General features: G+C 40.8%; 2 protein-coding genes across 3 annotated transcripts; both read left to right on the plus strand.

The window, feature by feature from the left end:
• Positions 1 to 26,535: 26,535 nt before the first annotated feature.
• On the plus strand, positions 26,536 to 95,438 carry NOS1 (nitric oxide synthase 1). 2 transcript variants are annotated; one of them, XM_075273188.1, is made up of 28 exons: positions 26,536 to 27,404; positions 41,858 to 41,963; positions 60,628 to 60,765; positions 61,024 to 61,169; positions 64,372 to 64,534; positions 65,187 to 65,278; positions 68,058 to 68,199; positions 68,342 to 68,481; positions 69,654 to 69,828; positions 71,690 to 71,791; positions 72,056 to 72,250; positions 72,719 to 72,804; positions 72,895 to 73,039; positions 74,245 to 74,349; positions 74,548 to 74,606; positions 78,174 to 78,290; positions 80,157 to 80,331; positions 82,015 to 82,153; positions 83,475 to 83,553; positions 84,254 to 84,447; positions 85,098 to 85,267; positions 86,064 to 86,274; positions 87,355 to 87,442; positions 88,671 to 88,792; positions 89,811 to 89,959; positions 91,638 to 91,832; positions 93,220 to 93,354; positions 94,687 to 95,438. In XM_075273188.1, the coding sequence occupies exons 1-27, from the start codon at positions 26,710 to 26,712 to the stop codon at positions 93,340 to 93,342; spliced, it is 4,251 nt and encodes a 1,416-aa protein (XP_075129289.1). In that variant the 5' UTR covers positions 26,536 to 26,709; the 3' UTR covers positions 93,343 to 93,354; positions 94,687 to 95,438. The 2 variants fall into 2 exon arrangements, with proteins under 2 accessions (XP_075129289.1, XP_075129281.1); XM_075273180.1 differs by having other exon boundaries at positions 93,220 to 93,338; positions 94,687 to 95,437.
• Positions 95,439 to 116,690: 21,252 nt separating this feature from the next.
• On the plus strand, positions 116,691 to 140,886 carry FBXO21 (F-box protein 21). The gene is made up of 12 exons (XM_075273445.1): positions 116,691 to 116,967; positions 122,075 to 122,210; positions 125,702 to 125,799; positions 126,270 to 126,391; positions 127,263 to 127,409; positions 127,886 to 128,022; positions 131,354 to 131,490; positions 133,577 to 133,753; positions 135,486 to 135,618; positions 136,248 to 136,432; positions 138,161 to 138,318; positions 139,862 to 140,886. Exons 1-12 carry the CDS (start codon positions 116,699 to 116,701, stop codon positions 140,047 to 140,049), a joined length of 1,887 nt encoding a protein of 628 aa, XP_075129546.1. The 5' UTR covers positions 116,691 to 116,698; the 3' UTR covers positions 140,050 to 140,886.
• Positions 140,887 to 144,179: the final 3,293 nt, after the last annotated feature.

The following is a 144,179-nucleotide window of genomic DNA, read 5'->3' on the forward strand; positions in this document are numbered from 1 at the left end:
AAGCCTCAGCTGTTGTCTTCCTACATATTTATAGTGCAATGCCAGATCCTCTTTGGATTGAGAGAAGGGTGGAGAGTAAATAAGAGGGAGGGAATAAGGAAAGGGGTGGGGGAGACTGCTAATTGTATCCCCCATTGTGTATACCAAAGAAAAGAGCAGACATTGAAAACTCTTTCTGAAGAAGGGAAAGGGAAGCTTGCAGGAGGTGAGTACCACTGCTGTGTCTTGTCCTTACACTGCACAAGTGTGGTCTGGGTTTCAGGAGATTGTCCCTAGAGAGTCACTTACTTCTCCACAACACAGGTATGTACTTACTGCTTCACATTGTTCATGGACCTCTTACACTTTGGCTTCAGGCTCTTCTTGTTTAGTAAGAATTTAGAATTGTAGGAGGAATTGTTCTTGTGGGGTGGATAAGGTACTGCAGCTATAGTGATCTATATATACATATATTAATATATGTTATTCTTGTGGGGTGGATAACTTACTGCAGCTATAGTGATCTATATACACTTATATTAATATATGTTATTCTTGTGGGGTGGATAAGGTACTGCAGCTATAGTGATCTATATACACATGTATTAATATATGTTGAAGAGGAGAAAGTGCATTTAAAGTTTCCTCAGTCTCAGCTTGTGAAGTACAAGGCTAGAGCTGATAAAATTATACTAGACTACTATTAAAACAAGAAACAAAATACCTAACATGCTACATTGTATCCACTCTATATGATAATGACATGAAAATAAGAGAGGGAAAACAAAGAATCTACTCACTTCTAGTAGTGTGATATTCTCCAAACATGATGTGATGCTTCTCTAATCCTCCAGTCTAGAAGTTCATGTCTTTGAGCAAGTTTTATAACCAGATGAACATAATATCTGTTATATCTGTTTACCTTGGTGAAAAGGATAGTATTGATATTCCCTGTAAATCTTACTTTTCCTCTATCACATGGACTAAAAATCTGATTTTTACAAGTTGTGAGAGGGAACTGTCAGTCTAAAACCTGTTACTCATTCACAGATTCTTATTCCATATCATATAATAATGCCCTGAGCTCCGATGGTATGTAAGGATAAGCGTAAGAGATGACTGCACTTAGCTGTTTGCTGGCTGGAGCCATTATTGTTACAAATTTGCAGGATTAACTTGTTACATTAAGGAACTTCTGGTTAACATATTAGGAGTAAAGTGATCTATATGAGTGGATTGGTCATATGATCTAGTATGCACCCCAAATGGTCAGTGTCCCCTACAGTTCCTTCCTAGTAAAGTCACTTCCCCCTGGTTGCATCACAAAGCTGATCCACATAGTGTGTTCTATGATTAGCTGTCTTATGGCGTATTTGAGGCTATGTATGAACACAGATAAATACTGGCAGACAAGCATAAATCTGGCGAAGTGTAAAGGAGAAGAGATATGTTAATGATTTTCAATGCTGTGCTGAAATATGACAACCCTTATGTTCACTATACATAAAAGAAGGCTGATCTGAATCTGTTATCTTGAGTTTGATAAATAGTCTAAAACCCATTCATCAGGATGTAGCTTTGATAATATTGCAGTAGAGTAGCTGGACTCTCCCTTCAGATCACTGTCATTCAAGTGAATTGCATGTATAGGTTCAGTGAGAAGTATGGCATATATTGGTTCAGTGACCAGACTTGAGTCATTTGATGAAATATATCATTAAAAGTACTATGTAGTAATGCCACATGACGTAAGGAAAGCAATGAATAGCAGAAATCTGTGTTGTATAGACACCATGCACACTGTGCTTCTGTATACCAGTATGTGTGTTGTTTATGTGTGCATGTCTATTACATAACCCATTATAATGTATACCACAAGCTTCTAGAACTTTCAGAACAATCCTATTATGTTGCTGAAGTTTGATGGCCAGAATATGTTCCCAGCTGTTTACTCAGTGGCCACTGCATATCCCATCTGTCACTTTGCACATAACCATGGCTATTCATCTATGTACTAAACAGATAGGACTGTGCAGAAGATTAGGACAGAGACAGCAATGTGTGTTCATTATGAGATTCTGCATAAGCTTTAGAATTCATAGAAAGAATAGAAGCATGTTATAACCCATATTATACCATAATCCTTTATAGGAAGGGTAGGACAGACACGGACCAGGTGGATATAAAGCATGTTACAGGGTACAGGCATACTAAAGAGGTGCAGAAGCAGCTTACTATGTCCACGATCCGAGCCTATGGAGTCTGCTTGCAGAGGTTAGGCTAGGATTAGAAAGTTAGGTTAGCTTTCAAAGGTTAGGCTAGGCTTAGACAGGTTAGATTGCAGGGGTTAGGCTAAGCTTAGACAGTTAGGTTAGCCTCTACACATTCAACTAGTCACATGCTAGCCAGATCTCGATGTATACTATATGCTGGAACATGTTGCTACGCCTTATGGAGTCATTCCTTCAGTTTGTTGTTGCTGGATGTGCTTGAGATGGTTTCTTCAATGGCTGAGAAGATGAGCACAGTTCTTACAATGTCTTCTAGTTAGGTAAAACTACAGGACAAACTGCAATCCATGTAGTCTAGTTGTAGGCTAGCTGTAACAGGTAGAGATTCCTAGAGAAGGCTGAAGTGTTGTGGATACAAGACTTAAGAAAGAGCATTAACTCTTGGATTGTGGAATAGCTATGCGCAGAAGTGGCTTAGTATGCAGAGGGCAGGTACATTAGCTATATAACAAGAGCACGTTGTGAGGAGTCTTGGATTGCCAGGGAAGGAGGTGCAGCCGCACATTACTTTACAGAGTGATCAGTGCTGAACGGACAGCTCAGTGTGCACGGAGCCCTGTCATTCCTAGAGGCAGAGCTCTCCAAGGTGCTGAAGGGAATCTCAAGGCAGCTTCAAGACACAGCATGCCCAGCCTGCCGCGGGGAGCACAGCACAAGCAGGGTAGGTAACCCACTTCCAAGATCACATCTGCCATGTGTGTATAGCTTTGCTTATGATTCCTTAGTTTTCCATATTCAGACTCCAGCACTGACTTTAAAGAAAGGAGTAGAAACAATAGTACAGACTGCAGCAAGTGTTATGTACTATGGGATTCTAGAGCCTTATATAGAGAGTTATATATTGTATAGCTGTTTTAACCCTGTAAAACCACCTCTCCAAAAATAGCACAACTTCTCTTCATGGTATGAATATTGCTGGTTTGCTGTTGAGAATATTTACTAACAATCTTAAGACCAAACTAGAATTTCATGAAAACTTAAACACACTTTATCCAATATAAGAAATGAATAGCACTATATGAAGAAGGTTCTTTCACCTCTCATGAGAACAGCAGACTGGATCAGAAACCATAGCTTCATGTAAAATACTGTATACTTTGTGTTAGTCTGTAGCCATTTACTTTACATTGCTGCAGCTTTCTGATATTTGATGCTGATCCTATAAACTGTTCCTGTCATGTCAAATACTTCATGTATACTTTATGTGTATACCGTACACAATGTGTGTATCTCCTGCTATCTATAAATGTTTAGTGTATGGAACTCATTTTTAGATAATGTAGAAAGCATAAAGAAATACAATATAACATCCTATGTATTGTATTTTAACTTATCACTACTTTCTGATGAATAGTAGTTTTCCAAATATGTATCCTGTCTCCTACCTATGTAAACATAGGAGCAAGATAGTATAAGTCACTTATATAAATCCCTCTGACAGCTTTCTTGGTGGTGTTTTAACAGTTGATTATATTTCTTTGACCTAATTAACTATTTGCCCATTTCGGATTATGTAAATTTATTCTTCAGATACTTCCATGGAAATCCAGTGTTTGCAGCCGCAAGTGTTCATCATTAAAATCTAAGGTCCACTAGCTCTATGAGACCCAAGTTTAAGTAAAACTGACTTCACAGACATCACAGACGGTCAGTGAAATATAACTTACTAGAGCCAGATGGGTGTGTGGTATCCATTATACACATTAACAGTTGGCATCCTACAAATCAGCACTACAACAGAGACAAGAAACAATGTAAATCCACATATACCAATACCATCGCTATAACTAATCCCACCACACCACCCAAGATGAGCACATTTCTCTGTTTTTGCAAGGATAAATGTTAGCAGGAAACTTACAATGGGCACAGTTTTTGTACACAATATATTCGATAGTTTGGGTATTGTTCTCGAGACAATAGTTGCTTGCTCAGGTTTAATCTGAGCTGTAGGGGATAATGTTGAATGTGCATTTACATTGAACATAAGTCTGCCCGTTTGCTTAGTTACCAATAAAACATGGATTTTTTTGCTCCAGAATGTTGTCTTTCTTGTTACCAAGAATAAAATTAGCAACATGAGTCATCTAGTTCCATGTAAACTAGTGCTAAATTGCTACGGGATCTCAGAATTATTTTGCTCTCTGACTTGTTGCATTGTATCACCCACTGTTACATGAAAATGAACAAGCATTGGCAGAATCTAATTATATCAAAATAGAGTATGGCGAGGGATATGGGCATTCAATTAGTGAATGAAGTGATAAAAGCACTTGATCATCCCTCACATAATGACTCCATTACAATAAACTGCTAATCTCACGTTCGCTACAGAAATGGCTTTGGGTGTCATGTAAAATATTGTAGTATACTTTGTATAAGGTTATAGCTATTTATTTTAATTACTCATGGTTCAGTCTTCCAAGCTGTTAGAACCAATAACACATTGCCCCGACAAATATAGATCTGGAGCCAGATTGCTAACAATATATATATATATATATATATATATATATATATATATATATATATATTAGCAGACACCCAGCCTGTAGCTTTATCTAAGGACCCTTAGACGCTTATCAGTTATTGTCCAATCAGATCAATATCAAGATAAATTGGTGTGTAAATGACCAATTAATCTGAAAGACGTCACATTTGAATTGATCTCTTGTGTGTGTAAGTTTTTCTACAGCTCACAATGATTGGAGTGTGTGAACAGCATCTGAGGGAGGGTCATAGATAACACAATGCAATAAAGATCTGTACTGTATGACAAACTTAGCACTGCTACATCTCAGGTCTTCTACATATACACTTCTGCCATAGGGATATGATACCAATAGTGTTATGGTCTATGCCTTTTTAGCTAAAATGTGAAAAATAAAACAAAAATAAAACCTTGCTTCATCCCATAAAGTAACATTGTAGCATATAGAATATTGACCAAATAGCATTGTTTCATTTGCACCCCTTCTATCCAGCTTAGACATCATAGAACATTTTATAGCCATGGGCACAGTAAAAGTTTAATTCTTTCTTGAAATAATCTTTCTCCTTGTTGGTCATGTTTTCAGTCATTACAGATGTAAATGAGTAGTGATTTTTTAAAGTATGGATGATGATATATAGCATGTGTGATATATAGAGTGCCTTAGTGTTGTGGGTACAGCGTCTATAATTATCTCAAAGTGTGTACCCATTACAAAGTAGTCAGTATTCACACAAGACATGTAAAACTACTACTGGGAGACCTTTATAATCCACACTGGAGTGTCGAATGCCTCATAACTCAAAAGACACCTTTCCTTTGATAAAATACAAAACAACCTGTTACATGACAAATTTAGCTCCGCTACATCTACATGTAGCAAATGTGCTACCTATTTCCCTATATATAAAATATTTCAGATATGAAAGTGTCATTGATAACTCATTTAATCCTGAATATCAGCACAGTGTGATCTTGTCCCCATGTGTATGTGCCTTTATTTCCAGTAAAATTAATGGATTCTGTGCAGCTTGGGTTGTGTTCAACCAATTCCACTGTTTATATCAGGAAAAGTCACATTTCCAAGGTGCAGTTCCGGTAAACTGGTACATAAAAGCAATTAGACTAATAAATATTAGAAAAGCAATTAGAAAAATAAAAGCTACAGTAAAAGATTTCTAGTTCCTTGAAAATTTGGCTTTTACTGTTATGTGTGTGCATATATATTATATTAGTCTTATTGAACAGTTACTATATACCCTGCAGTTTTTACTTACCTTACATTCATTTCCATTATATCCCTAGTGATACAGACTCTTGTGTGTAGACTACTCCAGCAGTCTAGCAGTGTAATATCTACTTGTTTTTCTGTAAAGTAATCAATCATATCACCTAAAGTATATCTATAATATAAATATAATTGTCTTAGCAGCAGCCTAAATCATAGGATATTCTGTATAGAAAGCATCTCGCCATAGATATGTACACTAAGCTATACACAGTTTAGTCTGTTTAGGAGAAGGCTGGACAGTTTCATTCCCTTGGGGCGAAGGATGGAATAGCAATTGGTCACTTAGTCAGTCATCATTTTTTAATACCTGGAGACTGTACCTTTATATGACATAATACTTTGGCTGTAATTTGTCACAGTTTATGTATATTTTGTACTCTGCGTGTAGGTGGAAGGATAAAAGATTGCTACTTAAACCTGAATCAAATAAGAAAATCGCCTCCCACTACATGTGTACAGAACCGACTTGGTCTATAGTTTTTATATTATAGAATTCTGTTGTTATTGCCTTGGTTGCGTATAACATACGTTTAATTGAAATGATAATCCCTATCTATTGTGTAGAGGGGTGACTAATGAAAAGCAGGCGTATTGCTTGCTCCTAGTGGTTGTAACAGGACAAAATCATAGTGTCTTATTGATGTGATATGACAGGGTTAATGTCTTACTGATCAATCTATGTATATTTGTTGTGAATATATATATATATACATACTATCCATGTATCCTTTATTGTGGGTCTTTCCTGTCCATTTGTTTGTCACCCTTTTTATGCCCTTATTTAGGCTTCCTGTTAATGCGCACATTTCTTGGACATGGTGTGATTTTCTTGATACCTTGTTCCTTTCATGTTAAAAGGGTATTCCAATGACCATGATCAGATCTATATTTGTAGATAATTAAAAGTTAAACATTTTTACAAATGTAAGTAATTTAAAAATTCTGCAGAGTTTTAAAGATTTTCTCTAACTTTCTTAGTGGTGACAGTCTGTTGTCTTGATCAGTTGCCAATGGATACGACCACAAATACAGAAATTTTCTATGGTCTGAGACTTGTCAGGAGCCCAGGCTATGATTTTCTTATTGTAGCCGGGTTATCAGGCAGGGACACTACATGTATCAGAAGATATCCCGGCTACAATAAGGACATCATGGCTTATTTTCTGACCTTAGAAAATTCCTCCATTCATCGTCATTCCCACTGGCAACCGATCAAGACAACAACTTTAAGGCTCTGCAAAATGTGCAATTACTTATATTTACAAAAATGTTTAACTTTTAATTATCTACAAATTTAAAAATGGTTATGGGGCAACACGGTGGCTCAGTGGTTAGCACCGCTGGAGTCCTGAGTTTGAATCCCACCAGGAACAACATGTGCAAGGAGTTTGTATGTTCTCCCCATGTTTGTGTGGATTTCCTCCCATTCTACAAAGACATACTGATAGGCAAAAAAAAAAAAAAGTACATTGTGATCCCTATATGGGGCTCACAATCTACATTTATAAAAAAAAAAAAAAAATGTATAAATGTTTATGTACATGGGAATACCACTTTAATGCTTTGGTACAGTTCCAGCCCCTAGTTTAGATTGGTATAAAGACCATGGAATTGTGTTTCGGTTCAGCTTCAGCATTGGGCATAGGAGTGCACACCTTACATATCTGGAAGTCATGGAACGATGGGTATATATCAGCACATGATATATAATGGGGCTCCCGATCCACTGAGCTATTACATCATTAATAACCACAGTATTATCTCTTTTCATTTATTAAACACTTATTATTTTACTATATTTTGGTGTGATTATAGTCATTCTTTGACCATCTTTGAGTTACTTGGTTAAAAGAAAAACCCGTTTGTCTACAGTGGTACTTAACATGCCCATATTACCTAACTCAGACATGAGAAAGCCATAGTTCTACATTCAGGCAGCGCGTCCCTTTATCTATAGCTAAAATGTTCGAAGAACTGTAAAACAGGAGACAACACACATTTAAGCAAACACAAGACATATGTATAGTAACAATCATAGGTGGGATACAATCCATACAGTGGTGTACATAGAGCTTTGGTGTCAGCTTAGGTCTTCCATAGTGTTGCAGGTAAATGTACATTCTCTTAAATGAGTTATTATCTTACATAACAGAAATAGTTCAATGATAAGCATGGTTCTGCTACCTCAGGAGATAAGAGAACTAGTGGCAAGTAACTGCTGATTTGCAGAGTTTTAAAGATTTTGATTTTTTTGTGGTGACAGTCTATTTTCAGTTGCCAATAGATGTGGTCTGGGACTTGTCAGCAACCCAGCAATGACTTCCTTATTGTTGTTGGGTTATCTTCTGGTGCATATAGTGTCCCCATCTCATAACCCGGCCACAATAGGAACATTTCTGTCTTAATGGTCGTATCTAGAGATGAGCGAGTACTGTTCAGATCAGCCGATCCGAACAGCACGCTCCATAGAAATGAATGGATGCATCTGGTACTTCCGCTTTGACGGCGGCCGGCCGCTTAACCCCCCGTGTGCCGGCTACGTCCATTCATTTCTATGCGAGCGTGCTGTTCGGATCGGCTGATCCGAACAGTACTCGCTCATCTCTAGTCGTATCCACTGACAACCAACTTGTTCAAGACAATAGACTGTCACCACTAACAGAGAAAATCTTTAAAACTGCAAAAACATTTCACTATTTATGTTTACAGAAATGTTTAGCTTTTAATTGTCTATAATTTTTTAATATGGATATGTTCGTAGGACAATCCCTTAAACCTGAATATCAATTGGTACAGCACTTTACCTTCCCAGTGTGTTTTCCCCTGAAAGTTATTGCCAGGCAGCTTCCATAGACATTAGATATATAGCAGGACACATATATGAGCTTTAACCATAGCATATCCTTATTCTGCTTTCAAACAAGATACCTAGGGTTTTCCAAACTTAAGATGTTTATTGAAATGTAATGTTTTTTCAATATATATCATAGACAATCTTATAACCAAGCCCTGAGCCAACGTTGTTGTTTATCTCATTTCTTTGAAGAAAAAAAGAAGCAACACCAGAGTTTTCTCATTGCTGCTCTTCTTCCCTGGCCATAATAGAAACAAAAAACATGTTCAGACAAGCCATATGTATAAGTTAAACTCAGACAAGATCCATTCAAGCTTGTGTCCTTAAATAACAAAAATCTAGTCTGACTAGGCTAAAATGTCCACATTTTCTATCAACTACGTACTAACCAGGCTATGTTCTGAAAAGCAGAAGCTCTCAAAAGAGGCTTCGATGTATTACATCTTTAAGAAATGTTTCCAGAGAATGGGACAGAAACAGGGTTTAGATTGGTGCATAGTTTAACATAGCAAGACTCTAAGAATGGACAGATATCTCCCTGGAAATCAGTGTGAGTAAGACATCTGGTTGTCTATGACCAGCTTTCTATCTCTCCATAAAACATGTACTATATCCAATGACAAAGTAAAGGAAACTTATGAAACGTAAAGCAAGAAATAAACAGAAGAATTCCAAGAAGTGACCAGATTTCAGATCTCCTTGTTAAAAATCCTTTTGAAAGAATGTGGAATCTTTATAGCTACGTTTCACAATTTCTCATTTTTTTCCTTGCTCCATTGTTGCTGAAGCATCCCTACTATTGTTTGGCATTTGAATAAGACACATGTATACAGATGTGTCCACCCATTACTATTCACATGAATACAATGTAATACAATATCGTGACAGACTACCAAAACCTTTGTCAGGGCTTGTGCAGTGCACAACACAACCACTAGCTGTCCACACATCTACAGGATAGACATCTTGTGACAAATTGTCCTAAAATCGTGTTGTCTTAAAAAGCTGGTCACCTCATGACATATAAATGGACATTTTCAGCCAAGAAGAAAGGTAGTTCAAGACAGAGAGAAGATGCTTGAATGTAGTATATAGTATATACAACTCTAAATTCAACTTAGAATATATATGTATATATATATATATATATATATATATATATATATATATATATATTTATATTTTGCTCTAATCTACCACAGATCAACTCTCAAATCTTATTGTATACATCTGTTGACCTCTAAATACATCCAGAACTATACACTGAGGCTAACATAATGTAACTGACGAAGATGAATATAGTTATAAAGCATTCTAATCTTTACACTTAGTCAGGGTATCCACATAAATAGTTCTAAACTCTAAAATTGTATAGGATGAAACCAAATTTACAAACCTAGAAAGGTAAAAGGGAAAGAAATCTCTAAGTCTTAACAGACAAAACCTTTCAAAAACTCAACGAACAACCACACGTGTATATATTTAGATGCAGCTGAGTTAACCTGAACTTTTGCCATTGGTTAAACTGCTGCAGTGTGAATTCTTATCAAAGAAGACAACAAAACCCAATGAGAAGTCTTTGGAAAATCATTTTTTGATTACTTTTCATTGGTTTTTGTTGTCTTCTGTGATAATATATCTTACTGCAGCAGTTTAACCAATGGCAGAAGTCCAGGTTAACTCTGCTACATCTGTACGGGAAGAATAGCATCCATGATTGCAGATTCAGTCATGATTCATTGAATATCAACATTGTTTTGTTTACAAATGGATTTTCTTCATCCCCAGTGACCCAGATAGAAATACCATCCAGATGTGTCCTTACTTACATTTTGTCTTGGTTGAAAATAACCCAAAGTGTGTGACGTAAGATGACCAGCTTTTTGCAAAAACACAATTTTTTTTGTAACTCTGTCCTAAGATGTCTCCTTGCATGCTATATGTCTACATTATATGTGCCTATGTGGGGACACCCAGTGGTTGCGATGTGAATTGCAGCATGAGAAATTGGTGTCACATCTTTAATTTGCATTAACTTTTTTTTATTGAGTAGAATAAGTTTGTAAAAATAGATAGATATAGATAGGTGGATGGATGGATGGATGGATAGATAGATAGATAGATAGATAGATAGATAGGTAGATATAGATGGATGGATGGATGGATGGATGGATGGATAGGTAGGTGGATGGATGGATGGATGGATGAATAGGTAGATAGGTGGATGGATGGATAGATAGATAGATAGATAGATAGATAGATAGATAGATAGATAGACTGGTAGATATAGATGGATGGATGGATGCATGGATAGGTAGGTGTATGGATGGATGGATGGGTAGGTAGGTGGATGGATGGATAGATAGATAGATAGATAGATAGATAGATAGATAGATAGATAGATGATTAGAATTTGAGTTGGTCATTGGGTCAGGCAGAAATATCGATCTATGTACGGTAAAATTTCTGGATAAGATGAATGTTTGTTATGGCTGACTCTTCCGCTACAGAAGGCTTTAAATAATGTGAACAGAGACTGACACATACTGATTAATGAAAATAAAAATGTAACAATGATTTTTCACATTTTTAGGCAAGGACGTATTTATTTATAAAGCCTTGCGAGTCATTTGCATTCATGCAATGCATTTTCTATGTATTTATTAACACCAGCGAGTCGCTGTTAGATCAGTAAATTATGTCACATATGAAACACAATAGTTATTTCGGATCAGATGTTGCAGAGTTTCCTTTGAATTGCCTCTGTTTAATCACAGCACTTTGTAAAACAGAGTAATCAGAGCATAAGACATACTTCTTAATACCTTCATTGCTGGGGAAGATCTGGTACATTCATAGATAATTCAAAAAACTTCTCTTTTGCAAGTAAACACATGCGTTCAAAAATAAATACTTGGGAAACATAAAAGGCTTTGAATAAAAAAATCTAGCAAGCAGAATAAAAATAACGTTTGCTTTGCTGCTTGAAAGAAGATATACAAAAAGCTGCCATTCTCCTTCATATAATATAAATAGAAGACATAGAAAGTGGCATATGCAGACTAAAATATCTAAGATGTGCAAATATTAACCTGTTGTTTGCCATAAGTGACTTTTGTTTTCTCCCCTCTTGGTTTACAAGTTATGTTCCTCTCTTAGTTCAAAGATTCGGGGAGAATTCAAGAACGTGGCCTGTCACATACCCCAGGATCACTTATTGGTACTCATGGTCGATATTGTGGAGCAGAAATAACAAGGATATAAGTCTTTGAATCACTGCAACCCTTTGAAAGTTGACCACGCATACTACCCTGTATTTGGTAGTGGCTGCGCCTGGTATTGCTGTTTGGTCGCATTCTCTTGAAAGGGGCTGAGCTACACCAAGCTGCAATAATAGGCAGAGGAAATACAACATCTAAATCAGTATACAGTAACAGGACACAGTACCAGGAGTTGGACCCCCAGTGACCTAATATTAAAATCTGGCGGGTCTAAATTTCAGCTCTGGTACATGGGACCTTCTGAGATGAGAGGTTGGAGCCAGTTGAGATCACCTTTCATGCCAGTGCCGTTATTGATTAAGAATGAGAGCAACAGACATTAAAAGAAAGATGCAGACTGAGCCCCTTCTGTCAGTTTTCTGACTGCTTTTACCCAAATGTAAAAAGCATGACTGGAGTTTTCTTCTATCATGTTTTTATTAATTTTTTGCATGTCAGACTCTTTCTTCTGTTACAAAAGTGAACAAACATGACGGAAGAAAGTGTTAGTCATGTTTTTTTTAGATTACAGTCCTTGGGAATGGATGCAGATAGAGGCCTTTTAATAATTCCGGTGCATTTCATGGCAGGGAAGGAATTGATTAAGTCCGGAGCAGGAAACTCTAGTCCTAATAAATCCCGCCAAATGTATTGTAACCTGTCACTAGAGTCACCCTTTTGCTCTGCAGTACGGATTTATAGACATTCTTAAAATTAAACTCCTTCTTACTATGGGTTCTCTGTTCAGAGGTTATTTTCCTAAAAATTAGAAATCAACAAAAAGTCTTGCTCAAAAATATTAACTACAACATATATGGAGACTTATATGTTGCCATAGATGTAGACAACTAAAAAAACCTGAATGTAGTCTAATGTCACCTTGTTTTTATATAAGAAAAGATTTATCTTTGTACTGTATTAGCCAGTGGATATGAAATGTAAAGATTGCGAGTCCTCAGTAGTTGATACCTTTTTTAATGGCTAACTACTGATGTATTTTTTTCTGTTTATTTGCTTGCACTACTTTCCATCAATTGTGCACCAAACACTCTATTCCTGTATAAATTGTGTTATATCAGCTTGACGAAGGGACCTAGCAGTCCCGAAAGCTTGCAATCTGTCATCATTTTTTGTTAGCCATTAAAAAAGGTATCAACTACTGAGGATTCTCAATCTTTACATACGCTATTTTGGACATGCTTGAATTATTTAAAGAGGTAGGAAGTCTTACTAGTTTTAGTAAGTAGATTTGATAGCAGAAGATCCCCTGTTCAGAATACCCATTATAATAAAAAATTCCTTAATACCAGGATAGAAAGAAGCAACAAATAGCATTTCTCACTATGCAAATCAGGCATGTCCGTGCATTACACATACAGCCGAGGCTGATGTGAACTACGTAATGCTTTCTGCTGCGGTGGTGCTGCAGATTCTTCACAGACTACAGTTAGTCTCTCAGGGTAGCTGGATTCCCCTTGATCTGCTAACAAAACGGAAAAGCTCCTTTGCGAATGTCCTATGTTGAATACTGATCTGTACAAGTGTATGGATAAAGTGGCAATAGTAAAGTGACATTTCCCTAAAAACAATCTTAATCCTTTAATTTTTGTTACAAAAATTTTATGTTTTATGATGGACCTAGATAAAAAAAAAAAAAAAGATTCATAGTAGAATCATATCCCTGTCCTGCTATATCTAATAGAAATACAAACTGAATGTATGGGTTGTCTGTGCAGCTAGAAGTCAGTATGGGGCACTCTTGCTCATTCATATTGAAAACATGCATTGTGAGGAAACTCATCGCCAGCTAGAACAAAACTCATTCTGATGTGCTGCTAAAACCTATTTCCACTTGAGATTGGAACTCAGACCAAAATATGCTCACTGTGCCCTGTAATGCCTGGCACGTATTTGCCCAATTTGCAAACATACAGCAAGCAATGAATATTCTGAGTAGGTTGTTAGGAGGAAAACAAGGAACCAGAAACTCTAGTCCCCAATATTGTATTGTTTTACAAGAGACAATGAGGATTGTATACTTTCTGTATCTCGGTAGAATAATGGAGCATGAGATGAGTTTAAACAAGCAGCAAATAATGTGCAAGTTCTTATGGTACAATGCCTTTCTGTCATGCCACTTGTAAGTTCCTTAGTGCCTCAATGACATTAGTTCTCAAGATAATAAAAAACGGGAGCAGGGTGACATCGTTTCCCAATGTTCATTAACTGCCTGTCTGAACATTTGTGAATTTTTAGCATTGTAAGCCCTGACTGATAAGTATCTGCATGTGTTTAGGGAGGCAGCGAAGTCTTTGAACTTAGTGAATTTTTGGTCCCTTGTGTTCTGAATGGATGATTTATTTGTACGTCACGTGACACATTTTGTGCTTTCGACTGCTATTGATATTGGGCTCTTTCAAAGCAGCCGCTTTTCTACCACTTGAAAGCAAGTAGTATAAGAATTATACATTGTAAAGAGATTTATTGAACATATGAACGATGATCAGAAATGCTTTAGTTCCTTCAAGGAGATTTTCTAACTCCAGGCCCTCATATACATAGGAGAAATGTTAGTTTTGGCAAGTCTGGTCATCGATCTAATGAATGCTGAGGCTTCCCATCTTTTGTCTGACATATGATGATAAAGAATATAATGCTCAATCCTTCTGTACTCCTTGGATATACAGTACGTCTGGCAGCAGCTTACTACACTTTCTCCATTGTAAAACACATGCATGACTGGCCAGAACAGCATGTATTCATATGGCAGAGTTGGAAAGAATAGCTGTTGGCTTAATAATAGTAATGAGGATGTTTGGGAAGGTTTATACTTAGAACTTCCAGATATCTGCCCATATATTATGACTGCCTTCTTTGGGATCATGGTAAATGTGCCTAAAGAAGGGCGCAGGAAACTAGTAAGTACAGATAATTCTAAAAATTATAAAATGCACATAAGCACTATGTTTGCCTGCTGAATCTCAGAATAATGGATCTCAAAGGAGATCTATTACATGCGCTTCCCTTAAAGAGGACCTTTCACCTCTTGGGGCACATGTGGTTTTATATACCGCTAGAAAGCTGTCAGTGCACTAAATTCAGTGCATTGTCGGCTTTCCCGATCTGTGCCCCCAGTAAAGAGCTATCGGTGCCGGTACCATAGCTCTTCACTGTCAGAAGGGCGTTATTGACAGTCAGTTAGGAGCGCCCTTCCTCACAGTAGTGTCTATTGCACTGTACTGTGAGAGCAGTGAGGAACGCCTCCCCCTCCCCTCCTGATAGTACTCGTCCATAAACGAGTCCTGGGGGAGCATTCCTCACCGCTCAGTGTCATGGCTGGGTGGTAAGAAACGCCCCCTCTCACATTACAGCGCAATAGACGCTACTGTGAGGAAGGGCGTTCCTGACTGACTGTCAGAAACGCCCTTATGACAGTGAAGAGCTACGATACCGGCACCAATAGCTCTTCACACAGAACGTGAAAGCCGATAGTGCACTGAATTCAGCGCACTGTTGGCTTTCTAGCGGTGTATAAAACCACATGTGTCCCAGGAGGTGAAAGGTCCTCTTTAAATAAACCTAGAGGAGTATACAGATCCTCAAATCAAAGCTACTAAAAAAAGTCAGTGATGAGGGTCTCTGTAATATCCCAACCCAACACCAAAGGGACATCATTGTAGGGCAGGGGTCTGCCACCTACGTCGCTCCAGCTGTCGCAGAACTAAAACTCCCAGTGGCTGGAGACCACTTTTATAACGTTACATTTCAAATGACAATAATTGTATTGGCAACCAATTTTCAATAGTTATGTTGTAGAGAGCACATTGCAGCTCCTTATAGAAACGTCTCATCATTGAGTCACCATAAGCACAAACAGACACGTGGTAAATCTGCATAAAATAATAATCAACACAATACTTTTTGCAGCTTGTACTTAGATTGAGGTTTATAAAAATAGAAATATATAAGTTAAACCAATATTTGGTTTGTGCCCCATCAAGTTCTGTGAATGAGGTTCAGCAATTTAGTCAGCCATGACTGAATAGTAACCGTTGTATTCTATTGCTGTAGTCCTCTACCCAATCTATAGCTATAGTCACAAATCTACTATTTATGGCATTGTGCTCAGTAATGAACCAGAAGAGATAAAGACTCAGACGAGAGAAGAAAGACAGCCATGTAACTCTGAATTGTCCCACAGCAGAAAACATACAGCTGGCCACTTCTTCCTTCAGTAAACGCAGCTGTGTTCTGGAGGTGCCAAGTCCTACATCACTGCTGCGGCTCCTATCTGAAAGAAGCTGCCTCTGGTAAGGCATCATGTGCCCTTCCTTATCTTTCCTCTTGCCTTGAGATATTCTAAGATCAGTGATATGAGATGACCAGCTTTGTAAAATGTCATGCTGGGATTTGTTCACATGGCAGAACATGGTTCTTATTTTGTGCTAGATTACTCCAATTTCGTTCAATGGGAGCCAGAGATTGGAGCAGGTCACTGATAAATAAGCGTCCTGCTTGATTTTGCAGTGGACTCTATGGCTTGAAACATCTCTTGGATTAGACCCATTCATCTGGGCGTAAACAGCTGCAAGGAGCTGGGGGTAGATGGAAAACGAAGAATATTCTGATTTAGATGTTTGTCTTAAATTCCTCTTAATTTTCATCATCTGAATTTAGCCTTACCCCTTGTTCACATCTGCATTGGTATTCCATCCAGGGGAGTCCGCATGGGGACCCCCGAACGGAATACCAAACGCAATTGCAGACGCTGTACAATAAAAGCACATGGATGCCTGTAGACTATAATGAGGTCCATGTGCTTTTACTGCAGTGTCTGCAATTGCATTTGGTATTCCGTTTGGGGGCGTCCCTATGCAGACTCCCCTGAACGGAATACAAACGCAGATATGAAACAACCCTTACTCTGTTTGACGTTGTGAACAATGTTTTCACTCAATTTAACCTGTACAGGACCACATCACCAATTCTACATGAGATATAACAAGTGACCCCTCGTTCACATCTGCATTCGGTATTCCGTTCGGGGAATCCACATGAGGACCCCAAATGAAATACTGAATGCAACTGCAAGCGGTGTGCAGTAAAAAAACATGGAACCCATAGATTATAATGGGGTCCGTGTGCTGGCCGCAAATCATGCAGACAGGAAAGTAAATGGTGAACTACATTCCTGTTCGCATGATCCCTGCAGAGATCTGGCGGGAAGCACACGGACCCCATTATAGTCTATGGCGTCCCTGTGCTTTCACTGCACACCACTTGCAGTTGTGTTTCACATTCCGTTTGGGGGAGTCCTCATGTGGACTCTCCAAGACGGAATACCAACGCAGATGTAAACGAGGCATTACATGTATATAGACCCCTCAGGTGCATATTAAAGGCATGTTCACACATGTTTTTCTCACCATTAGGACATATAGCATGTTCATCTCCTCAAGCAGAACTGAATTCCAAATCACCAAAAAAAATAACATTATGTCAGTTCTTTTCACACAGAAATACAAAAGCATAATGAATATTCACAAGCTGATTCATGAAATTGCAGTAGAAATCGGGCTCACCTTCAGATCTCTGCTGCGGACTTATGGGAACATTTTATAAGGGTTTATGATGTAAATTGTTCATATGCATAACATCCCAATAAGTTACAATGAAAAACAAACTCTTTATTGTTTGCCTTTGGAATTTTGTCTCTTAGACAGTGTTCACATGTGAAGGCCAAAGAATTTACTAACATATGTAGGTATAATGTAAAGAGATAATGTACTCCTTTTCTCCTAACTCTGGGTTCACACCAGCATCTGGTCTCTGTTCTCAGGAGACAGAAACCTGTCAGATCGTGTCCGGCCGTGAGCGCTGGTGAGCGTTTTTTTTTTTAACCAGACACAAAGTCCTGCATGTCCGACTCTGTGTCCAGTTAAAAAAACCGGTTTCGCCGCAGAGAGCACAAAACGCTCACTGGCCCTCATGGCCGGACACTTTTCAAACCCATTCAAATGAATGGGTTTGAAAAATACTTGCAGGTTTCCATCTCCTTCCCAGTTTCGGGCAGGAAACGGAAACCTGAAAGCAGAGACCCCGGGCGCAGATGTGAATGAGCCCTAACCTGTTTTCCAAAGTGGTCATTGAAGCTCTCTAGTGCGATGGCAAATGGCAAAGCAAGCCAAGGTAGAGCAGGACCTACAGTATATGTATCCATTATTACTTTATTATAGTTGTTGTCCAAGAATATCTTTAGCATGGGTCATAAACATCTGGATTGGTGGGGGTCAAACAGGTGGTCCCAGCATCGGTCAGGTGTATAGGGTCTATTCTTAATCCTTTACTGAACACAGAGGAAGCAAATGACTCCATGTCCTGTACAGTGGCCAGGCAGCAGTACTGCAGCTCAGCTCTCAATGAAGTGGGAGTTGAGCTGTAGTACTGACCATAATATGGGGATGAGAGGCAACTGCTTCTGGCCCCATGTTGTATATAATATGGAGTTTGTCGTATCCTCATAGATCAGATATTTAAAGCCAAACCTAAGGGTAGGCCATACAAATGAATTCCTGGACATTCCCCTTTAAAAAGGACCTTTCATGTCCTCCTCCACATGCGGTTTTATATACCTCTAGAAAGAAGACAGTGCACTGTTGGCGTTCCAGTTCTGTGGCCGGGGGTGGAGATATCAGTGCCCATTAGTTTCAGCACGGATCTCATCATCAGAAAGACGTTCCTGACAGTCAAGCTGGGCGGTAAGGAAAGCCCCACCCTCCACATTACACATCCATAGACTAGTACCAGGGAGGGGCGTTCCTCACAGCTCAGAGTCATTGCTGGGTAGCAAGGAACACCCTCTCTGACAGAACAAGGCTATTGGCAAGTAATGTCAGGGGGGGCATGGGCAGAGATTGGTACAGAAAATAACGGCACCGATATCTCCAGCCCAAGGAACAGAATGGAAAATTTTCTAGTATATAAAACCGTATGTACAGGAGGACACGAAAGGTCCTCTTTAATTTGGCTTTCATGGGAAAATTCATTTAGTTACCATTCTTTACAGACTCGCAGCTTTCTCAATAAGTTTCCCAGCTTTCTTAATTACTTTCTCTAGACACAGACTGCGGCAAGTGCTAAATGTGCCCTAGTTCATAGTCTGCATTTATTCGCCAGTATAGCTCTTGAATGTAAGGCTGAAAATTATGAATTATTGTTTATGCAGTTTATTTGTCTGTAACAAGTTTTTCACATTTAAATTATTTCACAGAATTGACATCACTTTTCATTAGCCAAATGATGGGAGAAAAGAAAAGTTTACAATTTCATTTGTGTTCCGAACTCATCCTGGCAGGTTGTGCCTGCTCAAACCAGATGCCCTTAGAAGTGAGATGTTATCTCTGCAGCCATTGATTCAATCTGCTATTTCTATTACCTCTCTTATCTCTGTAGATTGGCCTGAGTGCTTTAATGCTTCGCATGCATCCGTCAGCCGGAAGACCTCCAGAGCAGGTCATTTTGAAGTCACCCCAGCGCCTGTACATTATAACATAGGTGTATAATATAATATTGCTGAAAGCTCGCTCTTATGTCATGGTATAAGTATTGGCAGAAATGCAGGTTTTGGTAGTTTATAAGGTGTGTTGGTGGAAGTCAATAGATGTATGAAAGATGAAAAGGGCGATGTGCTGCCCAAAACATCTCTTACTGCTACAGAAAACATGAAAACAGGTAGTGGATTGGTTGTCGGGTGGTCACCGCCACATTTACAGTCCTATGAAAAAGTTTGGGCACCCCTATTAATCTTAATCATTTTTAGTTCTAAATATTTTGGTATTTGCAACAGCCATTTCAGTTTGATATATCTAATAACTGATGGACACAGTAATATTTCAGGATTGAAATGAGGTTTATTGTACTAACAGAAAATGCGCAATATGCATTAAACCAAAATTTGACCGGTGCAAAAGTATGGGCACTTCAACAGAAAAGTGACATTAATATTTAGTACATCCTCCTTTTGCAAAGATAACAGCCTCTAGTTGCTTCCTGTAGCTTTTAATCAGTTCCTGGATCCTGGATAAAGGTATTTTGGACAAACAATTCAAGTTCAGTTAAGTTAGATGGTCGCCGAGCATGGACAGCCCGCTTCAAATCATCCCACAGATGTTCAATGATATTCAGGTCTGGGGACTGGGATGGCCATTCCAGAACATTGTAATTGTTCCTCTGCATGAATGCCTGAGGATTTGGAGCGGTGTTTTGGATCATTGTCTTGCTGAAATATCCATCCCCGGCGTAACTTCAACTTCGTCACTGATTCTTGAACATTATTCTCAAGAATCTGCTGATACTGAGTGGAATCCATGCGACCCTCAACTTTAACAAGATTCCCGATGCCGGCATTGGCCACACAGCCCCAAAGCATGATGGAACCTCCACCAAATTTTACAGTGGGTAGCATGTGTTTTTCTTGGAATGCTGTTTCTTTTTGGACGCCATGCATAACGCCTTTTTTTATAACCAAACAACTCAATTTTTGTTTCCAAAATGAAGCTGCCTTGTCCAAATGTGCTTTTTCATACCTCAGGCAACTCTATTTGTGGCGTACGTGCAGAAACGGCTTCTTTCTCATCACTCTCCCATACAGCTTCTATTTGTGCAAAGTGCGCTGTATAGTTGACCGATGCACAGTGACACCATCTGCAGCAAGATGATGCTGCAGCTCTTTGGAGGTGGTCTGTGGATTGTCCTTGACTGTTCTCACCATTCTTCTTCTCTGCCTTTCTGATATTTTTCTTGGCCTGCCACTTCTGGGCTTAACAAGAACTGTCCCTGTGGTCTTCCATTTCCTTACTATGTTCCTCACAGTGGAAACTGACAGGTTAAATCTCTGAGACAACGTTTTGTATCCTTCCCCTGAACAACTATGTTGAACAATCTTTGTTTTCAGATCATTTGAGAGCGGGCTGTCCATGTTCGGCGACCATCAAACTTAACTGAACTTGAATTGTTTTGTAGAAAGAAATGGTCCAAAATCCCTTCATCCAGGATCCAGGAACTGATTAAAAGCTACAGGAAGCGACTAGAGGCTGTTATCTTTGCAAAAGGAGGATGTACTAAATATTAATGTCACTTTTCTGTTGAGGTGCCCATACTTTTGCACCGGTCAAATTTTGGTTTAATGCATATTGCACATTTTCTGTTAGTACAATAAACCTCATTTCAATCCTGAAATATTACTGTGTCCATCAGTTATTAGATATATCAAACTGAAATGGCTGTTGCAAACACCAAAATATTTAGAACTAAAAATGATTAAGATTAATAGGGGGGCCCAAACTTTTTCATAGGACTGTATATAGTCCACTTATTATGGATGAGTGTTCCTATACTGCAAATATTTGTTCTGATAACTGAATAATCATCGGCCCATGTAATGCGTACTATACACTACATGGTCTAAAATGCAATAGATTTAGCATAGTAGTGGCTGATGGTGGGTTGATACATTTGCTTTAAGCTGTATAGCATTTAGTTTTTGTCACCTATTAGTTGCTTCACTTTGTGCCTGAATTTTGTACCAAATTTTGCACCACATTTTGGTGCACATTATTGTGCCATTATTATCACTTTCAAACTGACCCTTCGTTTTCATCTGCATTTGTATTCCATTCTGGGGAGTCCGCATGGGGACCCCCTGAACAGAATACCAAATATTATGCAATATTTGCATGCTGTGTGCAGTGAAAGCACACAGACCCCATTAATGGGGTCCGTGTGCTTGCCACACACTGCTGCATGAATCATTCGGACAGGAAAGTAGATTGTGAACTGCTTTCCTATCTGAATGTTCTGTACGGAAATATGGCGGCAAGCACACGGACCCCATTATAGTCCATGGGGATCCGTGTGCTTTTACTGTACAGTGCTTGCAATTGCATTTGTTATTCCATTTGGGGGAGTCCTCATGCAGACTCCCCCAAACGGAATACCAATGCAGATGTGAACCAACCCTAAGTCAGAGCCCTTTTATGGGAGAGATGAGAAAGTGTCTTTTGGCCAGAATTCTGACATATTTACTAAAGTTTAACAAATCTGCCCTATTGTCCTAATGATTTGAGTGTCTTCAGGACCACTGATAGTCACCAGGTTTCTAGTACCTAGATATTTTAATTTATTCTGATATCAAAATCATAGATTTATAAATTTCTACACTGAAAATGTCCTGGTAATACTACTTAAAGCATGTCAAATATGTCATATAAAATGTTCGTCTTGACTGATATGGCCATTGCATAAATTGCGGTTATATATGTATTATCTATTAATGACAGATCATCAGGAGAATCTGACACAATAGTGATTTCCCATGCAGTGCCACCAGTAAAGAAATGAAGCATCACATGGTGCCCATCAAAATCATTGGGCCATCTATATAATGTATGGGCATGCCAGGTCCTTCAGAAAGGTAGATAGGGTATCAGACTGACATCAGACAGTGAGGAACATAGGGTATGATTTAGTGCAATGACTGCATGGCATCATGAAGCTGCTCTCTGCCCCTATGACTGCCCCTATGACTAAAGGAAATTTGCATATACAGATCTAAATTTTAAAACTTTATAACTTGACTTTTCAGCGACACCGAGCTTAGTGAGGGGCGCTATAGAAAAGGTCATTATATTACTACACATGCCAGGACCAGCTTATGGTGGAAAAACCAGATGATAGAGAAAGTGTACCATACTATCAAGTTAGATCTAGTGCAGCAAATTCGATCCACCATATATTTCTTAAAAGGAAACATTAAACATACAAACCCTGAATACAGCCAAAGTCATTATTGTTGGAACACATATTATAACAGTAATATTGTAATAGTTAGATGTGGTTGTGGTTATCCTCAAATGTGTCTGACACTATTCATTGACAGTAGGGAATTTCCTATCTGTAACAAGAGTATAAATATTTCACAAGACAATCCCAAGTAGATATGAATTGTTTTGAAGGGAATTGCATTGATGGAAGTTATTTTCCCAGGAGTATAGTGTTCGAGCTCCAGGGAAAGCATACAACAACTAGGTTATAATAAGATGACAGTGTTACAGGCTCTGGGCTCTGCGAAATACTCCGAGGTTTCATCGAAATAAAACCTTCTCAGATCTCACTAAAAATCTAGGATCCTTTCAAAAATCAAATGATTATTTTTTATTAGGAAGAAAATCCCAGTGATAAAGGTATGGGAAAAAGCACAAGACACAGGGACATTTCTTAAAGTTGAATAAAAGAAAGTCATAGACATTAACACAACATGAGCACTGAAAAAATAGCGGTGATACCCAATGTAAATGTGTCTAGTATTTGTGCTTAGTTTCTGTGCGCAGCATCACCGGGTGTTTTTCCAAATGAATTTTTAGTTTGGGCAAATTGTCTTGTATAAAGGTGTCCGTATATGTTTAATAATTGTCAGATGAAGACTCATTCGGGTCATCAGCTACTCCATGTGATTCTCCAATGCATGCTCAGTTAAGCCAAGCGTGCAAGTGTTCTCATTACAGAGAGGAGAATTAGCTGCTTCAGACACCTCTGATGGTCCTTATCTCCCTTGAGAAACAGGATCAGGCCATGTAAATTTAACATGACTGATCCTTCTATCCGCACATATCTTTGAAGGAGAGTCAGGAGACCCCAGTACACATCAGATGTGCCATTCTCCAGCAACCTAAACCACTTTCACGCTGTGTCACATCCCCTTTATATTAAGTACCTGAAACACTCAATAAATGCTGCGCACAGTGTAATTTGGCACAAATTAAGCAAGAATTCTGGCAGATTTACAACACAAAAACAGGGTTTTTTTGCTGTACATTAAGCAATAAATTGAATTCTGGCACATTTACTGTAGTCTTGTAAATCTGCCCCATTGCAACAACCAGGCACAAGAGGCTAAAGGGCCACGTTGTGGAAACACAGCGGCTGCATTTTACATTACCAGCAAAGTAAATGAGACTGCAAGGGAAAAAAAAGCTGCGGTAAAGCTGCCTTTTCTAAAACGCATGCATTTAAAAATAAAACGTAGCATGTTAATTTTATCTACAGATCCACTAGTGTTTTCCCTAGATATTGAATAAGGGAAGAAAACAGCTCAATGAAGAACACTGGGGATTAAAAAAAAAGCACATCTTCTCAGCATTATTTTCCACAGTATTTTTTAGCTGTATTTCGCTACTTGGGGACTTAGCCTAAAAGATATTCACACACGAGGAACACAGAAAAAATAGTGGTGAGAAAAAGCCAAATAAGGCTGAGGCCCCACTGTGCGGAAACACAGCTTTTCTTGTATATTTTGCTGCTGTTTTTTTTTTTTTTGAGCCAAAGTCAGGAGTGGATTTACCAGAAGGGAAATGTCCAAATGCTTTATTTATATTTTCCATTCCGTTTCAAGCCTCAGCCTTAAATGTGTTTATTTTTCTGGTCCGTTTCTCTGAGCAGCACCACTGTTCTTTTATGATCCATACCTAATTTTTTTTACGATTTTTTTTTTGTGGGTGTAAATTGTCTTGCATAGATGCACTCATGCAAATTTAATAACTTTTGGATGAAGGTTCAGGAAGCTAGTAGCTGTTCTTCTTGACACCCCCATGAATGCTCAGTTTGGTCAAAGTGTGCAAGTGTCCTAATACAGAGAGTAGATTTAGCCACTACGGATCCCTTATTACCTTCAGATAAAACAATATAAATTTATCAAACCCATCCTTCATTCTACAGGCATCACTGGGGTACCACATTAGATTCTGGTACAAGATGCAGCTCTAACTAAATATTTTTTTAGAATTCCGTGCTATTAAAATAAAACCAAGGAACAGTAACTTATAGTCCATCCTGTATGTTGCATTGCAGATATTCTTGCTATTACCCGGCAGTTACAGAAGTACTATGTATATAGAACGCATTATATACTGTAACCTACTCTGGAGTAATGTTAAATGCATTAGTCATGTCTTTGGATGATGCACATTACAGCAACATATACCAGCAACATTTTACTGCTGGACCCTCAGGCTGTTGTAACCATATGTGGTCCACGGTATACTGTTATATAAAACACTAGCATATGCCCACGACTTTGTCTGCAAGTTGGTGTTGGCGCTGAGCCACTTATATTTAGCCAATTGCTATTGTGGATGATCCACCTGCTCCCGCGTCTCGGCTCTGCTACATCACAGCATATGCGCAGCATACTCAGTTGTATGTACATCTCTGCATATGGAGAGCGTATTCAGCTGTGCTACAGCGCTGCTTAAGCTCTGCTACATCTGGCCATTTGGATTATAGGGGTGTTCTTATGTCAGTGTGTGAGCAGCTTCTGTGTTACAAAGGGCTGAATGGATGTTGCTAAAATGTGCCAAAGTTCGATCAGCCTGCTCCCGCATCTTGGCTCTGCTACATCGCTGCATATGCATAGGATACCCAGCTGTATGTACATGTTTGCATATGGAGAGCCTACAGAAGTGTGCTACAGCACCATGCAAGCTCTGCTACATGGCAATTGTGATTACAGGGGTTTTGTTATGTGACTGTCTGAGCAGCTTCTGTGTTACAAAGGGCTGAATGGATTTTGCTGAAATGTGCCAAATTTATCCCCCCTCCCCCATCAGAGGCACAACAACACATTCCCCGTCGTACTCACTGAAATTCTACACCCGATATACTCCCACACACATCCTGCATGTTCTGTAATCTCATGATCTTCCATGAGATTCCATTTTCATCAGTTTTCACACTGTCCAGCTTCATCCTATATAGCTCCAGCCACAAAATAGCATGTAGCTCTACCCACTGCCTAGCATGATCCTATCCTAGAATGGCTCAAGGACCTGTGTTGATGTCATCACAGGTCCTTTAGTGTTGTGTGAATCTACATTCCATTACTGCGGTCGTGTAGTGATGTCATTTACCAGGATAAAAAGTAGCCTATGTTTTAATCGGGGTTCCTATCTATGTATGTGGCAAATTTCATGCAAATCTGTTCAGCTGTTTTTGCGTGAATGAGGAACAAACACCCACAAACATCCAAATTCATTTATATTAGTAGGATTAGTAGGATAACAATATATTCTAGGATTTGGTTAATGAATATGATTCTTTTATTTCTACAGCTGCAAAAAATACAGATGGAGACTGGACACATGATCTCAAGGATGCTTGGAAATTGAGAAGATGCTAAGTACCAATAACTGAATTGCTAAAAGCCTACCAGACTATCTGCACCAGATCCAAGGTTTGTTGGGATTTAGAGTTGCCTGGGAAACCTCCGAATTATAGACCGCTTGCACAGAAAATAGGACCAGATCCAGAGGCAGATTTTCACATCTGAGAATCCCCGAACTAGGGTTCATTAAACATCTAAGGAATCCGCTTGCTTGTTCACCTCAGATTCAAGAAAAGTCTCATATTGCCCTTTCTATTCTAAGATAAGGAGACTGACATAACCTTCTTACAAGTTCACTGATCCCCAACAGAGTTTGAAGAGCATTGTCATGGAGGAATATGAATTTAGTGTTAAACAGCTACAGCCGAATGTCATATCGGTACGCCTCTACAAAAGAAAAGTGGGTGGTCTGGGGTTTCTAGTCAAGCAAAGAAGGAGCAAACCCCCAGTGATAATTTCTGACTTGATTCGAGGTGGGGCCGCAGAACAAAGTGGTTTGGTGCAGGTAGGTGACATTATATTAGCAGTGAATGATAGGCCACTTGTTGATGCCAGTTATGAAAGTGCCCTGGATTTACTACGCAGAATCCCCTCAGAGACATTTGTGGTACTCATTCTTAGAGGCCCTGAAGGGTTCACAACTCATTTGGAGACCACCTTTACAGGAGATGGAACACCCAAGACAATTAGAGTTACCAGACCTGTGTGCCCAAAATCAAAGTCAAGTGACTTGTCAAGTCAGAGTCTGTACAGTAAAGACCAACAAAATATGGTGGACAGTGCCACAAGTTCAGCTGGTTCTTCTTGGCAGGAAGTTCACCAGCTTCATCACTTAAATGGGCTTGATGGAGTCAAAGGAGATGACATCAGTATAAGTCCTTGCCTTAATGGCGGAGCAGAAAACAATGATATTATGAAAGAGATTGAACCTGTGGTGAACTTGCTGCAGAATGCACGTAAAGAGATAAATGGAGATGGTCATCATGGAACAGAAAGGAAGGATGCAGAGGTTCAAGTTGAAAGGTAAGACATTCCTCCAAGAAATAAGCCACTTATAAGCACTGCATGTTTAGTGACATAAGCTATCGTTATCAGGCAACCCTTATTGAGTTCAGTGAATAATCGTGTATAAAATTTGAGAAATACTACCAGTCTTAGGCTGAAATCCCACATTGTGGAAACGCAGCTTTTCTTGAAGATTTTGCTGCATTTTTTCGAACCAAAGCCAAGAATGGCTACTTTCCGCTCAATCAACTCCTGACTTTAGTTCAAAAGAACTCAGCAAAGTCTGCAACATAAAAAGCTGCATTTCTACAACGTCAGGTCTCAGCCTTAGGCTAAAGCCCCACGTTGCAGAAACGCAGCTTTTTTGTTGCAGATTTTGTTGTGTGTTTTTTTTTTTTTTTTTTGTTTTAGCCAAATCAAGGAGTGGATTGATCAGAAGGGAGCAGTATAAGTACTTTCTATATAATCTCGCATTCCTCTTGTAGCCATTCTTGGCTTTGTCTCAAAAAACTGCATCAAAATCTGCAACAAAAAACCTGCTTTTCTACAAAGTCAGGTCTCAGCCTTAGGCTAAGGCCCCACATTGTGGAAATGCAGATTTTTTTTTTTTGTAGATTTTGCTGCGATTTTTTGAGCCAATGCCAGGAGTGGATTGAGCAGAAGAGAGAATTATAAGAAGCTTCCTATATATTTCCCATTCCTTTTAACGCCTCTCTTAACTTTGGCTCAAAAAACTGCAGCAAAATCTCCACCAAAAAAAGCTGTATTTCTGCAACGTGGGACCTTAGCCGGAGGCTGGGGCCCATGGGTTGGAAACTCTGCGAATTTCCTGCGGCGGAAACACCGGCTTCCCCGTAGATATAATTGTAAAAGAAAGTCCACGGAGGAAAACTCTGTGAACTTTCTGTTTTAAAGCGCTGTGGGAAGAACCGCGATGCATCTTGTGGGGCCTTAGCCTTAAAGTTAAATCCACCGTGTAAAATGGTAATAGGCCACAACTTTTCACAGTCTCTACATGTTCTGCATTCATTGTTTTTCTTCATGAAAGCTTACTATTTTCAGATTTACTTTCCGTTTTTTGAAGAAATTTCCAGGAACATACATTACACTAAAATCAGGTGACCATGATTATTTTGCTGCTATTGGCAAATCATCTAATCTGCATTAAATGCTTGGCCAACGTTCATTTATCCTATGACTTCCATCTATTCCTTCCATCCATATTCATACACACTCACCTATAACTCAGCATGCCCATTCTTCGCAAGGGAGATGAGCGTCCACCAAAGCCTGGCTCATTGCCAACTGTCCATTCTGGACACAAGCATGGTCAGCTGAGCTGAGCGTGCATGTGTATGGAGGGCGAGGGGATAACTGCTTCACAAATATGCATTTGACCATCAGCTATTGAATGTGTAGGACTTTTTAATGTGTACCTTTCAAAGTTTTATGTATTTTCTATGTGTTACAATTCAAATGTATTCAGTGTTGTTGAAATATGGACTTGGAGTTTGCCAATACAACGTGTTACTTTGATAGTACTGTACACTGTATCTTCAAAGCAGTGTCCTACAGGTCAGTTGGTATGGTCCCAGTGGTTGGGTTGATAAATATCATTAATGGGAAAACCCATTCAACTGACAGTTGTAGACATAGTTTGGAGAAACCTTATTAATGGCATGGCTGGGGCTCTGGCAGGGTGTTTGGGAACCAAGTAACCATTCTTCTTTGGCCAGAAGTTATGATGGTGACAGTGTAGGTCTTTCACAATTATTCCTCTGCACTTTTAACAATATTTTTTGAACAGTTCACTAGTCCTTTGCACAATTGTTTCTTTGTAACTTTTTAATGTGCTCTAACATTGGCAGTGTTATATACCGCTGGAACACTGATAGCGCAGTCAACTTTGCCGATATCTTCCCTGGTTGCAGAGATATGGATGTCATTAGTTTCGGCACAAATATCACTGCACTACAGTTCAGCAATGAGGAACCCGCCCAGACAGTACACTTCCATAGCCGAAACTAAAGGCGCCAATATCGCTGCAACCAGGGCACATACCAGCTAAGTTGGCAGTGTGCTGAATTCAGCGCACCATTAGCTTTCAAGAACTATATAACACTGCCAATGCTGGCACCTGAAAGATATGTTAGCACAGCAGCTAAGGTGTGGTTGGTTGTTTATTATGATATAATATTTCAGATATTGCTACATTTTTTATCCTAAGACAGGAGTGGATTGAGCAGAAGGTAGAAGTATAAGGGATCATTCACACGGAGGAAAATGGTGAGGAATTTGGTGTGGAATCCGCCTCAGATTCAGTGCAGAAAAAAATGCCTCCCATTGACTTCAATGGGTTCCTTTTTCTGCTAAGGAACCAATTGAAGTCAATGGGTGGCTTTTTTTTCAGCGCTGAAATTCCACACCAAATACTTCACCATTTTCTTCCATGGGAATGGACCCTAAGAACTTCCTATATACTTCCCATTCCTTTTTTAGCCATTCTTGGCCTCAAAAAACGCAGCAAAATCTGCAACAAAAAACTGCATTTCTGCAACATGGGGCCTCAGTCTTAGATAATGTGAGCATGTTGATGAATATATGTACTTAATTTTTTTTATTTCGCAATAAAGGACATGTCATTCATATAATATATATATATATATATATCATTTGTGTTATATGTGTTAAAAAGTGTTATACTGATTATATACATTAGCATCTCTGCCAGTCGCAGAGTCGCATCTCCCCTATAAACAACAGCATTAGGAATCCTTACTTCCTGAAATACACTAAACTAAGAATTAATTTGCAAGTTAATTAATTATTGAATTCATTAATTACCTGATTTACACCCTGCTCGTTTAGAAAATGTGTATATGTGCATTTTTTTTTATTTATATCAATTACCATAGATTTATTTTAGGATTTTTTGGAATCTTACATTTTTTTCACATTTCAGGAAATAGTAAAAATAAAAAGTTTTAATATTTCCCACTGCTGGCCAGTTAGAGGAGCTACATGTGTGTGCTTTGTCATTGCATACAGCACACAACAATAAATGATAGAAAGGACTGGGCAACATTAGGTTCTGCCTGGTATGCTGTGGATCCAGCAGGTGGCGCTGCCTCCTGTGAATGTTAGTATGAGGCACCACCTGCTGTAGCCGCATCAAACCAGACAGATTAGGGTTGCATATAGGAGAGGCATAGTTAGCCTCTACTTCAACAATGAAACACCCAAAAATGTGGAGGCCATGAGCATGTTAGCCGTGATGGGCTTGTGGGCAGAGCCAACCAGACTATACCGTTAACACTCCCTGAGCTTAGACAGCGCCTCCTATGGGATCTACAGCACACCTGATTTAAGCCACTCCATTTTAGATTCAACCATCAACACAGCACAGATTATGCTCCCTCTAGTGGCCAACAGTGGGAAATATTAAAAATGATTTGTATAATTTTTCAATATTTACTGATATGTGAACAACTATAAGCGGCAAAAATTAAAACTGGGGAAAAAAAACAGTTATTTTTAATAATCAAAAACTGTTGTTTTTTATGGTGACATGTTCCCTTTAATGCAATGTATACAGTGGTTCCACTTTCTTTACTGTATATGGTCAGCTTGTCCAAAATTGCCTTTCTTGTATTTAAATGCAAATAATGCAAATTACACTGCAAAAGTATGAAAGGGGTATAAAGGAAGCTAGATACTAAGTTTGTGGACACAGATGTACAGCATAAACTCATATAGAAAAATGTAGGAATAAGACTATGAGTAAGGCACCCAATAAAATAACAATATAAACATAAAGTAGCAGAGTACCCGGCATGCCAACACCTATAGGGATGCCAGCGAAGAGAATACAAAGAGGATTGGTGAAAGATATAGAAGCTTTTGAATAAGTAGGGCTGGCCATATGCCGTAGATTGCTCGTCGATGAACAGGCATCTTGCGAAACAAAAATGCACCCTCGCATTGACCAATTGTGGATGTGTACTGAATAGGGAGAATTGAAGAGGCTGCTGTCAGAGCCCTCAGGCAGCAACTTATCACCCTAAGAAGACGTGGACATGCATGGAATCCAATAGCCGAATTTTTATCTCTTCCAACATCAGCCACTAAACGACAGGTGATCAGGTGATCGCCATACTCAATTGGTGGCTTAACTAATATCTTGTGGGCCCCTGTACAATCTTTTGTCCGGGGCCCCCTACCTCATCCCTAAATTGAATTCTTAATAAGTGATGGTTACGGGAGCTAAGGAGTTTAACCCACCTTAGTGTGGTTAAGGTAATCTGTCTCCTTGGTTTAAATGCCAGATGGAACCTGCAATCTCAATACTGATGCCAGTGCTTATGGGCCCCCTAAAGCTCCTGGGCCCTGGTGCGAATACACCCTCTGACCCCATCAAGTTACTCCCCTGATTCGGTGATCAGACAATCCAGCCAAATTACTTAGATTCTGCTGACACTTATCTAATTTATGTGGCCACCTTAAGCAAGCTATAAAACAAAAAGCAGAACAGTGGTGAATAACATCACAAATTCATATATTCTACATTGGTCAAGGTAATGAACTGAATTGATAGAAGTTCTTTATAAGAGTAAAATCTATCTGTTACTGCCTTGTCACCAACATTTGCTATGTCTCCCCCACTTCCATTAAATCTTACACTAAGCAGCAAGAAGTCTCATTTTTAAGTATAAAAAGGTAATTATTTCACAAGAAGTACGGAGTAGTCAGTAATAACTTCTATCCCATTACATCTATGATGGCAGATTTTCATTTCATTCTTTTTGCTGGGACAAATCCGTGGTTAAGGTTAAGGCCCCACGTTGTGGGAACGCGGCTTTTTTTTGTTACAGATTATCTTGGGTTTCTTTTGAGCCAAAACCAGGAATGGCTATAAATGAAATGAGGAACATATAGGAAGCTCGTCTACTTCTATATTTTGCTCAATCCACTCCTGGCTTTGTCTTAAAAAAAAACGCAGCAAAATCTGTAATAAAGAAAGCTGCGTTTCCGCAACGTGGGGCTTTAGCCTTATGATGATTTTCCAAGCAGAATAACTTTCCTATAGCTCAGAAATGCGCATTTTTCAGTTTATTTCTATACCATAATTTCTATTTTTACTAAGAATTATTGCAAGAATCCAGAATGAAGACAGGACAGAAAACAGATTTGTAAAAGTAAAATGTCTAAACCTGCCTTTAGCATTACGGCTGTTATCACATTCAGATAAAGAATCCTTGCAGAATAAGTAACGCCAATTATCAGTTAACCCTTTGATTATTGAATGCTGTAGAAGAGATTGCTAGAAGATAAAAAGCAATTGAATTGCATAATAATAATAACCATTAGGTAACATAAGTATATTAAATACATTCTTATATTACGCATTATGATCACACTTGTCAGGACTGAGAAAAAAATTCTACTTTTGACATAAAGACTTTAACACTGTTGTCCCCTTAGCGATATGTGATATGTAACACTGCATAAATATAAAGTGGGTTATGTCGCAAATAGGCTTCCATTCCAATTTACTGTATACCTTTGTATGAATAGCATAGCCGATGCCGATTCTTCCTGAATACACTCTGCAGTAATTTCACTAAACTATCATTTTATTAGTTCTATGCAGAAGAACACCATGAATACACAACATTGTAATGTTAGCTCTATTGAATGGCTTCTGCAGGTTTTAGTAAATGAATTCTAAACATCCCACAACCTCAGAATACAGTAGGTTAAGCAGTTACATAGTTGTAATAATTGCAAATTTGCAGTTCTTTATTGCTGGGTCTTCACGCTTTGGGATCTGACAAACTAAGATTAGGAGCCAAGACGTACTTTACTAAACAAAGGTCCTGTGAAGCCATGATCAACGTGTGCCCCTCCTGTTAGCTTTCCAGGCTGCTCTATATTATGAGAATCCTAGAAAGAGATGTATCAATCTGCATAGGGCATATATAACTTAAAAAAATAGGCACATTCTGTATTTGGCTTTTATATTCCCTACTGTTCCCACACTAATGGTTGTGTAGACCCAAGCGGTCTGTCTTTATTTGGCATGTCATTGCTTCACCCTAGTAAATCGACCACAGAACCCTTATGACGAATCTGAAAGGCGAGTATGTGGCTATTTATGTTCTAGTTTCTTATATATTCTTAAAGAGGTAATCTGAAAACTCATTCCCGGAAGGTAAATACAAAGGATATATCTGCATTAGGGGGCGTTCACACTACCGTTGGTGTCCGATTGCAGTGTCCGTTGCTACTGTCCGTTCAAGATTTTAGCAACGGACACTAGCTGTGTCCGTTACAATTTCCATTCATTTCAATGGGATTTCATCTGTTGTCAGTTTGTGTCCGTTTGTGTCCGTTAACAACCATGTCCGTTTTTTCAAGCGGACAGAGAAATCACACATGCAGGATTTTTTTGTCCGTTTGAAAAAACGGACAGAAAGTGTCCGTTTTTTATTTAACATTGAGGTCTATGGGCAACGGACATATAACGGACAGTAACTGATGGCCATCAGTTACAGTCCGTTATTTTCTGTCCGTTTATTTTCTGCACATGCTCAGAAAGCATAAACAGCAAGAAGAAAAAAACGGACAGTATAAAAAACGGACACTAACTGATACTAATGTGTCCGTTTTTTTTTTAACTGATCCATTAAATGGATCAGTTAAAAAAACGGACACATTAACATCATTCAGTTAGCATCAGTTAGTGTCCGTTAATGTCCGTTATGATAGGTGTCCGTTTTTTTTCTTTTAAACGGACACCTTCATAACGGACACCAATGGTAGTGTGAACGCCCCCTTACACAGACAGCTTAGATACTTTCTACCTGGTTCCACTATAGATCACAGCTGACTTTTGGGGTTGGGATCTGCTTATAACTGGAAGACCCTTCCAACAAGACATAAATTATTACAAGTGACCAATCCCTTTAAGAGTCCTTTGATGCAATGTTCTTATTATTTTCTTGGATAGCTGTTATATATCTGTTTTTATACACTATATAGATTTATTCTTATAGAGTAGCTGATACTTGCTATAACATTGTGCTCCTATGTGCAGCAGTACATGACGGCACTTGGAAGGCCTTAGAAATATCTCCATGTTCAGTGTAAAGGATAGTGGCGAAATTCATCTTCATCACCAGTGAAAATTGTGTGGACAGATTCACCTCTTGTTACTCTGTCTTTTGTGACAACAATGTGTGAAGACCTTTCTGTGTTAACTATTAGTTCCAATTAAGCAATTCTGTATCCCCTAGAGGAGCCACTGAGACGTCTCACAACATCTAGCTAAAGTTGGAAAGAGAAAGACACTGCTGTTCACACTATGGACTGACATGTAATGTACGCGCTGAAGCTCTAGCTCCTAATGGTGGCTGAGTAATGTGCTTCACTTGTCAGCCACGTGTTATGTTATGTTACATCCATAGCAACACATAGATATCGCTTTGTGTATCGCTCTGTGTAAATACATGGCATTAGTTTCCTATTCTGGCATCATAACTGTTGCATTATATTAATAGTAACATAGTTGATAAGGTTGGATAAAAACATGAGCCCATCAAGTCAGAGCTATAAACCTACCAAATTGATCCAGAAGAGGGCAAATCCCCCATGAAGTGGACTCCAATTGCCCCATATCAATGTAAGAAAATCCTTCCCAACTCCAAATATGGTAATCAAAATGAATCCCTGGATGAACATGGGAACCCGAAATATCACTACCCCATAAAGTGTGAAAAATATAATAGAATAGCACTAGAGTCTAATGGCTATGTGCCAGCTACACACATGTGAGACTTTCTTTATGTGACAACTACAATGTATATCAGCCTACAGTAAACCTGCCACAGAACATTGTGTAAAAGTTTATAAAACACAGAAAAGGTGACATTTTTCTCCAAGTAAGTCATCAGAGTAAGGCTCCTTCACATGAGCGCTTTTCATGTCCCGCATGAGTTTACAATGGACAGGATTTGTATTCAACACTGACACATGCAATTGAATATGTATATTCACATATCAGTCATCTTTCATGGATCCTCAGTCCATGTCGAGAAAAGCTGCATTATGCTCTACTTTTGTCTAAGTCCAACTTGAAACCTGCACATTGACGTCAAAGGGTTTGTTTTCAATGTAGAATTTTTCTGCAATGTCTGGATTGGATTAGCCAGAATCTCATCCACTTCGCAAGTGATGTAAAACCCAACATGGGGCCCCAGCTTTAAAGTTTGTGGCAGTGTCCAGTATTCTCCTCTTATCCGGCTGTTGGATTTCAACATGTTCAGTTCTTTTGTTCGTAGACAAGACAAGTTTGTACCAGGTTTATGCCAATATTCCCTTCCCCATATCAAGAACACCTGCATGCTCAGTCAAGCCTAGTCTTCACATCCATAGATTGTAAGCCCTCACGGGCAGGGCCCTCTACCCACCGTGCTAGTCGGTCACTGTTAGTATTATATCTACCTGTATATTCTGTGTATTGTATGTAACCCCCAAATGTAAAGCACCATGGAATTAATGGTGCTATATAAATAAACAATAATAATAATAATAATAATAATAATGTATGGGAAGATCAGGAGAAATAGCCGTTGTGCAGCTGATTGAATCATATGGCCAGTTTAGGCCTCATGCAGAAGTATTTTCGGGATCCAAATGAAATGGGTGGCCCATATGGTGTTATTGCATATGAATGGAGCTATGCATAGTTCATAGGAACACATACATTGGAATGTCATCTCTGGCTTTTAACTACACTGTAGCTCCCATATTTCACAATTTATTGTTATTTGCTAGCTATAAGTTTATATATTCACCTGATTTATGGGGTAATGCAAAAATGACAAAAAGCTGAAGAACATAGACATCCATTGAAAAGTGCAATATGGGTTCTCATCAGGTAAAACACCATCTACAACAATAATGAATGAATGAATGAATGAATGAATGAATTAATCAATTAATTAATTACATGTCATAGAAGTATTCAAGCATAATCAATCCTTTTAATCTGACTGTTAGCTAACACTTGACTTTTTACATTTACACAGTATAAAAGTTTTTCTGTAAGGAACAGAACAAGCGTTTCAGTTTCTTGGTTATTTTTCAGTAGCAGTGTTTGTAAGCAGATAAACAAGCCAGAGCCATATTAATCTCATGTCTGCTTTCAATGCTATATTAATTGCTTCTTAGGAAAGAGGCCAATTCATCAGTCCGTCGAGGCCAAGACTTGAGGCCACTCGAGTTTGAATCTTCCTGTTCCGCAGACTGTCAATGTACGAAATCTTAATGCAGAGAGAAAGGTGCCTAAAACCTGTCTGAAAGAGCTGTGTGAACGTGTCTCAAAGAAATCAGCAAGAAATGTCAATATCAAATAGATTTCACTGTTTGATGTTTGCTATGTTGTCAAGTAGGAAGGAAGCAAATTGTTGACATGGTTATGAAAAGATCATCAGCGTGTGTGTTCCAGGTCTTAGAGTGAGTATATGTGAAGTTGAAGAACCTTTTCACAATCGTTAAAATGTGCATTTTCCAGCAGTTTTTGGCCTTTGCAAGTGCGATGTCTAATTTTCAGTTCTCCCCGAGTTGGTGCATTGAGATTAGTTGTTATGATGTCTGCCATAGACAGCGGACAGAAATCAAAGATACATGTAAATATTAAATAAACAGCTGCTTTTTATGATTTATTATGCTTATTACTTATCGGGTTTAAGTTAATCTTCGGTTCATCTTTAGAGGAGAATCTGCTCCATTAATATCTCTCTCACACATAAACTGAAGCAGGATTATATAGGACATTAAACTGACCTGTATTAATGTAGATACACTTGAGGTGAGATAGATAGGGAGATATCTAGTTGCTTGTGATATGACATCTATGTGACCTCCTTTCTGCATAACTCCATTAAAGGGATCCTATCATTAAAAGACATTTTTTTGTCCCTAACACGTAGGAATAGCCTTAAGAAAGGCTATTCGTCTCCTAACTTTAGATGTCTTCTCCGGGCCGCTGTTCGGTGTATAATGCGGTTTTTGTTGGGATGCAAATGAGTTCTCTCGCAGCACTGGGGGCAGGCCAGGTTGCTCAAACAGCACTGGGGGCGTCCCCAATGCTGCGAGAGAACTCTCCAGTGCCACCTCCATCTTCTTCAGGAGCGGGTCTTCTTCGTGTCTTCTTCCGGAGGTTGGCTTCAAACTTCAAGGCCTCGGGCCTAGGGCAAAGCCGACTGCGCATGCCTGCTAGCTACATGAAAATGCCCGCTTACAATACTGTGCAAGCAGTCAGCTTTGCCCTAGGCCCGAGGTCTAGAAGTTTGAAGCCAACCCCCGGAAGAAGACGTGAAAAAGACCCGTTCCTGAAGAAGATTGAGGCGGCACTGGAGAGTTCTCTCACAGCATTGGGGATGCCCCCAGTGCTGCACGAGAACTCATTTGCATACTTACGAAAACCATATTATATACCGAACGGCGGCACGGAGAAGATATCTAAAGGTACGAGATGAATAGCCTTTCTTAGGATCCCTTTAAGACAGAATTTGGCTTATATTTCAGAGTCAGTTTAGTGGACAGATAAGAGGAGAAAGAGGCATTTTTCTCTGATAATGTACAGTACCTAATGAATTTTCTTATATTCACTGGTACTGATTTATGCAAAGTTTGTTGAAAAGTTAGTGGCCACTTAATAATAATTCAATCACATTGTGATGGTTTAAAGGGGGCCTTTCCCTACCGATCAACTCAAGCTCTTAGCATGTGTGAATAAGCACTGCTCCACTGGTTCCGGAGCAGTTGGAATTTTCTCTTGAACCCCCACCATTCCTGATTAACAAGCACAGTTAGTTTTGATGTCTAATGTGCTATCTAAGGTCTGTAATGTCAAAAGGGCGGTGTGAGGCAGAGGGGTGTAATTCAGAGCGCTAATCATAGTAAACCAGTATCAGATCTCAGAATCTCACCCCTTATCTGCTCCTGCCTGACATTGCCCTCCTGACAGTACAGAGTCTAAATAGCATATCAAGCACCAAAACTAACAGCACTGATTGCTCAGGAACGGTGAGGGCTAGAGAAAATTTCCAATTGCTCCAGAACCAGTGGAGCGGCACCTATTAACACATTCAAAGTACTGGAATTGCTGGAGGTGGTAAAAGGTCCTCTTTAAGTGAATAATGAGGGAAATACAATAAAATCTTTTCTTAAAGTACATTGTGCTGATATATTCTTCTTGACTTACTGTATTATTTACTTCATTTCGTTAAATGACAAAAATAAACTGTTAATACCTATTTTTTTGACAGTATAGTTATTTTGCAGTATTTATTCCAAGTCTGGCTAAAATGTTTGCACATTTCTGTATGGTTAGAGAAAATATTAGAGAGATGTATATGAAATGGATAACATCTACAACATATTCTTGTGTAATTTATTGAATTACTAGTATGATAGTATTCTAGATGAAAGCACTGTTTAGCTGAGTCAAATAGACTCATACACTGATATTACTGTCTATGGTGTCATGGGAAGAATATGCAAATAAGTTTCCCAAGATGTAAATAGGGAAACAGTACCTCTGTATGCTGCCCTCTATGGTGTGGTACATCTTTCGTTTGATTTTCTGCCTGGTTTATAGCCTAAAGGGGTTGTTTGTGAAGTATTAATTTATTTACCTGATCTCAGGTATGCTGATGATGGACCTGGGGATTCTGGTGATATCGCAACCCCTGGATCATGTGACCCAAGGCAGTGTTTGGTCCTTGGGGTTGCTACCTCCCTCCTAGTTGCCTGTGCTATGGTGGCTGGCTTTACTAATGTCAACCAGTCCCGATATTAAGGTAATTAATTAATTGTGAGATCAGGGAAGGAGGGGGGGTGGAGTGACATTATCCGAGGGTAGGATGTTGGTGGTCCCCCGGGTACATCACCAGGTAAGACAGTTAATACCCCCAGGACAACCCCTTTAAGATTAAACTTAAAAAACACTGTAAGGCTGGCGCCACATATTGAAGAAAAGCTGAGTTTTGTGTTTCATATTTTGATGCAATTTATAAAGCCAAAGCCAAGATAGATTTAAAAGAAATTGGAAAGATAATTTCTCCCTTCTGTTAAATCTATTCCTGGCTTTGGTTCAAAAAACCACAATAAAATCTTCAACATCGTGTGACCTAAACTGGTTTTGTATGTCAGGATTTTAATAGTTTGTTCTTAGTTACTTAGTTCTTAGTTTGTTCATTCTATGATCCTGAAATTCCAACCCCGGGGACTATTATTGATCTACAAAACTAAGAGGTCCCTTTCATGTAGTACACATCCCAGAACTGTCCGTGGTGCTACAGCTCAGCACCATTCAATAAGGCTGCAGTGAGATACTAAATGTGGTAACATACCTGTAGAAGCAAGTGACATTGTATTAGTAAAGCAGCAAGGGGCATCAGATTGAAACGCTGGAAACGCCTAGGGTCAGTTCACACTACAGTGTTATACAGTATTGTCATCTCCTGCAACATCACTGAAATCTATATAAGATTAAAGCTAACTTCTCTGCTTTGAAGCTCTACTCATTGTGATAGTATTAAACTGTATTTCATTGTGCTATACTTTACTGCCTGTTTGCAAATATTGGTCAAGTTTTTCAAGAGACAAGAAAATAACTATTATGCAATAATAATTCCTCTAAAGCATTGTCTGGTGAAAAAAAAATAAAAGGAGCAAACAAAACCTGAAGTGCAGAATTCTTTACATGGTGTATTATTGTAATATGGTAAGAGCCAGTTCTAGAAGCATCTCCAAAATAACTGCACCACTAACTTTATAAAATAATGCCTATCATAAGTAAGTCCATGTGATTTGTTTCATAGAGTTACAGTTGTCAACGGCGTATCTACTGATCAAGTCCGAAAATAATCCTCTGTATGTCACTGAGCCGCAGTCCATTTCATCCCTTTAGTCAATAAGTATATAGCCTTTAGTGTTTGTACATAGAGGTAGGAACCTTACTTTACACATCTTGTCCCATCATACTGTGCATATTGGTCCATATTCTCTAACAGTATAAACATAAGCAGGCAGTCTGAGAATTGGCCAGATGTATCATTGTGGCTAGTTCTGAATGATAAATCCGAAATATCTGTATTTTTGATGCTGTATAATGAGGATAGACCATCAATATCTTGTTATAGTAGAGCGTATTTGCTGGTGCACTTGCTGATCAGATAAATGAAAGGGCTTTGGTGCCGCAGATAGTGCTGCATCTCTTCCCCAACGCCATGCATATGGTTGTGGCTGTGCCCTGTACTGCACCTGATTCCTATTCATGTGTATACTCTACTGCAGGATGTTGGAAGATAGAAGCAGATATTTTGACGTTACAGTTCCTAAAACTTACATAAGCAATACTTTGCTATTACACACATGTACATGCCACTATTTCCCTCTGTTATTCCTCCAAGAAATGCATGAATATGTGCCGGTGTATCTGTACACACTCTGACACTGTGTAATCTATAGTGACAGTATCAGATTGTGTAGGATTCGTAATGCTGTCAGCTTATTTATAAATATTCAAGAGGAATAGCAGAGGAACAATACAATGTACAGCTATAGGACAAATGCTCCAGATCTGTTATTTCACATGGGGTATACATATTTACTTAAAAAAAAAACGTTCCATGAATATACATTTCTAAAAACATTGAATTAATATTTATTTAAAAGCCATATTATATAGTACATTTACTTGTGTGACAAATGTGCTTTTCTTGTACACAAGTTATACATAACTTCCAAGTGTTTAACTTTAGGAAGGATGGTCCACACTCATCTGTCTGTCCCTCTATGCTCTTGAAGTGTTCCCCTTTAAGAACTGACTCATAGATTTACCTGTATTCTTACATTTCCTGTATTCTTCCAGAAAATGTCTGCATTTGGTTCCTAACAACATATTAAAAAACCTACTGTTTATTTTTCCATGATATAATTGGCTCAGTATTTAGTGCAAATACTTAGTTATATTATATTGTATATATTATTCTAGTTAAAGGGCTCTCGACCACTACTTGCCACTAAACCACTTACATGCTGTTGTTTGGCCGCTTGCACTTTTTTTCTGTCAAAGTTCAATCTTGCTGCTAAGAAATTACATTTTTAATTCATCGCCAGCATTTAAGAGTATCAGAAGCCATTGTGGTGTTAGTAGTCCCCCTTTACACTTTGCTACATCCGTAAATTTGCATCCTTAAATGTGTTTTAGATACTTCGTAAATGAAAGACCATTGAAGAATATGATGAAATGTAGATGGCGTGCATTATCAATCATCAGTCTGTCCTTCAAGCATCAATTATGTTTCATGATATCTGTAGATAATATTCACAACGGAAATTGTTAAGTAAATGTAAAATTGCCTAATTTGTACACTTAATACCGTGTTCTTTATTTTCAGCAAACCCCAGAAGGGAGGAGGCAATGATGCTGCCTTAAATGATGTATGGAGGAGCAACAACAATATGCCAGTCGTATTAAACAACCCTTACCTAGAATGTGAGCAGGTATGTCAGCGCTCAGTCTATTATATTTTACTGCTGTCTCTATGTTATCGAGATTTGGCAGATCCTTCACTTGTCATATTTGTTCTGGATGTCAAGTAATGTCTCCCAATCTCATCTTCGCTCTATCATTTATTGAGTACTGTCATCCTAAGGACAAATTGATGTTCAGTATTGACTAAGAATCAAGGTTGTCAGTAATTTCTTAGCATCTTCTCATACTACTAGAAACATTGCATTGTACATTCCTGATCTGCCAGATAAACCTGTGCATGTTCATTTCGCAAGCCATAATTTAGATTGTCTTCTGATGCCAGAGCCTATTTAAGATTACTTCGTTATTTCAGTCAATGGATATTTCTACCACTACTTTTTCACATTTTTACAATGTCTTGCTCATTGTTGAATTGGCATGTATTAATACTTTTTTACTGAAGTTTTACTGAAATATTAATGGCAAAAGACTCTTGAATTAACAGTGAGACGTACAGCGAGAAATGACAGCAATCTAAAATGTAGGAAAAGCAAATGAGAATTAAGTGGAGTGTAAAACACATAGAACCAAATGCAAATTATAAAATATTTTATTTATGCCAAAATTAGAAAAACGGCTTTCAATCCCATGGAGAACACTTTGCCCTTGGCACATCACTAGCTTATTGCATTGAGTATGAAACCCTTCAATGCCTTCTCGCTGGGTCTGGACCTGCGTTCTAGTTACATCTGAAAAGGTGCTGCAGGGGAAGAATAGAAGAATGAAGGGAGTTGCCTCTATGGTGAAGGTGATTCGGACACTGCCTGACAATATTGTGCAGTCTGTCAATATTGTACAGCCTTAGGTCTTATTCACAAGCCTGACTTTTCACCTGTATACTATCCACCTTTTTATGGATCCATTCATTTTCAATGGCTACATGTTTTTTCTTAATGGACCATGGCTCTGCAAAAAGGAAAATAGAGGCAGGTTTGTATTCTGTTCCTGATGTGGATACATCACAGATATCTTATGGGTCCATGAAAAAAAAAAACAAAGAAAGGCAATTGCAGACCCACAGGATTCATTTTTTACACATGAGAAAAGACAGATTAGTCATGGAGAGTGAACAAGGATTGTGTGCTGTCCGCGATTGACGTAGACAACTCACGGCTGCTAAAAGTGGACATACGAATGAGGCTTTACAAAGAGTAGTCATTATTTAGAGGCTTCTAAACTACAGTATCTCTTTAATATGTGAACTATGTTAGAGGCCACGCTATGCAGAAAAGTTGTGTTTTTTATGTAAATGTTGCTGCAGTTTATTGAGCCTAAGCCAGGAGTGGATTCAGCAGAAGGGAGAAGTATAGTGCAGAGGCAGAACTACTCATATAGTAGCCATAGCAGCTGCTATGGGGTCCACAGAATGAGGGGCCTGTTCCACCCAATCGGCATATACATAGTAATGTCTGAAGTGTGATTGGGCCTTACCAATTGCACCCAAGACAATAGACCAAGTACCGTAAGCAGGAGGATCTGCAGCTGCATAAGCAGCACGACAGGCGCAACTTGTTTTGTGGTCAGTAAATGTGCACTGAGCAGCAGCCCTATCTGCTGGGCAAAGCATTGACTAGCCTCTAGTACAGTGATGGCGAACCTATGGCATGCGTGCCAGGGAGGGCACGCAGAGGATTCCCCGTTAGTAAGCGATCGCTGATTTCAGCTGGATGTGAAAATGCACATCCAGCTGAAGGCTATCAGTGTAGGCCACGTGGTATGCACGGTCTACATTGACTATACAGAGTGTAGAACTCTGCACCAGCGCAGATGTGATGACGTAAGTCATCAGCGCCCGCAGTGAATAGGAGAGAGAGGACGCCCAGTGGCCCTTCAGGTAAGTATATTTGTGTATGTGTACTGTCTGGGGAGGGGGCTATTGTGGACCATTTTGTGCTGTTTGGGGAGGGGGAATTACTGTGGAATATTTCATGCTGTGTGGGGAGGGGGCTACTGTGGATTATTTCATGCTGTTTGGGGAGGGGGAACTACTGTGGACCACTTCATGCTGTGTGGGGAGGGGGCTACTGTGGACCATTTCATACTGTGTGGGGAGGGGGCTACTGTGGACCATTTCATGCTGTGTGGGGAGGGAGCTACTGTGGAGTATACAGGTATAATCCTTTGGTGGGGCCACTGTGGGACAGATTGTACTGTGTGGGGGCCACTGCGGGGCAGATTGTACGGTGTGTTTGGGGGCCACTGCAGGGCAGATTGTACTGACTGTGTGGGCCACTGCAGGGCAGATTGTACTGTCTGTGGGGGCCACTGCGGGGCAGATTGTAGTTTGTGTGTGGGCCACTGCAGGGCAGATTGTACTGTGTACAGACCTTTCAGTACAAGCTCTGTAAAGCCCCATTCACACGACTGTAATTTGTGGGTCCGCAATTGTGGATCCAAAGAGTTTTAAGGTTAAATTGGCGTGTTGGCACTCCGCGATAATTTATTGGGTTTTGGGTTACAGTTTGGGCAATCGGTCTCAAAAAGGTTCGCCATCACTGCTCTAGTATGTCACTGCACATCCAGAAAGGATACCATCAGAGAAGTACATTTGACCTGGCTAAAAGAAATGTCATATCAACTACAGCATTGCTGCTTGGTCCTGTTGCTCTCTGCACCTGCATGATGTGATTTACATGCTATATATGAGAAGGAGGTGAAGAGTCAAAGCATTAGGCCATGGCCGGGATTTTCAGCTTCTTTGAAGCCCCGAGAGGAACATAACAGCATGAGGTGATTAAGGCTAAAGCCCCATGTTGAGGAAATGCAGCTTTTTTGTTGCAGATTTTGTTGTGGTTTTTTGAGCCAAAGCCAGGAGTGGAATAAGCAGAAGGTAGAAGTATAAGAATTCCATATATATTTCCCATTCCTTTTGTAACCATTCTTGGCTTTGGCTCAAAAAACTGCAGCAAAATCTGCAACAAAAAAGGCTGCACTTCTGCAATGTGGGGCCTCAGCCTAAACGTTTGTGAGTCTGCAGTCTACTGTTTGTGAGTCTCCTCACCTCGAACTGTGAGGTGAGGAGGGGCTGGAGCTTAGGTTAGTATCAAGGACCTAAAGCTGCTGCCTGTCTGTTCCAGCCCCCACCCATATTGTCAGCTATGGTGCACATCGCCAACTGACCTACTGGTACTTAATCTGACCCACCACAAATTTCCTGCTACCTACTTTACCACAGGCCCCTCTTGTAGTTGTGTCTGCCCTTCACCTCAGAGTGCCTGCCATGTTGCTTTCACATCTCCTCTGAGAGAACATATCAGTTTGTGTCTCCCCTCTGCCCCCACAGAGTCACTTTTCCTTGCGACAGTTTTGCTTCATAACCGAAACATCAACTCCTCCTTTTTTAGGAAACATGGGAATATCCAAACATGGCGATATATTATAATATATTATAAGTTCATGCTCTATTATATTTTAAAAAAAACTATTTTCTAAGTGTTTTTTTTTATGTATTTTAACAGTGTAACCAACAGTTTATCACTTTGGGTGCAATGTTGTCATTCAAGTCTGTTATTCTAATCCATCCTAGGATCAGAACAACTGACTGAAGAGTGGACAGAATGACTGACAGAGCCCTCACTGTCTGCTACTGTCTTCATTTACTGTAATGTTAAAAATAAAATGGAAACTTTATTCCATCTTGTTGCTAACATTACAGTGAATGGAGGGGGAGGTAACCACACTCTTCCTAAATTTTACATGTCACACAAAAGAGATAACTTTTCATTGTGGGGTTGGGGGGGGGGGGGGTCAGACTTTAGTAGTTATACCCCTGGTATAGCACTTCTTTTACATTTCCCATGCGTTTGGAAGCCACGCAACAAAAACAATGGCGCTTTTCTGCAACACGTGGCTTCAGCTAAACTAGCATTTCATTTTCATAACCCAGAGTTAATTCCAGGAACTACAAAATGGAGTAAGCAGGTTCGAGATGGACAGATTTTTATTAAAGATGCTCTTAGATTGTTTTGGAGTTGTTTCTTTATAAAAATGAGGAGGGTCTTAAAATGTCTTGCTATTTGGGTTTAAATTGTTAAGCGATATGTGAAAGGTCTATGGGTGAATTCAGACTATGTGTGGTTTGAATAACATGGTCCATGTAAAGATCGCAGTTTAGCTGAGCTGAACTCACTGCACAATATGGATTTGTGATGTGTGTTCCTGTCCAACCATGGATCTATGGACCCATACTGAAACAATGCTGTGAGTATGGGAGAGTAGACCCATCCTTATCTGGAGTTCAGAACATCATAGATGTCTATAATATAGTGAATTTACTTTAGTTGAGCTTCAATTGGTCTAGTAAGTGCAGCCCTCACCCAGACCATGTTAGTTGTACCAGACATGGCTATTGAACTTCACCCTATAAGGATTTGATCTCATCCTATATGGTACTATTCTTAATTGAGGTTCTGTATAATAGAGAAATGTCACATTTTCTTGCAGAACCTGTTTCCTTACTAAATGCAAGTACTAGAGGTACACTTATGTGGTACAGTCTTTTATTACTCCAATGATATTATGAGACTGTGCGGCTGGTTCAGTAACTTACAATTTTATCATCAGTTTACTTATCAATATCCTAGACATGCAGTAGGGAAAGTAATTATTAAATAGTTACTTTTAGGAATATTCCATGTGTGTAAAAATTCATGTCAATCATATCGAAAATAAACAGGTTTCACACCATGTCTGGGATTTGCTTTAAGTGTTCCCTGCACATGCAGTTTATGGGATTCCCCTGCCACATTTAGCTGAATCTTTCTCTCTGTAAAGCTGCATATTAATCCCTGTTGCTGTATTTTGTACTGCTACACATACTGCATAATCGGCTTTTCACTTATATTTCTGACATAAATGCAGGATTTCCCTACCAGTCTGGTGCTGATGTACACTGCAATACCCATCCCCTTGTGAGCAGACGCTGGAGCCTAATCCATGTTATTCCATTTTGCATCATCCATTCAGCAATATTGTGGATTTAGAGTTCCCGTGAGCAGATTTGTTAAAGTACCAATGATATACAAGGCCAACACAGCATACTCTGGGTCCCATAGGTACAGTCCTATGAAAAAGTTTGGGCACCCCTATTAATCTTAATCATTTTTTGTTCTAAATATTTTGGTGTTTATAACAGCCATTTTAGTTTGATATATCTAATAACTGATGGACACAGTAATATTTCAGGATTGAAATGAGGTTTATTGTACTAACAGAAAATGTGCAATATGCATTAAACCAAAATTTGACCGGTGCAAAAGTATGGGCACTAGAGATGAGCGAACACTAAAATGTTCGAGGTTCGAAATTCGAATCGAACAGCCGCTCACTGTTCGTGTGTTCGAACGGGTTTCGAACCCCATTATAGTCTATGGGGAACATATACTCGTTAAGGGGGAAACCCAAATCCGTGTCTGGAGGGTCACCAAGTCCACTATGACACCCCAGGAAATGATGCCAACACCTCTGGAATGACACTGGGACAGCAGGGGAAGCATGTCTGGGGGCATCTAACACACCAAAGACCCTCTATTACCCCAACATCACAGCCTAACAACTACACACTTTACACACTCAATACCACCTCTCTGACAGTAGGAAAACACCTTGAAACGTGTATTTGGCACTTGCAGTGAGGAGAGCTTGTCACCAGCAGTGAATTTGGCCCTTGTAGTAAGTTGAGGTTGGCACCAACATTTGTTTTGAAAATCAGGGTGGATTGAGCCTCTAACCAGCAGAGTTTGGGCAAATTCATGGTGGAGGGAGCCTCTAAACACCCCAGTTTGGGCAAATTCATGGTGGAGGGAGCCTCTAAAAACCCCAGTTTGGACCAATTCATGGTGGAGGGAGCCTCTAAAAACCCCAGTTTGGACCAATTCATGGTGGAGGGAGCCTCTAAAAACCCCAGTTTGGACCAATTCATGGTGGAGGGAGCCTCTAAAAACCCCAGTTTGGACCAATTCATGGTGGAGGGAGCCTCTAAAAACCCCAGTTTGGACCAATTCATGGTGGAGGGAGCCTCTAAAAACCCCAGTTTGGACCAATTCATGGTGGAGGGAGCCTCTAACCAGCCCAGTTTGGACCAATTCATGGTGGAGGGAGCCTCTAAACAGCCCAGTTTGGGCAAATTCATGGTGGAGGGAGCCTCTAACCAGCCCTGTTTGGATCAATTCATGGTGGAGGGAGCCTCTAAAAACCCCAGTTTGGACCAATTCATGGTGGAGGGAGCCTCTAAAAACCCCAGTTTGGACCAATTCATGGTGGAGGGAGCCTCTGAAAAACCCAGTTTGGACCAATTCATGGTGGAGGGAGCCTCTAAACAGCCCAGTTTGGACCAATTCATGGTGGAGGGAGCCTCTAAACAGCCCAGTTTGGGCAAATTCATGGTGGAGGGAGCCTCTAACCAGCCCAGTTTGGGCAAATTCATGGTGGAGGGAGCCTCTAAAACCCCCCGTTTGGACCAATTCATGGTGGAGGGAGCCTCTAAACAGCCCAGTTTGGGCAAATTCATGGTGGAGGGAGCCTCTAACCAGCCCAGTTTGGACCAATTCATGGTGGAGGGAGCCTCTAAAAACCCCAGTTTGGACCAATTCATGGTGGAGGGAGCCTCTAAAAACCCCAGTTTGGACCAATTCATGGTGGAGGGAGCCTCTAAAAACCCCAGTTTGGACCAATTCATGGTGGAGGGAGCCTCTAAAAACCCCAGTTTGGACCAATTCATGGTGGAGGGAGCCTCTAAAAACCCCAGTTTGGACCAATTCATGGTGGAGGGAGCCTCTAAAAAACCCAGTTTGGACCAATTCATGGTGGAGGGAGCCTCTAACCAGCCCAGTTTGGACCAATTCATGGTGGAGGGAGCCTCTAAAAACCCCAGTTTGGACCAATTCATGGTGGAGGGAGCCTCTAAACAGCCCAGTTTGGACCAATTCATGGTGGAGGGAGCCTCTAAAACCCCCAATTTGGACCAATTCATGGTGGAGGGAGCCTCTAACCAGCCCAGTTTGGACCAATTCATGGTGGAGGGAGCCTCTAACCAGCCCAGTTTGGGCAAATTCATGGTGGAGGGAGCCTCTAACCAGCCCATTTTGGGATAAATATAACAGTCCATGGAGTCTCATCTTCCTCTTGTTTGGTGACAGCTGGACACGTATTGGGCAGCGATCTCCACAGTGGCCTCTTCTTCTCCCAGTAGGATGTAGAGTTTCCTCTTCTCGTCTGCAGATATGAAGTCTGGGATGTGGGCAGAGAGTCTTTGGTAGTAGACGGCCCTCATAGCTGAGTATTTGGTGCGGTGTAGCAGGAAGTGGGTCTCGTCTTCTAGGGCCCCCTGGTCACAGTGCTGGCACAGTCTCTTCTCCCGTGGCTTGTACGTCTGTCTGTATCGCCCCGTCTCTATCTCTAGGTTGTGGGCGCTCAGTCTGTATCGGCTCAGGGTCTGTCTGTGCTTGGGATGGCGTATTCTCTCCAGGTAGGTGGCCATGGTGTAGTCCCTTTGTAGGGATTGGTACACGGTGAGTTTCTTGGAGTTATTTATTTCGTTTCTCCATTCTTCAATGTACCGCTCTCTGTTTGCCTCTGCTAGTATTAGCAGAATTGTGCAACGCTTATGGTGGATGAGTATGAGGATGCGGAGGAATTGGAGAGGTTGAGTACAGACATGGAGTTTCATGTTGGGGTGCTTTACACAGGTGGGCACAAAAATGAAGGCTCTATCCAGTGGTGGTTCATTTTTATCAAAGTGAGCCGGTCGGCACTCTCAGCTGACAGACGGGTGCGCTTGTCAGTGATGATGCCACCGGCTGCACTGAACACCCTCTCAGATAGGACGCTGGCGGCAGGACAGGACAGCACCTCCAAGGCATATAGGGCAAGTTCAAGCCACAGGTCCAACTTCGACACCCAATACGTGTAGGGCGCAGAGGGGTCGGAGAGGACAGGGCTGTGGTCGGAAAGGTATTCCCGCAACATGCGCCTATACTTCTCACGCCTGGTGACACTAGGACCCTCTGTGGCGGCACTTTGGCGAGGGGGTGCCATCAAGGTGTCCCAGACCTTAGACAGTGTGCCCCTCATTTGTGTGGACCGGTGAGAACTTGGTCGCCTACTGGAGGAACTGTCCTCCCTGCCGCCAACGTCACATGCTGGAAACATCTCCATCATATTCTGCACCAATTGCCTGTGGCAAGCATTGATGCGATTGGCCCTCCCCTCTACCGGAATAAAAGACGAGATGTTGTTTTTATACCATATTGCCGTCTCATCGAGGAGGGCATCCCTCACCTCGGAGGCAGTGTGCTGTCTGTCCTCCAAGCTGATCAGCTTCAGCACAGCCTGCTGACGTCTACCAACGCCAGTGCTGCAACGTTTCCAACTCGTAGCTGGGGTCAATCTAACAGCGGAGGAGGAGGCGGTGGCGGAGGAGGAGGCGGTGGCGGAGGAGGAGGCGGTAGAGGAGGAGGAGGAGGGGGGTGTTCTTCTCGTGTCCCTGCCAGGAATGTTAGGCGGGGAGACGAGGTACACCGGGCCAGTTTGGGAAGCAGTCCCAGCCTCAACTACATTCACCCAGTGTGCCGTCAGTGAAATGTAGCGTCCCTGTCCGCATGCACTTGTCCACGCGTCGGTGGTCAAGTGGACCTTTGTGCAAAGCGCGGAACTAAGGGCCCGCCTGATGTTGAGTGACACGTGCTGGTGCAAGGCGGGGACGGCACACCGGGAGAAGTAGTGACGGCTAGGGACGGCATAGCGAGGTGCCGCAGTTGCCATCAGGTCCAGGAAGGCGGGAGTTTCAACAAGCCGGAACGCCAACATCTCCTGGGCCAGCAGTTTAGCGATGTTGGCGTTCAAGGCTTGCGCGTGTGGGTGGTTAGCAGTGTATTTCTGCCGCCGCTCCAATGTCTGAGAGATGGTGGGTTGTTGTAAAGAAGCGCCTGATGGTGCCTTTGATGGTGCAGGAGAAGGAGATAAGACAGGAACAGGGGAGGATGAGGGAGAAGTCAACAAAGTGGCGGAGGCAGAAGAAGTGGTGTCCTGGCTCGTCCTCTGGAGTGCATCGCCAGCACAGTCAGCAGTGGCAGTGGCAGAGGCAGAGGCAGTGGCAGAGGCAGTGGCAGTGGCGTGAACGGCAGGCGGCCTTTGTCCTGCCGTTGCTGCCTGCCACTGATTCCAGTGCTTGGATTCCAAATGACGGCGCATTGAAGTGGTGGACAGGTTGCTCTTCTCAGAGCCCCTAATCAATTTCGAGAGGCAAATTGTGCAGACAACACTATATCTGTCCTCGGCGCATTCCTTGAAAAAACTCCACACCTTCGAGAAACGTGCCCTCGAGGTGGGAGTTTTTCGGGGCTGGGTACGAACTGGAACATCTTGGGAGATTCCGGGTGTGGCCTGGCTTCGCCTAAGCTGCTGACCTCTGCCTCTGCCTCTAGCTACCCTTTTTGGTGCTGCACTTGCCTCAACATCCACACTACTTTCCCCGCTTGACATCCCCCCTGTCCAGGTCGGGTCAGTGTCCTCATCATCCACCACTTCCTCTTCCAACTCCTGTCTCATCTCCTCCTCCCGCACAATGTGCCGGTCAAATGGATGCCCTGACGGCAACTGCGTCACATCATCGTCGATGAGGGTGGGTTGCTGGTCATCCACCACCAAATCGAACGGAGATGGAGGAGACTCTAGTGTTTGAGCATCTGGACACAGATGCTCCTCTGTTAGGTTCGTGGAATCGTGACGTGGAGAGGCAGGTTGAGGGACAATGAAAGGAGCGGAGAACAGCTCTGGGGAGCAGGGACAGTTGGGGTTATTGTTCTGTGAAGCTTGGGAATTTTGGGAGGAAGGAGGACAAGTCTGTTGGGTAATAGGAGGAGAGGAGGCAGAGTCTGACTGGCTGCTGGACAATGTGCTGTAAGCGTTCTCTGACAGCCATTGCAAGACCTGTTCCTGGTTCTCGGGCCTACTAAGGTTTGTACCCTGCAGTTTAGTTAATGTGGCAAGCAACCCTGGCACTGTGGAGTGGCGCAATGCTTGCTGCCCCACAGGAGTAGGCACGGGACGCCCTGTGGCTTCACTGCTACCTTGCTCCCCAGAACCATTCCCCCGACCTCGCCCACGGCCTCGTCCACGTCCCTTTCCGGGAGCCTTGCGCATTTTGAATTCCCAGTTAGAAATTGGCACTATATACCAGTAGCAAAAATTGTGGGTGCACGTAACCCCAATATATTCTTTGAATTCCCAGTCAGACAATGGCACTATATACCAGTAGCAAGAAATGAGGGTATTTATAACCCCAATATATTCTTTGAATTACCAGTCAGAAACTGGCACTATATGGCAGTAGCAAGAAATGAGGGTATTTATAACCCCAATATATTCTTTGAATTCCCAGTCAGACAATGGCACTGTATACCAGTAGTAAAAATTGTGGGTGCACGTAACCCCAATATATTCTTTGAATTACCAGTCAGAAACTGGCACTATATGGCAGTAGCAAGAAATGAGGGTATTTGTAACCCCAATATATTCTTTGAATTCCCAGTCAGAAACTGGCACTGTATACCAGTAGTAAAAATTGTGGGTGCACGTAACCCCAATATATTCTTTGAATTCCCAGTCAGACAATGGCACTATATACCAGTAGCAAGAAATGAGGGTATTTATAACCCCAATATATTCTTTGAATTCCCAGTCAGAAACTGGCACTATATGGCAGTAGCAAGAAATGAGGGTATTTATAACCCCAATATATTCTTTGAATTCCCAGTCAGACAATGGCACTGTATACCAGTAGTAAAAATTGTGGGTGCACGTAACCCCAATATATTCTTTGAATTACCAGTCAGAAACTGGCACTATATGGCAGTAGCAAGAAATGAGGGTATTTGTAACCCCAATATATTCTTTGAATTACCAGTCAGAAACTGGCACTATATGGCAGTAGCAAGAAATGAGGGTATTTGTAACCCCAATATATTCTTTGAATTCCCAGTCAGAAACTGGCACTGTATACCAGTAGTAAAAATTGTGGGTGCACGTAACCCCAATATATTCTTTGAATTCCCAGTCAGACAATGGCACTATATACCAGTAGCAAGAAATGAGGGTATTTATAACCCCAATATATTCTTTGAATTACCAGTCAGAAACTGGCACTATATGGCAGTAGCAAGAAATGAGGGTATTTGTAACCCCAATATATTCTTTGAATTCCCAGTCAGAAACTGGCACTGTATACCAGTAGTAAAAATTGTGGGTGCACGTAACCCCAATATATTCTTTGAATTACCAGTCAGAAACTGGCACTATATGGCAGTAGCAAGAAATGAGGGTATTTGTAACCCCAATATATTCTTTGAATTCCCAGTCAGAAACTGGCACTGTATACCAGTAGTAAAAATTGTGGGTGCACGTAACCCCAATATATTCTTTCAATTCCCAGTCAGACAATGGCACTATATACCAGTAGCAAGAAATGAGGGTATTTATAACCCCAATATATTCTTTGAATTCCCAGTCAGACAATGGCACTGTATACCAGTAGTAAAAATTGTGGGTGCACGTAACCCCAATATATTCTTTGAATTCCCAGTCAGAAACTGGCACTATATGGCAGTAGCAAGAAATGAGGGTATTTATAACCCCAATATATTCTTTGAATTCCCAGTCAGACAATGGCACTGTATACCAGTAGTAAAAATTGTGGGTGCACGTAACCCCAATATATTCTTTGAATTACCAGTCAGAAACTGGCACTATATGGCAGTAGCAAGAAATGAGGGTATTTGTAACCCCAATATATTCTTTGAATTCCCAGTCAGAAACTGGCACTGTATACCAGTAGTAAAAATTGTGGGTGCACGTAACCCCAATATATTCTTTGAATTCCCAGTCAGACAATGGCACTATATACCAGTAGCAAGAAATGAGGGTATTTATAACCCCAATATATTCTTTGAATTACCAGTCAGAAACTGGCACTATATGGCAGTAGCAAGAAATGAGGGTATTTGTAACCCCAATATATTCTTTGAATTCCCAGTCAGAAACTGGCACTGTATACCAGTAGTAAAAATTGTGGGTGCACGTAACCCCAATATATTCTTTGAATTACCAGTCAGAAACTGGCACTATATGGCAGTAGCAAGAAATGAGGGTATTTGTAACCCCAATATATTCTTTGAATTCCCAGTCAGAAACTGGCACTGTATACCAGTAGTAAAAATTGTGGGTGCACGTAACCCCAATATATTCTTTGAATTCCCAGTCAGACAATGGCACTATATACCAGTAGCAAGAAATGAGGGTATTTATAACCCCAATATATTCTTTGAATTCCCAGTCAGACAATGGCACTGTATACCAGTAGTAAAAATTGTGGGTGCACGTAACCCCAATATATTCTTTGAATTCCCAGTCAGAAACTGGCACTATATGGCAGTAGCAAGAAATGAGGGTATTTATAACCCCAATATATTCTTTGAATTCCCAGTCAGACAATGGCACTGTATACCAGTAGTAAAAATTGTGGGTGCACGTAACCCCAATATATTCTTTGAATTACCAGTCAGAAACTGGCACTATATGGCAGTAGCAAGAAATGAGGGTATTTGTAACCCCAATATATTCTTTGAATTCCCAGTCAGAAACTGGCACTGTATACCAGTAGTAAAAATTGTGGGTGCACGTAACCCCAATATATTCTTTGAATTCCCAGTCAGACAATGGCACTATATACCAGTAGCAAGAAATGAGGGTATTTATAACCCCAATATATTCTTTGAATTCCCAGTCAGACAATGGCACTGTATTCCAGTAGTAAAAATTGTGGGTGCACGTAACCCCAATATATTCTTTGAATTACCAGTCAGAAACTGGCACTATATGGCAGTAGCAAGAAATGAGGGTATTTGTAACCCCAATATATTCTTTGAATTCCCAGTCAGAAACTGGCACTGTATACCAGTAGTAAAAATTGTGGGTGCACGTAACCCCAATATATTCTTTGAATTCCCAGTCAGACAATGGCACTATATACCAGTAGCAAGAAATGAGGGTATTTATAACCCCAATATATTCTTTGAATTACCAGTCAGAAACTGGCACTATATGGCAGTAGCAAGAAATGAGGGTATTTGTAACCCCAATATATTCTTTGAATTCCCAGTCAGAAACTGTCACTGTATACCAGTAGTAAAAATTGTGGGTGCACGTAACCCCAATATATTCTTTGAATTACCAGTCAGAAACTGGCACTATATGGCAGTAGCAAGAAATGAGGGTATTTGTAACCCCAATATATTCTTTGAATTCCCAGTCAGAAACTGGCACTGTATACCAGTAGTAAAAATTGTGGGTGCACGTAACCCCAATATATTCTTTGAATTCCCAGTCAGACAATGGCACTATATACCAGTAGCAAGAAATGAGGGTATTTATAACCCCAATATATTCTTTGAATTCCCAGTCAGACAATGGCACTGTATACCAGTAGTAAAAATTGTGGGTGCACGTAACCCCAATATATTCTTTGAATTCCCAGTCAGAAACTGGCACTATATGGCAGTAGCAAGAAATGAGGGTATTTATAACCCCAATATATTCTTTGAATTCCCAGTCAGACAATGGCACTGTATACCAGTAGTAAAAATTGTGGGTGCACGTAACCCCAATATATTCTTTGAATTACCAGTCAGAAACTGGCACTATATGGCAGTAGCAAGAAATGAGGGTATTTGTATTCCCAATATATTCTTTGAATTCCCAGTCAGAAACTGGCACTGTATACCAGTAGTAAAAATTGTGGGTGCACGTAACCCCAATATATTCTTTGAATTCCCAGTCAGACAATGGCACTATATACCAGTAGCAAGAAATGAGGGTATTTATAACCCCAATATATTCTTTGAATTACCAGTCAGAAACTGGCACTATATGGCAGTAGCAAGAAATGAGGGTATTTATAACCCCAATATATTCTTTGAATTCCCAGTCAGACAATGGCACTGTATTCCAGTAGTAAAAATTGTGGGTGCACGTAACCCCAATATATTCTTTGAATTACCAGTCAGAAACTGGCACTATATGGCAGTAGCAAGAAATGAGGGTATTTGTAACCCCAATATATTCTTTGAATTCCCAGTCAGAAACTGGCACTGTATACCAGTAGTAAAAATTGTGGGTGCACGTAACCCCAATATATTCTTTGAATTCCCAGTCAGAAACTGGCACTATATGGCAGTAGCAAGAAATGAGGGTATTTGTATTCCCAATATATTCTTTGAATTCCCAGTCAGACAATGGCACTGTATACAAGTAATAAAAATTGTGGGTGCACGTAACCCCAATATATTCTTTGAATTACCAGTCAGAAACTGGCACTATATGGCAGTAGCAAGAAATGAGGGTATTTGTATTCCCAATATATTCTTTGAATTCCCAGTCAGACAATGGCACTGTATACCAGTAGTAAAAATTGTGGGTGTATATAGCCCCAATTCTATTGCTAGGGGACTTGCAGGGTATTTCTGGGGTGAAGGTGGGGGGGCACACCGTTGGAACGGGTATCGGGGGTATATATCGGGTATACGGGAATACACTGACAGTGTATTCCATTCAGGATCCTGGGAAAGCTGGGTTGCGGCGATTGAGCCCGTCAGTGCCACGTTACACTGACAAGCTTCTCCCTGGAATTTAGCTCTTACAAGAGCTGTTGTGGTTGTCTTCTCCTTCCTATCCTAGCCTGTCCCTGCCTACCCAGAATCTAAGCCCTAGCTAGCTGGACGGAAACCTCCGTCCTCGGTGAATTGCAAGCTCAGAATGACGCGAACCTGGGCGGCGCTGTTCTTTTAAATTAGAGGTCACATGTTTTCGGCAGCCAATGGGTTTTGCCTACTTTTCTCAACGTCACCGGTGTCGTAGTTCCTGTCCCACCTACCCTGCGCTGTTATTGGAGCAAAAAAGGCGCCAGGGAAGGTGGGAGGGGAATCGAGTAATGGCGCACTTTACCACGCGGTGTTCGATTCGATTCGAACATGCCGAACAGCCTAATATCCGATCGAACATGAGTTCGATAGAACACTGTTCGCTCATCTCTAATGGGCACCTCAACAGAAAAGTGACATTAATATTTAGTAGATCCTCCTTTTGCAAAGATAACAGCCTCTAGTCGCTTCCTGTAGCTTTTAATCAGTTCCTGGATCCTGGATAAAGGTATTTTGGACAAACAATTCAAGTTCACTTAAGTTAGATGGTCGCCGAGCATGGACAGCCCGCTTCAAATCATCCCACAGATGTTCAATGATATTCAGGTCTGGGGACTGGGATGGCCATTCCAGAACATTGTAATTGTTCCTCTGCATGAATGCCTGAGGATTTGGAGCGGTGTTTTGGATCATTGTCTTGCTGAAATATCCATCCCCGGCGTAACTTCAACTTCGTCACTGATTCTTGAACATTATTCTCAAGAATCTGCTGATACTGAGTGGAATCCATGCGACCCTCAACTTTAACAAGATTCCCGGTGCCGGCATTGGCCACACAGCCCCAAAGCATGATGGAACCTCCACCAAATTTTACAGTGGGTAGCATGTGTTTTTCTTGGAATGCTGTTTCTTTTTGGACGCCATGCATAACGCCTTTTTTTATAACCAAACAACTCAATTTTTGTTTCCAAAATGAAGCTGCCTTGTCCAAATGTGCTTTTTCATACCTCAGGCAACTCTATTTGTGGCGTACGTGCAGAAACGGCTTCTTTCTCATCACTCTCCCATACAGCTTCTATTTGTGCAAAGTGCGCTGTATAGTTGACCGATGCACAGTGACACCATCTGCAGCAAGATGATGCTGCAGCTCTTTGGAGGTGGTCTGTGGATTGTCCTTGACTGTTCTCACCATTCTTCTTCTCTGCCTTTCTGATATTTTTCTTGGCCTGCCACTTCTGGGCTTAACAAGAACTGTCCCTGTGGTCTTCCATTTCCTTACTATGTTCCTCACAGTGGAAACTGACAGGTTAAATCTCTGAGACAACTTTTTGTATCCTTCCCCTGAACAACTATGTTGAACAATCTTTGTTTTCAGATCATTTGAGAGTTGTTTTAAGTAGCCCATGATGCCACTCTTCAGAGGAGATTCAAATAGGAGATCAACTTGCAATTGGCCACCTTAAATACCTTTTCTTATGATTGGATACATCTGGCTATGAAGTTCAAAGCTCACTGAGGTTACAAAACCAATTTTGTGCTTCAGTAAGTCAGTAAAAAGTAGTTAGGGGAATTCAAATCAATAAAATGATAAGGGTGCCCATACTTTTGCACCGGTCAAATTTTGGTTTAATGCATATTGAACATTTTCTGTTAGTACAATAAACCTCATTTCAATCCTGAAATATTACTATGTCCATCAGTTATTAGATATATCAAACTGAAATGGCTGTTGCAAACACCAAAATATTTAGAACAAAAAATGATTAAGATTAATAGGGGTGCCCAAACTTTTTCATAGGACTGTATTTAACCCTAGAACTCTGCATTCTCCAATGCAATGACCTGACAATAATATGTAACATTAGACGTTAAAGCTATCCTATATAGAGGCAGAGCAATATTCAATTTTAGCCTCAACTACTAATTTGTTCTCTGGTGAATTTGGATACGTCTAATATTTTCAGTGCTTTGATAAATGTGAAGTTTTAAATTCATTCCATACTCCATCTAATGTCAGTAATAGCAGTGTAACATCATGGAGTTCCTTACTATCAGCAATGATCAGTGAAATGTGTGAAGCTGGTTGACTTGGTGTAATGCTTGTGTACTGCCCCCACCAGCGTACTACATCTCCCAAATGGCATATTCACTGTCTGTTCCTTGCTCCTCCACAGTACCATGCACACCCTCTTTCTTCTACTTTTGATGTTGTTGGCTCTTCCCATAGGAGGTGCATACTTACATCCTGTTGAAGGTCAGCATAGGTCATTAAATCTTCCCCAGCCAATCTCTGCTCAATGACTTTTAGTAAAGGTCCATTGACTGGGTTCTGCTATCAAGTAAAAGTCCAAGCTGAACAGCAGTTGAACATGTCCAGTATTTCTGGTATTTTTCAGACAAAAAATTGTGTCTGACTATAAAATGTATTACATTGTGTGCGAGGGGTACTAGCGTGGCATTATGCTGTGTGGGGGGCGACTAATGTAGCATTAGGTAACTAATGTGGCATTATATTGTGTGTAGGGGTCAATAAGGAGTATTATACAGTGGGGGGGCATTAATGAGCATTATACTGTGGATATGGGCATTAAGAAGCATTGTACAGTGAGTGGGGGCATAAAGGAGCATTCTGCAGTGGGTGGGGGGATCAAGAAGCATTACACTTTGGTGCTTATTAATGCGATATTAGTGGTCCCACACAATATAATGCAATATTATTGTGCTTCCTCACACTATGCACCTTAGTACCCCACAGTATAATTCCCCATTAGTTCCCTTATTACCTTCATCTCCCGCCTACTGTCGCCAAGCCCTGACCCCTAACAATAATCAGCAGCAGGGATCAGCAACCATCCCTACTGCCTGCACAACAGCCCTCACATGTGAAAGCAGCAGGGCTGATTGCAGGGACGATTTCCACCAACCACTGTTATAATGAAACAGCCGAGTCCGGACAACAGGCGGCCATGGTGCGGGTTCAGACTGTGGTCCACCAGTTGAGTATCTCTGATCCTATTTGTCTAATGTCCTACAAAATTGTATTTGCTTGCAATTGCTTGATTTTCCATGTATGACCATGGAATATCACAGATAGGTTCTTATCTTTCCTCTTGACTTGACATATTCCGAGATAAGTGGTGCAAGATGACCAGCTTTCCAAAAAGATGAGTTTGTAAAACTCTGTTGGGAGATATTTATGCTATTTGTGTATGTATGTTAGTACTCACGCTGCTGAGTATTTTCCTTTCTTGTTGCCCTAATGTATTGAAATTGGATTCCTTAAAATTTATGGAAAAGTAAGTGTACTGTCAGCACATCTGTACAAACAAAATCACCCTAGATCTGCAAGTAATACATACAGCTGCCTTCTGCAGAACTGAGACTAATAGAATCAATGGGCTAAAACAATGTTAATATTCCAATACCTCTGTTACATATTTGGCTATACTTATTGTGCTTACTTTTGAGGTGTTTGATTTAAGACCTATAATTTACTTTCCCACCCGATGGAAATGTTTTTACTATCTATCTATCTATCTATCTATCTATCTATCTATCTATCTATCTATCTATCTATCATCTATCTATCTATCTATCTATCTATCTATCTATCATCTATCTATCATCTGTCTGTCTGTCTGTCTATCTATCTACCTATCACTATTATGGTTGTTTAGAATTCCATTCTGTACTGTAAGTTACATTGAGAAACATGCGAAACAGCTTCAGACGCAATAATGTCTGCATAAGCGCTGCCTGTGCCAACCAAATTAGTAAATTATGAAATGATGTTGGTCTTTTTGTCAAGAATTATTTATTTCTGCCTTGGCTTCATGTGTGAGCTTTATCAGGCTGCCAACCAGATATATACAATTTAAAAGCACTTTATCTTCATAACTCTTTCCCTTTGGGCACTGGCATTGCCTTCCTTTTATAATTCCAGGTTTCAGCCTCGGGTAGGCAGTCCCCTGCAAAGAGCCAGGTGAATGGAAGTCCTTCCAAATGTCCTCGTTATTTGAGAGTGAAAAATTGGGACACCAATGCTGTACTGCATGACACACTGCACTTCAAGGCTTCAATGGTGAGTTACACATTGCTACCTACTACTAGGTAAATACAATTTACAGAGACAAACAATAAGGTCTATCTATAGATGGACTTGTATAAACAACCAGACTATAAAACACTATAATGACTGACAAACCTATACTTAATCCAAGTGTTATATACAGGGTTGCACATTCATTTTAAAGGCTGCATTTATTATGGTGAGATCATACAAAAACTACAAATGTCAACTATTCTAAAGTTTATAAAATAATTTCTTTTTGTCTTCCAGCCTACACCTTGCACACAACAGATGTGTATGGGAGCTGTCATGACTCCTTCACAGTATGTCCGCAAACCAGAAGATATCCGCCCTAAAGAGCAGCTTCTCCCCCTTGCCAAGGACTTCATTGACCAATATTACACTTCAATTAAAAGGTATTATATTTGGGCAGTAAAGCATTTTTTTTTTTTTTTTGCAAATGTACATTCTTTAAATATATTTCTTTCATTATAAAGTCCTGATTTTCTGATAAGTTTGTTTACGAAGCTGGAAGTTCAGACCTCATTGCGTATTCTCCATACCAGCATGATCTATGCAAGCTTATTGTAAGAAAGATGGCTTCAGTATGCGCAGATGGAGCTTAAAAACAGCTCTTTCTATAAACAAAAAACCCAAAAAAAAACAGAAGCTTATGTGATACGACACAAATTCAACAATTTCAGACCCCAAAGCTTTGTGTCCACTTCTAAACACAATTAATTTTGGCTACTTTTTCACTGCTTTTTGCATTGTCCTAAAGAAGTATACACCTGAAGAATTTCTAAACATATACCTGCGACAGATACCACTGAATATATATATATACATACAGTCTGCTGCGTTATTTCGTACAGCAAAAAAGAAAGAATACATTGGCATTCCTCTGTTTTAGCCTCTTTGATACATACACTGGAACTTTTCTGACTCACATGGCAAACTTACTCCCAAACACAGTGTGCCATTTCCCTAAATCCACATAAAAGTTAAGTTAACTTGTAAATACATTGCATTACTTTTCTTGTATTGGTCCTGAGAAATACAGTAGCTGTTATTATACTCCAGAGCTGCAGTCACAATTTTGTGACTTCAGAGATTAAATTCCCCAGTAGTCCTTGTTAGTTCATGGAGTTTACTCGAGTGCTTTGTATCACAATACTATAAAAATGATACAGTAATGAAATGTAATGAACTCGCCTTTCCAATACATAATATGAGCTGTCTTCCAATTTGCGTTACAGCGAAGGTCCCATGTAGCATCCCGCAGCAAAAAAGCCCTGAGGGGGAAAAACATCACAGTTTTTACCACAGTGCTTTTCACAGATAGTCCACAGAGGTTTCACTGAAACCAGGAAGTAAAGAGCAAGGAAAATGGAGAGTAGGTGAAATCCTGAAATGGGAAAGCACCTTTTCCGCCATGTGACTTCTCCAAGCGGCTAGCTACAACAGGATGCCGATGCAGTGTATCGGCATCCCATCACGGCAATCCACTCCTGATTAAGCCCAAATGAATGGGCCTAAGCAGGAGGGTGATTCGAAGATAGGGCATGTCGCTTCTTTTCCCGGTTAGCTGAAAAAAATTGCTAGCTAGAAATAAAAGCTAGTGACTCGTAATGAATGAATGAATGGGAGATGTTTTTACAGGCAAATTTTGAGGCGGATTTCGCATCAAAATCCACCTGCAAAAAACTCTGTGTGAACATACCCTAACATTTACTAGATGGTGTTGAAGTGTGAAAATATCTAGGACAAGTTTGGATGTATCAAATAGTACCTTCTCTCTGTGATCAGTTAAGTGGTCGTATGGGTCTAGAAAAACCATAGCTGCCTTCTTCCAAGTGCCAGGCAAAATGAATTCTGGTGATAGAGCAGTGAGCTGGTGTTACCGTATTTTTCGGACTATAAGACGCACTTTTTTCCCCCCAAATTTCGGAGGAAAATGAGGGTGCGTCTTATAGTCTGAATGTGGGTTTGCAGCATGGCCGCACTCCTGCCACCGCTGGTTTTCTTCAGCGGCAGTAGCGCGGCAATCTGCAGGCCCCGGCAGCTAAGACAGTCTCCGGCATCTGCTGTAATAGACCGGCGGATGCCGGGGAGTGTCTTAGCTGCCGGGGCCTGCAGATTGCAGCGCTACTGCCACCGCTGGTTTTCTTCAGCGGCAGGAGCGTGACAATACTGCAGGCCCCGGCAGCTAAGACACTCCCCGGCATCCGCCGGTCTATTACAGCAGATGCCGGGGACTGTCTTAGCTGCCAGGGCCTGCAGATTGCCGCGCTACTGCCGCTGAAGAAAACCAGCGGTGGCAGTAGCGCGCCATGCTGCAAATCCACTCCTCCTCCACAGGTCCCGGCAGTCAGTTAGCCCCGGGGCCGGTCCCCACCATACCTTTAGTGATGCAGGCCGGCTCCTGCACGGCGAGGCCGCAGGAGCCGACCTGTTCTGATGACAGCCGGGAGCCTAATGAAGGCTCCGAGGCCTGTCATAGATATATATTACTATCGCGGCTGGTCTATGACCCTCCGCGATAGTAATGTATAGAATCTCCCATAGACGGCAATACACTTGTATTGCCGTCTATGGGACTTGCAATCAAATGATTGCAGGTTCAAGCCCCCTAGGCGGGGGATGTTAAAATAGTAAAAAAAAAAAAAAAAAAAAACACTTAAAAAAAATATAATAAAAAATAAAATAAATAAAAGTTCACCTCCTTTCCCTAGAATACATATAAAAGTATAACATTACTGTGAAACATACACATTAGGTATCCCTGTGTCTGAAAATGCCCGGTCTACTAATATTTTTATGTACAGTGAACGTCAAAATCAAAAGTGCTAAACTGCCGGGTTTTTCTCTCTGTTTTGCCTCTGAATTAAATATAAGGTGATCTAAGCAATAAACATTTCCCAAAATGGTATATCTAAAAAGTACACCTGGCCCCACAAAAAAAAAGCCCTATACATCCCCATACAGCTGCAGGGTCACCTGTCAATGTGGCCTTGCAGCTGTTCCAAAACTACAACTCCCATATATTAAATATTTTACCATTTTTTGCCTGAAAATTTTTTTTCCCTATTTTTCTCCTCTAAAACCTGGGTGCGTCTTATAGTCCAGTGCGTCTTATAGTCCGAAAAATACGGTATATTGTTTGCAAGTAGCTTCATGACATATAATGATTACCAATTGGATTGGCGTTGCTTTAGCTGTATATTTAGTGATATCTATAACCTATCTATCTATATAGCTGTCTACAGTATCTATCTATCTATCTATCTATCTATCTATCTAGCTATCTATCTAGCTATCTATCTAGCTATCTAATTTTATTAAACATATGCAGTGCAATAATTTTAGAACTGATACAAATATATACAATATCACGGAGCTGTAAATATCTGTGTGAACATGGCCATTACCAGTGACACATGGGTAATGTGTTTTAGATAGCTAATGCTGTTATGCTCCTATAATGATCCATAAACAAAATAATGAGAATATAATTTATAACGTAATTTCATCATGAATCAAGTCTCTCAATCTGTCAGCGGTGACATTACTTGTATTTTCATGAATGTATAATTTCTTTGACCTTTATTATTGAAGATTTGGCTCTAAGGCTCACTTAGACAGACTGGAAGAAGTAAGAAAGGAGATTGAAGAGACAGATACCTACCAGCTTCGTGATACTGAGTTGATATATGGAGCTAAACATGCATGGCGCAATGCAGCTCGCTGTGTGGGGAGAATCCAGTGGTCCAAACTGCAGGTGGGACATTCTTCTATGTATAAGTCTATGTAGCTATATCATGGATCTGCTTTGTATAACTCTGTAATACCTCTGTAATATAGTCATCATACCCTGTTATAAGGCATGATTTCCTTTGTGAGTCTGATTTTATACAATGATATGGATAAACTGTTTTCTAGAAGGATTGCTATTAGTGGAACATACTGCGATTTCTGTAGGCATTATATGGAGTGCCTACAGGTTCCATAGGTCCTATTCACACTGTGTCTGCAGTGCATGTTTATCATCTGCACCAGGGAAGATCCGAAACGTACTTTATATGGATTCCTTTGATTGATGCAATATACGTCATCCATATGAGCTCCTGTTACATAAATGTATACTGCACAGTATACTTTTTTATACTTCTTTGGCTGCCTCTCTGGAATATTCCAATCTGTTGTGCTATTCCATACAGTTAAAAAAACTGACACCCCAATAAGATGGATTTACAAGGATTCCATGGCCTTTTGTGGGAATGGACCCTTATATGATTGATAGTACTGTACCAGAATATGCTATATTACACTGTAATATGCAGATATACTGTTATTTTTTGAGACTCGCTCTGCGGAAATGAGAATTAACATATCTTAGGAATAATGACACAATTTTCTTTATACTGTCACAGGTCTTTGATGCTCGGGATTGTACCACTGCACATGGCATGTATAATTACATCTGCAACCATATCAAGTATGCCACCAACAAAGGCAACCTCAGGTGAGATTGTACTGCTCATGAACGAAAAGAAATGTAAGCAAAACATAAACTATCAATTAAAATATATCAAATATACAAATTCTAACAAACTAAAAGACAATTATATTATAGTTTATGGCTATATTCACATCTTCTCTAGTAGCCTGCGTTGCACATTCTATCAAAAATTACAAACAAAAAAAGTCTGGCATGCAATACTTTATAGTCCAGCAAAATGGCAGACACCATAATTACATTCAATAAGTTCCATAAGCATATACATGTAATTGAATTGCATCTTGTTTAGGGAGTTACCAAATACTATGCAGGAACTGGCAGATCAGATAGCAAGCAAAACATGTTACCTAAACTCCTACACTGCTCCAGCTGATGATAGAGTCTAAGGCACCCATAATGTTTTCACCAGAGCCTGACGCAAAGGTGGTTGGACTTTAGCAGAATCAGAACCCCAGTTATCACACTGCAGATAGTGTAAGAAAATAAGCGCACCTTCAAACAAAGACCAGACCAGTAAACACAGCAGAAGGTAAATATACAAGCAGGGACCAAAATATCTGCATGCCAAGGGCTAAGTCTAGGAGTTCACAGACAAAGCCAAATCAGCAAGAAAATAGAAAACCAAGAAAAGAAGCCAAAATCAGTAACCAGGGAATCAGTAGAAAATCAAGCAACTTCAGAGACTTCAATCAATAGCAGGTACCTAAATATCCCACTATATACCTACTACTTAAATACCTACTACTCAGGATTGGAGAATGAGGCAGCACTCCGGTCGACACAGCCAATGTTTCACTTGTAGGCATAGAACCTTTAAAACTACGGATGTGAATAGTGCTACACTGGAAAATGTGAAGGCTACAAGTAGGATAATACATATTTAGAATCCAAACAATATGTCAGCCATATGATAGATCAGCCCGTCAGAATTTCTGTGTTTTTTGTGTCCAAAATTTGGATTAAAAAAAATGGAAATACCAACAGAAATGTGAGATCAACTTAAAGAGAACCTGTCAGGTCAATATGGGACACTAATCCACCCACAGACCCAAATTGTCCTGTTATAAAGCCATCCATGCCTGCAATTTAAAAAAACAAAACAAAAAACCTTTAGACTTACATAAAGATGCGTCTTATCGGACTCATTTCTGTTACTCCCAGCACTGCACAGTTATGTACACCCTGGCTTCAATGTTCAAGTGCTGGAGTTATGGGGTATGTACACTGAAGCTGAGGTGTACTCCTCTGGCTTCCATGAAGAACTGTACCAGTGCGGATAGTACAGCAGCAGGGTAAGTATAAAGTTTTTTTTTTTATTTTTATTGTCTTCATGGATGGTTTTATTACAGGGTCATTTGGGACATTAAACCCCTGGTCCATAAGGGCCTGTGGGTGGTTTATTGTCCAAAATCACTCTGACAGATTCTTTTTAAGTAGAAAATTGATGTCATAAATAGTATGGCTGAGGCTATAAAAATACCTTCGGCATACATCTCCATTCTGGTGCCTGAATCAAGGTTCTGGAGCTCCTTGATAATTCAGGAGCAGTTAGTACCAGTCAGAGCCCCCAATCTTAATAAATATGCCCTATTGAGTTTATTCACACCCATCTCCATTCCCATTTACCTTCTCCTCCCCATTTTTTCTTTCCACTCTCTTCCCCCACCTCCATTTACGCCTTCTTAAATAGATTATACTGCTATTATTTCTAGATCCATAATTATGTTTATACTAGTTCAATAACCCACATTTGCATAATGCACTATACTCCATTGTACTCGTCATCTGCACAGGTAACTTTATAATACTGGTTTTTGCTTGTTGCATTAGTAAAAATTTGTGTGAGGATGAAAAAAAAAAGTTTAAAAGAAATGAATTGAATTTGCACATCATGTTGTTCTGCAGTCACTAATAAAAAGCTGACATAAGCCTGCATGAAGCCTTGACATAAGCTAGAAGTATTACATTTATTATGGTATATACTAGTGATGTTCCGACAGAAAAATATTTTATGTACATGGCCATGGATGACACACATGTGCCTGCTCCTGGTCTTCTAACGGCACATTGTGCATTAAATGTTCCCGGCTCCAGCCATTGCTAATGTGCCTTAGGTGATTTAAGGATTCTTCTTAAAATACTCTCAGCTTAAATGGGTTGGCTACTTTCAGACCTATATGAAAACCAATGTTATTGTTTGTAAAATAAAAAGTTATACAATTTTCCAATATACTTTAAGTATCAATTCCTTACGGTTTTATAGATCTTTGCTTGCTGTCATTCATTCTGCTTTCTCCCAGTGGATAAAAATCAGTCCATGGTCAAGTGATATGCAGTCCATGGTCATGTGATATACAGTCCATGTGTATGTGATATACAGTCCATAGTTATGTGATATACAGTCCATTGTCATGTGATATACAGTCCATGGTCATGTGATATACAGTCCATGGTCATGTGATATACAGTCCATGGTCATGTGATTAACACATAGGTGCACAGCTCATTACCAGGCAGATGTCTGATTACTGTGTTGTGACTATAACAAGCTGTACACCTGTGTGTCTATCACATGACCATGGACTGTATATCACATGACCGTGGACTGATTTTGCATTGGGGTCTTATATTTATGTGTTACCTCAGAAATTGATAACTAGATGGGTTCAAACTGTTTCACTGAAAATACAAGATACACTCTTTGATAACACCCTATAGTCCTTCATGATGCACAGTATGCCATTCAACCTTTAATTGAAGCTTGTCTGATGTCTCTTCACAGATCAGCAATCACTATTTTCCCCCAAAGAACTGATGGAAAACATGACTTCAGGGTCTGGAATGCACAGCTTATCCGCTACGCGGGATACAAGCAGCCTGATGGCTCAGTGCTTGGGGACCCGGCTAATGTAGAGCTAACTGAGGTAATCACATTATTACGCTAATCATATATCTAGTAAACATCTGAGGATTGACTGGTCATGAAGGGATACTTAGATCTGGTTCTCGCTGGTGATCATTGCTTCTAATTCTATCTTCTTTGTTATAAATGATATGTTTCGGCAGATTTGCATTCAGCAAGGCTGGAAAGCTCCACGAGGTCGTTTTGATGTCCTCCCTCTAGTTCTTCAGGCAGATGGCAATGATCCTGAACTGTTTGAGATCCCTCCAGAGTTGATTATGGAGGTCCAGATCCGGCATCCTAAGTATGACAACCTAATCCAATGTCTTGTATTTGTGCATGTGCTTAATAATGTATTTGTGTAACTGAGGCACATACACTTATTTTATACATATAAGGTCTTTCATTCAGATAGACAGACCCAAATACAACAGTATTTAAGGGATATTCCTATCTCAAGGATCATGTTTAGACTTGTAGCTTAAACAAACTGAAGTGTTTTAGCCCATACATTGCTTTATCTATCTTGCACCTTTTGTCAGGTACATCCATGGGTCGCCGTGATTTGCCCGCACTGGAAATGCTGTGGGAAAAATCACGGCATTTTACAGTATAGGCAAAGTGGATGGGATTCTAGCGAATCCCATGCTCACTTTGCGGTAAAAACCACTCTGTGGACAAGCCGCAATTTCCAAAACTGGCACGGTTTATTAAACTGCAGCATGTCAATTATACTGTACCTACGGGAATGCCGGTGGATTCCCCATAGGTATAACTGTAACAGAAAGTCTGCGGAGGAAAAGTCTGTGAACTTTCTGTTTAAAGTGCTGTGGGAAGAACCGTGATGCATCCCGTCACGGTTTTTCCCACAGCACTTTATTGCTGTGGGACATCCCGTGGGGCCTTAGCCTTAACCAGCCCAACTATAGCATTATAGTTAACTATGATGCTAGGAGTCCTTGGCTCCCAGTGACATATTGCCCCTTACTGTAATCACTACTGGACAGTATGTCACTGGGGCAGGGACTCCAAGCAACATAGGTAATGGTAGGAGTCCCTCTCCTGGCATGATATTCAGGCCAGTAAATCTGGCACACACACAGACTGCAGGGGAGAAACTCAGTCGGATGAATGCGGGTTAATTGAAAATAATTCAGTACACTGAAACAAAATATAACTGTGTAATGACAATTTTCTGTAAATTCTGCTAACAAGATAACATAGTAGTACTACATATATATACCAATAAGAGTTACATTTTAGTTCAGTGATCATTGACCAATAAATACTAATACATTGTGGACGGCTTGGTTTCATCACACTCGCTCCTTGCTGGCATAGATTTCAAGAATGATTTGTGCCAAAAAACTGTGGTAATCTTAACTAATGAACTGCAAAATGTTTATACATAAACCCCTATGAGTATATAATATAGCACTACTATAATACTATGCTATTATTAATTCTGGACTTCAGGTTTGAATGGTTCAAGGATCTTGGTCTGAAGTGGTATGGATTACCAGCGGTGTCCAGTTTGCTACTAGAGATTGGAGGCCTGGAGTTTACTGCTTGTCCTTTCAGTGGATGGTACATGGGAACTGAAATTGGAGTCCGAGATTACTGTGATAACTCCCGCTATAACATACTGGAGGTACTGTGGCCTGGTAAAGAGCTCCACCTTTTGGTAGCATAAGACAGTAAAATGTCAATTTGAATGCATAGATGAAATTTATATTGTGTACCTGTTTGTACTTTATATTTTAGATCTTGATTAAAGAAAAATAAATATGAATTGGATATGAAAAAATATCAATAAAAAGATATTTAAAAAAAATCCAAGGATAAAAAATGATATAAATTAAAATAAATATGAATAATAAATCAATAAAAATGAAAAGGAAATAAATAACAATGAGAATAATAAGTAAAATGATATTAACAAAAATATGTCACTAAAAATATCAAAATACAAAAGAAAGTCAATAAAGAATAAATATCAAGGATACTGGATAAAAAGGATGATAAAATATACATCAGTAGGACAATTAACAAATTAACAGCAAAAAAATAACATAACATATCAACCACACTAATATGTCTTGCACCAAAATCTGCATAAAATTTAATGAGAAGCTACCTCCTTTGCATGTCTATGGAGTAACCAAGACCCTGGGTGAAATCATACCCTAGATAAATACGGCTCTAAAAAAGCCCCTGGCTATGACAAGTCATGAAGTGGCAATATCTCTACCCCAATTTCAGTACGCACTTTTTGCCAGCAATCATGGCTCTCCTCAGGGATGCAACACAAAACATGGGATTTTGGTTGCAATTACACCATTATATCAAAATACACAGTGCAAATGAAAAAAAAAATCACATCTGCGCCCGTGCTCCGTTATGCTGTCCTGCACAAAACAGGGGCAGGAGATGGAAACCTGCCAGCATGTTTCAATCCCATTCATTTGAATGAGCTTGAAAAGTCTCTGGCCGTGTGTGCCGCTGAGCGTTTTATGCGCTCCGCGCGAAACCGTTTTTTTTTAACCAGACACAGAGTCAGACATGCAGTACTCTGTGTCCGGTTTTAAAAAACGGTTTCGCCGCGGAACACATAAAACGCTCACGGTTGGACTCGGCATGACAGGTTTCCGTCTTCTGCATGCAGAAGACGGAAACCTGAAAACGGAGTTCAGGCGCTGGTGCGAACCCAGTGTACGCATAAAATAAATACTTACACAACATATTGGGTAGAACCCTACAAACGTCTATAAACAGTGACCTAAACAATCCCACTATGCCATATTACTTTACTGACTTTTACAAGTGGAAATGGTGGTGATGTTGGGACATGACAATTACAGTAGAAGCATGGCCCCACTATGTGGGTGAGCCATAGCATTCTGCTCACCTACACAGCAGTCCTGTTGTTTCTATTGTGTACTGATATAGTACTCATACAAGTCACCCCCAGTTTGCTTAATCACTACAATTTATGTTGAAACCAACTCAATACAACATCACAACATGTTCCCAACCTTAAAAGGCTGCAATTCCCACTCCCCCACTAGGTGGTCACACGTAGACACAAATAGGATAGTTAGCATATCACTGTTTAATAACACCCACAACACATCCACAGCAGAAGTCAGAGTGTCAGGCTCAGATTTTTGCAGAGAAAATACACTACTGGTTTTAAACCATTGTGTGACTGAAGAGTCTTATAGTATACATCTGGTTGCCTTCCAAATGTATACAACATATGTACTCACAAACATAGTGTGAACAGAAATGTACGCTGTGAGCACATACAGAACCGTTTCACTATTGAATGATACTAGCATGCCAGATAGAGTACTGTAAATCCCACCACCAATATTCACTGTGAAGACACGGAGTACTAGCCAGTGTTATTGTTCGCGTACAGTATAATAAAATAATCCAGGCTCATTGTGCTGAATATGTTATACTTTATCATCTGGACAGATCTTATTTAGTAAAACTGTTTCCTGCAGGAAGTTGCCAAAAGAATGAACCTGGACACAAGAAAAATGTCTTCACTATGGAAAGACCAAGCTTTGGTGGAAATTAATATTGCAGTCCTGTACAGTTATCAGGTATGTCATAAATACAGTCACAATACAAGGAGGTTATTCTGATGTTCATTCTGTCAATGCACAATAGCAATTTTGTGTATGTATCAGTCATTTGGGTGTATAGAGTGCCACAGCCTAAATAGAGTGTGTTAGTTTCAATTGTCTTAGTTGTTGCAGGAGCAGCGCCACTCCTGTCCATTTACTTGAATGAGATTAAGCTGGAATACCAAGCAGAGAAAATGGATATTCTTAAATCAAATCACTTGTTTTCTTTATCTTACTTAGAGTGATAAAGTAACAATTGTAGATCATCACTCTGCCACGGAGTCATTTATTAAGCACATGGAAAATGAGTACCGGTGTCGCGGAGGTTGTCCTGCGGATTGGGTCTGGATAGTTCCCCCAATGTCTGGAAGCATTACTCCAGTATTTCATCAAGAAATGCTCAACTACCGTCTGACACCATCCTTCGAATATCAGGTAATGTGATTCACATATCTTGCATGGTAGAAAAATGTGAACAGGATCCAGTTAATCTGTTGCACATCACCAAATCATCCAAAAGATAAATTTTCTGACCAAAAAAAGATGCAGCTGTATACAATAAAGTATAACAGTATACAGCCAGTAATTGCCAGATGGGCCCCGGCATGCAATGGCAGTGGTGTGTATCTGTATTGGCATACAGGGACATATGATTGTCCTTACATTCTACAGGATCATTTCAAACTCTCCTGCCAAATATATAAACTGGATCTAATTCATTGTCAGTCAATCATCATTCAGTAGCTGTACCCTTGTGGCGCAGCGATAAAAGAAGTAAACACTGAAAAAAATACAAAACAGAGAAGCATCATTTATGAGGTGGTAGCCGAAATATTCACACAGCATAGAAAATAATAGTACAGCAAAAAATGACAACATACATGTGTATTTTGGTACATGCAGCCTGACCCCTGGAACACTCATATTTGGAAAGGAGTGAACGGGACTCCAACTAAGAAACGAGCCATTGGATTTAAGAAGTTGGCCAAGTGAGTAGTGTATTTGAGGCATACGCCTTAATATAATAAACAGCACCATCACATGTCTTCTTGTATATATCTGCTATATTCCTCTTACAGGGCAGTCAAATTTTCAGCAAAATTAATGGGACAAGCAATGGCAAAAAGAGTTAAAGCTACAATTCTTTATGCGACTGAAACTGGCAAATCTGAAGTCTATGCAAAAACATTGTGTGAAATATTCAAGCATGCCTTTGACGCAAAGGTAACAGAGTATTATACTGTTCTCATCCTACTTTATTGCTTGTAGTAATAAACTGTCTTTGGATTGACTAGAAGTTCTGTTTGTTAACTTTAGACTTGGAAGATTGCTTTGTATAAGATTAGGAAGATTAGTAAGTAAGATTAGTATGGGTATGTTCAGACGCAGCAGATATATTATTTTGTAGAAATGTTTGCAACCTCATATTGTAAGCTCTTGCGAGCAGGGTCCTCAGTCCCATTGTGTGAAATGACGTTCTTTGTTATGTATCTGTCCATATTTGAACTCTACAAATTGTACAGCGCTACGGAATATGTTGGCGCTATATAAATAAAATTTATTATTATTATTAACTGTTCTAAATATCTAATTAGAGCTTCTTAAATGAACAAACCATAAAGATATCCTAAGGCTAAGGCCCCACGGGATGATACACAGCGCTAAAGCGCTGTGGGAAAAACTGTGGCGGAAATGCATCGCGGTTCTTCCCGCAGCGCTTTGAACAGCACATTTGTGGACTTTCTATTAGAATTATATCTACAGGAAAGCCGCCGGTGTTTCCGTAGATAGAATTGACATGCTGCGATTTCCAAAACCGCACCGGTTTTGGAAATCGCAGTGTGTCCACACTGCGTATTTCAATGCAAAGTGGGCATGGGATTTGCATGAATCCCATCCACTTTGCAGTTACTGTAAAACGTCACCATTTTTCGCTGTGTTTCTGGCCTGTGAGGCCCAGGCCTAAATGTGCTGGAGTGAGATGTGCCAAATTTATTAAAAGGCATACACCTCTTAGTTCATTCATCACATCTTTGGCTGCTCAAGAAAATGAATTCTACAGCAGCCTTATATCTCATCTGAAACAGGTCATTTTTCCCAACCCAAGCTAGACATGCCATTTTACTAGTGTGAGTTTTAGTAAATGTGATGGGTCTTGACTCTCCTTGGTTTCTGCCCTGTTCTTCTTACTGTATTACAAAAGTGAGCGTGCTGGAAAAACATTAAAGCAGTTCTTTTCTGGCACAAATATGGGTCAAGTGCCAAAGATTCACCATTTTTCTGGCATGACAAGCTTTGTAAATTCTACCTAGATTTCTCTGCATCATTTACAGTACATGAAGAAACATACCTTCTCTCCTGTCTGACATTGTTTCATGCATCGTAGCCTTTATTACAGATTTGTTAGTAAATATTTTTTTTCTCTGTAGACTATGCCAATGGAAGAGTATGACATCGTGCATTTAGAGCATGAAACCCTTGTCTTAGTGGTGACCAGTACCTTTGGGAATGGTGACCCACCAGAAAATGGAGAGGTATGAATGGCATATATGAAATGTCTTTTTTGAGGACTGATATGGTACAAGGCGTTGCATTACATGTTTATAGGTGCAAAAGCACAATTTCTGGTAAGAGAATGCATATATATAATATTACGTCCAAAAACACCTGATCAGATTTTGCATTATCACAAGCATAATCCATCTGAAACAGTTCTGTTTTCTCTCTCACAGAAATTTGGCTGTGCCTTGATGGAGATGAGGCATCCGAATTCCAACCTGGAGGAAAGAACGTGAGTTAATATTGAGTCAAAGAGACCTGGAGGCCAACTGGTTCTTATTTACCAAAATTCATAGTTGCTAACAGTCCCAGTTGACGTAGGACTGTCCCACTAAACGCACTGAAATAGGGTTAGAGTTTATCTTAAATTGAAGAGATTTTACTGGTCATTTCCTAGGAGGAACAGGGACAAGTTAAACTTTGTTGGCAAATATGAAGGCTGCCTAAGCATAACAACTTTCTTTGATGCCCATAAAAATACAAACACAGCTTAGATTTATTTTTTAAAGGGGATTCCAGTGAAAAAATACAGCTTGAAATGGTGTCAACTGTAGTGGCCAGATATGCTTTCACATGACCCCATCAGGGATGCTAGCTCACTGAGAGTCAATGGTAATGGCCACAAGTCGAATTTCAGTTTGCTCTTTGTGCCTGGTGTGCTTTTCTCCTCTCTTGTCCACATAAAACTGTGCAGCAAGTGTACTATCTAATGAGCTTAATAGACATAAAGTGGATTAAAATGACTGCGATACACAATGGATTTTTCTATTGTAATGAAAACTTAGCAGGAGGAAGATTTAGAGCAGAGCTACCTTAGGCCGGGTTCACACAGGGTTTTTTGGGCCGGATTTTGACGCAGAATCTGCACCAGAATCCAGCTCAAAAAACCACCTCCCGGGGCCACACGGTGGCTCAGTGGTTAGCACTGCAGCCTTGCAGCGCCAGAGTCCTGGTGTTCAAATCCCAAAAAGGGCAAAAACTATCTGCAAGGGGTTTGTATGTTCTCCCTGTGCTTGCATGGATTTCCATCCCATATTAAAAAAAAGACATACTGACAGGAAAAAATGTACATTGGGAGCTCTATGTGGGGCTCGCAATCTGCATAAAAAAAAAAACACCTCCCATTGAAATCAATGGGAGTCTGTCATCTTCTTTTTCCGCAAGCGGTTTGCTCCCGCTCGCAGAAAAAAGAAGCAACGTGTACTGTCTTCAGGCAGAATCCGCGTCTGAATCAGCCGCACGACACCTCCTTCCTGACTAGGCCTATTCATTTGGGCGTAATCCGGAGCGGAATGCTGCGATTGGATGTTGGTGCACTGTATGCACTGCACCGGAATCCAGTCGCAGCTAGCCATTTTTTTGACCGGATTCTAAAGGCACCCACTGCGTCAAAATCCGGTCCAAAAAACTCCCGTTTGAACCCGGCCTTAAAGGAAAAGGTACATGGAGAGGGAAAGGGTTGGACTGAAAGGTTGGAGGGAAAAGAAAAGGAAAGCAAAGGTTGAACTGATGATATGGAAGATAGATTGATAGATTCACATTGTATTGAAGGGGAGAATAGCTGTAGCCAAAAAAAAACAAAAAAACAAGAATACAAGCCCCTGGCCATGTGGTTGGTGCTGAAAATAGCATATCAGAAAACAGTGTATCTGATCAATAGAGTGGGTTTTTCTGTGTGTGTAATTCCTACACTACATTTCAGGCTGCAGGAAACAGCCTTAAGGCCGGGGCCCCACGGGACGTAAATTTTGCAAATCGCAGCATGTCATTTATATCTACGGAAACGCCGGCGGCTTTCCCGTAGATATAATGTTAAGAGAAAGTCCACAGAGGAGAACTCTGTGAATTTTCTCTTAAAAGCGCTGTGGAAAGAACCGCAGTGCGTTCACACAGCGGTTCTTTCCGCAGTGCTTTAGCACTGCAATTACGGCCCGTGGGGCCTTAGCCTTAACTGGAAAAAACCCTTAGAAATGCTCTAGTAGAATTAGCTGCTGTGTCATTGGTTGGCGGGGATAAAAAGGACAGATGTTGGTTAGATATTTTTCTTTCTAGAAGACTTTCGAATTCTAGTAAACTATTTTATATAATAAATGAATTCCAATAAATAATAAAAAATATCACAAATAAATATAGAAATAATAAATATAGCAAATATAAAGTAAGGTGGGACAGTACACATTTAATGGAAAAACATTGTAGAAATTGTAAGTTAACACTTGACACACAAAGCAAATTTCCATTCTTCCAAATAAAAATAAGCACTTGTATCCAAATGCCATAAAATGAAACTTTACAATATGTGCAACTATGAAGAACTAAAATCTTAATATAAAAATGCATCACAGGGCACTTTTGTGTGCACAGATATATTCTGAACAAATCTTTATTATTGTCTGGGCACAAATAGAGACGGAATAGGAAATGTAAATGCTGCTAACATGTAAAAATGGGCTGCAACTGAAGGATCCGAGAAGTTGCGCAGGGGGTCCCCAGTTGACATTTTGCACTAGGGCCCATGAGCTTTACGTTATGTCCATGAGCACAGATATTGCAGCTGGGGCTGTAGATCCTGCACACTTGTACATTGACAAAGCTGGCATCCCAGCTGTTCCCATAGATGCTCGATTGGTGATGAATTTGTTGATCAGACAGGTCAAGTTTTGCAATCTCGTATCACTACTGTTTGTCATATATGCCTTCAACTCCTAACAGCTCGGTCTGATCAGCCTAGATGACAGGCAATTCATTGAAATGACCATAGTCTAATGATGTTTCTTCTCTGAAAGTCTGTCACCTAGGCAAAATGTCTTTCAGTTTGTCATAGAGGCATGGCTAGAAGTCAATAATACTCTTACCAAAAGGTACACTACCCAAAAGAAGCCACTAAGAGCTCTTTTATAGGGCAGCAGGGGAAGCACTTTTGTGACAAAACCTAGTGTTTAATCACAACATGCCCGTAATAATGTATATATCTGCCAGATACATCACTGTATGCCCAGTTTTGTAGCAGTCTGACATTTCTATCTTTTATCAATGAGTGTATGTTGAAATATTAATATACAGAATATGTAATTTATACATAATGACAGTCACTGTAGTTTCCCTTTGGCTACTATAGAAAGATCTGTCATATTTTGATTTGACAGTGAAGAGACAGTCTCTTGATATATGTATCACAAATCATATTAATTGGGTTTCATAGATAGTTTATCCCAATGAATGTAAATATGACCAGGCTGTAACCAAAATCTGGGCAAAAAATTGTAAAATAATAAAAATTATAATATACTAATTATTAATAATAACATTCCTCATTTGAAGCAAAAGCTAAAACTTGGTACTATTAGAAAGGGTTCTCACAGCAGAGTAACCACTGTGGACTTACAGGTAGATAATCCACAGTAATGTACAGTAGCAGCAAAGTGAGTGGGATTTAACCAAATCAATCAATCAACTATAGCCCAAATCAACCTGCCCTGCTTGTCTTCAGCCTGCACCATGCATGGACCCCACAAGTCCGCAGATGTACACAAGGTAAATTCACACACTGTAGTAGAAACTGTTCCATTTATGAATGAAATTAGCAGAAATCCACATGCCACTTGCCACAAAAACAAACCTATTCAAATGAATGGAACTGAAGTTTAGTCACAGACGTTTCTGAAACAAAATCTGCCATGTGTGAACCCAAACTTATGGTTCTTTCCTTGCATAGTAGTATCAATTTAGATACTGTATGTCACTGTATTGCAAATTCTACATTGACTTCAACTTATGAAAAATATGTTTCTGTCTTTAGGAGCTACAAAGTACGTTTTAATAGCGTGTCTTCTTCTGCTGATGCTCGAAAGTCATCTGGGGATGAGACAGGCCCTGGAGACAATTTTGGAAGTGCCGGTCCCTTAGCTAATGTTAGGTGAGGTTTGGATATTTTGCTTCATATTGGGTAAGGTTTGAATATTTTGCTACATATACCATATATGATTTTACCTATATAATTTATCTTTACTTATGTGCTTTGACCTAAACCCTGAAGGGTGACTGACCCTGTCTAAAAACCTAATGTATAAGGCCAACCCTAAGCTCCGAAGAGGAGAAGTTTATTAAGACTGGTGTTCTGTATGCCAAGCTTAATTCATTCTAACGCTGGTGTAGATTTCCTATATAACTTGTGAGATTTATAGTAAATTTGTCAGGATGAGGCAACCCCACCTCGCTTTGGTACAAAAAAGAAAAAAAGTTTTCAGCTCACCCTTTCTGAAGACCTTATCGTCATGCCGGTGTGCACGGAAGCAGGTGGACTTGACTAGCTGAAAGCGTTCAAAGGCAACAAAGGAGAGAATCCAGCACCGTCCCGACATTGTATAAAATATAACTTTTATTATGCATCCATAAAATAATTTACATGGCAACCACAGGTAGTTGGAATAAATGCATATATATGTATATATATATATATATATATATATATATATATATATATATGTATGGACTTTACATGTCCCGAAACGCGTAGCTGCTATATATATATACTGTATATATATATACAGTATATATATATGCATGTAAATTATTTTATAGATTCATAATAAAAGTTATATTTTATACATTAGGACGGTGCTGGATTCTCTCCTTTGTTGCTTTTGAACACCTCGCTTTGGTCTCTGCCCTGTTTCGCCCACTTTAAAAATTGTCAAATAAGATGCAGAACCAACAATGAACCAATACAAATGGTGCAAAAAATGTCCATGCGCCAAAGAGGTGCCTCATTTACAACTATCTATGCGAGAAAACTGGGTTTCACAACCTCCCCCAATGTGTTAATGATAAAACAAAAATCTGATTTTGTTGTCAGGGTATTTGCTCAAAAATATCTTTGCCAAATAAATGTTACTTTGGTTTCTATTGCTGTTTTAAATCTCTCTATGGAAATTGTGAAAAATCCTAATAAATTTGGATTTATGTTTATAAATGTTTAACATCATCTAACATAGAAATTATCTTAACAAGAAGAGACAAAAGACTCATGAGCTTGCTCTTATATTGTATATATTGAGTTGGTCATATCTCTGAGAGTAATTCTCTTATATAAATTTTAATGAGGTTGAAATGTTTCGGTAGCCTGTGTTGAGTGACAGTGCCTCCAGCCACCAGCTGAATATGGGGCCCACTACCTTAACAATGATCATTAAAATCAATGAGCTGTCTAATTCTTCAGAGATCTTCTCAGCTGCTCTCCATCCAGCTAGTTGGTGGGAGATCTCTGCTAATTCCCTTACCGAGTATATTAGCAAAATATTTGTCTCTCTACATAAAGTATATTATAGGATAGACACTGGTAGCATACAGCTAAGATATGCTATCAATGTCCAATCACCAGAGGTCAATTTCTGTGACCCCTAACAATCCCGAGTGAAGTTAAACCAACTCTAGAAAAGCACTGTGATGTTTTGTCTTCTGTTGACTCTGCTCTACTTTCTTTAAAGGTCATCCCTTTATAGTCAGTAGAACTGACCAGAAGTGATGCAACTTTTTTTTAGACCACTTCTGTCCTTAGTTCTACCAATAGGCAGAGGTCACAATAGTCAGAACCCTGCATATTGGACATTAGTGCATAGCAATAGAATAAGCCAACAGTTTGTACCCTGGCACAAGGACTAGGATTAATACTTAGCTACAGGAGAGGAAATTGGTTTTCTTTATATGCTCTACTCTAGATATCCATATATGGTGTTTGCTACATAATTATAGTTTGTATTCTTACTCCTTTTTTTAACTCTAGATTCTCAGTCTTTGGACTTGGTTCAAGGGCTTACCCTCATTTCTGTGCCTTTGCCCGAGCTGTGGATACTCTGCTAGAAGAGATGGGAGGAGAACGGATCTTAAAAATGGGGGAAGGAGACGAGCTATGTGGACAAGAGGAATCATTCCGAACGTGGGCCAAAAAAGTATTTAAGGTAAAAAAAGAAATTGTTTTAGCTATTTTTTTTTTTTTTTTTTATAACAGCTGCTACTTTGATGGACCTCTGTAACCTCAAGTAAAATGTCAGTGGAGCTTCAGTTTTTTGCATCAATCAGTACAGGTCCTTAAGCTGACCATACAGTAGTGCAGATCTCTGGCAAATCTAGCTTACTTCAACACCATCTGCTTATAATCTTTTGCATATGATCACCAGAGACATCAAATTCTGCACAAATTTCACCATATTTAGTTGCATCTGCCAAAGGCCTGCAAATAAATATATTATGAGAATGACCAACTATAGGAGATAACATAAATGTAGTAGACCTGAGTTGGTCAGTGGAGGAAAGCTTAGTTGGTCTTTGTTGGTTTTCCATATCACCGCTCTCTCACATATTTGTTCCAATCAGAGGTGTAGAGTGCGGTCATATCTGGGGGACATTGTACAGAATTTACATTGGAACCTTATTTTATAACTCTGATCCCAAAGGAAGGCTATTTGTCTCCTACCTTTAGAAGTCGTCTCCAGCCCGCCGTTTGGTTAAAAACCTGTTTTTTGGCGGTATGCAAATGAGTTCTCTTGCAGCATTGAGGACAGGCCTCAGCGCTCAAACAGCACTGGGGGCCTCCGCAATGCTGCCAGAGAACTCTCTCCAGTGACGCCTCCATCTTCTTCAGCAACCGCCTCTTCAGTCGTCTGCTCCTGGCTGGGGTCACACTTTGACACCTGTGCAGTTGGCTCAGCCATTGGGCCGCAGGCAGAGTCGAGTGCACAGGCAGGTGGCCATTTTTTGGAGGCCGCTTATGCGCGCATGCGCAGTACGCTCTGTACTACATAGAACTACAGGAGTATACTGTGCATGCACATGCAAGTGGCCTCCAAAAAATGGCCACCGGCCTGATGGCAGAGCACAGGCGTCGAAGTGTGATCCCAGATGGAAGAAGACGAGTGAAGAGGTGGTTGCTGAAGAAGATGGAGACGTCACTGGAGAGAGTTCTCTCGCAGCATTGGAGATGCCCCCAGTGCTGTTTGAGCGCTGAGGCCTGCCCCCAGTGCTGTGCGTGAACTCATTTGCATACCGACAAAAAACGGGTTTTTAACTGAATGGCAGGCCGGAGATGACTTCTAAAGGTAGGACACAAATACCCTTTCCTAAGGCTATTCTGACATGTGAACAAGCAAAAAAGAGTTTTAAAGGTAGAATCCCTTTAACATGAGATAAAGGATTTAATTTAAAAAAAAAAAAAAAAATTACATTACAATAACCAGATATTTCTATCTTCTGGAAATCTTGTGTTCATCTAAGTGAGAATAAATCACTGTCTGTGGAATATAATATAAGGTAAGTTCACACAGAAGAATGTTGAGAGGAACTTTGGGCGATCTTGCATCCCAAATTTCCCCTAAAATCCGGCCTTGTGGAACCTATGATGGAAAACGGAAGAAAAGTTTCAGCTTTCCAATATGGCTTTGCATGACGATTCACCATGGCAAGATCGAGCAGGACACTTGAGTTTCCAGAAGACTGAAAAAAGACCTGCCCGCCACTGTCTTACACTGAAAACAATGGGAGGCAGGACTGAGGCACAGTTTAGTTTTTTTAGGTAGTATTCTTTGTTTTACTGGTTATCATTTGGTTTATAATAATAGTGTTCCTTTTATCTATGCTGTACACAGGCTGCCTGTGATGTCTTTTGTGTGGGGGATGATGTGAATATTGAAAAAGCAAACAATTCACTGATAAGTAATGACCGCAGCTGGAAGAGGAGCAAATACCGCATCAGCTTTGTGGCAGAGGCCCCAGAGCTCACACAAGGTAGAAGATCTCATTACTACTTTGGGTTAAATTCTGTTGGCATCATGGTTCATACTGGATTCAGTTAATATTCTCTACCCCAGGGGTCAGCAACTTTTGGCACTCCAGCTGCTGTGAAACTACGGCGGAGTCTAAGATCAGACCACAGCAGTCTCCATTGTGATCCGATCTTAGACTCTGCCTCCTCACAGACGAGCCTCCAGCAGAACCAGCGTTGATTGGCCGGATGCTGTACACTGGCCAATCAACACTGGTCAATTCATTCCTATGACAAAAAAGTCAGCTCCCTCATAACAGCAAGTTGCCAGCTCTCCTGACTAGCAAGGACGAGCCTGCTGCAGAACCAGCGTTGATTTGCCGCAGGCTCGTCTTTGCTAGCAGCTTGCGGTTACGAGGGAGCTTACTTTTTATCAGCGCAACTGCAAGCGCTGTGCAGTTAAAGCGCACGGACCCCATAGACTATAATGGGGTCCGTGCGCTTTAACTGCACAGCACTCCTCCTAAACACTCTCCTCCTGCTACTCATGGACTTGGTGACTCTCCTTTAGTCGAATAATGGTTTCCCCTGAAACGAGCATTTTTTCCATAGACTATAATGGGATTCGATATTCGATCGAGTAGTCAAATATTGAGACTCTACTCTAAACGAATCTCGAATATTTCACTGTTCGCTCATCTCTATTAATTTATTATTTCTTTCATAAATTAACCATTGAGTTTCATATCTCTCTTTAAGCAGATCCTACAGCTCATTTTACACTCACCATTTCAGTGAATATTTTAATATTTTCGTATATATTTAATATATTTATTAAATAATTAGGTATTAAAAATAATTACCTAATGAAAGAGCCCTTTCCATGTGGCATATTAGGACATTAAGTGTTGCATAGTAGAGACAACTACTGTATGGGGGATGGGGGTCAAAGCTGATGATGTTGGGAGTAAGGATTAGGCCTGTTAAATTTCAGTACCTGATCCTTTTCTTCTCCCTTGGGATAGGCCACCATCTGACATCTTACTCTAACCTCCACTATGGAAAACGTATACTGTAAATTTTTGGCAAAACCAAGCATGTATATGCATAGGAAAAACAGAAGGGCATTTAGCCAACAACTATAGAAGGTACATGGGCACCTCAAAAGTAGCTCCCTCTGTGGCAGACTTAAGTTGTCCATAATTTACAATCGTCTGAACCCCTTTAATAACCCAAAGTGTCAAGTATGCTATCTAGTATTTAGAATAATGTGGTTTTTATTTCTATTTAATATTTACATGCCAGCTATATTATATTTCTAATCCAATACTTATTTTTTACCAGCCCTTTACAGTATTCACAGAAAGAAGGTGTATGGCGCAAGGTTTTTAGTTCGACAGAATCTGCAGAGTGCAAAATCCGGGTATGATACATTGTAATTCTGCATTAACTCATGTCATGTCTGATTTCCATAACAAATATAGCCATTAGTATTAGTATACTACTGGATATGCAGATGTCTTTGCCTATACAGGTTATTGTTACAATTCCAGAAATTTAAAGGAACCCTAATAACAATTCCTAAATATAAAAGGACAAAATACCAATCCTAAAATTATAGTCTATAACTAGCAAAATAGATTGTTCATATATATTGTATATTAGCATTACTGTAACCGGTAAATGGTCGCCCTGCGACTAAACTCTTTATATTACTTAATCTTCTCCTTTCCTTGGATCTGTTTTGTATAGTTTTAAAGTTAAAATGAAAAATATATAGAGAAATGTTCTCTATATATCACTGCCCCCACTACTCCTGAGTGGCTGTTACAGGAACTTACCTGCTATGTCCTGTTTGCAGTAGGACATGTGGATTATTAATCCCTATCCCCTTAACTAAACCCCATCCCCACGCCATTCTCTGGCCAAAGATAGACCAGACCAACAACAGATTAGCACCTTTGTTCTATGTAGGATTTCTTTAAGACGGTTTTTGTTAGGCTTAGCCTGGTAAATAGTGAGGAAAGCTATATTTCTTATTTAAATTTTAGCTTTCTTTTTTGCATTTACTGTTTCTTTAAAGTCATAGCCTAATATTTACAAAAGGACTTTTCTTTTTATAGTCGATCTACTATTTTCCTTCGACTTCACACAAATGGACACCAAGAGCTGAGGTACAAACCAGGAGACCACTTAGGAATATTTCCTGGCAACCATGATGAGCTTGTCAATGCCCTGATTGAGAGATTGGAAGATGCCCCTCCAGTAAATCAGCTTGTCAGAGTAGAAATTTTGGAGGAAAGAAACACAGCCCTTGGTAAGACAATCATCATTTCCATGCCATTTCCATATATTTTGCAAGCCATTTTTGAGATTTTACTCCTTCTACTTACTCCTATTAATATGTACAATAGAATGGAAGTGTCTGGAACTGCATTCAATAATAACTGCCCAAAGACTCATTATATTAAAGTTAAAAAAAAAACAAAAAAAAAACATTATGCACTTCCAACAAAGGACTATTTTGAATTACTTCTCATAGCTTCCCATTGTTTTCTCACAATAGACACTTTTTTCCCTATATATAGGATCTGGGACCCACAGCAATCATGAGAATGGGGACCCAAAAGTTCACTTACTGCTCCATGTGCATGGACGCCCCATAGATGTGAACAAAGTGGTGGCCATGCATGCACACTACCACTCCAGTACATGAAGAACTTAAGGGAAGTTGCAGGCCTCCATTTGCTTGATCACTAGGATCCCAACTGACGGACCCCCCAGTAGTCAGACACTATGGAGGATAGGAGACAAACAGGACGCCCCTTTATAGCACCATGGTGTTCATCTCTTTGACTTGTTAATAATCTATTTATTGAATCTTTATTGGTTTACATAAATGAAGAAAATGCAACACACAAAATGTACACACAAGCTTTATAAAAGGTTGTGCTATAATCCTTACAGGCGTGATCAGTAACTGGACAGAAGAGGAGAGGATTCCCCCATGCACCATATTCCAAGCCCTTAAATATTTCCTGGATATCACAACACCACCCACCCCACTCCTTATGCAGCAGATTGCATGTCTTGCTACCAATGAGAAGGAGAAGCAACGCCTGGAGATTTTGAGCAAGGTGACATTATATGCCGTTAATAAAATGTAAAGTACATTAATAACACAGCTAAATACAGTGTATTACCATGAGCCGGTGATAAAAAATAGCCATATAATGACAAAATTGAAATGTACATGCAGACTTCTATCCCTTCTATCTTGCTGCCCAGACTGTTATTCCAATCAACTTACTCAGAATTTTCTAGTTACACCCCTGGCATGAGTACTGTATAAACCACTCACAAAGGAACTCTACTTTAAGGAAAACTGAAGACTCGCTTTACCAATGTCTAAGGCTGGGATCACATCTGAGTCTGAGTCTCTGAAATCTGCTGGACAAAAAAGTACTGCAAGTCCAACTTTTTTGTGTAGCAATTTGAGAACGGACACCGATGGCTCCCTCTGACAGACCAGGACAATGAACACTGATGTGAACATAGCATATGGAGGTTGCTTTCTCAGTTGTCTTCCAAATTCTCATAGATTTCAGTGCAGTGGGCTGTAGACATTCATAGCCACATCTCTTATATGTGGCTACAACATAAATCAGGAGGGGTCTATGTCTCAGAGGAGAAATGGGGGCCTTTCAAATTTTGGGCCAAATCCAGCCGTGTCCAGCTCTCCTGCCAAATTATTATTGCTGAAAATACCTGTGCCTAGTCAGCTGCACTAGGACCAGGACTACAACTAGACTTTCAATTACTCACTCCAAAAAAAATTGCCGTGAAATTACAGAAATTATTCTAATTATAATACTAGACGCAAAGATTGTTTTGTACTGGTTTTATACGTTAACAACTTTCTTGACCATCAAGGGCTTACAAGAGTATGAGCAGTGGAAGTGGTACAAGAACCCCACCATTGTCGAGGTGCTAGAGGAGTTCCCCTCAGTTCAGATGCCATCATCTCTCCTGCTCACACAACTACCACTGCTGCAACCCCGATACTATTCCATCAGCTCATCTCCTGACATGTATCCTGATGAGGTTCACCTCACTGTTGCAGTTGTGTCTTATCGTACAAGAGGTAATCTTTCCCGATGATACATTATACATGTTTTTCAATGAATTTTGAGTCACTTTTATTACATGACAACTTACAGTGTATAAGGCTTATGGAAATAGTTCACTACATACTGTAGATTTCTAGGAAAACATAGATGTCACATTAAAGAGGGTATCCATGTAATTGTCATATAAGGTGAGATGACATGGGCTAATTTAGGTGCATTCAAAATAACTGCCTAATAGAGATATGGTAAAATAACAAAAGTTTACGCTCTCCCCACATGTCCCTGCTGACTTAGTCTGTAGGTCTGTACTAAGCTCCATTATCTGATATCTCCCAAATGGAAAATCTCTGAGATTTTTTCAATAGTCAGAGCAGTGACTGGCCGAACAGACATCTCAGAACATTTCCTATGGTGTCGGGACACACCAGGGAATGGCGCTCAGAGCAGATTTGAGCAGCCTGTGGACCAAGCAGCAGAAGTAATGCCCCTATTAGGTACTTCTACTTTTATTCTTCTGAGGAAGGGAAACTCCTTTATACCCCTTTCTTCAGAAAGAGGTTTTCTATTAGATCAGTTTTTACAAAAAAGGATCAGAGTGGTTTTAAAAACACAAAAGAAGTTGTACTTTCTTCTGAGAACCTATGGGTTCTTGCTGGTCTCTTCTTCATAAGTTGGTCACTGAGACCAATTATTGGGCATTTCATGTAAGGGTAAGTTCACACGTGAGTTTTTTGGACCAGATTCTGACGTGGATTCCGCGTCAAAATCCAACTTAAAAAACCCTGTGTGAACCCGGCCTCAAAATGGGAAATGGAACTAAAGACAAGCAAGGCCTTGGTAAGTTTTGGAACAGGAGCGGTGGGGGATTTGTGAGGTATATCTTCTTTTATTTCATCTTTTTATATGACTATTTTATAACACTTCATACAACAGAAAATACAGATTTTTCTCTTTCTATACTCTCAGAATGTGGTATTCACACAGAATTCTCATTTTATTTTGCAATAAGAAAAATGTTTGAGCTTTGTTGAAACATACAAGTATATATGTAAATGCATTACTTTTTATGTTGTCTTTTTGTTTGGGTATTTTAGATGGTGATGGCCCTATACATCATGGTGTCTGCTCTTCATGGCTTAATAGAATACCGCCAGATGAAGTGGTACCTTGTTTTGTAAGAGGGTTAGTTGCAAAATACTGTCGATAAGATATTTATTCATTACCGTTCTGGAATGTTCCACGACTCTATATACATACTGTACTTCCATGGATAAAACTGCCAGAGTAGCAGGGATGGCAGCAACAATTAAGGAAACCCAATTTCACTCAGACATAGTGTAGAATGAGTTAGTGGATAATGGAAGGAAAACTGAATTAGTCCCCATTCTAGGTCTTACTATAGAACCACATCGTTGCCCCTTAGTTATCCCTTCTCTGCTGCATTTCTTTTGTAATATTCCTGTGCTGTGATATCACTTTCTAATACCTGGGATATGAAACCATTCATGTATTGCAGTATACCTGCATGTAACATCATTACACAGTGTACACAATGATCTTTCTTGTGTGCATTATCTCTGTACTGTACTGTGGCATCACTGTGCATATTATGCTTGTGCAGTAACCTCTTTGTGTGCATTATACCACTATAAAGACATATTTGCAAGGACTATCCCTGTACTGTGACGTCATTGTGTATCTTACCGCTGTACTGTGACATCATTGCGTATATTATCCCTGTACTGTGGTATTACTGTCTACTATCCTTGTGTTGTAACTTCACTATTATGACATCATTGCCTGAATTATCCCTGCAGTGTGTATAGCACTGTGCACATTTGCACTTGTTTTTTCATAAATATCTAGTCCACATATTAGGAAGTTATAGGGTTGTAGTAAGCTTTCATCATATCACCTAATCCTAAATAGTTGTTAAGTGCCTGATTGGTAGGGTCTGGCCGCTGGTACCCCCACAGTTATGAGAATGGGGTTTCTGCATGCTTTGTGTGGCTCACAGTTGCACAGGTGAATCCTGCAGCAGGCCTCAGAGCCAGGTGGGTCCCAGCTCACACTGGCGTGGCACAGAATATTCATTGTAAAGTATTTTAACCAGGCTATTATGCATCAGTGGATCATAATAATAATTTATTATAATAATTTTATTTGCATAGCACCAACATATATCACAGCACTTTACAAATCAGAAGGTAAATGTATCATCTCAATCACAAACAATAACTGGTAATCCTGCAGAATCTTGCATGTAGCTGTATAGTAGGCCCCCAGATTTACTGGTGGGCCTTATTAATTCACTTCTTTACAATTTTGTTGTATCTTCATGTACTTTTCTATAATGATAAGGCAAATTATCAAATATTAGATGTGTTCAGTATTCATTTCTTATCATTAGAGCGGCCAGTTTCCATATGCCACAAGATCCACATGTGCCCTGCATCCTGATTGGCCCTGGGACTGGCATTGCACCCTTTAGGAGCTTCTGGCAACAGCGCCTCTATGATATGCAGCATAAAGGTGAGATTTGGATTAGACAAACGTACAAGTATGTGGAATCCTCACGTATATATTCACACTCCATATAATGGTTTACTATTTGTATATTTATGGCCCTTTATTCATAATCAGGGATACATCACAATACAGCAGCCCCAGATATAAGCAATCATCTCAGCTGCCTGCAGAATTTAGTGTGAATACTTGTGAAGGTACGTACACTGACCTTTACAAGTAGCAGTGCCGATCTCTGCTGCCAAAGCCGTATTGTCATTTCAATGGAGTCCTCAGACTTTCGCTATCTGCTATCATGATACTGGAGTGAAGAGAGAAAATCCTCCTGCTGGCTGTGGGCCCCTTACCCCTTAGATGATAACCCCTATAAAGAGGTATTCCTTGTTCTTGTTATTGATGACCTATTCTCAGTATGGGGCACCAATAAGAGATGAGTGGTGGGATCTAATAGCAGTAAGGGTGGTCATACTCCCACTGATTGCTTAATGAGGAAATCAATAACAAAGAATTGGAATACCCCTTAAAGAGGTTTCCATCATCAAGGGTTTGAATGTCAGAACTCTCACAGTCCAGCCATTTCCCAGACAAATAAGCTCCCAGCATATCTGGGGTACTGCAGCTGTGTCCCATTCAAGCCTATGGGAGACCGCTGCAAAACCCATATCCCTCGCTTTCAAGAATATGATATAAGGATAGGAGGCGAGGGCCTGATTCAGAGTTTGCACGCAGGCCAATAGGACTGTAAATACACAAATGGAAATTAGTGCAGTTAATTTCAGAACATAATATGTTAATTAGGCTCTTTACAGTCTGCTCCAGTCCAGCATCACCTACCTGACCGTAGATAGCCTAATTAGTATATTGGGTGCTGAACCCTTGCTCAGGAAGAGAGGGGGCTAGAGAATATAAATTCCAACTCTTCCAGAACCAGTGCAGGGCTATTAAAGAATTCAAAAAGCTGGAGTTGGTGGAGGTGCTGACAGGTCTTCTACAAGCTGAAAAGGATTGATTTATGTATTTTTAGGACTGAAACCTTGTCCAATGATCCTTGTGTTTGGATGTCGGGAGTCAAAGATTGATCATATCTACAAAGAGGAGGCAATGCTTGCAAAGAATAAAGGAGTGTTTAAAGAACTGTTCACAGCATATTCCCGGGAGCCGAATAAACTAAAGGTAGTTAAATGTGAGATTTTCTATATTTTAGAAATTCTATAGTTCCTTTAGGTGTATCTAGATATGTAATAACCAAAGTGTTCAGGGCAGGTAGGCCAAATAAAAATTCCTACAGACTATTTATTGGGTTCTGAGCACTAACTTTATATTAATTTAGAATACATTTTAACAGAAATTTCCCACTGACATATCTGTATTTAATATTTGCATAAACATCTTATTATAGAGAGATGAGTGGCACTACAGAGGCACTGCTCATCTCTTCCTGCAGCAGTTTGTCATAGATTGCTGTTACAGGAAATTCCTTTTCCTGTGCCAACTACTGATTATCTGACATGAAACACTGCCTCTCTTAAAAAAAAAAAAAAAAAAAAGTGGTTCTGCAGCAGCTGCGGTAGATACTATACAGTATTCTGTCCCGGCTACTGCAAAAGAACGTTATGCCCATCTTAGATGCTGCAGGTCTTCCATGTATGAGAACGTTTCATATCAATGAGTTTAGGAAACAAAATCTTTCCCTCACTAGTCAAATAGAGGATCTGAAGCAGTGCACTGTATACACTATAGGACATCATATCAGAAAAAGATGGCAAAATAATCTAAAAATTACATTATAGGCAGCTCATTTGTCCAGAACAGTGGCAGTACAGATCTCTGATCGGTTGCCCCTTTTTCTAAGTGTTTTTTTTTATTTGGTCTCAGCATATTTGCTAGTTTAAGTATAGGGAACATTGTACCCTCTTAGGGCCCGTTCACACGGAGTAAACGCGCGTGTATTTTGGCAAAATACACATTTAAAGATACACGTGTAAAAAGAAGACTCCCATTGACTTCAATTACATTTTTTTACACGTGTAAAAAAACACATCAAAATACATGTCAAAATACATGTGTAAAATGTCATTGAAGTCAATGGGAGTCTTATTTTTACACGTGTATTTTTTACACATGTATTTTGCCAAAATACATCCACATTTACACCGTGTGAACAGGCTTACTGTAAATTTTGCAAAAAATATTAGAAGCATGGTTGACAACCTGAATTTTTCGTTCAGATGCCATTGGTTACATGACTGATCACCTATATGGTTATGTCACTGATCAGTACCTGCTTGCATTCTGTTTTCTATGGCAAATCAGAAAAATACAGAAGCCCAATTTGTGCTCCACAATGCTCCCCAGGCAAAATGGGTGGTGTACATGGTGGGTGGTAAAGTGGGTGATGTATGCAATGTAGTGGCCTTTTGTTAGGGTTGCTATGCAGATACAGTCCTTAGGGCAGTTCTGGGTAGCTGGCTGCTCTAAATAACTTTTATTAGGGACCTAGGGAGGTGCAGAAGGCCTCCAGATGCACCAACACCATGTGGACCTGGTTTGCCCAAAACAAATCCCAAAAGTTTCAGTTTTGTTGGAATCCTAAACTTTGGAAAAATTTGGGTCGAATCCAGTTCTTTATGGATTGGGTTGCCCCTCTCATCATTTTTTCGGTTGGTCTAATCTTTTGTAAAAACAGCTATCACAATAAGATGAAATGTACAAGATTAGTTCTACAAGCCGCATATGCTGACAATGTAGCTCATCGCTAATAAAAGCATGGCATAGAATTAGAAAGTATACTCAAGCATGAAGGAAAACAACAAACTATAGCTGTCAACAATTGTTTTCTGCTTTATTTAAGAAATATGTGCAAGACGTATTACGTGAACAGCTTTCTGAGGTGACCCTCAAAGCCCTGAAGGAACAGGGAGGACACATATATGTATGTGGTGACGTCACTATGGCTGGAGACGTTCTTAAAAGTATTCAGCAGATTGTAAAACAACGTGGGAACATGAGCACTGAAGAAGCGGGGGCCTTCATCAGTAAACTGAGGGTGAGTCATCCAATATGTCTGCACACAGCTCCACTTTAGTGTCAATGAATATTCCTCACAATACTCTTTACTGAAACTCAGTTCTTGAAGCTGTTATGTTGGAAGCAGGTAAAATGGAAAAGTTTAAAGGGGTTGTCCCATTAAGTATAGGACAGAGAATAAGTGACAGATCGCTGAAGGTTCAATTACCAGGTCCCCCAATAATCAGGATGACAGGAGGCCGAAAGTCCTCTAGAGCCAGTGTGCTTACATTACTGGCACTCCATTCACTTCTAAGGAGCTGCCAGGACTGTAATCTCCGGCAGCGCCCACAACCCCATATAAATGAATAGAGCAGCAGTTGCACAAGTGCACTGTTGCTCCATTCAGAAGGAGGCCTTAGGGGATTTTCAGTCCTCCATTTTTCTGATTATTGGGGTACCTAACGATTGGACACTTATCCCCTGTCCTATGGATGTGTCTATAATGGGACAACTCTTTTAATTATTAAAGTAACAAAAGTCAAATTGTGTTGGCTAAAGAAACTGCTACAAAACAGCAGGCCTGGTGGGGTACTGCTAGTCTGCAGTGGTTAATGCCTACTAAAAATGGTCCATGGACTAATAATTGATGAGCTGATAACAAGGTCATGAGCGCCTAAGCGTTTATTGATGCAGGTTGGTAGCACAGGTAAGCCCATCTTGGTGCCAGATATCAAGGCACAACTTCAAAGGTTTTATCAAATCCATGTCTTTACAAGTCAGAGCTGTTTTGGTGGCATAAGGTGGATCTACACAGAATTAGGATAGTTGATTTAACCCTTTCCCAATATCTTCCTTAATGGTACAGCAGATGTTGGGACATTAAACATTATCTCTTGCTCAGCAGCTGTTTTACACAACAGAGACCCGGCACCAGTGCAGGCCAATGACTTTCTGCCTGTGGGCATTAACCCCTTAGATGACTCAGATTGCTGTCCCCGGGACATGGGCAGTGAACAGTTTTCTGTAGAAGGTCTTTCCTATGATTCTATTACAGACTGCTATAGAAAGCCTGAAATAAAAGTCAATGGATTTTTCAATATAATACACTAACACATTGGTATTGCAGTATATTGTATTGGTGATCAGATTCCTAGGATTCATGCCCCCTAGGGGGTTTCAAAATAAAAGTATAAAGAAAAATATATTTTAAAAAAATCAAATCCCTCCCTTTCCCTTTTTTCCAGCTTCCCAGTACATCATATGGAATATTAACTAGTACTATATTTTGAGCTTGTGTTTATTTTTGAAGACACATATTCTGTATGTTATATTGCAGATGAATCAGACATACAGGAGATAAGACAACATGAGTGTGTAACGCATGAGATAAGAAAAACAGTGATTTTATTGTCATTTATTTTCAGGATGACAACAGATATCATGAAGACATCTTTGGTGTGACACTACGGACATATGAGGTGACAAATCGTCTCAGATCTGAATCAATAGCATTTATTGAAGAAAGCAAAAAGGACTCAGATGAGTGAGTAGCAATCTAGGTTTGTAGAAACTTGTGACATTTTTCAATTTGTTTAGAATACTAGATTGTATTCAATTGTAATCTGTCTGGAGTAGGTTTGTCTCACAAGTCTGTGATATGTTAGCTATGGTTTATTCCTCCTAGAAGCTTATGAATAAATTGACATCTGGGTGTTACCATTATGAGATGTGCACTTACACAGTCTGGCATTGTTCAGTCAGTGCTGACAGTATCCTTTGACAAAAGGAATAAGAATCTTGTCAATTTATTAATAAGAACTCAGAAGGGAACATAATGCATAATGCAGAGTAATGAGAAAAAATGCTCCAGAGTTGTTATTTACTAAAACAGATATGTAATGGGGGCTGGTGGACCTTAACATTGCATTTTGTAAAAATAAATAAATAAATAAATGACTAAATAAATAAATAATAATAATAATAAATAATTGTTATTTCAGAAATATTATTTCATAAAATAAATTATAATGAAAAGAATACATAGGCTAAGAATCAACTTTGCGGAAATGGAACAGAAAAATTGCTGCATTTTACAGTACCAGAATAGTGAATGAGATTCTGGCTAATTCCATCCACACATTGCGGAGAAAAAAACGCTGCAGAAAAGTTGCGGTTTCAAAAAATCCAGCATGTCAATCTTACCTGTGGAAACACTTATGTTTTTTCTATAGTTTTAATAAGGGAAGAAAAACTCCAGAGAAAAAAGTGGCAAAAACACAATGGTGGAAAAATACACAATGCATTTCTGCTGCGTTTTTTAGCTGAATCTGCAACGTAGAGCTCTAGCCTTAGGCTGAGGCCCCACATTGCGGAAACACAGCTTTTTTTGAGCCAAAGCCAGGAGTCGATTGAGCAGAAGGTAGAATTATAATAAGTTTCCTATATATTTCCCATTCCCTTTTGTATCCATTCTTGGATTTGGCTCAAAAACGCACCAAAATCTGCCAATAAAAAAAGCTGCGTTTCCACAATGTGGGGCCTCAGCCTTAAAGAGATAGTGTCAGCAGAAAATGGCCTATTATATATCTATAGAGAGAGGCAGAGAGAAGGATATCCATATAGATGGTTGCCCTTTCAGCTGAATACATATGAATGAGTGGCATGCGTCATACCGCCATACAAAAAACTCCTTTAAGTCTATTGAGCTACATCTTAAGACACTTTGCCTTTCATGTGCTCTATATTGTATCATATTTACATGAAATAGTGTAAAGAGAAAATGCCTCAAACACATATATTGATCTTTTGAAGCATATATGTAAATGTTTTTCAGATATATATGCACATATGTGATCATAAAAATATAATATGACTTTTTGTTTTTCTTTTAGGGTTTTCTGCTCATAACTGGAATATTTCATTCTACACTGATGGCAAACTGGTCATGAGGCCCACCACACCCCATGCACATGGCATACCACACCTGCATGTACACTGTTTGTGGAGACATACATAAACTGTGTGTACTGCATGTATGACAACAGCCGACGACTCCGCACCCTTATGGCAATGTGGAGATTTACATATACTAACTCGCTTTCTCTTTCTCATAAAAAGCCTCCCTTACAAGACGGATTTTGTAACTTCAGAGGCATTTTTTTTTAATTGGGACTATCAGCACTGATCTGCCTGCCATACTGTGCTGTGCGTGTCCTTTGCTCATAAACATATATTAATATATGTAATGTAAGAGACATATATAAGATATCTCTTCCATTGTAACGATGGGATTCCAGTTGTTTTCAATATAAACTCACTAAGATAATTTTGCTTGAGATTCCGCTGCTGCATCTTGAAACAAGATATTAAATGCAAGAAAAAGAAAAAAAAACACCACTCTCTGGTGCATGAATCGTGTCCTTGTCCTCAGGCCTTGCTTTGTGTTTATTGAACTGACATATGTCCAAGTAGTAAAAGAGATCTAAAGATTACAACATTTATGTCATCTTTTATGCAAATAGCTTCAATTGTTCAATCTGCAACTCTGTATTTCCTTAGTTACTTAAGGCTTATGGACGCTTTGGATACCATTTTACATCTAGAATCAAGCTACGTAAAGAGTTGAGCACTTTTGTAAATACATTGCATTATTTAGCAGAGCAGCATTAACAATTCTACAGCTTCAGAGCTGAAATCTCCCAATATTCTTTGACAGCTGAATGTCCGCACAGAGCTTCTATGAAAGCTTGAATTATAGGAATCTTTGTCTCTACACTAGGCACTGTGCACTAACTTCATTGAAGAAAAATCTGCCCAACTTCATTGTAGGATCTCAGCTAAGTTGTCTGATGTTGTCAGCTGTTTCCACCAATAACCAGCAGAATTGTGAATGCAGCTCTATAACTCAGGATTAGTATTTAACGTAATGTATATACAAATTAACTCAACTTCTTATTTAGGATCAGTCTGTGTAGTATGACCATGTTCACACACAGTGAATTTTCTGCTGAAAAATAGGTCGCAAAACCCTAAATGCACTATACTGCAGATTTTGATCATGGAGTTCACGCTCTGTAACAGTAAGTGTGAAATAATCTCCATGATCAGATACCTTTTCCCAAAACCTTTTCTGCAGAGCATGCTGTAGAAAGATTTTACAAATGTTTTCCTTACCATTTTTTAGAAATCCCATTCATTTGCATTGAATGCGTAAAAAAATTCAGCAGCAAATTTGCCAATGTGAACCGAGAGTCCTTAGACTTGCTATTCAAGGGAATGTCAAATGTGTTTCAATATCATAGACACTAGCTTTCTAACCCTCGGTGGCACAGCCACAAATGTCAAAGCGTACAGATTATATATGAGCTTGCTGGAGGACTTTCATGCTGTAGTCTAAAGTCTTCTCATTTTTGTCATCCATATATTGTGATGTAGCAAATGTTATAGTGGTGCTTCACATATAGCTATTAAATGACCACTAGCAACAGTATGTACTTTACATCCTAATACATGCAAATATTACTTGTCCTGATAAAATATCAGAATTTAACAAATAATATTTCATTTTCGTTATTATAATGTCAAAGGGTTCCTGCTCTTTTATTTTCTTCCCATTTCCACCAATTGGACAAGTTTTGTTTCATCTCCATAAAATTCCTTCAATACATTCAGAAATGTCAGCCAGCATTCACGCATTAGATAATACACTGGTCTGTCATATGAGAGAATGGAAATGCAAATGCGAGCATTTTAGCAATTGTAGTATTTCCGCTGCGGATATTTTTCTACGTGTGGATGGGATTACCCAGAATCCCATCCACTTTGCTGGTACTGTAAAAACGCTGCATTTTACAGCATTGGTCAGACTGGTGGTATGATCCTCTTCATTGAATCCTTTTTACCGACAGAAATATTAATGCTACTTCTACAATAATAAAATGAATGTGGAGGTTGGCCCATGAACTCATTATTTGCCAGAAAAGATACTATAGCTGGTTCGGCAGATTAAGTTTACTTGCATGATAATTAGAATCAGGATTAAAGGGGGTATCCAACTTAAAATTGATGGCCTGGGTTCTCAATGCTAAAAAATATGGATGAACGATACCAAGGAAGGCAGTAGAAAGCCAGACCAGGAGTGGCCATACCAAGTTACCACAGATCAGATCTCTTTCACTTCAATGGGTGCTAAGCTGCAGTAACTCAGTTCCGCCACTACACAGATAATGGAGCTGTCTACTTCCTGTTCAATATAAATGCCAGGTTTCCATTCCCCAATACTCTGATATTGATGACCTATCTTTATCAATATGTATAGTTTTCTGGCCATGCAGTCAAGACTATCACTTCTGATCTGTGATCTTCAGTCATATCTATTGTTAGTGGTTATTTACTATATGAGTTACATGCTAAGGAGAAACCATCTTTCTTCATCCTTTCAATATGTTTCTTATCCCATGGTATCTTAGTTAATGCATAATATCATGAAATTGTTGGAAACAGTGTGTATGGAAAAAAAATGGCTTTGATGTATACAGCATGTTGTAAACCTGCATAGTAAATGTAATTATGACCAAGATGTTACTCAATCGCTGAAAATGTAATTTTTTTCCAAAACATAAACATGTATGGAAATAATATGTACAATGTATAGCATCAAAGAGATATTGATGGTGAAAACAGATCTGTCAGAGCTTGCATGATATCAAATTTTATGGTCAAACACAAGATTAATGATGAAACACTAAACTAAAACCAGATATAATATGTGGAAACACCCATATCAAGTGATATTTACGCTGCACTCTCTGTAGAATACTTACTGGCCAAATTCCTACTTTTCACCCTCATTACAGGTGGAAATCTTCACAGAATTTTTCACAGGTTCCATAAAAGGGTAGCTGGATTGTAATATGCAGAAGATACGTTTAGTAGTCGATCATATAAGAAGGACCTTTCACCACCTCTACTAACTCCATCTCTTTGCATCCTTTACTAGTTGCTGCTCCACTGTGTCTAGAGTAGGTAGAATTTTTTTCTCCATCCCACACCATTCCTGAGCAACCATTGCTGCTAGTTTCAGCCCAATCAGACTCTTTGATGTCAGGTGAGCGGTCCATGTCTTTCTGTTCCAGCTCAGGACCACCTACATGACAGTACAGAGCATAATTGTGCTGAAACTAGCAGAAATGATCACTAGGGAATGGTGGGGGCTTAAAAAAATCCAACAGTGCCAGAATTAGAGGAGCGCCACCTTTTGAAGGATGCAGCGGTGTTACTGGAGGAGGAAAAGGTCCTATTTAACTCTTCCCTACATTTTGTGTGACATTAAGAACATCTTTCAGTTAAAATCTTCATCCGTTGAACAACTTTGTAATATACTGCTTTTCAGGGGCTGTCTTTCAAAACAGACAACAGTTTATCATGACTTGGCTACCTGTCATGAGGCCTAACAGATTACTCTTTTGGTTTTTGGGTCTGTGGTCCTACACTAAAATACACATTAGGTGGATGAGCTAGTGGAAGTCAGAATGCCATATTTAACTCAAGTGGTTGAGTCCACAAGTGAAATCAGTATATGATAAAGCACAGATAGGCTAAGGCCTAATGCAGCTTTTTTGTTGCAGATCTTATATGTAAATATATAGGAAGTACTTATACTTTTACCTTTTGCTCATTTTACCCATGGCTTTGGCTCAAAAAAACACAACAAAATCTGCAACAAAAAAAAGCTGTGTTTCTGCCTCAGCCTTAGGGAGCCTTCACACGGAGTTTACGCTCGCTCATTCTGAACGTAAAACTCGTTCAGAGTGAGTGGCGTAGAAAACAGATCCCATTGACTTCAATGGGTGCTGGCATACACGCACTACCCATTGAAATCAATGGGAGGCTTTTTTACCTATTGCTTTCAATGTGATACGTGTGTTTGCTGGCACCCATTGAAGTCAATGGGATCTGTTTTTTACGCCGCTCACTCTGAACGCGTTTACGTTCACAATAAGCGAGCGGAAACTCCCTGTGAAGGCTCCCTTACTCACTATTTCAAAAAGAAAATCCTAATATTGATAATAAATGAAATAATTAAAAGTGGAGTTCTCCTTTAAGTATACAACAGTTGACTCAATTTAATTAAAATTATTTTAATCCCGCTTCAAAAACAAAAAGTCCCTGAAGGCTGTCCATGAACTTGCTTACAACTAGTTAGTACTGTCATGACAGACTGATATTACTCTACGTTCACATCTGCATTGGAGTCTCCATTGGACTGTCCTAGACTCTGTCGCAATGTCTGCCTGAAATTGGCAGACAAAAATGTCCTGAACATTCAGCTTTTTCTTCAGCCAGTTTCAGTTTTAAAGTGACAGATACCGACAGACCCCATTATAATTAATGGGTTATTCCAGGTACTGTGTCTATTGGTCTGGTCCTCCGATGGACCAGAGCAACAGATAGGCCACTAGTGCGAACTTAGTGTTACTAGCTTTTAAGAAAGGATATGCTCATGATATGCCATGTGGATGACAGGACCACAGATGAACTTTTTCACCAGGTATCACTGTTCACAAGCACTGTCCAATTGCGATTACAACCTTCATTTAAAAAATGGAGCAAATATGCCTACAAATGCTTATTCAATAGGATTTTGCTTTTAATTTTGACATATATACAATATAAATTTATAAATTAAAACTGAGAGTAAAGCTCATAGGAATAGCTTTTATTTTTGTAAACTGCACTGATAAACAGCATGGTCTCCAACTTGTTGCTTGAAGAGGTTATCCAGAATAAAAAGAAAAATTCTATTAGGCTGGAGAAGGTGAAGCGAAAAATACAAAACATACTCACTTGTGTCGTTGGTACTCCGGTGTCTCAAAGTGTGGTCTGGTATTGCTGCAATGCTGTCTTGTTTTACCAGAAGTCCCCGCCGCACTGTGACGTCCCGTGTCCCTTTCCTTAAGCGGCTGATTGGCCTGAGTGGTCACATGTGTGGGGGCCTCCCACTAGAAGAAAACACCAAAGCAGCATGATCAAACCATGCTGGGAGACAGTGGAGTGGCAAGGACAGATGAGTATGGTGTTTTTTAAATTTTTTCACCTTCTACAACCTAATATATATATAAAAAAATAACCTGGACAATCCCTTTAAGGCAAGAACCCCATTTGCTGTGAACATTTTAATACGTGCTATATTCTTTAATTTTCTCTTTGATCTGTTATACAATATCAGCATGTCTATATGGACAAGAGAAGTGGATTTACCAGTGGTGTATGAGAATTAGCTTGGGACTAAGTTTTTACATGCAGAGGTAAAGCTTCTTGGCCCCAGTGCAAAATCCTCCATATATCCTTTGATACAGAAGTCTTTCAAGGTTTTTTAACAAGGGATAACTTGCTGATCAGAGGGGGTCTGACCATTTAGACCCCCACTGACCAGGAGAACAGGAGACATTTGCCCCCTGTTTTGAATGGAGCAATGGTCAGGCAGCATGCACACTGCTCCATTCATTTCAATGGGAGTGCCAGAGATAGTCGAAGTACAGCACTTAGCTTTCTCTGGCCCTGCTATTAAAATGAATGGAGCTGTGCACACGCTTCCCAAACATGGTTCCATTAAGAATAGGGAACCAGTGTCTCCTGTTCTCCTGATCAGTGGGGGTCTGAGCAGTTTAACCAGCAGTGATATGCAAGTTATCCCCTATGCCATGGATAGGGGATAATTTGGCTTGGTGGGAAAAACCCCTTTAGGCTAAAGCCCCACGGGCCGTAAACGTAGTGTTAAAGCGCTGCGGGAAGAACCGCTGCGTGAATGCATTGCGGTTCTTTCCGCAGTGCTTTTAAGAGAAAGTTCGCAAAGTTTTCCTCTGCAGACTTTCTCTTAACATTATATCTACGGGTAAGCTGCCGGCGTTTCCGTAGATATAACTGACATGCTGCGATTTGCAGCGTGTCCGCGCTGCGATCTTTTCCACAAAGTGGGGATGGGATTCGCGTGAATCCCATCCACTTTGCCTGCACTGTACAATGCCGCAATTTTTCCTGCAGTATCTCCACTGCGGGCAAATTGTGGCGTTTACGTCCCGTGGGGCCCCGGCCTTAAGCACCCTCAGCCACCAGGGCCTGGGTGTAACTACTAACTTTCCACCTCATATAGCTACACTCGTTTAAATGCAACAAGAAAAAAATTAGGTGCCTTTTGTCCAAACACAATGGGGCTGAATTATCATTGCTTTTGCACCAGAATACTGGTGTGTTTTAGAATTGTTTTTTTATTGGTTGCACCTAATTTATTAAATGTATATGCAAATGTTTTTATTGACTTTTATTGAGCTAATGTGACTTTTTTTAAAATTGCTAAATTTTTACACAAGCACAAATCACTTCTAATTTGACTTTAAAAAAAATGCAACAGAACTCATTTGTGAATTTATGAACCAGTGTACTACATTTTGATAAATTTGTTGTTAAAAGGCATACTACAAAAAAAAGCAAGTCAGAAAAGTAGCTTCAAAAATGCCCTCATTATAAATTGGCCCCAAAATATATAAGAGAACACTAAAAGTGTTAAGCCAAAAATAAAGAATTAACTATCCATACAACTTGTTGCAGATGTAAGCATCTTTCACATTCCCTGTGAAGGGACCTGCAGGGAAAGACACGACATCTGCAACAAATTCCGTCTGAGTAGTGAAGCTGGTGGGCATGTCTTAGGCCTTGTTCACATCTGCGTTCGGTAATCCATTCGGTGGAGTCCGCCCATGGACTACTGAATGCATTAGCAAGCGGTGTGCAGTGAAAGCACACGGACCCCATAGACTATAATGGGGTCCGTGTGCTTTCCGCACAGACTCCACACGGAACATGCAGACAGAAAAGTAGTTTACGATCTACTTTCCTGTCCGAATGACTCTGCGGAGACCATGTGGAAAGCACACGGACCCCATTATACTCTATGGGGTCCGTGTGCTTTGACTGCAAACCGCTTGCCAATGCGTTCAGTAGTCCGTTTGGGGAGTCCCCATGCGGACTTCCCTGAACGGATTACCGACGCAGATGTGAACGAAGCCTTATAGACCCTTGTAGAGCGCTCTGCAAAGAGAAGTCCAGGATTTCCAAGGTCATTTTGAGAAGACTCAACGGGCCCAAAATAGAGGAATGGAGGAAAGGACCAGGCATGATGATGGCTATATCTTTGAAATGTGTAATTAAATCTTTAGTTTATGCTGATAGGCCACGTTAACCATATACATATATATATATATATATATATATATATATATATATATATATATTCTACAGAATAACATACAGATACAGTAGTTAGGGGTCATTCTGACGACTGTGTATTGTCCGGGTTTTGCACCTTATGGAATACTCACAAGCCCATTGAACTTAATGGAGAAATATTTACTACAGTTTGTATTCAGACCGATGATCCTTGTTAAAAACTGAGCATGTTGCATACTGCTCTCTTTCACTGAGCACACATGTACATATCAATGTGTGGTCTGATGCTTCATGGTCCAGAGTCTGCGTTTTTTTTTGTTTTTTTTTTAAATTCTCTGTGGTTTTTTGAATAGTTATGGAGGAATAAAAACACTAGTTGTGCAAATGCGGTGTAAATACTTTAGTTTACACTGACAAATAAAATATGTGACAAATGACCTGATACACAATAAAGCTAGTCTAAGAGCTATGACGATATGGAGTAAACCTAAGGGAAAATGGTCTACTTGCACCACTAGTATAGTCCCTGTATACCGCACGAGATGCTTGAACTCTAGAATATAGGAAAAGATGTTAAGAAGGAAAAGAATGTTAAGAGAAAAAAAAGCTTGAAAATATCTAAATGCCTTTGGTCATTTATTTCCATTCCTTTCAGTAAACCGATGTATAGAGTAAAGAGAGATATACAACAATGCAACAATTGTGCAAACCTGAGGTGTCCACAGGCCAATACCCTCAGTATACAAACCAGCCTTATATAACCACAACACATGGATAAAATGAGATGTTACTGGAAATCCATAACCACCTAATAACAAGGATATCCTGGACTGTTACTAGTTTTCAATGTTCATTCCTCATCACTAGCAAGTTTAGTATGTTATACCTCCACATTGACTGTAGTCAAAGCATGCACCCTTTGTGTATAGTACCAAGCTAAAAGTGGTATGGATCAACATTGCATATGTTTGTTTGAAAGATCAAATAAATGATTAAATAAAACAAATCAAACTCGAGTTTTACTGTCTGGATTTTTGTCTTCCAAAATATTTCAGGCTAGGTTCACATCTGTATCGGAGTCTTCATTAGTAGACTCCAGCAGAGTGTCTTTAGAAAATTTCAAGCAGCACTTTTCTCTCCGCATGATTTATACGGACACTGTGCAAAATACACACAGATTTCATTATAGCCTATGCGGTCCATGTGGTTTCCCTGCTAACTGTTTTTTAATGGGTTCAGTATTCTGTTCAGGCGGGGTCATCAAGCAGACTTCTCAAACGGAATATCAAATGCAGATGTGAACCAGTCCTCAGGCCTTCTTAGCTCTCTTAGAGTCAGGGATATGTGCCCACACAGCCACAGATCTCAGGCAGCAAGACTCTACAGGATGACTGGTGATTGGGGCCCCTGCAATGTAATTGAGAAGATGGGACCAAGAAGGAAGTTGGTCTCATTCTGACACTAGTTGGACTGATTCTGGCCCAAGCCGTCCGCTCCACCACCGAATGTGTTTACAGTGTATAAAAGTAAACCAGGTGATTTCTTAAATAATCCCACAATACTGTATATGAAACTATGGAGGTGTATTATTTCCAAACAAAGATTGTCTTTCTTGGTTATGCTACCTGATTTGCTTAAACTCTTTAAGACCCAGTCACAACTCCAAGTGTCTAGGATTAAGGAGAAGAGTCAGGGGTATCAGCTACTTTGGCCGGCATACCTTCATGACAAAGATAACAGCAGTATAGTACTGTATATCCAGTAACATGAATAGTTATATGGGATACAGCCAGCAGAGGTCAGCATAACACATCCAGAAGTTAGGTTCTGTTCGTATTTACATCAGGCTCCATTTCGTCAGGTTTCGCTAGCAAATGTAAAAATGAGAACATTATAAGGATATGTTCACATGTAGGAATATGACACTAATTTTGAGTGTGTTTGCAGATTTCCCCTTCAAAATCACAACCAAATCGTGACCTGAATCTGCCTTACACTGTCTTCAATGGGAGGCAGATTGAACAGGACAATGAAAAAATAAGCATCCTGCTCAATTTTAGCGTGGATTCCGCAGAACCCGCAGAGCAAGACACATGGCGGATTAGTTCTATTCATCTTGGGCTAATCATTGGGTGAATCCCAGAGCTTCGGCCTCAGTTCTTCATTTTCTGCTGTCCGAACAAGCCCTAAGTCAGTGGGCACTGTCATAAAATAGATCAGCCATTGGTCCTATAATGACTTAAGCCATGAAGCCTGTGTGGACAGAGCCAGTTGAGGCCAGATTAAGGCCAAGTTAAATAATGCACACATATGGTAGTACAGTGGACCAAGAAATTCCATGTTCAAAACCCTTTGTAGGACAGTAAACAAAATTACAAATCAAATATTAAAAGCTGTTTTAGATTTCTAAAAAAAAAACAACATAAAATAAGTTAATGATAAAAGACCTTTCCCATATCAAATATAAATAGAATAACAAAAAGTAAATGATACCATCAACTCCTACACAGCTGGATCACTACAGCACTGAAGTCCCTTAAAGCTGAACATTCAGGACTGTATTGATCTGGCTATTCAGGTGTGGACTGCGACATAATTCTCTACAATCCAATAAATTGCATTCGCACAGCCGTATTCAGTACAGGAGAGATGAGTGGTGCATGGACCTGTTCGGTCAGAAAGCATAAGGTTGCATTTTTACTAGCAGTAATGCTTGCATTTTATTTCCAAACACAGTACATACATTATAAGTAAAATCAGCACACGCAGCCAGCAATGATCACACAATTGTACAGTATGATCGCGCAATCATAGGTGGCTGCTGCAAAGTGTACATGCGCTCTAAGCGACTATGAATCAACCTCACTTGCTTTGATGAAAACTAAATTAATAACAAGTGCAATAGAGAGACAAGAGCAAGACACCCTCAAAATTATGGAAAATAGGTTCACACTAAGCACGTGTCAGAGACAAGAGTGTGTTGCTGCTGTGGTAAATGCTATGCTGTCTGCAATATCATCCAATATAACCACTTCGGCAGTATGTCGGTGATTGCCTGCCGTGGTATATCCTTGTAGGGTCAAACAAACCTTCCAGTGTCAGTCAATGGTACCCTGACTGTTGTTAAGTACTGGAATTAAATAATCCAAACCCCTGACAGATCTTACACTGGCGTGTTGGGCGTTAGGTTCCTCCTGGTGCAGGACAATGCTTGGCCTCCTGTGGCAGAGTGTGTTTGCAGCCACTGGATGACAAAGGTATTGATGCTATTGACGATCATGTTTCTCAGACCTGAATTCAATTGAGAACCTCTGGGACATTATGAACCAGTGTCCAACACCACTAAGTAGCACCACAGGTAGTCTAGGAGCTCTCAGTGAGGAGGTTCCCCAGGACACTACTCATTGTCTCATCAGGGGCAAGCCCAGAAAGTGGGGGGGGGGGCATGCACACTATGCAGTCACGTTATAATTTGCCATGATCAAATTTAGACACATTGCATTTGTCTGTGATTCCTTTGTTCTTTACTTTGATTTTCCAGGTGATTTGTGGTCATCATTTAAAGGGGTTCTCCCATCTCAGCCTTTCAGCCAGGCTGTATGCAGTGTCTGCTTCTCACTTCCTGTATTTTTCCTCCCTCCTGCTGAACGGGACACACAGCACTTCTGCAGGTTAGATAATCTGCAGATTCTTGTACAGAATGGACTCAGTGTTATCTGTGTGTTTACATAGAAAGATAACAGACTGGGCTTTATCAGCAACCTGCAATTATCTGAAGGATTGTCCTGCCAGCCAGCACTGAATAAGTGACATCACTTGTCCTATCTCTCAGGTCCGTGGTTATAGCAACGCAGTGTAAACAATGGAAGGAATAAATTCACATACCAGGCAAACAAAGCAGAATTTCTAAGCAGTATATTTAGGAAAAGGCTTCAATTTATATAAGCTACCAGTATAGATAGGATCCTTGAGATGGGACAACCCCTTTAACTAAGGGTTTTGATTTCTATGAACCACTGATACATCGGGGGTTTTTTTCAGAGATTTAAAAAATCATATCAATAAAGATTTTCAACATGGGCTTTGTATCCCTTGAGATTTAAATGTCCAAATGGCAAATTTATTTAGATTGGCATATTACACACCAGTCTTAATAGACATCTCAAAGTATGAAGGTTTGAAAGAGGCTACAAGTGTTTCATAAATCTGTCAGAGATCCTGAGAGCAGAATGGAAACTGCAGCAGGTAGCAATTGCTGTAGATTTTCATTCTAACTCACATCTGGGGACTATGAATTTTAGTAAATCAGCCAGACTAAGGCCTCGATTCTCACCCTGCGAAGCCCACATTTGCAAAACGCTGATTTTCTGCCATGGAGGGAATTATAAATTACCCCAATATATATAGAAGAGGAGTTGTAGCTGGAAGAAGGGTTCATAGCACTCGCCCAAATGGGAGAAGAAGAAAGGACTATTACCAGAAGCGACGTCAGCTGTGAGTCAGGGGATATCATGTCTATGCATACAGCCTGTGGTTGACCAGCGCTGAACTATGGTCTGTAGTGCTGAACTTAAATAAAAAAGTATTATCTACTGGGGATGGTGCCTTCTGGGAGTCTAGCAAAACTCCAAGTAACTTAAACACCATGGTTCAGTCACGAGTGCCAAGTTTTTTTCTCTTTTTTGTAAAATCGTGATTTATATCCCACAACTTCATCCACAGACATGAATAATATGGATACCACTAGCAGTTACTTATCATTGATGTCACCATAGCTTTATTGTTATAGAAATGAAAATTCAGAACTTTATCAAACTGTTATTAACAAAATGTATAGAAAAAGAAATAACAATAGAAAGATGTAACTAACTATATCACTAAAAACTTTTGAAAATAAATCTATAAGCAAATTAGAAGTCTTCAGTAGTTAATACTACTTACAGTCCTATGAAAAAGTTTGGGCACCCCTATTAATCTTAATCATTTTTAGTTCTAAATATCTTGGTGTTTGCAACAGCCATTTCAGTTTGATATATCTAATAACTGATGGACACAGTAATATTTCACAATTGAAATGAGGTTTATTGTACTAACAGAAAATGTGCAATATGCATTAAACCAAAATTTGACCGGTGCAAAAGTATGGGCACCTCAACAGAAAAGTGACATTAATATTTAGTAGCTCCTCCTTTTGCAAAGATAACAGCCTCTAGTCGCTTCCTGTAGCTTTTAATCAGTTCCTGGATCCTGGATGAAGGTATTTTGGACCATTCCTCTTTACAAAACAATTCAAGTTCAGTTAAGTTTGATGGTCACCGAGCATGGACAGCCCGCTTCAAATCATCCCACAGATGTTCAATGATATTCAGGTCTGGGGACTGGGATGGCCATTCCCTTGCGTCCCACCAGCGGCACAATATGGGGTATTTTCTGCCCCTGTGTGCTGGTAGGACAGGCGGAATTTTTAATTAGCCAGACTTAACACCTGGCTGGACCCTATATGAGGGCACCACACCCCTCCCCCTGCGTGTTTTTTTCTTGGTGTCCTCCTATAGGGCTCTGTGGATCACTTACCTGATCCTGAGTCCTGTCCCTCACTGGGGCTCCTGACCTGGAAGAGAAGGCAGGGGTGTCAGCAGGGTCTTTCTCCTTCCCCCCCTCCCCGTCCACTGACACTTACTTGCAGGGTCGGCGCTTCATGCGGAAGCTTCGGCTTCTGCCGTCGGCTCTGCGAACGGGTAGGGGCCGGAACCTTCGGCCGGCTCCCTCGTTCCTGGACGGGGAGGGAAAACTTGCGACACACTTTCGGCGCCGCACTTCCGGTTCGCGGCGGCCGAAATTTTTTACTGTAGCTCCGGGAAAGGAGCTAGTCTGGGGCAGGGTAAGGCAGGGGGGAAGCGGGAAGGGGGCGGGGTTTCGGGCAGACCCGCCCCCTTTTTTCGGCGGCCAGCTCAAAAAGGAGGGCAGGACACTCAGTCCTTGCCTTCCTAGTTTCCCACTAGTGGGGCTTATGTTTGCAGTTTGCAGTGCAGTTGCAGTTTGCAGTTGCAGTTGGTTTGCACTTCGCTGGTGGCAGCTGAGCTTTTGACAAATCCTGGTCTAAGCCGTTCTTCCAACGCCTGGTAAGAAACCATTATTGTGTTTCATGTATGTTACTCCTCTCATACACTAAATCTATTTAGGTGAACATAGCGGTCGCTATATTCCGCTACCATGTCCTCTTCTATCACTCCTCCTGAGGACCAGGAGAGGAGGAAATCCTTGGCCAAAACAAAGCATTTTTCCTGCCGGGATTGCGATATCCCCTTACCTGATGGTAAGTGTGGTCTGGGGTAGGGGCTCTCTCAGGAGGAGGTTGCTAATTAACCTCTATATTCCAGGATACGATTGGTCACGTTGTCGGTCCTGCAGAGGGCCTCCTGCTGATGAGCCCTCCCCCAGGGACATGGTAATATGGATGAAGGAGTATATGGTGAGTACGGTGCAGAGAACAAGAGGAAAGATGGTTTCCCCACTTCTGGTAAGCTCCTCCTCCTTTTTTTGTAGGAGGAGTCGCTAAAGGACATCCGCGTGTCCATCACCCAGCTATCCAAGAAGCAGCGGACAGAAGGGCGCTCTGCTTCTCCCCCCTCCCTGGAAAGACTGCAGATGGAGGATGACTCCTGCCCATCCATGGTGCAGTCGAGCGTGGCCAGCAAACCCATATTTTCATGGGACAAAACAACCAGTTTGCTGAAGGCCCTCCGGTCAAGGGGCCTGGATGACTTGGGGGAAGCCTCCGCTTCTACCGCTGAAGGGCAGAGGACCTTTCAGGTAGATGCGGCATTAATGGCCATTATGGAGCAGGAGTGGAAATTTCCTGAGAAGACTCATGTGGCCTCCAGGGTATTTAAGAATTTGTATCCGGTGGATCCTGTCCAGCTGTCCTCCTGGGGGCCACCCCCAAAATTAGACCTGGTGGTAGCTAGGATGTCCAAGCGTACCTTTGTGCCTCTTGAAGATGGCTCTAACTTACAGGACCTCTTGGATAGAAGAATAGACTCCACACTTAAAAAAGCGTATTCTTCTGCTTCAGCTCAGACCTCTGTGGCCATTGCCTCCACCGAAGTGGCGGATTTCCTACGTGCCCGGCTGACGCAATTGGAGCGGGACATAGATACCGGCGTCGATAGAGACGAGATCTTATCGTCTATGTCCTCTATTCAGCTAGCAGCAGATTACCTGGGAGAGTCATCCAGACAACAGTTACGTCTGTCAGCAAAAACCATGGCTCAGACCACAGCCGCAAGAAGACCACTGTGGCTCCGTCCCTGGAGGGCGGACTTACCATCCAAATACGCCCTGTGCGGTCTACCCTTCCAGCCAGGCAAGGTGTTCGGCGCAGCCTCGATGATCTAATGGAGGGTCTGGCCAAAGACAAGGGCAGAACCTTGCCGCAGGCCTCCAGAAGCAGAAGGCCTCCCCCAAGTAGGGGGCGAGGAGCTCAATCCAGGCAACCTCAGAGGAGGTCCAGAATACGACCTAGAGGTATGGGCAGGGGGCGCGCCAGGGATGATTCAAAAGGTAAACCTACCTTTTGAGGGTGCGCAGCTCTCTGCGGTCAATCTTGCGGTAGGTGGGCGTCTGGCCCACTTTGCCGGTGTGTGGGATCAGATCATCAGAGATCCTTGGGCTTTGCGGGTGGTGGCCCAGGGCTACGCCTTGGAATTCAAGCAGCCTCCCCGCAATCATTTCACCAGCACTCGTATCCTGCCTGCTGCCCAGCAGTCTATCCTAGAGGCAGCCGTCTTGGAATACAGGACAAAGGGGGCCCTGGAGAGGGTCCCCCCTCGGGAGGAAGGCCTCGGTATCTACTCTCCAGTTTTCCTCGTCCCCAAACCATCTGGGGACTGGAGGATGATAGTAGATTTAAGGTATCTCAATCGGTTTCTAAGGGGAAAACCATTCCGTATGGAAACAGTAGATTCTGTAACATCCTCCCTCCAGCAGGACGAGGTAATGGTGACCCTAGATCTCAGGGACGCCTACCTGCATGTCCCTATTTTTTGCCCACACAAGAAATATCTAAGAATAGCTATTCAAATAGCTGGCCGCAGAGAGCATTTTCAGTTTACCGCCCTCCCCTTTGGCATATCGTCAGCCCCGTACGTCTTCACCAAGACGGTCGCCCCCATCGCCGCCGCTCTAAGATTAGAGGGGCTCTTCGTGGTTCCGTATTTAGACGACTGGCTCATAAAAGCTCAGTCTACTTCTCTACTCCACCAACATCTTCAGATCGCTGTATCCCTCCTTCAGAAACTAGGATGGGGGATCAACTGGGAGAAATCCGAGACAGTGCCGTCCACCCGGAGGAAGTTTCTCGGATTTATTCTGGATTCCCAGAAGATGCAGATCTACCTTTCCGGCCCAAGGAAACTCAAGATAGAGGCAGCTGCCCGCTTTCTGTTCGGAACTCGGCGAATAACCATCCGGACCGCCATGAGAGTTCTAGGCCTGATGTCTTCTTCAGTCAGGGCGGTTCCTTGGGCCTTATGGCATTTGCGTCCCCTTCAGAGGGAAGTGCTGAGCGCCTGGAGCAGGTCGCCACGGGGACTGCAAAAGAAGATCTGCCTTTCTCCCGCTACCCGTTTTTCCCTCAGATGGTGGATACACCTGAAAGACGGAAGGTCTACGGTCCCTCCACAGTGGGTCCTGCTGACAACGGATGCATCCCATCAGGGATGGGGAGCCCACTTGGACGACAAAACTATACACAGCGTTTGGGCACATCCGGAACAGGGGTCATCCAACCTGAAGGAACTTCAGGCAGTGTACCTTGCCTTGTGTCACTTCGCCCCCCTCCTCAAGGGGAAGGCGGTCAAAGTCCGGTCGGACAATATGACGACGGTCATCTATATAAACAAACAAGGCGGTACCAGATCCCGGGCCCTTCAAAGAACCACGAATCTAATCTTCTCATGGGCAAAAAAGAACCTGTCCCATCTATCCGCTGTTCACATCAGAGGCTCCCTGAACATAGTAGCGGATCAGTTGAGTCGGGGTATTTCCGTATCCGGAGAATGGTCGCTTCATCCAGGAATATTCCAGCAGATCGTCCAAAGATGGGGTCTCCCAGAGGTCGATCTTATGGCAACCCGACTCAACGCCAAGGTACAGACCTTCTGTTCCCTGTATCAGGAGGACAACCCCTTGGCAGTGGATGCCCTGTCCATCCCATGGAGGTTCAGGCTGATTTAAATCTTCCCTCCAGTCCCATCATACCCAGGGTATTGATGAAGATAAGACAGGACCAAGTCTCGGGCATCGCCATAATCCCGTTCTGGCCAAAAAGGACTTGGTTTGCCCAGCTCATGAGGATGAGTCAAGGCATCTATTGGAGGCTTCCCCCCCTCCCAGACCTGGTAACTCAAGGAGAGCTACTCTGCCAGGATCTGAGGAGGTTCAACTTGACAGCCTGGAAGTTAACCAGTCCCTATTAAGGAATAGAGGACTTTCAAAGGCCGCCCTAAAGACGATTTCCTGTGCCCGTTCAGAAGCTACAAATAGAAGTTACCAGAGGATTGGTAACATCTTTAAAACTTGGTGCCAGGAGCACGAAGTGGACTCCGTGGATCCTCCAGTAGGTGTGATCTTGGACTTTCTTCAGGACGGCCTTGACAGGGGCCTCTCGGTTGCCACCTTGAAGGTGCATATGGCTGCCCTGTCCGCCTGTCTGGGGAGGCGGTTATCTCAAGACCCCCTAGTAAGTTCCTTCCTTAAAGGGGCGGGGAGGTTGAGACCAGCAGTATCTGCTCCCGTCCACAAGTGGGATCTCAGCACGGTCCTTTCGGCGCTATGTGGTAAACCCTTTGAACCTCTGGAGTCGGTAGAGCTGAAGTTCCTCTCCTACAAGGTAGCATTCCTCTTGGCAATAACATCAGCCAAGAGGGTAGGAGAATTACAGGCGTTCTCCTGTGAAGAACCATACATCAGCTTCTACGAGGACAGAGTCCAGTTAAGATATCTACCGGGATTTACCCCCAAGGTTCCCTCTGTGACCAACAGATGCCAGCTGGTCACACTTCCAGTATTCTATCCAACACCCTCCACTCCGGAGGAGGTTAAACTTCATTCACTTGATTTGTCAAGGTGTTTAAGGATTTATCTAGAGCGCACGCGCTCTTTTAGAAGATCAGAAAACCTCTTTGTAAACTTTTTCGGGAAGTTAAAGGGCCTGGCGGCCTCGAAACCCACCATTTCTAGGTGGGTGAAGGAGACTATTAAAATTGCATTTGAGATACAGGACTTATCTCCTCCGGCCTTCTTGACAGCGCACTCCACGAGGGCAGTCTCTACCTCATGGGCAGAAAGGTGCGCCTTGCCGCTTGACCAGATCTGTGCGGCGGCATCGTGGAGCTCAGACTCCACATTTGTAAAGCATTATAGACTGGCTACCCAGTCTGCGGAAGCTTCGGCCGTACAGTATTGAGTTCTGTAGAACGGCCACCCTAATAAAGGGACTATGCTTGCTATCTCCCCATATTGTGCCGCTGGTGGGACGCAAGGGAATGATGGGTTATGTAGATAACCTGTTTTCCCTAAGTCCCAAAAGCGGCACAAGTCTCCCTCCCTATAATTTGGTAGAGGAAAACAGACTAAAATGTGTATAAGTTGCTTGTATGCACTTGTAAAGATTGTATGTATGTGGAAAATACCAATATCTTTACTGTAAACATATTGTATTGTACAGAGCCTATTATAGGTTACTTAATATTAACACACAGGGGGAGGGGTGTGGTGCCCTCATATAGGGTCCAGCCAGGTGTTAAGTCTGGCTAATTAAACATTCCGCCTGTCCTACCAGCACACAGGGGCAGAAAATACCCCATATTGTGCCGCTGTTGGGACTTAGGGAAAACAGGTTATCTACATAACCCATCATTCCAGAACATTGTAATTGTTCCTCTGCATGAATGCCTGAGTCGATTTGGAGCAGTGTTTTGGATCATTGTCTTGCTGAAATATCCATCCCCAGCGTAACTTCAACTTCGTCACTGATTCTTGAACATTATTCTCAAGAATCTGCTGATACTGAGTGGAATCCATGCGACCCTCAACTTTAACAAGATTCCCGGTGCCGGCATTGGTCACACAGCCCCAAAGCATGATGGAACCTCCACCAAATTTTACAGTGGGCAGCAAGTGGTTTTTTTGGAATGCTGTTTTTTTTGGACACCATGCATAACGCCTTTTTGTATGACCAAACAACTCAATCTTTGTTTCATCAATCCACAGGACCTTCTTCCAAAATGAAGCTGGCTTGTCCAAATGTGCTTTTGCAAAGAACAAACAACTAAATTTTCAGCACAGAAGGTGTTAAAAATAAAACTTAACTTTTATTTAAGAAAACATGAAAAAATGGGTACCAGATATAGGAGTCAAAAAAAGAGAAAAACTCACGTAGTCAATTCTATATATCAATGTGCATGTGTAAACAAATCAGACAGGCCTACGCGTTTCAGGACGTCCGTCCCTTACTCATGGCAATGTTGGTATGTCTGAATAACCCGAGCTTATAAGCAATCAGGCTCACAGGTGTAAACCCGTCCTGAAACGCGTAGGCCTGTCTGATTTGTTTACACATGCACATTGATAGATGGAATTGACTACGTGAGTTTTTCTCTTTTTTTGACTAAAGTTAAAGTTAAGTTTTATTTTTAACACCTTCTGTGCTGAAAATTTCGTTGTTTGTTCTTGACATTATTTGCCCCACCGGGGGTGTATTTTTTGTGCACTCAAGGTATACACTGCCTCTGTTTATTGTTGGTGAACTGTGGACTGTATGTGTATACACATTTTTTCTCTTGTGCTTTTGCATACCTCAGGTGACTCTGTTTGTGGCGTGCTTGCAGAAATGGCTTCTTTCTCATCACACTCCCATACAGCTTCTCCTTGTGCAAAGTGTGCTGTATTGTTGACCGATGCACAGTAACACCATCTGCAGCAAGATGATGCTGCAGCTCTTTGGAGGTGGTCTGTGGATTGTCCTTGACTGTTCTCACCATTCTTCTTCTCTGCCTTTCTGATATTTTTCTTGGCCTGCCACTTCTGGGCTTAACAAGAACTGTCCCTGTGGTCTTCCATTTCCTTACTATGTTTCTCACAGTGGAAACTGACAGGTTAAATCTCTGAGACAACTTTTTGTATCCTTCCCCTGAACAACTATGTTGAACAATCTTTGTTTTCAGATCATTTGAGGGTGGGCTGTCCATGCTCGGCAACCATCAAACTTAACTGAACTTGAATTGTTTTGTAAAGAGGAATGGTCCAAAATACCTTCATCCAGGATCCAGGAACTGATTAAAAGCTACAGGAAGCGACTAGAGGCTGTTATCTTTGCAAAAGGAGGATCTACTAAATATTAATGTCACTTTTCTGTTGAGGTGCCCATACTTTTGCACCGGTCAAATATTGCACATTTTCTGTTAGTACAATAAACCTCATTTTAATCCTGAAATATGACTGTGTCCATCAGTTATTAGATATACCAAACTGAAATGGCTGTTGCAAACACCAAAATATTTAGAACTAAAAATGATTAAGATTAATAGGGGTGCCCAAACTTTTTCATAGGACTGTAGGTCTCTTCATCAGTAATGACACAAGACAATACTTAAAGAATCAGTGTTAAAATAAAAAAAAGTAAGGAATAGCAGAGTGAAGAAGCAACAATTATTTGAGTGTCTTTTCTAATCCTCCTACCCTCTTCATGGACTAATATGGAGAAAGTAACTGCCTGAAAAGACGAGAAGCAAACATGTTTCTCTAATAAGATATATTACTAAGTTTCATATATTAACCTCTACTATTCATTTATAACAAGTTGGTTATAACTGCAGGTATGCTTTAAGTGATGTAGAATGACATCAATCCATGAGATACATTCCCTGTTCCACATGATAGGTCATGAATAAAAGATCAATGGGGTCCTACACCTAGACCACCACCCTTCAGTTGCTTGAAGTGCTCGTGTGTGCACTGTAACCCCTTTACTGTACGTCCTCTGATTCATAGTGTCTGTGTGATGTAACAGTCTCTCCCATTCATTCATAGTTACATAGTAGATGAGGATGTATATAGACATCAGTCCATCAAGTCCAAACTACAACCCTACAGTCCTCTACAGTGTTGATCCAGAAGAAGGCAAAAAAAACAAACATGAGGCTTATGCCAATTGCACCATTTCAGGGGAAAAAATATCTTGTGTAGAAAAATACATTGGAGTCCACAGCCAACCACTTGTGCACATTAGCTGAAATCCCTGAGTGCATCGCTATGACTAAGAGGCATTTGCCTTGAAATGCGTCATAGGTTCCAGTATATAGCGTTGGTCCTGTCTTTTTGTTGTTCGGTATGTTTTCATGATTTTTTTCATTATGTTTTGCACTCTGTCTTGTGATGATTTTTATATAGACTATGTTTTTTTTCATTAAAATCTATGTTTTAATTACATTTTTCGCATTTCCTTGTTATGCTGGATATCCATTTTTGTTTTCTAAAAAATTCCTTCCCGACTCCAATCAGTATAAAAAGCCTTGATCAAGGTGACCTTAAAATCTATGAGACAGCTGAAATTACATTGTGCAGTCAGGATGAATCAGATGGCATGGGATGGGGTCACAGAATTGATCTTTTATCTATGACCTATCCTGAGGATAGGTAATCAACAAAACAGAAATGCAATGACCCTTTAAGTTTAGGTCTTACTGCAGAATTCACTTGAAGACAGGGCAGGACACCAGCTGATTTTTCAGTCAGTGGAAAAAAGACACTTCTGTCCCAACTGAAATGAACAGGAGGCAATTTTTTTTTGCAGCACATTCCACCACAAAAGGTTCTGTCATGTGAACCTGCAGTTAGTGCCCTTTTGTTCAGCGCCTTCTTGATGTCCATTTGCCCTTTACTGCCACTTTAGTACCCATTTTCACAGAACACTAAAGTGGGCATCACGTGGGCACTAAACAGAAGGACACTAAAGGGGCAATAAGTGGTAAAAGGGTCCTGTGTCTGTGGCTCCAACAAAGTAACATTGCCCTGGGGGCCAGGGGTTGGATAGACAGTGCACACCGGCGGCTCCGGCACCCCTCATCAGTATTCTGTGGCTAAAGGACAATTATATGTATTCAGAATCCGAGTACAGGATTGGGGGGCTCCTAAAGGCGCCCCTAATAATGATGTGAGTGCTGGGTGAGATCTGTGGACCGGACCGTGGCTCAGGGCAGTCAGCAGTACAGCTTGCCCTATTTGTGCCCCCTTTATTGTGTGGCGGGTGGCACACACAGCGACCGCACACATCAGACATAGCTGAGGTGACCATGATTATGCACATACACAACTCTGCTATACACAGTCTTCCTACACAGACAGCACTGCTATGCACAACCTGTCTACCCCCACAGCTCTACTATACAGCTCTACCACACACAGGCTGCAGACCAGTGTACACTCGGTACAGGCCGTCTCACAGCAGTCATGTGACCAAGCTAGTAAGGAAATCCATGCACACAATCACAAGTTGTTGCCATTGTAGTGCAGGTATCATCCACAGGCCCCGCCTCCTCGTCAGAGAGCCACTCCTCACGTCATCGCTGTGCGACTCATTCTGGCGCACGTATTACTTGTCACCCATGTAAACAAGACATGGCGGCCTCCCTGTCAAGTCGAGGTAAAAGCAGCAGCGAAGTGGATGGGGCATGCTCGGCAGACAGCAGCGATTCCCCCAGCGATGAGCACAGAGGAGTGCGGCCGTGCCCCGGGCTCCTGTCTCTCCCGGAGGAGGTGCTGGAGTTCATCCTGTGCTCCGGGGACTTGGACTGTAAGGACATCGTCAGTGTCACTTGTGCGTGCCGGCGGCTGAGAGATGTGTGTACTGCCCGGGGCACAGTATGGCGGAGGCAGCTGTTTGCCCGGTGAGTGGGTGAGTGATAGGTCAGTATGATACGGTGATGGAGGGCACTGCTGTTTACCTAGACTGAGAGGGCACTGCTGCTGGGATCTAATGAGTAACCACTGGGCCCCATAGCTGAACTATCACCAGTCTGTACTGTAACTCCCCTCAGTAGTAAATTGTCTTACTATACAAAGTATCTGCACCCCCATCCACGAGGAGTGCTCCTCACGTCTGAGGACATCACTCTACTGGGGGGCTTATAGCCAGATATCTTGATGGCCCTCACCTTGGGATATACAGTAAAGGAGTTGTCTGCCCAAGAAATCTTTTTTTTTTTTTTTTTTCTTAAAAAATCATACCTGTCTGTTTTCACCCGTCCTTGCTGGTCTCTTCTTCCTGTTCCCTCTCAATATAGTAATGTGACCCTTGGCTAATCTGTGCACGCATTATGACCTGCCTCACCCAAGCAAGGATTCAGTGTTGGGACCAGTACACCAGTCTGTTGGCATACAAGGCTTGGAAAAAGGTGCATTTTTTGTGCAGGTTTTTGCACAAAAATTGTGAATTTTTGCCTTTTGTGTCCCACTAACCAGTTTTGTAAAGGGACAGCGAGGATCAAAGTAGAGAACTGGCATGAGTTATAGCAGAAATCTCCATCAGCCCACAACTAAGCAGCTTCTTAAAGAGGACCTTTCATCAGATCGGGCACATGCCGTTCTATATACTGCTGGAAAGCTGACAGTGCGCCGAATTCAGCGCACTATCGGCTTTCCCGATCTGTGCCCCGGGTAAAGCGCTATCGGTCCCGGTAGCGTAGCTCTTTACAGTCAGAAGGGCGTTCCTGGCAGTTAGTCAGGGACGCCCTTCTTCACAGCAGCGCCTATCGCACTGTACAGTGTGAGCGGGGAGGAACACCCCCTCCCTCTGCTCACAGTGCTCGTCCATAGACGAGTATTATCAGGAGGGGAGGGGGCGTTACTCCCCGCTCGTACAGTACAGCGCTATAGGCGCTGCTGTGAAGAAGGACGTTCCTGACTGACTGTCAGAAACTCCCTTCTGACTGTAAAGAGCTACGCTACCGGGACCGATAGCGCTTTACCCGGGGCACAGATCGGGACAGCCGACATAATGGAGGGTCTTCCACTGGTAGTATGCAACCGGGTGCCAGAGATATCAGGACTGAAACTAATGGCACCCATATCACTCAAGTTTTGGAAAAGCTGGACTTACTGCCTTGGCTATGGCAGAATACTTTCAGGAAGATGCGTTCCTCACATCCCAGTGATAATGCTAGGCTGTAAGGCATTCTGACGATGGAGTAATATCAGTGCTGAAGCTAATGGCACTCATATCTCTGTGACCCAGCGCTTACCCGCAAAGGACACAAGGAAAAGACAGGGCACCGAACAGTAGGGGACAGGAAGTGGCTTAACGAGCTTAATCTATTCTTCAATAGATTCGACTCCAAGCAAATGCTCCCTCCACCAGCATGTCAGCCAACCGCCCTCCCCTCACACACCAAGACCCAACCCCCACCGACCTGCGGTCAACTGCAATCTGACTATCTGATCCTGCAGGAGTCTCAGGTGTGTAAGGAAATGAAGAACATTAGAGCGAACAAAGCGGGGGGACCAGATGGTATAAGCGCAAGAGTTCTTAAAATGTGCAGTGACCAGCTGTGTGGTATTATAACGCACATGTACAATATGAGCCTGAAGCTGGGGGTGGTACCTCAACTGTGGAAAACATCTTGCGTGGTACCAGTCCCAAAGAAACCCAACCCGATGGGCTACAATGACTACCGACCTGTAGCACTGACATCCCACCTGATGAAGGTCCTAGAGAGACTGGTCCTGACACACCTACGCCCCCTAGTGAGCTTCGCTCTGGACCCCCTCCAGTTTGCCTACCGGCCAGGCATTGGGGTAGATGACGCCATCATCCACCTTCTTCATAGAGCTCTCTCTCACCTGGAGAAACCCGGGAACACTGTGAGAATAATGTTCTTTGATTTCTCCAGTGCGTTCAACACCATTCAGCCAGGGCTACTGAGGGAGAAGCTGAACCTTGGTGGTGTGGACCATCACCTGTCCAACTGGATCCTAGACTACCTGACAAACCGCCCTCAGTATGTGAGAGCCCAGGACTGTGTGTCTGACACTGTGATCTGTAGTACGGGGGCACCTCAAGGTACAGTTCTTGCCCCATTCCTCTTCACACTGTACACTGCTGACTTCAGGCACAACTCATCCAGCTGTTACTTACAGAAGTACTCCGATGACTCTGCTATAGTCGGTCTTATCACTGATGGCGATGATAGGGAATACAGAGACTTAAACCGGGATTTTGTTGAATGGTGCCAGCAGAACCAGCTCAGGATTAATGCTGGGAAGACCAAGGAGATGGTGGTGGACTTTAGTAAACGGAGAGGTGCTCCGACCCCGGTGGAGATCCAAGGAACATGTATTGAGATAGTCAGGACCTATAAGTACCTGGGCGTGCTCCTCAATAATAAACTAGACTGGGCTGATCACCTGGAGGCGCTGCACAGAAAGGGCCACAGCAGACTCTACCTGCTCAGGAGGCTGAGGGCCTTCGGAGTCCGGGGGACACTTCTTAGGGCCTTCTTCAACTCTGTGGTTGCCTCAGCCATCTTTTTCGGTGTGGCCTGCTGGGGAAGCAGTATATCAACCAGGGACAGAAATAGACTTGACAGGCTGATCAGGAGGGCCAGCTCTGTCCTGGGGAGCCCCTTGGACCCAGTACAGGTGGTGGGTGACAGAAGGATACTGTCTGTGGTGACCTCCATGCGGGAGAACAAATCCCACCCCATGTATGGGACCCTGATGGGACTTGGCAGCACTGTAAGCGACCGTCTGCTTCACCCCAAGTGTGAGAAGGAGCGCTATCGCAGGTCCTTCCTTCCAACCGCGACCAGGCTGTATAATCTACATCAGACCAAACGAAGAGCTCTCCGCACAGAGAACTAATGATTATGAGGATGACCATGAGGTCTTCCTCTTTCTCTTCTGTTTTTCCTTAGCTGCCATGGACTCCTAGTATATCTTCTCTTCTCAGCTTATCTGTGTCTACGTCTGTAACATATTACTCTGTATTATCCTGTATCTGTATTACTATGCTGCTGTAACACGCTGAAATTTCCCCAAGGTGGGACTATTAAAGGATTATCTTATCTTAATTCAACTCATTATTGGCTTTATAACAATATATAATACCGCCAGTCTGTGAGGACATGAAAGGTTCTCTTTAAGGAAACACTACTGTCATATGCAGTGTGTGTGTGTGTGTGTGTATATATACGTATAGAAGATACAAAGGGACATGATGTGGACATTCTGTGTAATTTTTAATTCTTTTATTGGCTGGTTCATATTTTATTATATAACTATGGAAAGTACAGTGATGTATTGTATTTCCTGTGCTGGCTCTTTAACTTCCTCTCTGGTATCCATTCTCAGCACAGCTTTGAGGATTTCTTATCTCCTCATTGTTGACCAGGGAAGAGTGGAAGGGTAGTGATTCAGTCAGAGCACTGCTCTTGCAGTATGGGGATAATTTATGGGGAAGATAGTGTAACCCCCCTCCCCTTCCCCAGCACATTATATTGTCACCACCATGTTACAGAGCATATTACAGTGCTAAACAATATACTCTTGTTATATATGTCACTTTTTAGACTTTGAGAAAACCAACTCATTCAAATGAGACATTTAGTGCACTGGGGGCGGTCCTACAGCACAGCACTGTTCTTGTCATTCAGTGTCCTACAATCGCCTATCTGTGCAGTGAGAGTTGGTCCTTCTGCTATGACATCACCCATCCTACTTGAGCAACAAGAGCAGTGCTCCAGGAAGACTTATTAACAAGTCAATTTTTTTGGTTATTTTTCACTCTTAGCCTAAAGTCTTTTAAAGGAGACTAACCTCTGGAGTGGCCAGGGCTGGTGTAAATGGCCGGGGGAGGGGGAGTATACTCTTCTGTCCCCAATGCTCCGTTGTCCCTTGTCACTTGGCAGGGCTGGACTGCTGAGAGCAATCGTATGTGAGTGACCTCACTGGTGGTCCCTCGCCATAAGTTGTGAAAAAATATTTTTCCATGAATGTTAAAGGGATTATGTCATGAAAAGTATTTCTCCACAGGTCAGACCCTGACTGACCCCGAGCACTGGGGATAGCTTCCCCCAATGTAGGTGTGTCTCTAGGTGGTCCCATTCATTTCAATGGGAGCTTCGTAGACTGTCAAAGTAAAGCTCTCTGTTACCTCTAGTGAGATGCCTACATTCAACCTGGTTTTAGTCAGGCTGAAGGTGCAGCGGGAGCATTGTACATTCTCAGGATTGGTGCAGGTCTTGGCGATCAGACCCCCACCAATCAGGTATTTATCTTCTATCCTATGGGTAGAGGATAAATAGATTTTGTGGCAGAATCCCTTTAAGTCTCTTTAATGAATCCTCCAGATATTCCTTGCTACTTGTAACTGCATGGCAACTTATGAATGGCCATTTGCTGTCTTCTCTCCTGTCTGATTTGGTGAATAATTGTATTCTGTCTGATATAACAATTCTGCAACATCTTTTTCTTGAAATACTGTATTGTACTGTTCATCTGTTATTCCCTTAAGAAACGATTTATGAAAAGCTGTGTATGACCAATTTGGTTTGTGTCCCTATATGCCTTGCCATTGTTCAGTCAGAGCAGTATCCATGTGTGTAGAGACATGCCCCACTCCTCAGTTTAGTCATACATTTCTTGTAGGAACAGCACAGTGTACAGATGCTCTGGAAATCTTTATATTATAGAGCATAAAAGTATTTACTAAAGCACAGTGTCAGGAATGGCGACAACTCTTCTGTTCTTTTTTTTTTTTTTTTTTTTTTTTGTTAACAAAACTATCCATGTCACTATCTTTGATACAATGTGTGATAACTAGAATGTATGCAGTACGTGGATAAGAATCACTCTTTGGACAGAAAACTATTTCTACAAACTGCTTACCTGCCCTCAATTCTGCCTGTTATATTTAGCTTTCTTCCTAGCCATGCTTTACATGTGTGATTGTGGAAACCCTCTAACTACATATCTAACAGTCTTTCTCTTATGATATAGGTGGCCATCTCTTATGAAATATTACAACCATTGGGATCTTCTGGACTGGCTGGAAGAGTACAAGACCAGATACAAGGCTGGACTGGAGGCACAAAAAATAGTGGTCACGTTCTCGAAGGCACTCATCATTGAGCATGTATGTTGCTTTTCAGCATTCATATAATGATGGGGTATTCTGGATATCTCAAGGGTGGGATAACTTGCTGATCGGTTAGAGGGCCATTCACTGGGACCCCCTTTGATCAAAAGAATAAATGTCCCTTGTGCCCTCAAAGGAATGAAGTGGCTGGTCTCTGCAATCTCCAGCCGTCCCATAGAGAATAAATGGAGCCACATTGCTGGTGCTGCTCCATTCATTCTTGGTGAACAGGACTCCGAATCATGTGATCAGTGGGGGTCCCAGTAGATGTATAGTTTAGTTGTATATAGACTCTATTGCAATAGAGGTCCTGTTAGGAGCCTCCTCTGTCTCCCATACTAAACAATCACAGGTAGCATATGACACCCCCAACTCAGTCTGATGGCTATAACTACACAGCTCTGACCTCACAGTTGCTCATAAAAACCCTAGACTTTCATTTAAAGGGAAACCACAACAAATCATACAAAAAAATATATCAAATAAAACGGACCCCATTATAGTCTATGGGGTCCGTGCGCTTTAACTGCACAGCACTTGCAGTTGCGCTGATAAAAAGTCAGCTCCCTCATAACAGCAAGCTGCCAGCTCTCCTGACTAGCAAAGACAAGCCTGCTGCAGAACCAGTGTTGATTTGCCGCAGGCTCGTCCTTGCTAGTCAGGAGAGCTGGCAGCTTGATGTTACGAGGGAGCTGACTTTTTCTCATAGGAATGAACTGACCAGCGTTGATTGGCCAGTGTACAGCATTCGGCCAATCAACGCTGGTCCTGCCGGAGGCTCGTCTGTGAGAAGGCGGAGTCCAAGATCGGACCACAATGGAGACTGCTGTGGTCCGATCTTAGACTCCGCCTCCTCACAGACAAGCCTCCCGCAGAACCAGCATTGATTGGCTGAATGCTGTACGCTGGCCGATCAACGCTGGTCAATTCATTCTTATGAGAAAAAGTCTGCTCCTTCGTAACAGCAAGCTGCCAGCTCTCCCGACTAGCAAGGACGAGCTTCCGCAGAACCAGCGTTGATTGGCCGAATGCTATACACCGTATAGCATTCGGCCGATCAACGCTGGCTCTGAATTGAATATTTACTGCGAATAGCTACTCTATCGAATACTACTCGCTCATCTCTAGGGTCATTCCGTGTCAAGTGAACCAATGATTTTTCCCTCTATAATTTTAATTCTTTTGAGATTTTGTTATTTGGTAATAGTGTGTCAGAGAATGCAAAATGTGAAGAAAAAAAAATTCTAGAAATTTTTTTGGATTTTTAATTGATTTTCAAAGTTCAGAAAAAGTGCGAATTTCTGTGTTGCCTGCCTTTACATTTCTTCTCATAACTTAGGCTAGAAAAAAGATAGAGAAACAAAATAAACGCCATTCTACTCAGAACTATACAGGCTTTTACCAAATATGTCACAAGAGTATCTTTGTTAATATTTTACCCATGTGAACGCAAACGCAAAATTTTAAAACGCATTTCCGAAAAAAAAACGTTTTATTTAAAAATTTCAAAAAAATGCACATGGGCCTGCTATGCCCTTAGCCACATCTGTACCAAAATTCAAGTTGGGATCGCAATGGGATAATATTTTAAAATATAACTATTAGTGTCATTCCGAAAATCTTGAATTCAGATCTGTTCAGCCTGTGGTCTAAAAGTGTGGGGTCTATATGTGAGATATGTACAGAGAATGATCCACCTCACAAAAATTTAATGTTAACTAGTGTCAGACTAGCAGTATACAGGTCCTGTAATATGACACTAGAGTGGGACCATCTCTCTCAGAGGTGTGTTTCTGGTAGGACACTTATTGTAGTTCACAACCAGACATTTTACAAGTCAACAAAAATCAGATATTAACTCAGGTGGAGCCTAACACCATGACAGGCCGTACATACTCTTTGACACAAAAGGAAATGGCCATTGCTAGTAAGCGCTTATGGACAAGATTACATTTCACTCACTAGAAAGGACAAATTGATGATAAAAGGCCAGTAGTTTAAAAATGTCCTATTAATTGTTTGATTAGTTCATATTTTATAGAATGAGGATTTATCTACTGGACTATTTTTCTTAATAAATTACATGTTTAGTGATATAATAAAAAACAATTGTTACATGTAGAAATAGGTGTTATAAATATTGGTTCTTGTACTCTTGTTAACATATAATTAGGATGAGACTATTTAGTAAATCGCACTTGAGGATATGAGCAGCTTTTTTCTTTCGGTTTGTTCAATGCATTCAGGTTGAAAATGCTGAACAAGCTGTGTTCTGATGATAAGATGTATTTGTTCTGGCACTTACAATATTTGTTTATGTTTTTTTTTATTGTTGCATATAAATGTTGAATTCAGCAAGTTGTAATTTGAAAAGAAAAAAGGAAGAAGCTCACACAAACATAAAATCAGATGATTAAAGGCTTAAAAAAAATAAATAAAAAAAATTGATCCCAATTTGGTTCCAAGTTGAAAACCTGTACAAATATAACCAAGAACACAAGTAACACAAATGCATTTTTTCACAATTTTAAAACATACGTTTTTTTCACAATTGCGCATCAAAATTTTGAATTTGATTTCTCCAAAACAAAATATAAAGAAACATCGTCTTGTGACATATCAAATGAAAGCCGGTACCTCTCTGAGAAAAATGATGCCTCTCCCACCTATTTATCTTAATTCTAGCCCAAGATATGTTAAAAAACGTAAAGCCATACCAGGCCAAAATTCACACTTTTTCAAAACTTTAGAAGTCTATAAAAAAATTAACTGAAGAAAAAAATTCAAAACTTTTTATTTGTAATTAACTTAAGTTGTACTTCATAAAAATAAAAAAAAATCTAAAGACGTCAGGTAAAAAAAATATTCCTATTTGGATCACTTGATATGGAATGACCCTCTAGTAATGGATCCTGTGATGACCTATTCACAGGATAGATACTAGGACCGAGTGTTGGACCCCCACCAATCATCTGGAAGCTTTTTACAAGGTATGTGATGTCTGGAATGGGAACAGTGCAGCTTCCAGCCATATACGTTGTATACAGGTTTCAGATTCAGCTAATCAGTGCAGGCGGGGTTTTGGACTCGTGTGGATAGATCATTTGTATCCATCACCCTTGGGTCCTAGCAACCTCTTTACTCTGTATAGCTCTAAGGAGAGGGGACATGACTGAAACCTAAATATCTTAAAGTTATAAATCTGATTCAGGAGGGAAAAGTGTGTCAGTTTTTGTGGGTTTTTTTATTATTAAAAAAAAAAAAAAGTGCAAGGGGACACAATCTGAAATGAGTTGATGGGGCCAGAATCAGAAGTAGTTGATGCTTGGAACAAATTCCCAACAGATGTAGTTGGGAAATCTACAGTAAGTGAATGTAAGCATGTGCATCCTAAGATGAAATAGAAATAATATAAGAGCAGGCCAGATGGAAAAGAGACTAGTATAACTCAATAAAACACGCATTAGAACAAGTGTCTTTGTATTTAGCGCACGCCATGTGAAGCCTTCAGTGACCTTGACACTTCGGGTTACCCTGTACATTTCATTGAAGATGAGCTGCTATCAATCCTCAAAACTGAGAACAGGTAAGAATCTGCAGTATTTCATGCTATGCTGTCTGCCAGACCTTGTAAGTCATATATTTCACGGCTGTGGAGTCTCCCTCATAAATGTCTGACAGCCATGGTCAGTGAGAAGCAGTCATTTAGGAAAAAAGCTATTGAGTGAATTGAAAATATGTAACGTGCAAAACATTCAATACCAGTAACTGTATAGTGTGTTATGCAATATCTGTGGGCGGGAAACAGATCAAAGTCATGATGTGTGCCAGATGCAACCATGCTAGAGGGCGCTTCTTCCATTAATTTGTGTGTAAGCTCTGTTATGATGGACGCAGCTAATATATCCAACTACAGTTTGCCACAGAGAACAGCTATGTGAATTATTTACTGGCACCCTCAGGATGGCCCATTCTAGGACACTGAAGTTTCTACTGAACTATTACAGATTTAAGATTTGTTGTATTATACAGCCTGAAATTTATTTCTGTTTTTAGGAAATGCTTGGCGCAAAAGTACTGTGCAAACAAAATTCTTTATTTCATGCGCCAAGAGGCCACTCTATGCAAATTAAAGAGCTTTCTTCAGAGACCAGTGGATCGCCAAGACATCTTGGAAGGTTGGTCATAAAATATTCATTGTACCAAGTTCTTAAGGGTACAATGTATAGTAACTTACAAGGAATCTCAGCATTTCTGATTTCTTAACACCCCTCTCTCCCTACAGTTTTGAATGAGCAAGACTCTGGGCTTGAGCAAAGTGCATGCGTGGTCTTATTTTAAAGCAAGGATTAAGATCAAGGTCATGCCTGTAGCTCACATAGATTTAGAGATGTCACTGGTTAAAGCGGAGGTGCATATACTCGCACTTTTCACTTTAGCCATTGTGCAGGTAAACAGGAGCAGCAGACCGGGACTAGAGAATCATAAAATCATTTCTACTTCTCCCAAGGAAGGGGGGGGGGGTACCATGGAGATTTGTTCGTGATATCACCTCCATTATCAATCAGAAGAATATTTGCCAGTTAACCCCTTATGTGCTGCAGTCAATGCGCTCAGCAGCACCTACGTTGTTTTACAGAAAAAAAGTAAAAACAAACACAATTTGTTAATTTGTTTCACCACAACTGTAACAACCCCTAGAATAAAATTAGTATGTTATTTATTCTACATGATAAACACCATAAACCTTTACCTAAAATACATTAAAATAAATTGTAGGTGGATAAAAGGTTACTAGCTTAAAGATAAAATGCACATAAGGCACCAGAGTTCTGTGCAAACAATATTTATTTAAGGTATAAATTCAAAATCTGCAATAAAAAAAAGTGACAATTTCAGGAGGGTTTTGTAAATTTAATGTGACTTAGGGGTTAAAACAGCTGATAGCACTACATAGAGGATGGGGAGAGTAGTATAAAGATGTCAGGGGTGACGAAGGTCATGCAAGTTCATACTTACACACATTTATATATTTTTGTCTTTTGCCAGGGGCAGTTCTCATTGACCAGTACTGCAATCCTCTTGAAGATGTCAGCCTTGCAAATATTCAAGCAGAGATTGATGATATTACAAGGAGGGTGAAAGTTTACTTAAGTGCAAAAAACAGCAGACATCCAAGTTTGTCCCTGAGGGCAGGTTTGTACATCTAGTACTACCAGAATAGTTGCATATTGTAACATATGATGTTGCAATTGCCATTGTACTTTTTTTTTTTTTTTTTTCTATAATAACCCAAGCACAGTATGTATCCAAGAAAATAGGCAGGACTCCGTAGTTTTCAAGGAAACAATAGTGACATTTATGCCATGTGTAGGCAACGATTCACCTCTAGCGAGGCTTTGAGGCTCTGGGCTGAGCACCCACCATTATCCTGGTACTTCTGTGGACTTTTTTTTTTTTTCAGAGCTCAGTATGGATATAGACTTGAAGGAAGAAACATATGAGCTGTTTAGAAATAAGCTATTGCATATCAAAACTTCCCATTTTCTTTAGGACTGTCCCATGTGTATCATATGCTTGAAGAAAGTGTATGTTGTGATAGAACATTTTCCTTTTGATCCTGAGTGACATTGCTTGTTCATGACTATAGTTTAACACCCTTGACATTACAGGTAATGTATCATATATAGAAGATCTTGATTTACAAGGACAAGCTCTGGATGCTCTGAACCATGTTCTCTTTACTGAGATGAAGTTTAAAGGGAATGTGTCAGACTTCTATAATCCTCTGAATTCATACATCCACCAGGTAAGATAGTGAGGAGCCTTACTTGACTAAATGTTTTATGTCCTATTCTGTAGTATTTATTCTCCACTCTTCTTTTTATTTTTGCAATAAATGCAACTTCTTCTGAGGAATATACCCTCAAAATGTAGGAATCAGTTGCGCGCTCCTTTTGGTGGAATGAAATGCTGGTACGCTGATGTAACAAGAACGTGATTTATTTAAGATAACACGTTTCGGGGTCCTTTGGTACTCCAAAGGCACCACCCCTTCATCAGATCTTTAGTGTTCGGCGTTCAGAAGTGTATACACAGCGTGTTGCCTGTATGCATACTGAGACCAGGAGCATTTGCATATCTCCCCTCAACCTTGAGTCACGTGCCTCTGCACCTTCCGGGGCTTTTTCTAAATCTATTTAGCCACGTGACTGGCAACACACTGTGTATACATTTTTGAACGCCGAACACTAAAGATTTGATGAAGGGGTGGTGCGTGTGGAGTACCAAAGAACCCCGAAACGTGTTATCTTAAATAAATCACGTTGTTGTTACATCAGCGTACCAGCATTTCATTCCACCATAAGGAGCACGCAACCGGTTCCTCCATTTTGAGGGTATATCTCTCAGAATAAGTTGCATTTATACCGTTCGACCCAAGTGTTGTAAGCCGAAGACGCGGCCCTACAAATTCGGTGACTAATACCTGCTTGCGTATCATAAAGGCGTAAGACAAGATAACTGACTTAAATCCACAAGGTCTCATATGCCTAATTAGTGCGGCCACGCTTGGTTCGTTATATTTCTTTTGGTTCACTTATATTTTTGCAAGAAATTTAGCTTTGAGTTATGAAGCGCTGTTTTGTTTAATGTGTTTTTCTTATCTAACAAGCAAAGTGGATTTAGTATTACATGGCAGCCAATGCTCAGCTGCTGCCCTCCCAAATGCAATACATTAGAACAGCGGCAGTAATCATCCCTTACTCATGTTCAGATGGCAGGGACAATTACCAATCCCTTTTTCCGCTGTTCTAATCCATGGGGCTAAGGGCACATGAACCGGGAGATGAACATCATTATTAAGAGCTAAGAGGCAAAGAAATCTGGTGGTGGAACGTAATGCTCCAATAGTGTCCTCTATACAATATAATGTCCCATCAGTGCCTGCCACACAGTACTGTGCTCTATTAGTGCCCACCATGCAGTACTCTATTAGTGCCTGCTGCACAGTATAATGCTATTTATACATCAGGGAAAAGTAAAATTATTATTAAATATTTTTTCCTAATTTTTCTTGCCTAATGCTGGGTTCACACCAGCATCCAGTCTCCGTTCTCAGGTTTCCGTCTTCTGCAGACAGAAGACGGAAACCTGTCAGACAGTGTCCGGTCCTGAGCGCCGGTGAGCGTTTTGTGCTCTCCGCGACGAAACCGTTTTTTTAAACCGGACACAAAAGGACTTTGTGTCCGGTTAAAAAAAACCAAAAAACTGTTTTGCTGTGGAGAGCACAAAACGCTCACAGGCACTCCTGGCCAGACACTTTCCAAACCCATGCATTTGAATGGGTTTGAAAAATGCCTGCAGGTTTCCGTTTCCTGCCCAGTTCCAGGCAGGAAACCTGTATAAACGGAGACCGGGGCGCAGATGTGAATGAGCCCTAAACCTGATGTCCGTCTTTCTGTCAGATGCATATACTAGTCTGAAAAATACGGTAAATTGGCAGGTATTTGTATTTTAAGGGAAAGTTATTTAAAGAGAGTGTTCAATATTTTTAAACACGTTTTCATTCAGTATTGACCTTTCTAAAGATGAAGAGTGTGAATAGTACAGTGCCTTGCAAAAGGCATGAAAACAATTGATATTTCACAAAAACTGAAAAGAGAGATAATGGAACTGTCATATGTGAGTGACTCACAGCATCAGCGAGTACAATCTGATAAAGGCTTATTCAGGAAAGTTTCTGCAAGACAATTTAATGTTAAAGGGCAGCTGGAAAATGACACTGAAGAGCAGCAAACAAGTATCTGAAGCTTTTTTTTGTCTCTGGAGTGTCACAAACCTCTCGCCACAGGATCCGTCACAGACTGGCAGTTTTGCAAAGGCCTACAGATTGGCCACTGTGAGAAGTGTTTGCAGTGGGCTCAGAAGCACATGAAGACTGATTTTCAGACAAATTTACTGACGGATGAATGCCATGCTACACTGGTCGTTATGGATGGAGTTATGGATGCCTGGTACTTATGGATGGGTTCTGCTCATACAAAATTGCAATGTGACCAAAGAGGTGGCAGTGATATATTGAGCCAGAACACTGGGAAGTTCCTGTACGGTCCATGAGCATATGAAAGTGAGCTGTGAATGATACTTGGAGGCCGTAACTGAGCATTTTCTGCCATGGTATTAGGAAAAAAATCCTGCCTTCCAGATCAATGTATCATCCCATGCGGCAGACAAACGTTGACTTCTTCACTGCTTCAGGGATAAAAGCAGTCTCCTGACCTCATCATCTCCTGACCGCAATCCTATTAGGAATCTGTGGTGCATCCTTAAAAGGAAGATCTATGAGTGTGGCTGTCAGGATACCACATAACAGCAGCTCTGGGAGGCAATGCGAGCACCCTCCAATGATATACAAGCAGAAACTGTACACGAACGTACGAGCTCAATGATAAGAGAGTTGTTAGTCATCTCAAAGAAGGCCTCATATGTCAATATGTAACGTGATCTGAAAATATAAACTTTTTATTGTGTTTTATTTTATGTAAGAATAGCTGTGCGTGTAACAAATAATAGATTGAATGTTAGGACTCATTGAAAACTGAAGAATAATTTAGAGCAATGGATTTTGTGTTTTGCCATTATCCATACCACCAATTTTGTTTTATTTCCCCCCCTTCCTCCTGCTTGCTTTAAAGGAGTTGTCGAGGAATTCACAAATGATGATCTGTCCTTTACAATAGGTGAAAGGGAATGAGCTTGCCTGGCTGTCGAGTATGGACCTCGATGGTTCGGGTATACTGTGGCTATTGTTGAATTAAGGCTAGGTCTTTAATAGTGACTTATTCAGATATGGCAGATTTGTACAAATTAAATTACAATTCTAGTAAATGTAGGAAGAGTAGACTTGTACGAGAGCATTTATATGACCTGTACTCCTTTGTGCCTCAGGCAGATGTCTCCATGCTACACTATATGTTTACATTAGTAATAGTAATGGGAGCGTTATGGAACATTGCAGTGTGAATGGATGTACTTTGTAATGTACATCTGCTTCTGTGAAGTATGTAACCTTCCTCGCCTTTTGTTCTGTTCTCTCTGGCCATAGCGATCAATAAGAATGTGTTCCATTTGTTTTATAGGTTCTGATCAATAAGACGGGCATACCTATCAGCCTGTCTGCGCTATATCTTACTCTGGCTGAACGTCTGGGAGTGCGCTTGGAGCCGGTTAATTTTCCTCATCACTTCATGCTCCGGTGGTGCCAGTGTGCCCAAGGGTAGGCAGTAATTGTCTAAGTAACGTTATATGCTACAGGACCAGCAGACAAGATAGCTTCTCCTCTGTTTTTATGGAGTACAAAACAAAAGTATTAAAAAGAAAAAGTAAATGTGGTAACACCTTTTTAGTGTCATTTACTAACTTTAGCAATACAATGATGTTGTGCCATCTATTTACAGTGACATAGTCAGCATCAAATTCATTCAAGCATTAACTTCTACCAGAACCTTTACTTCCCCTGGAGGCAAACATCTGAGGCTGATGTCCTATATAGGGACACTGCCATAAAAATATTTTAAAAAGTTACGAATTCACTCTTATTTTTTTAATTCCTTCCTTCCTTATAATGGTAGTTGCTGTGAGCTGTTACAATTAAATGGATGTTGCCATGAACAACACAGAATAGCTGATAAGTATCTGACCTCTGGGAAGGAGGGGTCTCATCATATCATAAGAATAGGGGCCTAGTGTGGGGTTCAGTAGACGCAGTGGTGCGGACCCAAACAGTCAAAGACAGGGGCACAAAACGTGGAGCGAACCAGTTTATATAGAAAAAAACAGGGAAATAAATAAACCTTTACTTCAAGCACAAAATGAGAAAAGCAAAATACAACCTTAACTTAAGGCAAAAACAAAATAAAATCCTGCTCGTCCGAGCAACTAACTAAACAGAAATGTTAACCTAACTATACGTGTGGCGTACTACCAGCCGCAGAAAGCTCAAGCTCAACTTCGTCTCACTGGACTCGGGGTTACAGGATAGACCCATTTCACCTCCTTTCATTACCTGGATCTGCCCTAGAATTCAGGATCTGCAGCCTTTTTCTAGCCCAGTAATGAGCAAAGGACTCACACCTGAAGCTGAGAGCTACTCCAGACCTGCACTGGACCACACATAAGTCACCTTCTCACTAATATAAATATATATATTAATGTCATGCTGGAGCCCAAGAGAGGCGAGTAATACAATTTTTATGTTTGGGGTCTAAAGGGACCACAGAATATAATAGCAGTTTTGGTTTGGACCTGTTCAGTCCACACGGAACCACGGGCGATCCTCGAGAGATAGGTCTCCTAACACATACTGCTACTGTAAAAGGGGCATGACCTAAATAATCACCCCAGCCCTACTATCCTGTCAATACCACATTACTGGCAAACTTTCAGAAGTGAAAACAGAAAGGGGGCCACACGGTGGTTCAGTGGTTAGCACTGCAGCCTTGCAGCGCTGGAGTCCTGGTGTTCAAATCCCGCCAAGGGCAAAAAAAAAAAAAACAACTGCAAGGAGTTTGTATGTTCTCCCCGTGTTTGCATGGTTTTCCATTCCATATTCCAAAGACATACTGATAGGGGGGAAAAAAAAAAGTACATTGTGAGCTCTATGTGGGGCTCTCAATCTACATTAAAAGAAAAAGTGAAACCAGAAAGGTTGTCATGAAAGAATAGAGGAAAATTTCCAACCCCTCTGGATGCAGCTGCCAGAAAAGCAGCTGAATCCCTGGTGAATGCAAATACTCCCCCTCTCACTTTCACCTCAGTGGGAGCCACAGGGATAGCCAAAGTACAGCACGCCCTATCACATAGGGAGCGGAGCTGTCTGTACCCTCCAGTTGTTGAGGAATAATTATTTTCCAGTCTCTTTGGCAGTGACTTAGCTCCCAGAAGAACAAGGGATCAGGCATGTTGAAATACAACTTGCCTGATCTATGTATACCCTGATATCTGGAACTAGACCTCAATTAGATTGTTGGCCAGTCCCCCTAAAACCGATGGGCTTGGGTGATGTTCGTAATGTGTATGAGCACTTGTACAATTGTTAGTTTGCTATAAGCAGATCTAGTCTAATTATTCATTGTGTGAACTAAGCAGCCTGTACTTTACACTGGCACATGTTATCTACATGCAGAAAATCCACAGAGAGATTGCGCAGGCAGATTTGTTCTATAACATGGCAAGCAAAGATTTTGACACTATTGAGTAATTGAAACAAAATTGGTATTAGAAATTTACATAGCTTTCTACCATGTACTGCTCAAGCTTTTTTTCCCATAAGACAGTTCCTTCATAATCTTTATGGTTTGCAGAGGGTCCAGTATCACAGATTTTGTGTATGTGGATGCATTCGGATATGGGAAGTGTCTTACAGCCAAGGAGTGTGAATACATGATAGGGCAGCATGTTACCGAAGAGTTCTATGCAGCAGTCAGCACCAAGGAAGTCCTGCAGAGAATGGTGGGAAATCTCCTTAACCTGGGCAAGAGGTAAGAACACCAAGAAATGTGAGGACAAATATTATTAGCTATAGATATTTGATATTAATCTTTTATAATGCAATCATTGGTACTAATGGACTTTTCAGTTTTTTCAGGTTTCTGTCTTCTGCCCACACAAGCCGAAAACCTGTCAGACAGTGTCTGGCGGTGAGCGCCGGTGAGCGTTTTGTGTTCTTCGCAGCAAAACTGTTTTTTTAAACAGGACACAAACTCCTGCATGTCTGACTTTGTGTCCAGTTAAAAAAAAAATGGTTTCACCCCAGAGAGCACAAAACACTCACCAGCGTTCACGGCCGGACACTTTTCAAACCCATTCAAATTAATGGGTTTGAAAAATGCCTGCAGGTTTCCGTCTCCTCCCCAGTTTCGGGCAGGAAACGGAAACCTGCAAAACGGAGACTCGGGGCGCAGATGTGAATGAGCCCTGACATGTACAGATGTGAATATAATGTATAGTGCAGATGTGACATATACAGATGTCAGTATAGAACATAATGTTTCTGTTCTGCTCCAAAATCACACTAAGGCTCTATTTAGATCACATTTTTTACATCTGTTTAACAGATGCTAAAAACGGAGGCAAATGGATGACTTTCTGTATACATAGAAATCAATGTTTAACAAAAAAAAATAAAATGTGTGTGTTGCTGTTCCAACAGGGGGCCTCAACACTGTAGAAGGATTTAGAAGGATGATCCCATGCCTTTATGCAATGTTATTTGCATCCTTGAGATGTTCTTTGTCTTTTGGTAAAAATTATTTGGTAGGGGTGCCTCAAGGAATTTTTCTTTTCATGGGGACCCTGAGTCTGAAAAGGTAAAATCCTGTCCTACATGAAAGTCATATAAGGCAAATCATAACTGCAACCACATTTCACTGTGATCCTTTAGCAGAATGATTCCTGTTTGCACTGGACATTGGGCTAAGTGTAATCTGCAGTAAGCCTGCTTTGTGGGGGCAGAGGATGCCCATCACACAGCCCAGTCTTTTTGTTGTAGAAATCCAAACACATTTTTACAGTCTTGTTGAAATTAATGAAGGCAAATTTAGCTGTCATATTATACTTTGCACAGGTAATTGCTGTCCTTTGACTAGACTACTGGCCTGGACACTTAGACATTGTGCCTCATGTTCCCACCATCTCCCAGTGCCTCCTCCCATCCAACTACATTTACATGGTCAGTTACAGAGAGATTGCCACCAGCAGAGAGTCCTGTGCCACATAGATATGCCTTGGGTGCCAATTCCAGCACCAGTGGTTGCTGACCCCTGCTATAGACTATAAAGAGGTCCACAGGTTTTCCGTCTGGTTTCCACCAGTTTTATACTGAAACCTACGGAGGGAAGTCCTCTTCTCAGGTCTCCTCTCTTCGGCAATTTTTGGTGGAGTCTCCTACGGAAGTGTTATTCCAGCCTTGTGCAGTTTGTGAACATGAACGGGCCTAAAATCTGCACAAGCTTTAAAAACCTCCATCCATCCTTACAAAGCAGTACAATATTTTTTTTTAATTCAGAAATAAAAATGTTGCCCAGCGTACTCCAGAGGAGACCAGTCAGCCATACCTTGTCACTGGATTTATAAGTCACAGTATTACTGTAGGTGACTCCATATTCCTTTGTGAAACTGGGTGGATTTTCAAAGCATGATGTAAATGTTGTCATCTTTACTGACTACATATTGTATGTCCTTTCTTATTCTTTAGCATTTTATCACTTTTAGGGAAAGCAAAGATCGGACCTTTATGCTGTTGAGGGTGTCGCTGGATCTGTACCTGGCTATGTATCCAGACAGCGTGCAGCACCTATTGCTACAAGCTAGATTATATTTCCACTTGGGGATTTGGCCTGAAAAGGTATATCTACCTGAATGTCTAACGAGCCAGTAGAAACCCACATTGATTTAGAAAGGTAGCTAAATGAAATATATTATGGATATGGTTACCTTGTACAGCAGTGTAAGAACTCTTCTCTCCAGAATCAAAACCTCTGCTCCAATATGACACCACATGACCTCATACAAAGTGTGCCAGTGAAGTCCTGAGTGCACCAGGAATATTATTCATCCTTTCATTATGGTTTCTGGCCAAGTTCCAAGAATAGCTTCTACGGGAACCACTTTGTGGTAAAAAATAAAAATGCCAAGCAAATTATTATGTGGTTATTGTAGTTACACTGAAATCTAAGGGCTAGTTCACATGGGGAAGTTGGCAGCGGATTTTGACGTGGAATCCACCTGAATGAGTCTCCGGCTCATTCATTTGGGCCTAATCAATCGCGGAATGCTGCGACGGGATGCCAGGGCACTGCACCGGCATCCTGTGTACACGCGGAGTTCATTTAACTCCGTGTGAACTAGCCCTAAGACCTATGGGAACAAGGCCATCAACATAAAAGTAGCAGATTGGAAGGAATTGTGTTTTGCAGGTAGGAAATTACCATATGAAGCTTTCCATTAACATCTCAATGATATGCTTTATTTTAGGTATTAGATATTCTGCAGAAAATTCAAGCTTTAGACCCTTCACAGCATGGGGCTGTGGCATATCTGGTCCAGCATACCTTGGAGCATATAGAGAAACGTAAAGGAGACCGTGGACTAACTGTCAAGCATAGACCCAGTGAGAAGGAAGTATTGTATTCTGTAGGACTTATCGTGAGGCACAAAAGGTAAGGAGCCATTCTTATGTTTGATGTAGAGGGCAATCTACAAGTAATTCTGATGAGAAAAAGTATCACTCAAATGCTTTGACTGTTCTAAACCTTATTTAGGTAGGATTAGCACGGAGGTCAGTATAAACAGCCACTTTTGACTGAGTAACATAAAAGGAGATTTTGTGTTTTTTAAATAGTTTCCGAGCATGTTCTACCCTGAAACAGTGCCCCCCCCAAAACACCTTTTATGTTATTTTGTACCTTTCTTTAGGCTCCTGAATCCACCTCCACCTGGTTAGTGTACATCAGGGGTACTCACACTTTTTGAGCATGTGAGCTACTTTAGAAACTGACCAAGGGATAAGATCTACTACCCACTTCTTCCTGTGGGCGGGGCAGAGCGTGAGAGCAGGAGACAGCTCTCCGGTGTCTGCTTGTTCACAAAGCAGGCTGAGAATCATCTCCAGACACAGCCCTGACTGCGAACGAGTGCAAGGCCCCGGCCTGCCAGTGTCCGGAGATGATTCTCAGCCTGCACTGTCAACAAGCAGACTCCGATCCCACGATCGACCCATACGTCCTTCGCGATCGACCGGTAGATCGCGATCGATGTATTGGGCACCCCTGGTGTACATGCTACAACTCTAGCCCAGGGTGTTTCTGGTTTTCCTAGATTACATTTTCCTCACCTGCAAGTTGCAAGAGCAATATAAACAAATGGGATTCAGAGCTAAACAGTCTGCAGGCAGAGGGTTCTCGCTCCCCCATGTAATGGACAGCAACAAGGACCAAGGGTCCGTAGCAGGACGTCTGCGCTCTCTGGTTGTGAAGGCAAAACACAGGCCAAGGGTTTTGGTTTAAAAACCCTTTATTGAGGTAAGTATTACAACGGAACGCCCACAACGCTTTTCGGGCTGTAAACAATCCCTTTTTCAAGTGCAAAAAAAAACAGGTCCCTTCAGGCTTGTTTACAACTCGAAACTTGTCATACCATTCTGTTGTAATACTTGCCTCAATAAAGGGTTTTTCAACCGAAACCCTTGACCTGTGTTTTGCCTCCACAACCAGAGAGCGCGGATCTCCTGCTACGGTCCCTTGGTCTTTGTTGCTGTCCATTGTATTTCCCGGTCCACCGGTGTATGCAGACTGAACAGCTGCCACTCTCACCAGGAACCCATATTGTCTACATGCGACTAAGGTGTTGTTACTATTTCACAACCCCGCAAGGTGAGAGGCTATCTGTTCATTCCATCGCATATGTACATTGATTCATCTGAACACAGTTTACTATTACACTTAGTGCGCTCGGTGTCTCTTTTTTTTCTCTTCTTCCCCATGTAAGTGACATCATTTCAGGCGCAGCATTCTCTGCACAGTACGCATACAGAGTTAGCTTTTTCCACAAGCTATATATCCATCTTCTCAGCTTTTCCTGCACTGTAACATATTGCCTGCAGATTGCACTGCATTTTAATGATGACAGGTTGTCTTAAGGATCTCAGATGTCACATGATCAACCTAGGTGCTAATGTTGGTGAATACAGTATCTCATGAAGCTTAGCAGAGTTATAATTCTGCAGACTGTCGGGTCACACAGATTTTACAGGAAAGTATCTGAATTGAAATATTGTATAATATTTTCTTTATGGGTAATAGATTGTGTTTTATGTTATGTGTGTGTATTCACATGTGATGCTGGTTACTTGCTATTTATATCGTGTGTTCTCACTCTGAAATCTATAGGTATGGTTACTGTGGCGTTATCGTTGGCTGGGATCCTATGTGTATGATGCCACCAGACTGGGATGAAGACTTCAGGTTACCCCAACTGCCTGAAGAAGCACCCCAGCCATTTTACAGCATCCTGTTTGAAGATGGATCTTGCAATTATGTTGCACAGGGTGCGTAGTGCTAAGTTTAGCTCTTTACCATTGCCTGCTATATAGACTGATAACAAATGGTAGAGTGAATAGAAGTGCTGGATTTGATTTGTTGGTTTAGATTGGTGCTACAGAGGAGAATAAGTTTGTAGGGTTCCCTGGTGTAAATGAACTTAGCAATTTTATGTAATTTTTGGTCTATAACCTGTGTGTGAGAGTCTGCAGGCCAATTCATACAGACATGTTTGTTCTGAGAAACTTGGAATTTGTGACAGGCACCTTTCTTAGACTTGTCAGGACTCTGCTTAACTGAAACCACAGCATCACAATGATCTTTGATGCTGTGCGTTCCAGAACAACCACTGCTCTGCTGTTCTGTATGGAAATGATGCTGTCACTTCCACGGGTCTACTGTCCCATAGTGATAATGCTGTGGGTAGGGAATAGTAGGCTTATGTCCCAGTTAAGCCAAGCCACAATTGGTCCTGGAAATAAGGCCTTGTCATAGACCGTGTTTCTCAAACTGACTACGTCTGTCTGAAACAGGCCTTTTAGTTGGAACACTGGTCTTTTTCTCCTCAGAAAGAGGGCTTCTCTTAAAAGGGGGAAAGTTGCAAATTGGTGTAGGTCCCATATCTCAGACACACACTAGTCAGGAGAATGGGGGACTTTTGTCCTCTGTTGTGAATGGAGCGGTGATCGCTCCCTCTAATCCACGTAATTCAATAGGTGCAGCGCTCGGCTATCTCTAGCACTCCCATTAAAGTGGATGTAGTGGGGTGTTCGCCATTCTAACTACTGCTCCATTCAGAACAGGGGACAGCGCTCTCCATTCTCCTGTTCTGTGGGGTTTTAGGAGATACAGTAACTTAAGATGGGAATACTTCTTTAAGTTTCCCACAGTCAGTCCACTGTAGCAGCAAAACAAGGTCTGTAACAATTACAAGAATTCAGCTAATGGAAACATTCATTTGGAGTACATACAGTTAGTGGTCTCTTTGGTTTTGAAGCATTGTGATATTTAATTTTTACATTATTTACATTAGTATACATTATGTTTTCAAGGGGTTTTCTAGCGAAGGAAAGAAAAATGGTGGCCGTGGACTTATAATGAGTTAGAAAAAAAAAAAAAGTGACACTCTCCATACAGCTCCAGTTCCAATGTTGTTCTCTAACCTCTGGACTCTGCTTCCTGGTCACAGCTTGGCACACAGAAAATTCTTGGCAATGCCCATTCGACCAGTCAGTGACCCACCTCAGCCTGTAACTGTTTGAATAGGCCTTTACTGTGTTGAGATGGGACCAGGGAGTCGAGACCAGCAGGGACCTAGGTATCATTACAATGGAGGAGGCAGAGACTCAATGAGACTTGGGTCTTTATTAGAGATGAGCGAACAGTGTTCGGATCGCTCATCTCTAGTCTTTATATTTTGCCTTTACCCAATCTGAGCCCACTACCACAATTTTATTTTCCTTGGTGAGAAACCCTTTTATATTCTAGGAATAATACATGTACCAATACTGGTTACTTTCTAAATCATATGGATTCTATTTTCCTCCCCAGAAAATCTTGAACCACATCCAGAACCAGGACCAATTCAGCACCCTGATATTGACCAATACTTCTCTGAATTTGTAGGAGACCACTATATAGCGAATACAAAACTCCAGCTTCAGTACCCAGAAGACACAGCCTTCACTATTCAGCAGAGTTTACTTGGACAATCCGAAGCTCCACAGCTGGAGCCATGAGTTCGGTCTTGGAAACTTTGTGCTATTTTTTTTAATCTATAGTTCTTTTACTTACTATATGCACATGCAAGATGCCAGAATAATCAAGCACTGTTACATGGGTTCCTTTACAACAATACATTTTTGATATTCATATCCAGATTTGAGGTTCTAAGAATGGCACTCACAGCATAAGAGTAGAAGTCAGGGTTTATGAGTACCGAACATCTTCCTACACCTACCTACATCTATATATATATCTCATAGCATGCTGAAAAGTATTGTATCTTCTCCATCAAACGATAACGGTATACATTCATTAGTTACAACCTGAAGGACATATTGCAAGACAAACCACTGAATAGGTCAGTGTTGCTTACCTCTATACATCTACAGGAAAGCGGAGCAGACATTTAATGCATATTTTCTCACTACACTTTATGTATTAGCTCTTAATAGAAGAACATGGTTGTCATATTAGGGTTTATGAACTGTATATGTAAATGCCCATTGCTAGATTACTGCCTCTTTCTTATTCCACCATTCCTTGCCACAATACTCTTCTTTTTTTATGTTGACAGTGTTACCTGTTTGTTACTGAGGTGCTAACCACAAGGCTTATTCACGTAAAGGGCAATTGCTCGCTGCTATTGTATGTGAAAATGCACTTAAGTCAAACACCTTCCTTTTTACCTCTTCTTATTAGTATAAGTGGTAAGATTTTTGTTTCCTCTTGTTTAGCTTGTCTATATAAACAACCAGGAGCCCACACGCTAAAGGGATCTTTTGGGTTTACAGAACCAGCAGAGCTTACTGAGCTTTGCTGTTTCCATAACTCCCCTAGGACGGGTCCACACCTGCGCCCAGTCTCCGCTTTCAGGTTTCCGTCTTCGGCCCGAGAAACTGGACAGGAGACGGAAACCCAGCAGTCAGTTTTCAAACCCATTCACTTGACGCCCGTGGGCGTCTTCTGCCTCTCCTGCATGTCCAGTTAAAGAACACTGTTTCGCCGCAGAGAGGCACAAGACTCTCACGGGTGGTCACTTTGCAAACCCATTCAAATGAATAGGTTTGAAAACTAACTGCCAGGTTTCCGTCTCCTGTCCAGTCTCTCGGGCAGAAGACGGAAACCTGCAAAGCGGAGACCGGGCTCAGGCCCTTAGAAGTTTTAAGTGCTATGCTGGTTCCAGAACTTCCATTCACTACTAAGCGAGTTATGGAAACTGCATAGCTCAGTGAGCTCTGGTGTATGAGCAAACCCTACCAACACTGACAACCTTGATCTGGCTAAGTAATGTAATCATGGCACTCTGTATAGAGAAATATGTGGTGCTCAGGAAAGGTTTCACCTCAATAGTAATGAATATATAATCCAGGCACTCGGTGGATATATTTGCTTCATTTATGGAGTATCATATTGAGAAAACAATTATGCCTAGATTATATGTTTAACCTTGATCTGGCTGTCACTGGGGTTGAGGTTTGACAGAGTCAGTTTTAGAGATTGATGTAGGTCTATGGCATATCCTGGAGACGTTACATAATTATCTATTGTTATGTGTAACCACTGAAGCATTGGCAATGGGTCAGAAGGTGCGCTACCAGGTGAGTAGTTTTTTTTTTGTTTGTGATTGGAATTAAAGATCCTGGACATACTGTTCCAATATATATGTATGTAATATATATATATATATATATATATATATATATATATATTGTATATTTATATAGCGCCAACATATTCCACAACACTGTACAATTTGTAGGCTTCAAGTACAGACAATAAGATACATTACAAAGAAAGTCACTTCACACAACAGGACTGAGGGCCCTGCTTGCAAGAGCTTACAATCTATGAGGTAGAGGGGGTGACACAAGAGGTAGCAGGGGTGGCATTGCTTATACAGTGGTCAGACAATTTTGTAATAGAGGTTACTGTCATTACACAAACATAAAACTGTATAAGCCATCTCCAGTCGTGTCCTTTAACGTGCAGATAGTGCCAGGACATATAAAGTTAGCCTGAAGTGGCATCACACCATGTGGGGTAATGTGGGAGCGAGAACAGAGGAGGGTTCATTTTAGGGATTCTAATTACAGTGCGGAAGAGTTTACATTAGGAATTGTGGTAGGCTTGTCTGAAAAGGTGTGTCTTTAGTTTGCGCTTGAAGCTGTAGAAATTGGGAGTTAATTGTGAGTGATTGGATATGAGATGAAGGAAATAATAGTGAGTTGTATGCTGATGCCTACAGAATAAAACACTGCAATAAAAATAACAGACCTCAGTTTATCCAATTCTATTGCTCTATTTCAATGGGGACTTATCAACCGCATTACCTGATCCTGGTTTACACAAGCAATGCTGCTAGAATCATGTTAGCCTATTGTGATTGTTAGTGGTTGTAGAGATCATTATGCAGTAAGACATTTCATTTGGAGTTTTGTAGGCCTAGTTCAGTCAGTGGAATATATAGTCAAGTCTTAGCTGGGGAGACGTGTCAAGTTAGCAGCTAACCAGGGCAACACGGTGGCTCAGTGGTTAGCTCTGCAGCCTTGCAGCACTGGAGTCCTGGGTTTGAATCCTGCCAGGAACAACAGCTGCAAGGAGTTTGTATGTTCTCCCCGTGTTTGTGTGGATTTCCTCCCATTCTACAAAGACATACTGATGGGGAAAAAAGAAAAAATGTACATTGTGATCCTTATAAGGGGCTCACAATCTACATTAAAGGAAAAAAAGTTAGAAGCTAACCTGCTGTGAGCTTCAGTAATAGTGTTGTGTATGGGATTTAAACAAATCCCATCCGTACACTGCAGTAAAATCAATTACTACAATTCTACATGTTTAGCTTTTGTTTTCAACTTTTACAATGCAAAGGTTAAAAGCAAAGACATGTCACATTAGAATTACAGTGGTAAGCTGTGGTGAAAAACAGACGTTTTCGGCTGGTTTCGCCACAAGCGAGTCCACTACAGATGTCTTGCAGCAGGCTTGACATGTTTGGCCTTAGCCTTACTGAGGGACCACTGCTAATGGAATCCTAGAAATATCTTTTGTATGGCTGAGTTTTCCATTATTACATCATCAGGAATAGCATAGAATAGCCATTTGTAACTACATATCTATATTGCTGAGCCAGGTAGGTTTTGTATCCTGTTATCACATCCAGCTGCTCCAGCACAGGTGCTACTTTTCATTCATCTGTAATATATGAAATATGATTAATAAATATTGAGCAAACTCTGCTTCTTTGTCTTGTGAATTATGCCTTTACATGTTCCAAGTGTAGTATCATACAACATTTTGATACATAGAGCCATAGCTAACTTGCGTAGGCAGAATCTGTGCCCTATGGAGTGGGAAATGGGCTGCTGCTTTTGTTTTATTTTTGTACAGTCCTAAAAAAAAAAAAAAAAAGCGTTGCCTGAAAGATTCTTCAGGACCATAGGTTAAAACTGGCCATGCCCAAGAGAGTTAAAACTAAATGTCTGCCATTCTTCAGTAACCAGGTACTGTGTAAGCCCATTTTAAGAGGGCTACAGTGCAATATCTTCTAGCAGTACTAGAGATATATGAACCAATTCACCCTAGCCAGGTTCAACCCGAATATTTCAAATTGTTCTTAACCAAACCAAATAAATGGCGATTCATCTTAAACTAACTAAATTGGGTGCTGCCACATGTATAGCCCACAAAAAATCTTTGAATCATGCTAGGTTTGTGATAGTGTTCAGGCTTCTCTCCTTTGGGTCCACATGGAGACCAGAAAGATGGAAACCCTATCCACTTAAGAAGTAGTTACATGTGTAAACCAGATCCCATAGAATATAATGGAGTCCTCTGGGTTACTGCTCTGTTTATTTTCGACTGAAATGGTGGGGAAAGAAAAGTCAACCTTGCAGAACTTTTCTCTCTACTGATTTAAAAGTAGTCTATTTCATTTTTAGCTGACCCCATGTTGCAATAGCCTTTATAAAGGCTACCGGTATTCTAATCCTACCTTTCTTTTCTTTCTTAGTGCCACCATTTTTTGAATAATCCTTCTTTTTTCCATTATGCTAATGATGCTCAGAGAACACAGGGGGCGCTATTGGCTCTGCCCAAACCCGAAGAGGCAGAGCCGATCGAAATCCCCCTTTGACCCCAAAGAACA

The sequence above is a fragment of the Leptodactylus fuscus genome, chromosome 1 (genome assembly GCF_031893055.1).
Source record: "Leptodactylus fuscus isolate aLepFus1 chromosome 1, aLepFus1.hap2, whole genome shotgun sequence".
In the NCBI taxonomy this organism is placed as follows: domain Eukaryota; kingdom Metazoa; phylum Chordata; class Amphibia; order Anura; family Leptodactylidae; genus Leptodactylus; species Leptodactylus fuscus.

Bases quoted from the DNA above. Each gene is read 5' to 3' on its own strand.
- FBXO21 (XM_075273445.1), top strand. From the start codon at position 116,699: ATGGCGGCCTCCCTGTCAAGTCGAGGTAAAAGCAGCAGCGAAGTGGAT. The intron at 126,392-127,262 runs GTTGGTCATAAA...GTCTTTTGCCAG, and splicing joins TCGCCAAGACATCTTGGAAG to GGGCAGTTCTCATTGACCAG. The intron at 138,319-139,861 runs GTGCGTAGTGCT...TTTCCTCCCCAG, and splicing joins TTGCAATTATGTTGCACAGG to AAAATCTTGAACCACATCCA.
- NOS1 (XM_075273180.1), top strand. From the start codon at position 26,710: ATGGAGGAATATGAATTTAGTGTTAAACAGCTACAGCCGAATGTCATA. The intron at 64,535-65,186 runs GTGGGACATTCT...ATACTGTCACAG, and splicing joins TCCAGTGGTCCAAACTGCAG to GTCTTTGATGCTCGGGATTG. The intron at 85,268-86,063 runs GTGACATTATAT...TTGACCATCAAG, and splicing joins GCCTGGAGATTTTGAGCAAG to GGCTTACAAGAGTATGAGCA.